Raw genomic sequence first — 144179 nt, forward strand, 5'->3', positions numbered from 1 at the left:
CAGAATAAGACAATCTGAAATCATATGCCATAAATTAAAGTGAGGCCAGTGCAGAAACTAACTAGGAGTCTTTTAATGCAGTGCAGAGCAGAACTAAACTCACACTGAGCATCATTTCCAGATGGGTTGGGGCTTAATGCAAACTGTAAATGCATTCATTGGGTACTCTAGGTACGAGTCAGGAAGCATTTGTCAATTCTTGTGTTTACTGGAATTAAACAGACACATTTCAACAGAGCACCTTTGGATTGACAGATTGTTCTACCTTTGGACAACAGATCCATATTTTTTTCCTCATCAGTGCCAGGTTTGGAGCTACTGGTGTCTGAGTAATACTGGAAAAATTCCTGTTGGCCAGAGGAGAGAAAAACAAACAAACAAAAAAAACAGTGGTGGGCATACAACAAACGTGCATTCATTGATTAGCTAACTAGTTTTCTTGAGTATTCTGACCTTAACCCAATGTAACTTTACAATTGGGCTCAGCTTTGCAATTATACACAGGATAATGTCAAATTTCGTATGACAAACCATTAATCTGCAAACACAATCTATTTCAGAAAGTTTGTAATGAATTTGGGTCATACCATTTTTGGTAGGGCAATATAGGACACGATGGCCAGAAGTATTACAACGCATGCAGTGATGAAATACCCAAAGGCACTGTCCTGCAGCTCTGAGCCAGCTGGGAGGGAAAAAAAAGCCCATGGATCATGACCTAGACGTTCCTCAAAACAAATAAGTCTTAAATAAGTGACTAAACTCAAAAAGCTTATCGAATAGTGCCTAGCATTCAATCTGTGTGGGGCATTATATGACTGAATTGAAGATATACATACTGGCAAGCGCACAGATCATGGAAAATGCTGCAAAGGTTCCAGCGAGCCCTTGGCCACTCATGATTGGAGTGGTATAGGAGGCTGGCAGCATACCAGCCAGACCAAACAGACTCCCCTGTAGAATTGCACCAAATGCTGCAGATAGGACAGGATGAGAGAGTGATGAGAAAAGACACACCCTCGTCAAAATGATAGAGCTGGACATATAGCACCTAAGAGAATTTCAACATATATTGCAACATATAACACCTAAGAGAATTTCAAAGATTACTTCCCAGCAAGCATTCTTTTTGATGTTGTCTCTTCCTCACCTACACTTTCAAAACCACTATAATGGCATCAAAAAAAGCCATCTCTAAGATGTTGGCCCATCCTCCGTTTCCACAAAGAAGGAATACAGAACCAATGGACACAAGACAACCAGCAGAGGTACTCACAGTTAATGCAGACAATTTTGATCATAGTGACCACGAAAAAGGACAGAGGGGTCATGTCCACCTTCACCAACACCGCAGTGATCAGAAACACCAACAGGATAACTGAGAGACTGCCAGAGATTCTCAATTTCTGTGGAATTCTGAAAGAGATAAAGAGTGCAAGGGCACAAAATCAGCATTCCTAAAATAATGTTTGTCTGAGGAGTAAATGAATAAATATGCGATAGCTGTCAAGCCCACCCCTTAAAAAAAAAAAAAAAAAAAGAAAAGAAAAAAAAAGCCCTCCAGGATGTTGAAGTTTATGAAGGGATTAAAAATAAGGGAAATAAGGGACTGTGATGAAGGATGAGCTATGATCACGTTTGAATGTGAGGTTTATTGGGCCAGAATTAGACTGAATGATGATTAGCCAGAAGAGTTCAAGACTTGAAGACATGATCAAGATCATGTCATGATCACGGTAAGTCACAGTCAGGTGCTGGCAGGTTTTGTGCAGAGGTGAATGGAGCTGGTCTCACCTCTGATGGATGAAGGAATTGAGGCAAGTGAAGATGAGCAGTGGCACCATAGCACATAGGGTCATCACATTGTTGAACTTGGACTCCAGGACATTACGTACGTCAACAGCTGCCAACGTGCTATTGGCTGTCTGGTTGACCACAGCTCCGTTTGTGGGTGTGCTCTTCAACCGGCTGGTGAAGTACTGTGGAGAAATGGCACATCAGTCATAGTGCTGCTTGAAACTGCAAAAATTTGGTTTCAAAGCAGTTGACAATATTCATGTTTGCATTAATAAAAATGTAATGAATTCATGCTCTGGTTCTAAAAAAAAGAATCTCCCATAAATCCTGATATAAAGGTTTTAATTGAAGTTTGTTCAATTTTGTTCAAATCATATAGTATTGCAGAGATTAGCCAGAAAAAAAAGGAGGAAAAAAGATGTTCAAGAAAACTATACATCATTTCATAATTTGTTTTCTCAATTTTTTTAGAGCGGAAACAGTGTGTTTATGACTATTCTGAGAGCAGAGAGTCAAGAAATTGTAAATTTTAATCCTGCCACCAGCTGTTTGTTTCACTCTTCTGTACGGAAACCAATTTCAAATCTCTCTAACACTTGATTCTTCAAGTGCTTGCATGAGCATCATAATGTTCATTATCCATTAACAAATTCAACAAAAACTATACATTAATCATTGTGTGGCACCAATTATTCATTCAACCTTTAATCCTTTAATCAATTAATTAAATTAAAAGAACAATTAATCATTGTGTGCATGCTTGTATACACAGTATATTGCATAGTACTAAACAGTCATGCACCACTAAGGCATCTTATGCTGGGAACATAAAATTGTAAAAATTGTGCTGAATTTATCATAACTGAAACTTCCAGTATCTGGCCCAAATGTGAGTCTCAAGTATGAGGAACAGGCATTGCAGACAAACAAAGAACGCTGATGTGGTGTTTGGGATACCCCATGGCACTCCGATGAAAGGTTCTGCCTAGTTCCTTAATATCCATGGCTAACAATTTCTTGACCCTCTTCTCCTGTGAACTCGCAAAAAGGCACGAATGACTGGTGGGGATCATATGTAGTGTTGCTAATCTCACAATGAAGACACAGCAAGAATTTATGGCACCATGACTGACTAAATCAGCTAACATAATGACTGTCGTGAAAGACAAAAATATGTAGTCTGATCCCAGCATTACATGTTGCTCAACCCTCAGTATCATGGTCATAGCTACAATTCCTATTTTTAAAAGAAGGAAATTACACGAAGACACTTGAGTAATTTGTAAAATATGTTTACTAAAAAAACAAATAAAACTTATTTCTTTATACATTTTTGTAGCACAATGGAATGCCTAACTTCTATTACATATTAGCCATAATGAGTACAACGTTACCATGGTAGCAGTCATGAAGAAGTTCCATGGCAGGAGAGTTCCAAGCCCCAATATGAAAAATATGATCCATACAGCCTTGTACCTGCCAAAACACAAAACATTACACAACTGGACATTATAAGTTTGCACGTGGTTGATGATGAAGACATCACCCACCTGTCTCGAGGAGAATTAATGGCAGTCATAATTCCTTGAAATTGGAGGAATCAAAAGCTGGTATCTTGACAAATCTGGAATTACAGCAAGTTTCAAATTAATCATGTGCACATTTTATAATGTTTCTGCAAAATGGTTGGTGAACGAACACCAAGATTAATGTAAGATAAGCCATTCTAAACATACAAAAGCTACAGCTATGAAAATCACTATTTAATAGGCATCACAGTAAAATTACCATAAAGAAACTATGGGGACTTCATAGATAGCACCATACAATCTAGTAGATGATCATTCATGAACAGTAGCAATTAGGTCAATTAGCAAAGAATTAGTTAATCATCCACAGGTTCAGCCAGTGCCCTGTGTATGAAATCTAAAAGTACAATTATAGGTCAGTAGATTATTACATCAAGAACAGAATACTCAAAATTCCATCAACAATTAGTGAAAGCGTATAGGAATATTTATGCAAATTTAAGAAGTTAAATCAAAAATAAGAAATCTTACAACATGTGTTCCTTCTGTGCCAACAAGTTGCAACTATGGCAACAGCTGCTTGACAAAACTCAACTTATATATTCCATGAGACACGAGGAGAGGTGAGAGGAGCCGCAGTTTAAATGTCAACCCAGCCTCAGGAAGCCTAGCCCAGGCCAATAGGGGTTGTGGTTGGAGTCAATTTGGCCAGATAGAGCTGTACAATGTGTCATGTATTTATCAGCATCACAATACTTACCACTGTAGCAGCATACAACAAAACACCCTTCAATGTAGTGAATTCCACTGAGTACCACTGCAGCCTGATACATCAGTCTGTTTATTTATTTATTTTACCTAAAACATCCTTTACTATGGAAGTGTGAGGCGCATGATATTACTGATATTCAGACTGAGCAGATTCATACAACATTGAATCACAAGTATTCACTCTCAGAAATATTTACATTTATGGCATTTAGCAGACGCTCTTATCCAGAGCGACTTACAAAGTGCTTTGTCGTTTACTCATAGAATATATCCTAGTACAGTAGGTTAGAATCAGACATACCAATGAACTAGAATACTGTCGAATACAGGGATGAATGCTGATACCTAGAAGTACAAAATACATAAGGTCTATCTTAAACAATGATAAGTGCTATAAATAATAAGTGCTAGAGTTTGTTAAACAACATAAACAATACCCTACGATAAGTACTAATTTAGTACTTTAGTACACTGGGAGCAGTGTGAATTGTCCTTTAAATATTCTGCAAATAGATGGGTCTTCAGAAATACCATATATGACATCTATGAGAGGTGTGAAAACATTCAGTTCTGGTATTTTTGGAGAAGCATCACTAAGCTTTATAACTGAAGTACCTTGCCTTGTGCCTGTATTCCAGTTCCTTCACTGAGAGCTCTGTTGGCATGTTTTCCATCATTTGTACGTTTTATGTATGTCTGAAACATATGCCTATGTAAAATGCTCAAGGTGCATATTTCAAACGCATAAAACAAATGACTTAATACCCAACAAATGTCAACAAGTTTGATGAGCTTGTGCAGCTGCCCTAAGAGAACCCACTGGAAGACACCTGGTAAACGTGACCTAGTAAAAAGGGCAGATGCAGAATTCAAAGTTCATACAAGCAAAGAACTGGGCCTTGATCAAAGACAGCACAACCATACACAATCCAAGACCTCAAACTGTTGCCAGAAATCTCAAAGGTCTCCATTAAAGCACTTAATACACTTAGTCACCCATGCATGGATAAAATCTCTTGTACAACACTTAAAAAAAAAAAAAAAAAGTCATAATTGGGAATTCTTCAGAAATAACAGTTTATGGGAGACCTGCATTGTGTTTAAATGTTTGTAATTAATTGGCCTGAAATTTCCCAAAAACTGAAATGCACAATACCCGTGATGCTGACAGCTGCCCCATTCAGTTGAGCAAACACTATGGTGGAATAATTCCCCTTTTCCCAGACTTTTTGGCTATTTAGTAAATCTGAGTTTCGGACTCAAGTGTCATTCTATACATCACAAAAGCAACCTGTGACATGACTAAGTGGACTTTTATCAGTAGTATGTACAGTACACTGGGGCCGGTACCAATAGTGTAAAAATACGATAAAATACAACTATTTATCCCTGACCTTTACCCATAGAACCCTGCTGGACAACTGCAGAGGCAAAAGCACTCAACACAGGCCATCATTAGTCAGTACCCTGCACATATATAAAAGTTTATGGGTGCAGACATGACCAGTAAATAAATTCATATTACATGAGTAGAAGGGGCATTTTATAGTTACCAAGAGTTCTGAATAAAATCAATTCAACTTAGCAGCAGGACACACACACACACGCACACTTATTATGAACATCCTTAAAATAAAACGGATTTAAACCATTTTTAGGAAGAGCTGTTGTTCAACAGTAAGCAAAATTATTAACATAAAAATAGCATATTGTACAAATCAAGAAATTCAAGACTAGACGTTCTGATAGTCAGCCAAGAACAAAATAATTTTTCACAGCAATAAATGACAAAAATTAGAACAAGAATTTCAGTTAATGTAATGTTGCAAAAAAATGCAAGTTACATATGACTAAGACACATGCCACACCCTACACAGAATGCCATTTTCCATTAGAAGGCCTGAAAGAACTATGCACAGAAACAGCTTTTCACAAACAAGATTCTGAATCCCTTAAACATAATCAACTTCTACTTATATGTACGCATGTCCCCATTATATTTATACTATGGACTCCTGAAAATGAAATTCTAAGATTACAGAAATCTTTTAGAAGTGAACATTTACAGGGGGGTTGTGATAGCTGTAAAGAAGTCATACCCTGTTCTGTTAAACTCTGTTTTAGGATATTCTAAGTTAGAGGAAAATTAAATTAAATGAACTTAAAGCAGGGGTGGGGCTTCATCAATTTGGCTAATTTGATAACAACTAAAGTCAATTGTCTGATTTCAAAACAGGAAGGAACTAGACACCACACGCAAGTATAAACCAGCCACAATCATTACAGCAGAAAGCCATACCATACCATACCATACCATAGTTTATGGTAATACTATATAGCAATACTTTTTATCCAAAAATTAAATGCAACAGGCTTTCAATTCCTTGCACCCTCACTCTCACATAACATGCCTGAAGCAGCATACAGGCATCTGACCCCAAAGTTATTCCATGGAATCTAACTGCTTGTAAACATTATAATCGCAAAGGGTTTGCCTTACTGAGTGAACCTCAGTCACAAACAAATGCCTTGGAAACTATGCAGCTCCTCAGAGACGCTGCTATGATGACTAAGTCTTACATTCTTTCACGTCCTTCCTAAACTCCCCTTAATTTGAAACAGGCCTGCCTCTACTCTGCTGTATTGGATGTGAGGTCTAAGAAAACAAATCTATTAAACTTCTTTGCCTGTACATGTCGTTGTTGCAATCTGAAGTCCTGGTTAGTCTGGATCTGTAAAACTACTTGTTCAAACAATAAAAGCAAGAGGCCATCCAAAACAAAGCTAGGACTTGCCACCCACTGAAATTGACATGCATTTTCAAAACACTTTTTGTTATTTACTTAAAGTAATTACCAGAGTGCCCACAGTTGTTGCGGTAATTGGACTTTCAAAGAAAACATGTACAAATGCCAGTTCGGAACCTGGAAATGTGACCATGTAGGCCAAGGTAAATTAGGCAGGGGTGGGGCTTCACCACTTTGGCTACTTTGATAACAACTAAAGTCAATCGTCTGATTTGAAAATAGGAAGGAACTAGACACCACATGCAAGTATAAACCAGCCACAATCATTACAGCAGAAAGCCATGCTTTTCAGTGATACTATAGGATAATAGATTATGGTAATACTATATAGCAATACTTTTTATCCAAACATTAAATGCAACAGGCTTTCAATTCCTTGCACCCTCTCTCACATAACATGCCTGAAGCAGCATACAGGCATCTGACCCCAAAGTTATTCCATGAGATCTAACTGCTTGTAAAAATTATAATCGCAAAGGGTTTGCCTTACTGAGCGAACCTCAGTCACAAACAAATGCCTTGGAAACTATGCAGCTCCTCAGAGACGCTGCTATGATGACTAAGTCCTTCCTAAACTCCCCTTAATTTGAAACAGGCCTGCCTCTACTCTGCTGTATTGGATGTGAGGTCTTAGAAAACAAATCTATTAAACTTCTTTGCCTGTACATGTCGTTGTTGCAATCTGAAGTCCTGGTTAGTCTGGATCTGTAAAACTACTTGTTCAAACAATAAAAGCAAGAGGCCATCCAAAACAAAGCTAGGATTTGCCACCCACTGAAATTGACATGCATTTTCAAAACACTTTTTGTTATTTACTTAAAGTAATTACCAGAGTGCCCACAGTTGTTGCGGTAATTGGACTTTCAAAGAAAACATGTACAAATGCCAGTTCGGAACCTGGAAATGTGACCATGTAGGCCAAGGTAAATTAGGCAGGGGTGGGGCTTCACCACTTTGGCTACTTTGATAACAACTAAAGTCAATCGTCTGATTTGAAAATAGGAAGGAACTAGACACCACATGCAAGTATAAACCAGCCACAATCATTACAGCAGAAAGCCATGCTTTTCAGTGATACTATAGGATAATAGATTATGGTAATACTATATAGCAATACTTTTTATCCAAACATTAAATGCAACAGGCTTTCAATTCCTTGCACCCTCTCTCACATAACATGCCTGAAGCAGCATACAGGCATCTGACCCCAAAGTTATTCCATGAGATCTAACTGCTTGTAAAAATTATAATCGCAAAGGGTTTGCCTTACTGAGTGAACCTCATTCACAAACAAAAGCTTTGGAAACTATGCATCTCCTCAGAGACGCTGCTATGATGACTAAGTCTTACATTCATTCACATCCTTCCTAAACTCCCCTTAATTTGAAACAGGCCTGCCTCTATTCTGCTGTATTGGATGTGAGGTCTTAGAAAACAATTCTATTAAACTCCTTTGCCTGTACATGTGGTTGTTGCAATCTGAAGTCCTGGTTAGTCTGGATCTGTAAAAACATTTGTTCAAACAATAAAAGCAAGAGGCCATCCGAAACAAAGTTAGGACTTGCTATTCCCTAATATTGACATGGACTTTCAAAATACTGTTTATTTATCTGAAGTAATTTCCAGAGTGCCCACAGTTGTTGCGGTAATGGGACTTTCAAACATGTACAAATGCCAGTTCGGAACCTGGAAATGTGACCATGTAGGCCAAGGTGAATGAGTACAGAACTGCATCCCTGAAAAACAACCTTTGGACAGCATTTTTAAAGGTTTCATGAGTTGGTAGAGAAGCTCTACAATGTCACATCTGATATCTAACAGTGCTTCCCTCACCAGGCATGTGACAGGGGATGCCTTATGCACAGTCACCGCATTGTTGCAGACGACCACATAAATCTCGCAATTCATCTACAGTAAATCTCCACGTGTTCACAGTGATCCACCTGGCTCGAATCGTTATTTTTTATTTATACCTATACATATGTTCACCAACAGTACCTGCTGCTGGTACCCTGTTATCACTAGCATTTGGGGCACATTTTGGCTTCTATCTGGCTCCCCCTACACAATTATACGAGATATTCAGTGCTCGTGGAACCTTGGTTCATGCGTTTTGGTAAATAGGGCAAAGAAAAATGCTGAGCGTCTGGGGATATCTTAAGGCTGGGCTGGTAATCATTTGGCCAAAGCATATTTTTCTTATGGACAGGTAACTTCATTAAATTAACTCAAAGTTTCGTTTCTTTTGCGATGGCCTAGACAACATGGAAAATCATACCCTTGCCAGTAGTTCTAAATCCGCACGTAGTTAACCAAATAGAACATGCATGCCAACATAACCACCGTATGTACCTAACTAAAACAAAAGGGCGCTAAGCCCACAATATAAATAATTTGAACATAAGACCTCTTATGCATGGAACTTCCAAAACGTTTTGGGACAAAAGCGACTATAATCTTGGCCTTCGACGAACATGAGTCCCGGCTGGTTATCGCTCCAAATATATCGTACGTTCCAATAGACTCAAAGTACTCATCTCGACGCACGTGGGGCCGTAGTTTAATATAGGAAGCGTATATTTTTAGTACTAAAACATATTCACTACTAAGAAAGTAGCTACTTATCAAATTTGCATGCATTCGCGCTGTATTTTGTCTGACTACTTAAAAGCTTAAAAGTTGAAACATACAGCCCAGTAAAGTGAGCTCTAACTGTAACACCGACACAGCATGGCATCCACGTTGTCTGGCTAACGGAACAAATTACAGTAGATAGCTATGTTAACGTAGCTACCTAGACAGATTTAGCGACGTATGTTAGACCCGTTATTTCAGCGCTTAACGACAGTACAAAAAAGAAACATATTCATAAGCTATTACCAGTAATTATGTATTAAAGCCGATTTATAACATAATTTAAAATTCGCCTAGACAAAGTGAACAAAAGAACACATTACCTAACACATTAATAGAGGTTTCCGCTGAGTGGAGGTGGCTAGCGTACCTTTCTTGGAGAGACAACGCTGTCCTCGCGGCAAAAAATCATTTGCGGATGGCGCGGAGCGCACGCGGGCTTATGTTCCACGTTCAGCTTTCTTTGTGACGCCCCATCTCGGTCAGGTCTGCGCAAGCCCCGAAAGACTTATGAACTTTAAACGTGCATTTACTTAATTTAAATACGAATGCAACACGAGTTACTGAGAATAGCACTTAAACCAATCTCGCAATTCACTCCAAGTTACAGTCTTAAAAGAGAATTATAACTGTATGAGCCAAAATAAACTTGAATATTTTCATGCTTGGTGTAATTAGAAAAAAATTATGACCCTGTCTTCACAAATCCACTTGTGTAAACAATTCTTGAATGTGAATACTTCCTGTCACAGCAAGGGAACCTGAGGGTAGAGAAACAGTAATGTCTAATGGCCCTGATGGCATCAGTGAAATATCTGTACTTATAAAGCAATTGGTCTGTCTCTATAACAAAGTATTAAAATAAAAGGAAAAGGGCAAAGTTTGTTAACTTTACTGCTTTCCTATTATTTTAATAAATACATGTTCTTTTTGTTTTGTTTGCTGTTGGTTTTGTTTATTTTGTTCCTTTTGCTTCTAGTGTGTCTAATGTGCTCTCAAACCAAAAACTCAAAATGCAGGCACACTGACAAAATGTGTGAGTGTAATTTGTTATGAGTCACACAGCATTTTACATTGGTTAGTGCAATACATTATTAAAACAGAATTGACAGAATGCTTGTTTACTTGTGGTTTAAGCTGTAAGCAAGTGGGTAAGTGTGGAAGATGCTGTTTACACTTACAGCCAGACTGCTTTGCCTCCTACACCCTGTCAGGTCTAAAATCAGTCTGCAGTGGTATGGGAGGGACAGTCTGGGGTCTGTCCCTGAAAATAACACACAAATTCCAAAATTGAGAATGAGAGAGTGAGCTTCTAAGCATTACTTGATTATTGTGAAATAATAGTCTGTAACATCAACTTCAGTATGTGTAATCAGTATCAGTATATAGTTCTGTGCTTTAGTATATTTTCTTTTATTTGTAATATGAAATACAAAACTGTTTCCAGGGACTTTCTAGACACTAACTTTTCCTTTCACAAAATGGCAGTGCTGACAGTGTTTTTCCAAGGCTTGTAGACCAGAAAATAAAGTGAAACTTGTAGTCAGATACACACTGCAGTTTTGCTGTCCAAAGTTAATTTTAAATTCTAAGTGCACTAGAAACTTCTTTTATTGGGTTAGGAAAGCTGAAAAGACAAATACAGACTCAGAGAAGTGGAATGCTCTCTCACTGGCACACCTAATCCTCAGACGTCTGCTATAGCAGATTATGCACAATACAGAATTCATAAAATCAGGACCCAGTTTCAAAGGTGAATAAAAAAAGGAAATTAAATAAGTCTGCTTTCTTGCTTATGGGTAAACTCATGGGTAATGTTTACCTGTGCCTGGGAGGGGTACCATTTATTTCATCCTCGCTGCATGACATTTCTATCATAATGCGTAAAAAGCATAACATTCAGTAATGATATTGAATAATGAGTTATGAGTTGGCAGCTTTGAAAAAGAAGTTGTTTTAGATCTTTAATGCCTCATATCTACACTAGTGTTAATTTGTCTAAGACACAACAAATAATAACTCTATTGTGCATAGGGGCAGTTGTTGTCTATAAAAAAAAATCAACAAAAGCTTACGTGGAAATCAATAAAAACAATGTGAAGTGCAATCAGAGTTTATGTGGAACAGGTATTTAAACAAAACAATGAATGAATTCTTCAGTCATAGGTAATTGTAAATTAAGGTTTACATCTGTAGAATTCATTCTTTCAAAGACAAGACTACATTTACAAAAATTCCTCAGAGGAGGAAAAGGTCCTCTGAGCAAATGGATACACTGTGATTGAAAAGTGAGCACAAGTCCTGTCTTGCCTGTTCGTTTTGCATCTACAGTACTTTAGTTTTTTACACTGAGTGTGCCAAATGTAGTATTGCATCTAAGATTTATCAATGCTGATGGTTAAATGCTGCAATAGGGAATATTTATTCCAATCTGCCATACAGTTTAGTCATTCACATAATTATACCACTCATCTTTTTCTCATGTATATGACAGAAATGCCATACTGTTACAACTTTCCAGTTTATTAGGTACTGCTACCTTATAGCTGGATCTGTACAACCCATTAATGGGTTGACTTTTAAGATCCCGATCTTTTTTCAGTCAACACCATGCATTTAGAAGTGAATTCACTGACAATAACTTATCATGCCTTAGTACAGTTGTTTCCAATATTTCTCTTCCATAAATGACCTGTTTTGAACAAAGGGCAGGTAATATGTTCATATTTGTTTGTGTATAAATAAATGTGTTGACATCTGAAATGGGCTGAGACTCAGTAACAACATGACATCAGAGGTAGATGTACCTCAGCAGAAAGAGAGAATAGATTATTAGGCATGTCCAGGTATAAGGGTGTGTAAATTAGGGAACTATAATGTGCAAAGATGGACTCCGGCAGATCTAGCTAGATCTATAGCAGCACAGCTAAAAGCACAGAGCCAGAAGGAAACACAGGCATGAGGGTACACCGGAACACCTGCACTCCACTGCTCTCAGTCAACAAACTTGAGTGACAAAAGAGAGGTGAAGTGACAGCATCATAACATGCCAGTTTACCATAACTCACAATGCCCATGGATCCCCAGATCTACACCTTTAACTAAGATGGGGAAGTAGTTAATAAAATGCCTGACTATACAGATATTATTTAAATGAGCATTGAATGGATCCATAATAACTCCAAGATCTTTAACTGTTAGAGAAAATGTGACTGCTAGACCCTTGAGGTTCATTGAGTAATTAGAGAGCGAGGACCTAGCCATCTCTGGGCCTAATAGAAGCACCTCTGTTTTGTCAGTATTAAGTGAGAGAAAGTTCCTCAACATCCAGTGCCAGATGTCCTTTATGCATTAGGATAATACTAAGCATATATAATATATATATATTATGGCCTCTGGTTTGGCTGCGACATAGAGCTGAGTATCATCAGCAAAGCAGTGTAAACTAGCACAGTGTTTATGTATAATGTCACCTAGAGGTAGCATATATAAAGAAAAAAGCAAAGGCCCTAGAACAGATCCTTGTGGGATACCATAGCTAACCTTGTTGTATGCTGAGAAGTCTGCATTTATGTTAACAAACTGGTAGCAACCGGCTAGATAAGATATAAAACAGGAATGAGCTATTCACAACAACATTTTTGAGTCTATATAGTAAAATGTTGTGATCTATAGTGTCAAATGCTCCACTCAGGTCAATCAATATAAGCAAAGAGACATAACCCTGGTCAGAAGCCAACAACAGGTCATTAACTACTTTAATCAGTGCTGCCTCCGTACTATGATGAGGCCTATACCCTGACTGAAAGACTTCATGTGTCTGGTTCTGATTCAAGTATGAGCTTAGCTGCTGCACTACAGCTTTTTCTAGGATAGGTTCCTGATGGCCTGTAGATGCCAATTAGTGGAAGAGGCTGGGTGGGCTTCTTATCGCTGGCTACATTATTTATGCTAGTAGATATAATTTCAAAGGACTCAAAATCATAACCAGGTTTAATAACAGTGTCAGGATAAATAACTACAATTCCACCTCCACGGCCATTTAAACAAGCGCAGTGTACATAGCGGTAGCCAGAAGGACATGCTTCCTTTAAAGCTGGCTTGATCCAGGTTTATGTTAGACAAAGTACATAAAATCTATGATCTGTTAGGATTTCACTTATCATGATTACTTTAGATGTTAGGGATCTAACATTTAGTAAACCCATCTTTTGATGAAAGATGCAGGTAGTGTTCTGTGAATCAGTTACTTTAATACTAATTAGGTTATTAAGACTTGTTTTTCTTCATTTTGTTTATTTCTGCTTATCTCTGGGAACAGACACAGTGTCAATATGATGAACCTCTGGTGACGTCACGTAGCGACCAGTAGACGGTTGGTTTAGCTTATTTGTCTGCTGCCTGGCCTACGTTCTGGATTGTCAGATTAACAAGGTCTGTCATAAAACTATGGCTTATGTTACAGGAGAGGAGAGCAGTGCTCTCTCTGTTAGGATGGATACCATCTCGCCCTAAAAGGCCAGGCTTGCCCTTGAATGTGCTCCAATTATCTATAAACCCCACATTGTTTTGCCAGCACCACTTGGTCATCCAGCAGTTCAGCGAAGATAACTGGCTGTATGTTATATCGCTGCGCTGCACTGGGATGGAACCAGAGCATACTACAGCTTCGAACTTCGCCTTCGCTAATTGACATACCTCTTCAATATTATTTTTAGTAATGTCTTACTGGCGAAGTTGTATGTCATTAGCTCCTAAATGAATAACTATGTCAGAGAACCTATGCTTGCCCAAGACCTTTAGATGCCCTGGCCCTCGTTATATAGCTAACTACTGCTGCTGGTGTCCCTAAAGGCCTAGCCAATTTCAAAAGAGGGTCCCCTATAACCAGAGCTCTTTCAACAGGCTTTTCAGATGGTGCTTTGCTGAGTGGGGCAAACCTGTTAGACACGCAAATTGGGGATGCATGATCCTCCCGTGGACGAGCCGAAGCTCGGCTATATCACTGTAACATCACTCATTTGCCCTGCTGCAAGGGCTATAATGCTGGACTTGAGGGCTTGCTAACTACATCTAAGTTATATTGAGCTTGTACTTCTAGTTCCTTGATAGGTCTAACACTTTCTAAGGTCTGGATGCACACCTCTAGCACTAGAATCTTCTCTGTCAGACTAGCAATTGATCTACTCTTCTCACAGATAAAACTATCACTAACGACAGACAAAGAATAGCTAAACATGTACTCTGCACACTGAAGAGGAATGAAAGCAGCCATGATGGAAAAAGAAAAATGTTAACGTAATTTACGTTTTAAGCATTCTTTGGATGTAGTTTTTGATGTCTAGTGGAAGTTGCTGGTTTCCAGCTATAATGTAGTAAAGTCCACGGGAAAAAATATAAACAGTTAGAGAGCACTAAGGGCTAGTATACCTAAACGGTGTTGGTGATAAACAGTTCCAAAAATAGCAGCGTCATGCTTTTGCATGAGTTCTTTTGAGTAGAAGAAGATCCAATTCGTCCAATCCAACTCTTCCCTGGGGCATTTTTATTATGTAATCTGTACAGAGACATTAATCCCACATCAGAACTATTACATTAAAAAAGTTTGTCTACAGAAAGAAAATTTGGAAAACATTTTTGCCTTTATAGAACTGGAAAAACATCACTTGGAATTATGGTGTATGTGAGATAAGATCAGACATCACTTGGGATTATGGTGTATGGGAGATAAGATCAGACATCACTTGGGATTTCGGTGTATGGGAGATAAAATCAGACATCACTTGGGATTATGGTGTATGGGAGATAAGATCAGACATCACTTGGGATTATGCTGTATGGGAGATAAAATCAGACATCACTTGGGATTATGGTGTATGGGAGATAAAATCAGACATCATTTGGGATTATGCTGTATGGAGGATAGGAACAGCATTGTTGTACTTTTGGCCTTCAGTCATAATGTTAAAACATTACATAGCCTCATTAAAATATCAGAAATTTTGGATTTGGCCTAATAAGCCTCATATAGTTCACTACAGTTCCATAAATTATTACTGGTTTTAGATCTGAACAAATACATTTCAAATTCCACAAAAAGATTAACAAGTTAAAAGCTTAATAATTATGCATCACTGGGGTCTTGAGTCAAGACACACTTAAATCCTCATCATCTCACTTTATTATCAGTAAACATGAAAGAGGTAATCCTTCTAAACCTTCATCCTGTCACATGCTCTATGCACATGAACCCTCCATTGTTCTCATTTCATGATTACTTGAGTCACACCAGCCAAATACAATAAGAGGAAACTTCCATGTTCAGCCATCTCCTTTTGAACCGTACACTCAGTGCATGTGGTGGATTTTCAGACAATTGAGTTTTCCACATTTTGGTACATTTCAGATTCATCTTAAAGTCCCTTTCCTGTCATCAAAGATAGAAATCTCCAATGCCCTAAAAGATTCAAGATTCTTTATTGTCATTCCTCAGCACACAGGTGTACAAAAGTGGACTCTGGCTCAGTAGTGCTGTGTAAGCATGTAATAAGAGTTCTGTAATTAAATATGTAACTTAAACAGAAGAAATGTGCCAAATATAATATAGGTACAAATTAGACAAGCATTTAAACCTAAGGAAACAGAAATAAACATAAGAAATTAAAGCTGTAATGGACTGTTGGCAAGAAGTGAAAAAAAGAGCTGGATGCAGACACGAGTCTAATGTTTTTTAATTGAAACACGATACAACAAACATGAGAAGAAGCACAGCAGACTATAACCGACATCATACATGTTCAACAAAGGGGTATATGAATATACATTGATTAAGGCAGAGAACAAGGCACAGGTGAAATGGGGAACACTGCTAACAAGGGGGATGACCTCATTTCTGGTTCCGAACAATAATTGTTTGCTGTCTCTGTCACGATTAGTCCTTCCCATCTTCCGTATTCCATGTTTTCCCTGTCTTTTTTATTTTAGTTCCATTCGGTAGTTTCATTTTCTCCACCCCTCGTTTGATTTTCCACACCTGTCCCTCGTTTAGTTCATGTATTTAAACCCTGCCCTGTGCTCTTGGTCTTGGCTATTCATTGCAAGTTTATTTGAATCTGTGCGTTTATGTGTTTAGTGAATGTTTTTAAAAGCCCGTCTCTGTATACCTGTAAGATTGTACTACGTGTATCCTAGCCTCCGTGTTTCTTAGCCCTGAGTTTTCCATAGTTTTTGTTATAGCCTGATTCCCCTGTTTGCCTTTGTGTGTTTTTGTTTTGGTCATGTATGCACATACTCTCTGTGGTGGCTCTATGACCATGGAATGCTACAATGACTCTGATTTTGGATTTGCCCATAATAAATCTCGTTCTTCTTCATACGTGTCTGCCTCCTCACTGCTCCCTGTTACAGTCTCATTACTTGCTTATTATATATCAGTATCTTATTTTTTCTATTTTAAATTTAGCCTTTTCCTGTTGTTAATTGCTATTTTATTTTAATTTGTTGCAATGCACTCCGCATTACCCCTCTTTCCCCTAGATTAACCTTTCTTTCCCTCCATCTGAAACATTGAGGAAATGGTATCTGCCAAAGAATGCACACTTCACCAGCCAGACTTGACCCTGGACACTGACACACCATATTTCCATGTCAATATAATCCCCTCACTTGCTGTGCTGTGATGTCATTATGTTGTCCAGTGTCGAGGTGGATGGGTTCACATTTTTGAGTCTTGGTACCTCTTGAGGTCTCTTCCTCTGAGCCAGGGAGTTTTTCTTTATGCTGTTGCCTTTGGCTTGCTCTACTGGGGCTTGGACCTGGATATATGTAAAGCTTGCAAGTGTTGCAACATGTGGGGGAAAAGAAGGTAAACACATACACACAGTGACATACAAACAGAAAAGAAACCAAAACACTAAACCACATGTACAAAAATAATGTGGATGAGGGAGTTGAGGAGGGGAGCATGACAATAATGTAATACTATATCAATATTGAGCAACTTGACATGTGTTATTGTAATCTTAATTAATGTGCAAATACAGCTGAGAATGTGAAAATAAGTTGAGTAGTAGTATTGGATCAGGTTGTGGTGTTTGCAAGGCAGATAGCTTGTGGAACAAGTTCTGCCTTATGCTCATTTACGGTTGTCCTCGTTACTTTCTGTTTACTCCGGTAGCATGTTATTTTACCCTTAGTGTTACCCCTTTGCCTCTGTTTGTTTTACACTTCATGTTCGTGTTTCCTCATATAACAAACCACCTCCTGCAATTGCGTTCTACCTCTGCCTGTTCCTGGTGGAATCATAGCAGAGTAACCAACTATAAAACAAACAGAGGCAAAAGGTGTAACACTAAGGGTAAAATAACACACTACCAGAGTAAACAGAAAGTAATGACGACAACCGTAAATGGGCATAAGGCAGAACTGACAGAAGGACATAACACAATAACCAACAACCAGAAGACAAAACAAAACGGCTTAAATAAGCAAGACAGACGCCAAACAGACACAGGCGAACATGAGAAGAGCGGAAACTTAAACAAGGAGTGGAATAGAGGAACAGACGGGGAAGGAGAAAACGAAACTAAGGCATGGAACCAGGGAGTGCAGTAAGACAGGGAAACCGTGACATCATGCACGTGAGGAGGGTGGCCATTTGTGACATCAATTAAAAGTTAATACTCTCATAGAAAATCTCACTGCCAGGTTAATAAATATAATTGATGTGCTGGTGTCTGAAAAAACAGAAAATCTATGACAGGCAAAAGTCCACAGGGAGAAGAACAAAAACATCGAACTGCCTTAAAAGGCAGGCAGAAAAGCTAAAAAGCCTCGATTGACTAGCCTTCAGATTGACTTTGAAATAAATAAAGCCCCAGGATTATAACACATACATTTTGGATGTCATTAATAAAAACATTAATAATTCCTGTGCTCTCTTTTCCATCGTTGACCGATTAACAAGGCCTCCTACATCTCTCAGTCAATAAATGCAATGTATTTCCACTTTTTTTCAGAGGCAAAGTATTAAACATCAGGCAAGCCAAAGTGATCTGGGTGTGTCTCGCATTACTCCAGTAATGATGCCCTCCCTCTGCTGTTAGCCTCCGGCCTATCCCATATTAGCTATACCACCTGGGACTTGTGTCACTGATTGTCCTGATTTAAGCCTGTTGAGTTTCCTTGACCATTTGTCGGTCAATTTCTAACCTCCTGTTTATAAGCAATGTTATTGAAATGGGTACGCTCACTCATCTTATTAAATTCTTAAGTGCAAATAGATGCTTTGCTAAAGTCCAATCAGGATTCAGGATATATTTTTAAAATACTGTTACTTGTATTCAAATCACAAAATAGCTCCTACGTACACTCTGATATGCTGGAAAAATTCAAGCCTAATAGGACCCTTTAGAGCAGTATTATTCAGCCATCATGTTGTGAAATACACACAGAGTATAACCATTTTCAAAAACAAACTGAAAACATCTGTTCTCCTGTATCATACAGACCACTTAAGCCACTACCCTGCTATTGAACAGCTGTTCCACTGCCTTGATTTTATGCACTTTATATATGTTATTATTCATATTTTTATTCTATTTTTTCACTATTTTATTTATTTCAATTTACTGAATTTTATTTAATTCTATTTTAACATTATCATTATTAATGTCATTATATTATTGTTCTATTTTATTTTTTTCTCTTTTAATTCCTTTTTTATATGTCATTATATAATTAGCCTTTATGTCACATTTCGCCCCCGCCTAGCATCCCCGTCGCTACAGTTTCCCTGTCTTGTGTCTTTGTTTTGCGTTACTTCATTGTTGTGGTTCAGTTCCTTAGTTTCGGTTTATTTGTATCACCTGTCTCTTGTTTAATGCTCGTTAAACCATGTATTTAAGCCCTGTGTTAGTTAAGTCTTGTTGCTGGTTATTGTGAATCCATGTCACTGTAGTGTTCGCTGTTCATGTTTGTCAGTGCAAACCTCTAAGTCTTTTCCTCTGCTTGTTTAAGTTGTGTTTCTTTTTGTAGCCTGCTTTCCTTTTTCTGTTACCATGTGTTTTGTTTCCTTTTTGTTGATCATGTATTCTCAGACTCTGTGTATTGTTTCTATGACCGGACTGTTTATTTCCGCTTATGAATACGACTCTGGATTTGCCCATAATAAATCTCACTCTCTTCTGTGTATGCGTCCGCCTCCTAACCGCTCATCGTTACATTTTATTTAGATCAATTTCATTTTATTTAAATACATTGTAATGTAAATTTTTCTTTAAATTATTTTGGGGAAGAAAACTTTCCCAAGGTGATGGATCTCGGAATGCATTAAGCTTTATTACTTTAATTTCTTATGCTTATGTAAAGCACTTTGAATTACCTGTGTGTACAAAAGTTCTACACAAATAAACTTGCCTTGCCCGGCCTTGCTAGAAATACTCTCTTGGGTCCAAGTCCAGAATCTGGGTGACCACTCAGGACGTCCACAGAATTTTGCCAAAGATAATCTTTGGCTTTTGTTCTTTGTCATATTGACTCTAGAGATGATATTAATACTAGCCAATTACTTCAATCTTTGTTTTATAAGACCAGCAATCTTTCTTTTCGGGGTCTGAGAGTTGCTCAAGTGCCTATTGTCAAACTCCACATGAACTTTAGCATGCCTTTAGGGAAGAATGGCTTCCATCTGGCCACTCTACCACAAAGGCCTAATTGGTGGATTGCTACACTGATGGTTAGCATTCTGTAATTTTCACAAACAAACTCTGTATCTCATAGTGACCATTAGGTTCTTGGTTACCTCTGACCAAGGCTTTTGTCCCTGATTACTCACAAACCTGTCTTGCAGGTCTACAGACAATTCTCTCAACCTCATGGCCCGATTTCCATTGTGACATACACCATCAACTGTAAGACCTCATATAGACAGCTGTGTGCATTTTATAATTATGGCCAATCAATTAAATTAGGCACAAGTGAAGTTTCAAGGACGATTTATAAAAGTAGAATGCACCACAGCAAGACTGAGTGTCATAAAATGTCTGATTACTTAAGAAAATGCAAGATTTTTATCTTTTTTTTTTTTTTAAATGTACAAAAACATCCAAAAACCAATTTTCACTAACTCATTGGGCAATATTGAATGTAGATTGATAAGGGAAAAAAATGTTGAATTTGTGTGAGGATGAGCCTGAAAAATACCAAAATATGAAAATCAGTTTGAAAAGCTTGAAAACATCAATTTCAAGCTTCAATTACAGTCAATCAGGCAATGCTGGTTCACTGCTTACAGTATGATTTCAATACAGGCCAGGATATATATATATCGTTGGACTGCCTTTAACTTTGATGATGGCACGCATTCACTGTGGCATCCTTTCCACAAGCTTCTGCAATGTCACAAGATTCATTTATGTCCAGAGTTCGATTCATTTTTCCCCAAGATCTTGTATTGATGATCGGAGATTTAGACCACTGCACAAAGTCTTCTCCAGCACATCCCAAAGATTCTTAATGGGGTTCAGGTCTGGACTCTGTGGTGGCCAATCCATGTGTGAAGATGATGTCTCATGCTCCCTGAACCACTCTTTCACAGTTTGAGCCCGATGAATCCTGGCATTGTTATCTTGGAATATGCCCGTGCCGTCAGGGAAGAAAAAATCTATTGATGGAATAACCTGGTCGTTCAGTATATTCAGGTAGTCAGTTGACCTCATTCTTTGGGCACATAACGTTGCTGAACCTAGACCTGACCAACTGCAGCAACACAGATCATAACACTGCCCCTACAGGCTTGTAGGCACTAGGCATGATGGGTGCATCACTTCAGCTGCCTCTCTTCTTACCCTGATGCGCCCATCACTCTGGAAAAGGGTAAATCTGGACTCATCAGACCACATGACCTTCCATTGTTCCAGAGTCCAATCTTTATGCTCCCTAGCAAATTGAAGCCATTTTTGCTGGTTAGCCTCACTGACAAGTGGTTTTCTTCAGGCTACACAGCTGTTTAGTCACAATCCCTTGAGTTTCCTTCACATTGTGCGTGTGAAAATGCTCTTGCTTTCACTATTAAACATGAGTTCTACTGTTGTTTTTCTACGATTTGATTTCACCACACGTTTAAGTGATCGCCGATCATGGTCATTCAAGATTTTTTTCCCACCACATTCCTTCCTCGAAGATATTTCCCCACTGTCCTTCCACTTTTAAATAGTACAGTTCTTAACCCGATTTTAGTAGTTTCAGCAATCTCCTTAGATGTTTGCTCTGCTTGATGCATGCCAATAATTTGACCCTTCTGAAGATTAACAACTTCCTTCAAGGTCAGGTCCTTTACTAGAGGCCTGTTCCCAAGATTGCACTCTTCTGGATGGAGATCTCAGATGTTGTTCCTGGGATCTGCTAGAGACATTTTCCTAGTTTGGGGGTCACAACCCCTAGTGCTCCAATTACTACTGGAACGACTGTTGCCTTCACCTTCTACATGTTTTCCAGCTCTTCTCTCAGCCCTTGATATTTTTCAAGCTTTTTGTGTACCTTGTTCTTGATGTTGTTATTGCTTGGGATTGCTACATCTATCACTATGGTCCTCTTCAGCTGTTTATCCACCTCTACTATATGTGGTTGATTAGCCATTACCATTTTGCTTGTCTGTATCTGAAAGTCCTACAGGATACTACAGGACAAATGCCATTCTTTGGGTGATACAAAGAATAACAAAGAATACAAATCTGGGGGGTGATTTCTTTGGGGTGTATCCCACTTTGACCTTGGAACTTCCAGCATCAACTTGGCACAGATCGGTACGATGACAGCTACTAAATTATGGCATTCCATGTAGACTCTGCCTGCTAGCATCTTGCACCCCTGGATTGTTTCAGGAGTATGTTTGCACAGCCTGCATCTGCACCTGGTGTGGCAGATCCCAGCCTCTACTGATCTGTTATTCAGAGCTTGTAACTGTGCTGCTGTGATTAGTGTAGCCATGCTGTCTTTCAATCCAGCACTTTTCAGCCATTGGTAAGATTTTTCCATATCAGTCACTTCCACTATTTTCCCGTGGTACATACCATGCAGAGGTTTATTGTCTCATGATGATTCCTGCTCCTCCTCATTCTCATTCACCTTGGGTTACTGCTGTCTGAGGTACTCACTTCATCACTTGTGGGATCTGGAGGTCCTACAGTATCTTGTTCCCTGTGGTTCCTAACATTTAGACTTGGGGGTGTCCAGCTCATATGTCTTACATATGTTGTTGTATATGATGACTTCTACTTAGATAAGTGTCTCTATCAGCATTATTTTCTTGCCAGCACCTTGCATCCTGCTACTATCCACGTGATTCCCTCAGATGCTACATATACAAAGATCACTACAGTTTTTATTATCTCTACACCTTTTACTACAGTACACTGCACACACTCAAGAGTGTTCTTGTGGTCAGAAACTGAACACTGATGAATGGGTAGAAAATGGCTGACAAACTGATGAGGTCCACTTTATATTTTTGTTTTGAGAATTTTCTATTCTATTTCTGTTAAACTCTAATGTGTACTATCAGAAATGTGTATCAGAAATGTGTACTAAATAAATTAATAAAAGTAACTTAAACACTATGGTCTTTTCAGTGAATTGAATCATAAAAATCAACACTCCAGCTCTGCTCCATAGACTATTAGTGTATTTTACAGAAAAAAATGCTATCTTGTCATCACAGCCATCCCGCATGTTGCGGGAGGATGGTGCCCTGCCAGTTTGTTATCGTAAGCTGAGGGATGTGAACATCCCGCAGGGCCAAAAGTGCTCAGTGTTCCACGAGTGCTTTGTTGCTGCCACATTGCCCATCCAATAGTACAAGCAACAGATAATTTGAAAGACTCAGCGCACAGCTGCCTATAGGCTGTACATAGCCATTATGACATATCACATGTCTGATCCAGTACAGGTTAAAATGGAAGCTTAATGTGTATCCAGCAGAAATAGACTGTGGATTAAAATGGCAGTAACTGTGGGTCTGAAAGTCTAAATAAATAAAGTCTAAGTATATACATCTATAATACTAGAATCTATAAAGCATTTTTTTCAATAGATTAACATTGTTACCTCCTGGGATGTTGGCATCATAACAATTCACTCACCAAATTAAATTTAGCTACATTTAGTATGTCCTCACTGCAGGAAGCCTGTTTTTGGCATGAAATGCTTAGCCCTAAACATCATGAAAAACATATCAATGAGGTGAAAACCCCAAATAATATTTTATCGCTAGACATTCATTTACTTGAATAAAAGATGTTGATGCCAGGGGTTGTGTGATTGTCATTTCCCATAATCTTGGTGTTAAAGCACCAGGAAAGCAAAGGGAAAGCATAATGAATCACAACAAACTATGCAATGTCACACTGCCTACAGTCAAGACCAGGCGAGCCAAATGGGACCCTGCAGCTTCCTCAACAAGTTTATCCCCAGTCACTGCACCCCATGGTACTTACCATCACAGTCAGCTAGTGGAAGGCCGAGGTAGGAAATTCACAGATTGCCCCGCACACACGGTATATTCCTGCACAATGCATACAGTGTCCTTGTCCAAGTGTCTAATGTTGTTCTGAAGGCCAAAGTGATAAATGTGTCTAGTAAACTGGCAATTCAGTTTATTATCTTAAAAGACAGGAATGAGTTTAAGAATACGTATTTTGCATGGAGAAAAGAGAATTTATAATCTTCTGCTTAAGATTAACTAGTCCAACCTAAACATTTATAAAACATTTCAAAAATCAATTTGTGGCTTGTGTAGATTTCAATGAACAGCAAATATTAATAATTCAATAATTATATCAAATATATAATTATCCACATTTCACTCAACTGAAGGTAATTACTAGGATTACTTACAACTCGGTTGTTGAAAGAGATTTTTCTTATATAGCTCCTAACTATAGGAATATTAGTGATGCAAGCACTACAATGTTTTTTTTAAATCCAGAATAAAGACTTACTTGTTTAGATTGGCCTATACATCATATTGAGTCTTTTATTTAATTTCATTTTAATTTAAATTTCATGATTTGTAGTTGTTATTTCGATAATGTAATTTATTTTTGACCCAAAATGAAATGTGCTATGTAAATACTAGATCTTAAATAGACCAAATTCAAAGAAAGTAAAATATCATACTGTTGAATCTTTCATGTAAGTTTACCAGTGTTGATCATGAAACTTTGAAGTAACATGATACTCTTGTAAGATACATGTAAGATTTTTCTTAAAGTGTAAACAGCTAACAATTACATCCTGTCACTTTAAACATAATGCATAATTTAATTAAGCCACTCAGCTTTGAATTTCTTAGAATCTGCCCATCAGAAGACTATTTTCAGAGCGTAAATCCGCCTATGAATGGTCTTATTATCTTTACAGTGGCTTCATTAAACCAGAGCTAGCTGCGCACTATAATGGAAATGCATTCCACTCCCTTTAGGAAATGTTCTGCAAGGCTTCAATGTTCTTTTGCCCACACACAAAAGCAGATATTCATTTGAATGCATATTTCCTCCTCCTTTATTTTCAGGCCTTGGGTGCGCAACAGCCTATTTATGTGATGCCAGCATGTAGTGTTTTTAGGAAGCAGCAGAGTGTGTAGTGAATGAGGTTAATGCAGATTAAAGACCAAAAAGACAGGTGTCTATCCTCAGATTTTCATGTTACTCATCTAAATGTAATTCAGACATAACTTGTTCAAATTAAAAAATAAACTTTAAATTAAAAAATTCTTGAACTAAATCCTCACATAATTTACAGAATTTATGGACATAATTTATCATTTCAAGTTGCATTGACTCTGTGCTGTAACAACATTGGCTGCACCAGGATTAAGTGACACCATGAGAATGTCTAGAATGTCTCAGCTGGAATGCAAGTATACGCAGGTAGATAAATGGTGAAATGAAGTGAATTTAGAGAATGTGTCACTGTATTTCTCTGTTTTAGTCATGGAGACAGGACTTTACCTATGGTTTCTATATATTTCTACAAATATCTGTAAATTTGGCAATTAGTGGTGTCACTTGAAGTCAAACATGTGAAATCAAAAACTGTGGTGCCCACTCCCAACCGCAATACTGGCAGAAAATGTCCTATTGTAGTATAAGGTGTTAGTTGTACTAAGCATGAACCTTTGTTGTAATCAGAATCAAGTAAACCAAGTATGTTATACAAGGAATACATAAAAGGAATTTGTCCCATATAACTCATGTTACTTGTGAGTATTTCGGAAAGTGGCATGTGGTAACTCAAACTATGATGTTAGAAATACTCCTTCACAAAAAGAAACATGGATTTCTGAGGCTCTGTTTAACCCATTTGAAACATTCCTACCGTTTTTACTTCCAAACACTGTTAACATTCTGCTTTAAGGCAGGTTTAAGCATAAAAACGTTCTGGCACTGACAAATGGAGAAAAGGCATGAAGCGAAAGAAGAATTGTACAGCAGAGACCTGCCCATTTTTCCTTTGAAGATTTCCTGTGCGGGCTATGGTTATGTCTCTTGTTCATTACATTTAAGCTTTTCAAATAAGGATCTTAAGTCAACAGTTAAGCTGCCTGACACAGAAAAAGCTTTCTTCTGTGTAGTAAAATGTCCAAGTATCGTTTAATGTCCAAGTAAGGAATTAATGACATCTGATTTATTCATTCTCTGTTGGATGGACAGAATTTTCAGATTGATTTGACATCACCACTGAAATATCAGTGAACAATTTTGTATTAGGGCGGGCATGTAAAACACGACAATAAGACTCTCTCCGAGTTCTGTTTGACCTTCCCCGTGCTACGTGCTACAGGAACATGCCACCACTAGTCCCACGTGTTAATCTTAGGAATGAAGTTGATATCACCCTGAGTAATATGTAGTCTGTAAGCACCGATTACAGAGGATGAACACTACGACTTCATAAATGACACGTAGAACTGCTAAATACATACAGTCGTGAGCAGCATCTTTTAAGGCAAATCCAAGTCTAAGGTCATAATGCCAGAAGAAAGAGAAACACCCCAAAACCATAAAACAATCAGGATGCAAAGTAAGAGATACACAGGGATAGACATATAGGTAAAACAGTAAACAAATGCAATAGTCAGGTACAAAAGTGAAGAACAGAACAATTGTTACACATGCAGAGTAGGGGTTAGGGGGGAATCATGACAGGTGAACACAATGAAGGGTGGAGATATGAAACATACAAGACAAGGTAGGGACTAAACTAAAACAACAAAATTTAAAAAAAGCATTGCTCCTAGTGCCATGGGAAACACAACACCAAACAGGGAAAACCGTGATATAACCCCTCACCCTTTATGCACAGCAATGGAGCACAGTATGGCAAACAAGGGCCCCCTAGAGCAGAAAGGGGGCAGTTAACAGGAACACCAGAGGCAGGCGTCACACTGGGCCCAGGGCAGGACCTGGTACCGCCAGGCAAGCAACACAGGCAGAGAGAGGATCAAGGTCCTGGTCTGGAGCAGGAACAGAAACAGGAATGGTAACTGGAACAGGAGCCGAAACAGAAACATGGTCCATGAAGGGGACCAGAGGCTGTGCAAAGTCAGCAGACAAATTCAGAAGAATGCAGGGGACAGGTCATGAAATGACACCAGAGGTTTTAGAAAGGTGGCAGACAGGTCTGGGAGAGCAGAACATGCTAAGAGCTGCATCCTTTTCAGTGTAGGTTATGACCAAAAACACAAGACAGAAAGGCAACTATTTGGCATTCCTTGGTAAAAAAAAAAACAAAAAAGGATATGAAAAGAAATCTTACTGAAAATATGACAGAAGTCAAAATTATGATATTATGATAATGTTCAAATATGAATATAAAAATATTATAAATTGTATTTTCCCATTTAAAAACGGATGTCACAATTATTGGAAACTCTGTATTTTGGTAGTCTGTGCACTCTTCCTTTGCACTTACAATGTTGCATGTGGTGGGAGAACATGTAGGGACCTGAGTTTGTTCTTCCATGTAAAATATCTCTAGATCCTTCAGTGCTTGGTCATCACTTGTGAAGCCAAAAAAGGGTTTAAGTTGGGGGAAGTGATGATTAACCCTTTTTTGTGTTCTCAGATTTGGAGGTATGCTTTTAACAACTGTCAAACCATAATCTAGTCTTAGCCATTTCACAGAGACAACAAGCTTTTAATCTAAAAACGCCTAATGGAGACCATGGTTACTGCCATGTGTGCTAACATGCCGCTGGACCTTTGGAAGAAAAAAAGCCTCACAGTGGGGAGGTTCTTTTCTGTGTATCCTTGACTTTTGTATATCTAAAAATGTCCATGCCATTGACCTTGGAGTAGGTTTTTGCTATTGTGATCATCCTTTTCTTTTGGCTTCTCTTTTAGGCGGATTAGGAAGAGTCCAGCCATGCTTTGTAAAACCTGAATACAATACATGCCAATTTATGATGTGTGCCTTTTTTTGCGGGGGTGGGTGGGGGGGTGGCTTGTATTTTACAAATTTTTGTATGAATAATTTTAACCCAATGACAGTTTGTACTACTTTCATACTTTCAGTGTAAGATCATGCTGATTAACAAAGACACTCTTTCAAAAACATTCTTTGTGATATTTTTTTGTTCTTCTTTACCAATAATGACAATTCTGGAGGGCACATGACACACACACACAAAAAAAAGAATGGTTCATTCATAGCTCTGTGGAAGAACGTTTTTCTTTCCCATGAGAGCCTAACTGCAAACATCTCAGCATTTCAACCAGGTGTTTGGCTTCTACTGCTCCTGAATGGGTTCTGTGGTCTAACAGGGTATTTTTCTTATTTTCTGAGCAAAGGGCAAGTAAACAAACTTTGTTAGTCAAAGATTTCTGATAGTCAAATATGTTATTAGTAAAAAAAAGGGGGCTCGCAGAATAATGCTTAATGGATTGATGGCTCCAAGCAAATTATTTGAATCAGACAATATCACCCACTATGTTCTTAAGAGGCTACATTTTCATTTTGATTGTACTGAAAGTGCCTTCACTAAAGGAATGTATTATTTATTAGAAATGATGACTCAGTGGTTAATGGTTAAAGGTTAATGACTCCACACTAACCATGAGAATGATAAGACATGGTCATAATCCTTTCAAAGATTAACTGTACAGACCCACAACTCCCTAGCATTAATTGCTTAATACATTAAATATAGAGTTAGGTGAAAAATCTCTGCTGAAAGCTCATGAGACAGAAAGAGAGAGAGATGATATTGATGAAGGTGTATGTCATAATGTCTAACACTTGCTTGTCCTAAAGAATGAAGTATAAGAGATTTGTTTGTCTTTTAGAACACAATACCAATGTCCAATTTAACATCTGCTTCCAGTTAAAAAACAAAAACTTAAAGTTATAAGTTGCAATTATTTAACTTTTCTTTTTTTAAGTGTACCAAAAGAGTACAGCATTGGCAGAACAATATTATCCAGACTTACCTCCAGAGCAAAAAAGTTCACTTGACATATAATTATCAGGCTATTAATATTTTGGATCTGGGACTATTGTGTAAAATCTATTACTTTAAATCTACCGAAGATAGAAAAAATAATAAATAAAAATGCAAATCACACATTAGAGTATGATCCTTTACTGCCATCTTCTTGATAAAAAGCAAACTACAATTTATGTTATTTTTAACTTCAGCAGAGGTATACAACACAAGTTCTAGAAGGGACACAACATTGAAAAATACTAAGCTCTGCAGTGCTGTCAATATCTCATACAGGACTCTTTAAGTCCTTTTGTCATAAAAAACATTCCATTACACACTAAAGCGAACAGAAATTACCTTGGGAATTATCAGTAAGATTCCATCTTCAGAATTGTATCTATCATTTTTAGAAAAAGTTGATCAAAAGGCATGAACGAATCTATGAAGTTGTAAATACCCATTCTCATTTATACATTTTAGTTAAGACCTGTTTTTAACAGATTGCATAAAGTAGGAAATAGATAAAAGGAATTCATGTAGCAAGGTTCTGTTACACTTACTAAAGGCTTTTGACAGATTATACGATACAATGATTTCAAAATTAAGAGTCAAAGTTTTTTCCAAGTACAACAATCACATGGTTGACATCTTTTATTTCTCTAGCAGGGTTCTGAAAGTTGAGATTATTTTCTAAAGTTTCTATTTTCTAAATTGGAGATTTATTTTCTAAAACCGAACCTGTGACTCAATGTTTCTGATATATATTATCTGATATATTTATTTTGTGTTTCTGATATATATTAATGATATAAGAGCTGCTTGTAGTAGTAATTTATTCCTTTATTATTGTTTCTGCACTACAGGTTTTAGACAGGAATATCACCTGTGTGCAGACACAGCCAGGTAAGGATCTATGAAAAGTAGGTGCATGGTTTTGGCAATAAGCTCTCTATATATGTAGGAAAAACAGAATCACTTTTATTTGTATCAAAACCTAAATTCTATAAAAGAACTGCATAGTTAATGGTATGTGTGGGGGATTGTAGTATTTCACCTAGAACCTCTGTTAAATGTCTTGACTGTCTTGTATAATAGCTTAAGTGGTGTAGGTATGGCTATGAAAGTGCTAGGAAAATTTAATGGACTAATATTCTTGCCAAACAGGCAGATTTCTTGGTTAGGGATTGTTTAAAGCTGCTGCCATCAAGTCTGATACTGCATCATTTGATTATGTCAATAATATCTGGATGATTAATTTGACAAAGCCACAGTTAAAGAAATTTTAGGTATGACAAAATCAACTGATTAGAGTGATTCTAGGGTTACATCCTTGGAGCCATGTAAGAAATGGTCTATTTCAGGAACTCATTTATTGGTGTATAGCAGCTCAACTCAGGCTAAATTTGATGCATAGAATAATTAATAAAAAGGCTCCTGTTTTTCCCATATTAATGAGAGAACTAAATCAAAAATATTTACTGTAACTGCTTTTAGTTTAATTGTTAGTTTTAGTAGACAAATAAAAAACTGATTACTTGAAAAAAACATAGGATAATACAACCATATGCTGAATTAATGCTTCTATTAAACTAAACTAACTAAATAACTAAACGCCGAAAACCTTCCCTTTCTGAAAACTAGTAAACAAACAAAAGAACAAGCGAATATGTTTATGTGTGTATTAGATAAGAAACATCTAAAAAAAAGATTTTTAAAAGTCTTACATAGTATAACATCTATAGAAGAATCAGCATACAGTATTTTCAAAGCAACCACCGATTTATTGTTCAGGTTTATAAAAACCTGACTTTTATTGTGCGGACCTTTATAATGAAATATAGCTGACATGGAAATAAAACAACGACCTTGGCTTCTGTCGGCAAGCATGGATGGCAAGTTATTGAAGGTTTGAACGGTATATTATACGTAATTTAAATGACAAGATATTCCTGTTTTTTGACTTGCTATGGCCGTCGCGAAATTGGGTCCTGTGTGTCAGCTACTCTGCTGGACTGTGCTAAAACAAATAAAGTACTCAAGACCGTTCAGGAAATCAGCGTCTAGTTTCATCTCCGGTGGTTTTGCAAATCACAACTGCACAATTACAAACCCGATTTTTTGCCAATTTTTAAGACATCAGCGAAACTTTCATAGTACAACTCCAGTAATGGTCACAAAGATTTTGACAGTGGACGAGATCTTTTCCATGAAATCCCTACATGACTACCTCAAGAGAGTAGAAACGGAATATGCTAACTGTTTGGAAGCAGTGAACGCTGCAGACATTCACACGGACGACGAGGAGTTAAGAACAAAAAGGACAAGAATGTCTTTTTTAGGACCGTTGATCCAAAAAATTAAAGATTTAGAAATAAAACGGAGGGAATTTGAGGAGACCGAGGAGTTACTGAAAGGTAAGGATTGATAGCCAAGTTACCCAGTTATTGCTGACTTAAACTGTCATGGTTCACGGTATTAGGTTACGTTTTAAGGCAGTTAACTACCTAACATGTCTAGCTAAGGTATACTGGCTAACTCGCTAACTCCCAGTTCTCTTCAGAGAATGACCCAGATCTGCGTGAACTTGTACAGAGAGAGCACGAGAATTGTCACGCAGCCATTCAAGAAATGAAACAAATAGTAGGTTCCTACATGCCATGTAATCAATCATTAGGTGTATATCAGCATGATTTAATGAAAGTCAAAATTGTGCAGATTAATTGTTATACAAAAAATGTATTTCTGTAGTATTTCAAATATTACAACAATCAGTACTCTGACTTTTAATGCTTGTAGATTCTCTCTCTCCTGATCCCTGAGGAGCAGTCAGACATGAGTGATCTGGTACTAGAGGTTACAGCTGGGGTTGGAGGTCAGGAAGCCATGCTTTTTACCGCTGAAATATTTGACATGTATCAGAACTTTGCTGCTTTCCATGGCTGGAACTTTGACATTCTGGAATTCATGCCAAGTGACATAGGTCAGTTTCAATTCTACCGAAAGTGTAACCCAAAAACAACTGGGACTATTTTGTGCTGGCTTGGGAAAATTATTTACAGATGATGTCTCATGTCTCTCATCCTTGCTCAGGTGGTGTAAGGCATGCCACAGCAAGCATCAGTGGCCCATTGAGCTATAAAAAGATGAAGTTTGAAGCAGGGGTCCATCGTGTTCAGAGGGTCCCAAAGACAGAGAAACAAGGACGCACACACACAAGCACGATGACAGTGGCAATACTACCACAGCCATCAGAGGTCCCAAAGATACTGGAGATATAAACTGTCAATTTTTTATACCTAGAAAAAATGTCTGAGGGAGTTTGTATTTCAGTTATGTTTACTTGTTTTTTATCTAACCGGCATGGTCAGTTTGAGGTTCAGTAATAAGCAACACCTTATAATAAGGTTTGATTATAGTACATCATAGTCAAAACATTTACAATAGACCTTATCTAAAGACATTCAAGCTCAATTTTTCAAAACTCCACACTTTCAGTTAACTATACATTTCTTTTGCAAAGTCAGTTAGGGCATCTACTTTGTTCATACCACCTGTGGGATTTAAAGGTCTGCATTTAAAGTTGCCGTTGATACCATGGGAAAATCCAAGGAACTCACCCAAGACCTTCAAGAACAAAAAATGGGGATCTCCATAAGTCCAGCTCCTCCTTAGGAGAAATTCTGAAACAACTTAAAGCATCACAAACTTCTGAGCAAACAGTTGTATGTAAATATAAACATCACACAGACTCTGAATTGTTCAGGAACAAGGCAGGAGTGAATTTCAAGGGCTGAACAGACTTTTCTCTGAGTGGTGCAACTGAACCCCAAGACAACTGCTTCATCTGTGGATACCGTATTGTATCCATAGATGAAACAGTTTGAGGCATCAGTTATCAATGTATCTATACCCACCATTTAGAGAGTCCTACGTTGAAATGCTGTGATGCTAGGAAAAAGTCCCTAATTCAAAACCAGCATAAAAAGCTAGACTGAAGTCCTGGTGATGACCTGCAAACAAAGATCTACCCTTTTGGTGGGGTGTTCTCTGGTCAGATAAAACAAAGATTAGTTTGGTCATAATAATGTAAGGAAAAAGGTTGAGGTTTTTAATCCAAAGCGCACCAAAACATCTTTTTGCAGGGGGGTGGCAGCATTATGTTGTGGGAGTATTTTGCTGAAAAAGGGACTGGTGCACATCATAAAAGAGGGAGATTATCTATAATTACTGAAGGAACACCTTAAACAACCTGAAAGTTACAGAAGAGTTTACTTATGTGATTATATTATATTGTATCCACAGATCTCTTTTACTATAAACTCTAAAGACCTAAGGATAGAGACAAAGCGAGCCAGTGGAGCTGGAGGACAACATGTTAACACGACTGATAGTGCTGTGAGGATTGTCCACTTACCAACAGGTAAAAAGGTCAACAGGGCATAGAAATATGCTCTTTTGTTAAAACCAGGGAATTCTAGTCAAATTTAAACTTGGTCACCCAAAACCAGTTGATAGTACCAGTCATGGCCAAATGTTTTGAGACTAGCACAAATTTTAGTTTTTACCAAGTTTGATGCTTCAGTTTTTATGGTGGCAATTTGCATTAACTCTAGATTGTGAAGAGTGATCAGATGACTTGCAATTTCTTGCCATGAAAACGAACTTAATCACAAAAATGACTGCATTTCAGCCCTCCCACAAAATGGCCTACTAACATTGTTTCAAATATCTTCTCATTAGCTCAGGAGAAAGGGTTAATGAGGACAAGGTAGGTGATATCACTCTGTCATGCTGATTAGAAGAGCAGACTGGTTGCTTTAAAAGGGTGGTGGTGCTTGAAGTTTTCTTCTGTTAACCATGGTTACCTTCAAGGAAATGTGCAGTCATCATTGCATTGCATCAAAGGGGCTTCATAGGCAAGGACATTGCTGCTAGTAGGAAAGCACCTAAACCAAACACTAATCAAATAATCAAGAGCTTGAAGAAGAGAGAGGTTCAGTTGAACTGAAGAAGGCTTCAGGGTGCCCAAGAAAGTTGAGCAAGCACCAGGATTGTCTCCTAAAGAGGATGCAACTGTAGGAGCAGGGTCACCACCAGTGCAGAGCTTGCTCAGGAATGGCAGAAGGCAGGTGTGAGTGCATGGCTTGGGTAGCAAAAAAGCCACTTCTCTGGAAGAAAAACATAAAGGACAGACTGACATTCTGCAGGAAGTGTAGGGATTGGATTGCAGAGGACTGGGGTAAAATTATTTTTCTCTGATGAAGCCCCCTTCAGACTGTTTAGGACATCTGGACAAATTATTGTCCACAGAAGAAAAGGTGAGCGTTACCATGAGTCCTGTGTCATGCCAACAGTGAAGCATCCTGAGAACATTCGTGTGTGTGGGGTTGCTTCTCATCGAATGGAGTGGGTTTGCTCAAACTTGCCTAAGAACACTGCCATGAATAAGGAATGGTATCAAAGCATCCTCCAAGTGCAATTTTTCACAATGATCCAGGAGCAATTTTGTGATGAACAATGCTTTTTCCAGAATGACAGTACCATGTCACAAGGCAAAAGTGATAACCAAGTGGCTTGGTGAATGAAACATTGAAATTTTGGCACCATGGCCAGGAAACTCCCTAGATCTCAATCCCACTGGGAGCCTGTGGTCAATCCTCAAAAAGAGGGTGGACAAACAAAAACACAGAAACTGATCAACTCCAATCATTGATTAGGCAAGAATGGGTTGCCATCAGTCAATATTTTGCCCAGAAGATGATATCCAGCATGCCAAGGTGAATTGCAGAAGTCTTAAAAAAGGGTCAACACTGTAAATATTAAGTCTTTGCTTGAACTGGATGTATTTGTCAATAAAAATTTATGAAATGCTTATAATTGTATTTCACTATACCACATAAATATTTGACAAAAGGATCTAAAAAACTGAGGCAGTAAACTTTGTGAAGGCCAAAAGTTGAGACTGACAAATTTTGGTTATGACTGTAAAGCCGTACACTTATTAACTCCTATCACCAGTGTGCTATAATAATTATGATAAGATTCCTAAGTTTGCAGTGTGGATATCTTGCAACTGCAGGCATGGTGTCAGAGTGTCAGCAGGAGCGTTCCCAGATCAAAAACAAAGAGAAGGCCATGAAAGTGCTGCGGGCCAAGATCTACAATGCAAAATTGGAGGAGGAGACCAGTAAGAGATATCAAACTCGCAAACTTCAGGTACACTGCTGATTTGTGGCTAAGAAATGATTGGAAAATGCAGCATATTTCTGGTTATCCAGATGTAGTTTAAATGTAATCAGGGGGAAACTCAATGTCAAACATATTTCAATTTAAAAAGCAATTTAGTTTCAGATTAAGTATAATCTGGGCATAACTGCATTTTGAATATTGTTCAATATATGTGTGGTCAATGTGTTGAACTTAACAATTTACAGTTGGTTGTATTTAATATATTGGGCATGTACTAAGACAGAAGTCCCCAATCCAGTCCTTAATATCCAGCCAGCCCATACTTTTGTTCTGTTCAGGCAACTCAGACCGTGGGCATCTAAAATAGGCTTGGAGGCCTGCAAAAACTGAATTTGTAACTGCTAATTACCTTGCTCTGATGTATTTTACCCTGTTGAAAAAGATTGGAACCAAAGGCAGATCAGAAAAAATCAGGACCTACAACTTCTCTCAGGACAGAGTCACTGACCATCGGATTGGGAAAACTCTGCATGATGTACATTGCTTTTTATCAGGGGAGGCGCTTCTGGATCAAATGAGTGTGTCTTTGCAGCAGTTTTCTGAACAAGAAGATCTCATAGACATTCTGGAGAACAAATGACTTGGATCAGAAATTTTATGTGACTGATTTAATGAATGCATTTTGTAATATGTAATGTATATGTAATGCTTAACTGATAGCAATCATGAGTTTTCTTTTGTTTTGACAACCGTGGTTTATGAAAAGTGAGACTTTGTCTTTAACAGATTCACAAAGAACAAATTATATACAAATTTAATTTGTTTAATTTAACCTGTATACTAATTTCTCCAGAAGACTGTTCACAACACTATAAATAATCAGATGTAATGGTGTGACAAGCTAGCTGCAGGTCATAGCCAGAAAACACCTGGAATTTTATCCTTAAGCCTACTTTGAGCTGTTTTGTGCTGTACACAAAGTAATTTATTCTGCTGAACACGTTACTGTACTGAGGCTAAAGTTAGTTCCTCCTACACCCCTTGGGTTTCTTAAGGGTACCCTGGCCCAGGCGTAGATGCTTAAAGTGCTTATGTGATTTAGACTAAGGTTTACCTTCCTGTTTATCAAACTACTGCTCACCCAAACCAAAAATACATTAATTTGATTCTTTATACACATGAAAAAGTCTGAATAAATTCTGAATCAATACCAATGTTTCACTGTATTAAGAAGTACTGTTCTTAATGGATTATTGTACTATGAGTACTGTACTATGCTGATATCTAGAGAGCCTTTATTATTCTTTCTGTATAAAATTATTTGCCAGGCCCTTGTGTTAGTGCCTGCTTTTTTTCATGGTCCCCTGAAAGAAATGTGCAGAACTAAAATAAACATAAAATGGCTTTATCAAATGGAAATGTTTCTCACATGTTAAATGGATTTTCTCATATAATTTCAAATGGTGACATTTGAAAGCACTAGATAATGGTTTATTTTTTAATGTTGTCTGTAACTATACAGTATACCCATCAGTGTATTTTTTAGATTAAGTAGTTTTATTATAGGGTAAGCATTCCAAAAAAATTGCCAGTATACCCAATCAGAGCTGTGCAAATGACAGACAGACTGATTTAATCTAGGAAATTAACCCATGGCCTGTACCCTATGGATTGTCTTTTTGATAGGGAGTCATTTGTCTTGGAAAAAGTTTGAAACCGCACTCAAGTAGTTTACACATTTTAAGTTGGAGTGTGAAATACCTTAGTAATGGGAGATAGCTTGCATGCAGCTACAACGCATACGTTATATAATAAATGTGTGCGTGTATATATAAGGATATTTGCACCCAGAACCTCGTTTACAAAGTGATAAATATCCAGACATACTGAATAAATAAGTATTAGAAAAACAGAGGTTACAATAAAATGAAAAGATATCTAGCTTCCCTCCACTTTAGCTAATTGTGGGCGGCATAATTTTCTTGTTGCTCTAGCGCCCTATAGTATTACAAGTCAAACGTCACGGTGCGCGTCTTCTCCTACGCTTCTATTGGCTGTTATCAATTTAAAGGTACTGAACTCTGTCCTGATAGGTCAGTGGTTTTTTTTGTCGCGAAATTCAAATGTTTTACTAAGTGGCGCTTTTTCAGGCGTCTGTATTACCGGGAGATAGCTAGATAACTAGCTATGTGGAAAGAGTGTACACCACTCAGTACAAGAAAGGTTGGTTCTGAGGACTATCTAAAAAGTTAAAGCTTGATTTTTCGAGGTAAGGTGTAAAAGGTACTTTTTTTTGTTCGAGTTTCTACGATGTCTTAGCATGTAACCTTATTTCACACTCGATGCTAGGCGGTTAGGTAGCTGGCGTAATGTTAGTTGTTTAGCTAACCTAACGCTACGGTAACGATGTTCGAGCATTTTAAAGTTGTGTATTGTTAATTTTTACAAGAAAACGCTATCTATATCGCCATGATGGGTTCTTCAGTATAGTGGCTAAGATTTAGCTTGCTTACATTTGTCCAAGGCCATTTGTTAACCAACAGGTTAACTAACTCGCTGTCTTGGCTAGTTGGGAGCGAGAGTAGCTGGCCATCTTAGGCGCGTAAAACAATCACCCCTCGATGTTAGATAAATCTAACCGTGAGGTAAGACTTTACTTTGACAATGGGTATACCATCATCGTTAATCTAGCTAGCTAGATTGATAACTAGCTAAATAAATTGATTTCTAGCTACGTTTTTCTTATTGTAAATTATGCTATAACTAGCTAAGCAGTTAACACTAGTTAACTACTAACATTACAATGATGTAGCCGCTTCGGATAGCTATGCACATTGGAGAAAGCGGCCATTTTTGCAGGTTAAGACGACTAAATTTGAAATTCGTTATCATAAAATTGGTTGCTTAACACGTTACAATATTAGCTAGCTAACCTAGCTGCATTATATTAAATGGATGTGAATTAACGCTAACGATGATATAACTAGGTAACTGCTTGCTGGGGCAACTAACGCTAGTCAGGATAGCTAGCGTTAGAAACTGGCTAACTTACAAAGACAAAGTGCTATGGCAGAAAACTTCTAAAATATTTACAACATGTAGTAAGGAGTCAGCCAACTGGTATTTAGCCGAGTAACCAGCTAATTTTGTCGACTTTGTTCGCCAGGCCCAGTTTCTGCTTTCAATCCCCCTTCATGATAGTTTAACTGCGGGTGTTGGCTAGTCAACGTTAGTCAGACAGACCTATCTAACACGGGTAGCTTCCTGTTAATGTAATGTTTTTTTTGGTTTTTTTTTAACAGTTTTGGCCGTACACCGTAACCAAAAGCCGGTTACAATTATGAAGTGTCTGAACTGGAGTAAAACCTCAGCTGCCTCCCGCCACACAGAAAAGGAGAAGGTGGAAGCCGCTACGCAATTAAAGGGACAGGCTACACCGCGAAAAATATGCGCCGCCAACTCAGGAAAAGCCCCGCGCTCTCCTGGCGCGCCCACCGTCTCCCGCCATGGAGATGGCAACTTGAAAGGTCCTCATAATAAAGAGAACTGCAAAGAAAAGAGTTATGTGGAGGAGATATATAACAACGAACCTATTTTAAGCAGTTCTAGTTTAGCAGAGGACAGTGGCTACCTCTCCCTTCAGAACAGCCAAATCGATCACGGAGATACTGACACGAATTGTGCGGACGCTATAGAGAGATGTTCAGAGGAAACAGAATCTAGACTTTCTTCAGATGTTTGCTCTGATACCAAATATGCTTGCCTTCCTGTACTGAAATTCCAGGAGGAGGTTTGCAAAGAGTTGGCTAAAAACTACAGAAAAAAACAAAGCTATGATTGGACTGTCATTGACAAGATAGCCAAAAACTATGGCCTCCATAATGTCATTGGAGGAAAGATGGGTCTGGATTATGTGGACATTCTTTGTGGACTATTGAAGAAGGATATGAAACACATCCTCACCAAAATCCTGGCCCTATTGGGCGAGTGGGACTTAATAAAGTAAGCTTGTTCTTTTACTGTAACCCAATATTTTAAATGCACAGTGTAAATTTGCACTATGAATTTATACTGTTACTTCTAACAGCTGCAAAATGGTCAGCAAGACATGGTGGAAAATCATTTGGCAAGATGAGGGAGCCTTTCAGAGATGCAGACGAGCAGAAAAAATTCTAAAGGTGAGAAGTGTTCTTCTTTTTAGATAAATAAACTAAATGAAAATACACCTGTACTCCTGTTTCTACAACCCCCTTCTCATTTTGTTTATAGGCCCCAGCAAGGTCAGTTGGGTCTTTATCCAGAGACTTTGGCCTTAGCAGGGTGGTGTTTTCCTGCTTACAGAGTGTAGCTTCCTCCACCCCTGTCCACAAGACCCCAAAGAAGACCATACATCAGACAGACAGCATTTTAAGCACACCTAAGCCAAGTCGCTTTACAGAGTTTTATGAGGTAAGAAGTTTTGTACTCTGTATACATTCCTTTTTGTGTTTTATGGTGCATCAGTAATGGAAACCAGAGGGTATCCTTTTGTAACATGGCAGATCTCGTTTTTTCTGTAGTTTGACACGAGGTTTGAATTCAGTTTCCAGTCTTTTACTTGTCCACTCATGCTAGACCTGAGAACAGATATTTTTATTTTCCATTAGGCTGCTAAATCGTTGAAAGTGCATGAGGAGCTACGTTGTTGCCGCCTCTGTGGCTCTCCTGCACGCCTCAATGCTGCCGCGCAAAGGGCCGTATGTATGCGTGCCAGCTGTGCCTTCGACTTCTGCTCACTGTGTCAGTCCAACTACCATGGCTCAGCCCCTTGCCAGAGGTGTGTGGTTCGTTCGTTACCACGTTCGCAAATTGAGCCTGTTGCAGGTTCTGCCCGCAGCAAACGCAATGTCAGACGGCTTTGAGCTTGTGAAGGAATGCACACCAATTGCACCTTTCCTTTCTTTTTTTAAGATCAACTTTTACAGTCAACTTTTAAATTCTAGAGGTTTTTTTGTTGTTTTGTTTGTTTTTTGTTTTTTTAAAATAATGTGTAGGTCATACTGTATGTGGTACTGGCTCATGTTTTTGTAAATTGCTATCATTGATTACCAAGGAAAAAAGGATGGAACAGCTGTCTCAAATGATGTGATGTAATGTTTTGCATTAGTTTTATAGGTGATGTAAAAGTATGAATGAAATTAACAGTATTTGTCTGTCAATGCAAACTGTAAATATTTACATGGCTGAATAAAGAGACCTATATTTTTACACCTTTTCTTCAATTAGTGATTTCAAATCTTAAGACTGTTTCTTATTCTCTATTGACTTATGAAGGTCTGAGCGTTCCTCACTTATCTGTTGCACTTATTCTGTATTCATATTATCATTCAAAGTGCCAATGCCTTTCTTAATGCAGCAAACTGCAAATATATTGAGTCACTGTTGGGTGACATTTAAGGCCATTTCTACTTAAATTTTGTTAAACTGTCTTATTTATATGACTGGCTGTGACTTGAATATAGTCATATTTAAAGATGTTATCAAGATATTGTTGCATTTGCTGGCTAGATGGCATTAACTATGTTGTTTGAAAGCGTGGTTTTTCAATACTCCTGTCCCTTCACGAGTTTCACATAATATTTTGGATTTGGTAGTTTCTTTTGGGGGTTGTGAATAGCTAAATACTCATGGGCTGCCGGTACTATACCTGAAAGAAGAATTTAATTATGACATGTTAATGCTGTGGTTATGCAATTTGCTAGAAAAGAAAGCAGCTGATTTTGATATGAAATGTGCTTCTCTTCACTGAATTTAGCTGCGTCCAGAACAGCTCCTTACAGGCAATGCCACTTGGAAAGCAAGACTGCTAGTCTGTCTGAATTGGTTCTATCTTTACTTATTCTCTGAGCTGATGTAAAAATTAAATTGTCTATTACATCTGCAACTTTTTACTAGCACTTTTTTTTTTTCTCTCTCTTAATACTGCATACTATGCACAGATTGCAAAGGAGTCTTTTAGGCGTAAACCAGAAAGCTGGTTGAGTGAGTCCATTTGAAGTTATTTTTTCTAGCATAAACAATGTAGCCTGTGATGAGACACCCAGCCTCTTCCACTAATTGGCATCTACAGGCAACCAGGACCCTATTCAGAATTTATTAATGTGTTTGCAGATTTCCACTCTAGTAGAAAGCCACTATATGACTTCAATATTCACTTTGATAGTACCTAAAACCCCCCCGAGACTGACCTGTAGTTCTATATTAGAATCAGTTGGTTTCACCCAATGTATAAGAGAACATATGCTCAATTTAGCACTGACATATGATTTAGGCATGGAGAACATGGTCATACTACCCCAGAATGATGCCATCTCAGACCATTCCCTAATTTAATTTGAACTACGTTTGAGCCACAATACAGCAACCTTGCCTCGCTACCACACCAGACACACCAATTGTCAGCCACTAGATTTATTGCGAATCTCCCAGGCTTATCATTTGTGGCTCGGATATTCTGGTACCCCACAGAACTTGACCAAGTGAATGAACGCTTAAAATCAGTGTTTTGCTGCACACTCAATGATGTTGCTCCACTTAAGAATAAAAAAGTATGAGGGGCTAAAAATTAGTACCTTGGTATAATGATCACATTCACAATTTGAAACAGAACACTCAAAAGATACGTAAATCACACAAAACGTCGTCTTCCAGCTCGCGTGGAAGAAGAACCTTCTCAAGTATAGAAAGGCACTTATTACCACTTGACCCTAATAGAATCTCTTGACCCTAATAGAAAATAACAATAGTTCTAGATTTTTATTTAGTACAGTTGCACATCTAAGTAGGAATAAAACTGACCAATGCTCAGATTACATCACATAGTAGTAATTAAGCACATTAGAGATAATATTCAGAGAAATTAACGTGACATCGGGAAGTTACTTAGAGATCAGAACAACCAAGCAAAAAAAGACTAGAATTCTTTACACCTATCCAAGAGCCAGATCTCACGCTCAAAATCCTCCACTTGTTAACTAGAGTCACTGCCCACACACTTAAGGAAATCCTACCTGAAGTAATTGAACCTTTACTAAATTTAATAAACTCATCCTTGAATATTGGCTATGTACCAAAATCATTCAAATTGACAGTAATTAGACCACTTAACAAAAAAATCTACTCTCGACCCATGTCAACTGTCAAACTACAGGCCAATCTCAAACCTTCCATTTATTTTCAAGTTCCTATAAAAAGCTGTAGCTCAGCCGCTAAGCTCATAACTGATTCAGAACCAGATACGTGAAGTTTTTCAGTCAGGGTTTAGGTTTCTTCAGAGTACAGAGGCTGCACTGAATAAAAGTAGCTAATAACCTATTATTGGCTTCTGACCAGGGTTATGTTTCTTTGCTTATATTGCTTGACCTGAGTGCAGTATTTGACAGTATAGATCACAAAATTTTACTAGATAGACTCGAAAATGTTGTTGGGATTAGGGGAATAGCCCTTTCCCGGTTTAAATCTTTTCTAGCAGATCACTACCGGTTTGTTAACATAAATGCAGACTTTTCAGCATAAAATAAGGTGACTTATAGTGTCCCACAAGGATGTGTTCTAGGGCCTCTGCTTTTTTCTTTATACATGCTACCTCTGGGTGACATTATACATAAATACTATTTTCCACTGCTACACTGGCCCCCAGACAGCTAGGGACTCGCTTTCTAATTACCTAACGAACCTCAATGCTCACCCAATCACATCTTCAACAATTAAAGATCGTGGAGTAATTAGTTTGAATCTTATGTAAATCATATTTCTAGCATCACCTTTCTCCACCTCAGGAACATTATAAAGATTAGGAACATACTCTCCTCACATGATACAGAAAAGCTAGTCCAGGCATTTATCACTTCAAGATTTGACTGTGTACTGTAATGCCTTACTATCTGGCTGTACCACTAAGTGCCTAAATAAGCTCCAGGTAATTCAAAATGCAGCTGCCTGAATTCTTACTAGAACTAGAAAATTTGATCACATTAGTCTTATCTTAACTACATTACATTGGCTCTCAGTCAAACTTCGTATTGATTATAAAATACTTCTGACCCACAAAGCACTGAATGGTCTTGCCCCACAGTACCTTAGCGAATGCCTTGTGCATTAATACTTACCACATCTGTTTAGATCAAAAGGTGCAGGCTTTACTAGTTCTTTACTAGCACCACAGGGGGCAAAGCTTTTCCTAAAAGCTCCTGCACTATGGAATAACCTTCCTGTAAATGTTAGAGACTCAGACACAGTCTCAATATTTAAAACTAGGCTGAAAACCTATACAGTCAGGCATTTTATTTAATATTTCCCTTCTTATGCAAATGTGTAGACCTGGGGGTTCATGGCATTGACAGTTATGGTAAACTGGGATGTTATGATGCTGTCACTTCACCTCTCTTTTGTCACTCAATTTTGTTGACTGAGAGTGGTGGAGGGCTGATGTTCCAGGGTGCTCTCATGAGCCCCAAGAGCGAGATTTATTAAGGGCAAATCCAGAGTCGTAGTCGTTGGAGTAGTCCAGGGACATAGAGCCAATACGTAGAGTACTAGGATACATGATACACAAAACAAGGGCTGAAACGGGACTGGAAAAGTGAAACATGAGACGTGGAAACCATAGAGATGGACAACCATGACACTAGAAGTGCTATGATTTTACAGTGGAAGTCATTATAATGTAATTTATCCCTTTGTCAATCTGTGGATGCTGGCTCTTATGTTTGAAAAGCACCAAAATAAGAGGAACAGTTCAGACAGGTTAGACTGGTCACTTTCTAAAGTAAGTTGGTATCACAGTTCTTTAAAAGACATATTCAACCAACCATGACTGTCACAAAAACAAGAGCCACCAAAACCAAAAAACAGGACTAGGATGAGACATGAACAGGAACATGTTCAGGAACATGATGCAAAGCCTAAATATAGCTCTTATGCTTATGTGACATCTCTGTATCCCCATCCTCATCTTCCTTCCATCTCCATAGATGTTACACTCATAAGACACATAGGTTGTGTTTTATCATACATAGATAACAGTGGATTTGAAAAAAATGGTTTGAGTAAAAAAAAATAAATTGCTAATCAAAGAGTTTATGGTCAAGTTAATCTCAGAACTGACCTTTTGCAGGGAAAAGTGCTCAGGGGTGCCACATTATTGCATTCCTTTCATTACCCTACATCAGCAGCCACTGAATCCTGCAACTAAGCACATTTGGACATACTGTGACATAAGCAGTATGTTTACAACCTCAGTTTCGGAGCACCCACACACACACGTTCACCCTTTTATAACAATGAAGGAAAAAGCTGATTCCCACATTATGGTGTGTCAACCTGCTTGGGCAAAGGAATGCAATTTTCCTGTTGAAAGATATTTCTGGACCTACCCTTTAAAAACTGGGGACACACTTGTGTCATTGTGTCTGTGTCTGTGACTGTGACAATCACAGTGTCTGTGATTGTGACATTTTCTTTTGAATGTAACTGTTTTCTGCTTTCATCTATAGCTCTCTTGACCAGACATCTGACAACTCCATGGATTAAAAATACAGGTCAGCAGTCCCTAAAATTCAATACAAATACAAATAAAATTGACAAAACAAAAGTATCATGTATGCAGCAGGCCAGCTGTTAGCCAGGCATATCTCTCATAGTCTTCTAGAAATTATATACAGTGTTGTGAAAAAGTGTTTGCCCCCTTCCTGATATCTTCTTTTTTTTTTGCATGTTTGTCACACTTAAATGTGTGTTAAATGTGTGTTAAAACATAAATTAACTGTGGTTATCGCATCTTTGGAAAGCTGAGTTCAATTTCTCTAGCCACACCCAGGCCTGATTACTGCCACACCTGTGCTCAATCAAGAAATCACTTAAATAGGACCTGCCAGACAACGTGAAGTAGACCGAAAATATCCTTGTGATCCAAAGAAATTCAGGAACAAATGAGATACAAAGTAATTGAGATCTATCAGTCTGGAAAAGGTTATAAAGCCATTTCTAAAGCTTTGTGACTCCAGCTAACCACAGTGAGAGCCGTTATCCACAAATGGCAAAAACATGGAACAGTGGTGAACCTTCCCAGGAGTGGCCGGCCAGCCAAAATTACCCCAAGAGTGCAAAGACACCACAACAACATCCAAAGAACTGCAGGCCTCACTTTCCTCAGTTAAGGTCAGTGTTCATGACTCCACCATAAGAAAGAGGCTGGGCAAAAATGGCCTGCATGGCAGAGTTCCAAGATGAAAACCACTGCTGAGCAAAAAGAACATTAAGGCTCGTCTCAGTTTTGCCGGAAAACTTGAAATCTTGATGATCCCCAAGACTTTTGGGAAAATACTCCGTGGACTGACGAGACAAAAGTTAAACTTTTTGGAAGGTGTATGTTCCGTTACATCTGTCGTAAAAGTAACACAGTATTTCAGAAAAGGAACATCATACAGTAAAATATGGTGGTGGTAATGTTATGGTCTAGGGCTGTTTTGCTGCTTTAGCACCTGGAAGACTTGCTGTGGTAAATGGAACCATGAATTCTGCTGTCTACCAAAAAATCCTGAAGGAGAATGTCCGGCCATCTGTTCGTGACCTCAAGCTGAAGCGCACTTGGGTTCTGCAGCAGGACAGTGATCCAAAACACACCAGCAACTCCACCTCTGAATGGCTTAAGAAAAACAAAATGAAGACTTTGGAGAGGCCTAGTCAAAGTCCTGACCTGAATCCAACTGAGATGTTGTGGCGTGACCTTAAAAAGGCGGTTCATGCTCTCAAACCCTCCAATGTGGCCGAATTGCAACAATTCTGGCCAATCTCGCTGAATTATTGAGATTTCATTAAAGGGTAGTCTTGAAAGGGCTTTTCAATTGGTTACACCACAATGTATGTCTCACTTGTAGTCACCATTTGAAGTGATCTACCTAGAAAGCGGAAAAGGGCCAGGCTGCTATAGGCCCTCCCCCCGCATAGTGAAAATCATAAATGTCATTGGTCAGATTTCCTGTTATTTTGCCTAGAGATTTACATTACAGAATTCTTCAAAATCTTGCCAAAAGTTGAATGTAAGTGTGCACACAGTGAGTCCCTGCAGCCATACTAATGAGCAGTTTTGATTATACCACTCTTGCATAGAAATGTGTCCTATACACAATATTTTTATAAACTAGCCTATATGAATAGGTTGATTTACTTTATTTACAAAATATGTTTAAAATATTTGTCCACTTTTTTGCTATCCCTTCTCTGACGGGATACTCTCTGTAAATCACACTTTTCCACTCTTAGTGGAAACTTCTCAATCTCCTTTTATTTAATGACAATTGCCTGGGACAATCACTTGTTCAGTGCTGCAGGGAATCCAGTAATAAGTGACCCCATCTTATCATGTTCTGATCGCGATCATAACTGGCTGTGGCCATATATCTGATCAATCTTAAACCCACCACTGATCATTAAGATACCATATAAGAAGTATTTTTGGGTAATTGTTTTACAGTTGAATGCTTGATTAGGCACAATTAAGGCACTTAACCACTGTTACCACCCCACCATGTCCACTCCTGAGAGATCCTGTCGTCAGATGAAGAACAACAGAACTCATGCAGTGCTGCAATGCTACAACAGTTAAATGTCAAGGAGCATGTTTTGCCTCTATTACTGTGCACAGCAAACTAGTGTTTATGACATCAAAGAAAGTAGATCTTTCCAAGATATTCTCTAAATATAGCATTCCTTGAAAAAAGCCACTTTTGGTCTGGATGTGATAAGGTGGAACCTTGAATATGTAGAAAGTGATGGAGGGAGGGATTTGTCCATTGGCAGTTCAGTTGACAAGGAAATGAAATGTGTGGTCATTTCCTTGTCAGTTGAATTGCCTATCTGCAGAGAGGAAGTAGAACAAAAAGACTTTCTTGTACATGCATGCCAATATCAATGCAGGCACACACAAAAATAGTGGTTACTGGCTTTCCATTTCTACGTGGGCATCGATTTAAATAGTATGGCAGCAATTACCAGAACAGTAGGGTCTGGTCTGTGTTGTGGACAGGGGCCTGTCTATTTTTACCAGCAACATTCACCCGGTCCAATTAGCCTGGCAGCAAAGAGCACTAATGAGCTCCCTGTCTCTATGTAGCTTGGCCAAATCACTCACTACACCACACAATTCAATACACTGAATTAGTCTTGGACTCAATCTGAAATGGCTTCATACTTGACATGTAGTGTACTACACAGAATGTGAGCAAACGGCTTTTGCTCCCTAGATCATTCAGTATTGCTTACCATGGGGAAAATGGTCCACATCACACCTGGTAAGTAGAAGAGGACATTTCTGCCTCATTGGACCCCCTAAGCCAGGAGTGTACAGAAGTGAACTGGCAACCTTCATACTACTAGTTGATTACCTTAACCACTGAGCTGCCACTTGTTTAACTAGGGTTCAGTCTTCAAACAATCAATTAATTGTATCAGATTTGCTTTTGCTTGTTTGGAATGAAAGCCTGCAGCCTCTCCAGTCCTCTGTGGTTAGGAAGGTGCACTTCTGTCCTAAGCCCTCACCCCACTTCCACTTCCGTGTTTCACACTCCATGTTGGAGCTAAAGTATACTGGATCACAAAACTCCAGAACCTACTCACCATCCATGCTGGCTCACAAAACTTCCACTTTGACGTACATCAGTTCTTTGAGGCTTAATGAAACAATCTCCAAAACAACATACAATTAATATTAAAAGATTTATTGCCAACTTTGGTGAATTCTGAAATATCCCCTTGTTTAGGATAAATTTCACCTTGAGTTCCACCTACAGAGAACTGCAAGGCAGCAGAAAACATATAAAAGATCACTGGTTAATATTTTTGTCTCACTGACTACAATGCTTCCTGACCTTTTATGCACCAAAGATAGGGAAGAAACAGCTGACCTCTATAATTTTTCTAAATGCATAGAATTTAACTAACTGTATATTCATTATAGTAAGATGTTAGAGATGAAAATAGCATGCCATTCCAAGAAGATCATTGGGGGGTCTGGGAGCAATCAGCTCCTATTGCTTCATTTTAGCTGTTTTCCTTACAGCCATAAATATGAGGATCAGCTGCTACAAACTCTAAATCCTTTTCTGAGCCTTTTGTTTTCTTGTATCTTATCATTTGTTATTGTTCAGTGTATCTTATCATTTTTTTATCATTTGTCATTTGTTATTGTTATTGTTCAGATTTGGGAAAGGAAGGAAAATAATAGCTAATAGCTAATATGTGTGCTTAAACCTTAAACTGCAGCCAAAAAGCAGACACCTTGTTGATAGGTTGAAGACCCTTTAAAGATATCAGTGAGAACAACATAAAACTGAGCAACTAAAATCACTGATGTTCAAACCAGCCATGCTTGTGCAAAGTTTATATTTCTAGTCTAAGTACAATATTCAGATGGTTCTAAAGTCTTGGGTTGAACAGATGTATTAAAAGAAGGCCACAGGTACATTGCCCATGAAGGTTCTTTAAGAAAAATATGTGCAATACATATTTATGAGACTAGACATCTGTGGACTACATGGACTCTTCCTGTAAATACGAAACACTTTTTATTTTTTTAAACAATTAAACAATTCTTCTCCTCCCCATCACTCACTCTGTCTCTCACTCTCTCTCTCTTTCTTCCCTATATATAGGCATATATTCTTGTATGTGCTGTCTAATCATCTTTTTAAAATCGATTAATCTCAGGTGGGCAAGATTACAAACTAGTAGTTGTGACAACACCAAATTATACCTGAATGGTATTAACTTGATGAACAGTTTATTCATCATTGACATGATTCATGAAAGCTGTTACTATTTGTCAAATGATTGACTTGGCTTCTGATACAAAGTACATCTTGACTCATATGTCCTGGCTCAGGTGGAATGTGTCATTGACGTTCAGAGAAACTAAGAGTTGAATGATTCATCAAACTTTTATTTTCCTTTGAATGGCAAAAATAAAGATTTTCCAATGCTCCTATCCCTCCTAGCCCGTAAAGTTCTCTTTCACTGATGCCAGCAGAGAGGCAACAGCAACAGGTTCTTATAAAATTATTCTGATTAAAAAATGCATGGAGATCAGAGCATATTACATAAACACACATTGTTCAAAGCCAAATATAAGTGTTGTGATCCAGTTGACAAGCTCCACTTGTGGTCTTCAGGTCTGAATCCATGTTCTCTGATTGTATTATGACAGTTCAGAACTAGTTTTAATGCATTTATTGATCTACCACTTACAGAGTACATATAAAGGAAATGTATCTTTTTTCAGGGCCAAATCTCTTTACAGTGTATTTGTTATATACAATGTAAACATTAACTTTATAGATAACTACATTTAATGTATTTTTTGTTTAGACAGATTGTTTTAGAATTAAATACTGTTTTTTACTGCACTCTGTATATGACAGTCACTGATCATTCTTTTTCCATGTCAGGCATCATCCTCATAGTGGCTAATAAAGACAAAAAGAAGAAGAGATGGAGAAAGATGAGAAGAGAGAATTAAGCATGCATAATTGTATGACGCATAATTTCACAGATTTGTTTACAGGGAAAACAAGAGAAGAGTTAAGGTCTACATGCTGTAAATGTTCATCTTATTGTAGTGTAATGTTATTTTAGTGTTAGTGGCTTACCAATGGTATATGGTTTAGAAATTCATCTACATTGATATCATCATAGCTCTCCCGATAGGTTGTCTCGCTTCCGGTGGATTCCTCCTGCTCAGTGGGAGCATCTTCTAGACTGAAAACATATTGAAAGGATCAAATCAGCCACCTAGTAGAACATAATCATACAGTCATATGTCAGTTTCCTAGACCCAGAGTAAGATTCATCCTTGATTTAAGAGAATTTCTACTGGTATGCCACAACTATATTTAACTTATGCTTGGGAAACCAAGTTATATAATATGTCAAACTCTCCAACTTTATCTATCACCCACCTTCTCTTTCCTGTTAAGACAGAGTTCAGGTATTTTTTCACAGCCATTTGCTTGCGGAAGCGACTGTAGTTGTCTGTGAATATTGCATCTGAGTGGCGTTTCACGGGCAACTGCTCTTCCAGCAGATCATCACTAAAATGGAAAGTTGTGAACCACTGGGTTAGTATGAATTGAGGAGGGGGGGGGGGGGGGACACACACACATGCTCACAGAGTTAAATGCAGCTTGCTACCATAGAAGATGAAACGTGATTTTTGACTGAATCACAAGGTTTAGCAGGCAATTGTTGATTCTTGTTATAGTCAGTGAAATGATTGTTTAAAAGTAATAAATGGACATGGTCACACATACTAAGTCAACTTCAATAACAGATCAAGAGTTCAAACAAATATTTATTAAATAAGATAATATTGAGTTTGACATTGTCATTGTATGGTGAGCCAGAAAGACAAGATGAGCTTTCTCTCCCCGTTCTTCAGCAGTTTTTTTTCTTTACATTTAACCACATTCTGTCATATTAATCACGTTCTATCACAATTCTCATATTATTTCAATTAAAATGAGTTTCTTTTTCTTTCCCAAAAATTGCATCAACGTTTAAACAAATCGTGGTTTCGAAAATTTATTCAAAGAAAATAGAAGGGACATTTTCTCAAAACAGAATAAGGTTTTCAAGTGAAAAAACTGCATCCTTGATGTGATTAAGCCAATTGGCAGCCCTCCCTACCTGACTCGCTTTCCGATCAGCGATTCCAGATACCGTCTCGCGGAAAGCTGTCCTAGAAGTTTGCTGTATCCGCTCGTGAAGAGACCGTCTGCGTGCCTCGCGGCTCTGGAAAAATATGCCGTTTAGAAACGTAACCGACGTCTCTTCTTAGATTCAGTAAAAATTATCTTCAGGTTAAAAACAAACAAAATAAATTACAGGATACACACCACGGCTTGCATTTTTGTCGTTGTTTGAAAAAACAAACATGAGAATAGTTGAAAAGAGTAGACTCAATTAACCCAATCGAACGTTTACCCAGCACAAAATGTATCCTTGTGAAATAAATAATTCAAATTTCTTTCAGAGTATTACACTTAGCCGGAAAGTGTCCCGGTGTCTTTCATTTCAGGTACGAAATAACAATATAGGTTTAAAACGATACATTTGCAACCATGCGTTTATTTATCTTAGATTTGTAGGACAAAACAGACGCATTCTTACCTCATGGAGGCGTAGGGTAAACTTAAAGTCCGCGAATACAAGACGCTGCACAGGGCTATGAGGAGAAGAAGCCGGGGAACGTTCCTTTGTAACATCGCTTTAAACCTGCACAGGAAGGGAACAGTTGCGTTCACTCGACCCATTTCGCTTTATTCTTTAAACTGCCTCTAAGTGTGATAGGTGGTCAAATTGCTTGGCGGCACGTTCTGAAAATAAAAGTACGACTACAGTAAAATATTAGCCAGCAATAAAACAACTTGTATGTTCATGTAATATAAAGTTCAGCAATAAAACAAAACAACAAGCAACAAAAAATCTGTCACGTGAAACTGCACAAAACAAATATGAAGAATAACTGTCTATTTGGAAATAATAGTGAAATATATTTCAAAATGTTCATATTCGAGTCAGCAAGTAAAGAATAAGCACTTACATGTGCTAAGGTGAATCTGTAGAATAAACGTTCCCTTCGTTGCTGACCGTGGTCCTGAATCAGGTGAAAAATCTCGTAAAGTTCTATGAAGAAGACTCCCAGGCTCTTTTCCTGGATTGACGTCTTTTTGAATGGCCTCACCCTTCGTCTCAATTTATATATCTGAATATTTTTTCTCAAATGGGAACACAGTCGGATTTTATCTGGGCAAGTACGTCATAAAAGGAGTCCCACTGGGATTTATATGTTCGTCATAGGTTTGCTGGCGTGCTCAGTTCATGGAGGCAACCCAATGCTGAAATTAAGTTTTCGCTTAACAAAGAATAACGTTCTTGTCATATTTGGGATTTTACATATAAGTTTTCACATGTCATTTTGGATGAAAGGGCTTGTTAAGAGTGATTCAAGAACAATGTATTAATTGAGGATGTTGATCAAATCTTGAGATATTTGTATGGCTATATTGTTATTAACAGTGAAACTGATTATGAGACTAGTTTGATTCCTAACCCACATATTTGGGTGATAGCTTATGTAAAGATCACTGAGCAAACCACAGTGACTTTTTACATCATTTATTTGGTATGATTTTGAACCTTCAGTGATGAAGCCCATTGTGAATGGACATATCAGTTCAGTTTAGAGATCCCTCCAAGTCTATTTCACTTGCTCTGAACTCTGATGGCACACTCCCCATCAGCATTCCCTCATTCCACACCTTGCTTTTTTCTCAACATTTAGGCCACAATTCCTTGCCCAGCCCATTTTTCTTACCCTTCTTCTGACACCATTTCTTTCTCATTCTATTACCTTTCATCGGCTTTTCATCTTTTTTTCTCAACTGCAGGCTTCCTTCTGCCTTGGCCTAACTGGCAATTCATTTTAAGGTAATTTTGTTTAGATATTTCACATCTTAGAGCTGTATTGTGATGTCATCTTGAAATCGGCATAAAAGGGTCAAATTAGATAAAGGTAGTTTTCACTCAACAGCAGTGCTTTGAAGCATGTTTCCCCTCCACAAAACAGCACAACTCATGATGGTGGTGCATCGAATAAAACTACAAAATATAAAACATGCCATTGTCAACATAAGAAAATAGTTATCACCATATATTATGACTATAGTATTGCAAAGTAACCTAAACAATAGAATAGGCAGTATATTCTTGATACATAGATGCTGCATTATATCATACTCATCAAAAAAAAAAAAAAAAAAAAAAGCCTAACTAGAAGGGTGTGAACAAAAATCCAATCCAACCCTCCAGATATTTCTGACCTGTATTTGACATATTTGTAGTTATTTTAAGGCTTGAAATCCTGGAGTAATCACGCTTTCTTTGTGTGCTTCACCTTTTAATTGCATATATAGGTGGTATATGAGGTGTATCTTTTTAGTCAAGGTAGGCATCCAGATTTACTCTTAATGATCACTTTTTAGAAGCACATTTCTTTCTACTGACTGGCCACTTTTCTAGGTACATCTAATTTTAAGATGCATTAAAGTGTACAGTTACAGACAGTAGTGTCTGTTTCCAGGTACAATTTGTTAGCCACCCTTTGCCCTTTTTATTACTTGTTAGTTTCCAACCATTCATACCAGGATATTGTCATGGGTGGCAGTCCACAGTATTCTCAGTACAGTGTTAACACTTACATACAACCGGCCAGCAGTGGCCCTGTGCTCAGAAACTGCCCATTGCTGAAGGGCTAAAGACTGTAGATTGCACATGGCAAAAGGTGGGCTAGATTCTAACAGTACACTTAAAAGATTTTCCTACTATGTAGTTGTTTTTCATAAATTGGCTTGTGAGGGTATAGATTATTTTAATTATTAATCAGGCATACCAAAACCTTTCATATTTTCTGTGCATTTTATGCTTGTGTGATGAACATGAAAATTTGCAAAGTTTAGGCCTCTTAATGAATATCTGGGATACTTCTGGGATAGTTCTGCATTGTTCCTCCATACAGTTTTGAACTACGTGTCCTTTAAAATGCTGACAAGATAAATCATACATTTAAGGTGTGTGATTATAAATTATACTATAATCTTTTTTGGAATTACTCTTCAGAAGTGGAAAGTGTTCCTTCAACATTTCACTTTTAATTTCCAAAGTTACATGAAATATTATGAAGGCACAATCAGTCTGTTGTGTTACAGCTCAACATCAGAGCTTGACTCAATCACAATGCTAAAAAAATTACTCCCAGCATTAAATACATTAGTGCCCAAACTGTTGAGAGTTTGTTTAGTGGCCAAATGTGCAGAAAAGCTTAAAACCTCTTGAAAATATTGCTATGCTCATGCAGTGTAATTTTTTCACAAAACATGATTGAAACATTGACAATTTTAAACAGCATTTAGCTGTGTACAATTTTCAATTGAGAGAGCCAGTTAATATCCTCACAGACCACAGATAAATGTTCTTTAATGCTTGTGTATATGTTGAAGTTTAAGATGAAGTTCAGTTCTGAACACTGCTTTCCATGGATAGTTCCTAGATGCCACTGGGTTGTGCCTTATGGCTTCCAGAGATTAATTTGTTGACAAATTTATTGAGACAGAAATTATTGCCTTCTGAAGAGCTCAGGTGGAGTGTCTGGGAATATTCTTGCCCCCACAGTGAATCAGTTTTAAACAGATATCTGTAGAGAGAGTGTTCCAAATTATTTCATCTGCATTGCTCTTTGTATAGACTGATTAAGGAGGAAGAACTTGCCAATGCATTGACTGTTAGAACCATGAAAGGTTAGAGCAAAGTTAGGACTTCAGACACTGAAGGACGCTAGAAGAAATGTAAAAACATCTGGTGAAAAATTCTATTTTAGTTATCAATACATTGGGAAAAGGTCAATGAACTTACTTATATGAAATAAATAAACTTCATGTGTCTGAACAAGGGAGTCTCCATCACAGACCCATCATCCTGTGTATTTTACTGTTTATAGAGATTGGCCATTAGATCCCTAGGACTGAGAGTAAGAACCATTGTTTTAAATCTTAACTGGAATAATGACTGTGATACCACCAAAAAGCGCTACGTTTGATCACTTAGACAAACTCTAAAGTACATCACTAAGCAATACTGTAAACTCACATCTGTATCTCTGACCACACGGAATATATTAGGTTTAGTAATGCTTTCAGAGCATAATTAGGGCTCTAATCAAAGCCAAGGCCTATGGTGCAATACTCCTGGGACCTCCGGTCATCATGACCAATCATATTAGGGCTTTTTTCTGCATGGTTCATCCATTTTGAACCACATGTCTTTTAATGCTAACAAGATAAATAATGCATTTAAGGTATGTGATTAAACATTATACTATAAATTTTTTTGGCTTTACTCTTCTGAAGCAGAAAGTATTTATTCAACATTTCACATTTAGTAATATGAAATATCTATGTCTATTTCAGATTAAAAGGGCTGCATTCTGATATTACCTGATTCTCAGTTCACAAAAGACACACCCACTACTTTAAATGCTTAAGTGTTTGCATCTGTTTGTTTATGCATGCTTTTTCTATGTAACTGCAAATGTATTGCACATGCTTTTAATCTAAAGAGCAGAATTCTTCTTAGACATGCAAGATACACTTCCTGGCCAAAAAAAAGGTCACCAACTTGATTTAACTAAGCAAATAGGTAAGAGCCTCCCATTGGATAATTACTGCATGGGTGATTATGTTTCAGCTGGCAACAAGTTATTTAACCCTAACTGATGCAGTGAGTAGCTTCTCATTTGTTAAACAGTGGGGAAACATCATCTTTGAGGAAGGAATGTGGTTGGAAAAAAATCTTGAATGATCGTGATTGGTGGTCACTTAAACGTGTGGCGAAATCAAATCGTAGAAAAACAACAGTAGAACTCAGCGATATGTTTAATAGTGAAAGTAAGAGCATTTCCACATGCACAATGTGAAGGGAACTCAAGGGAATGGGACTAAACAGCTGTGTAGCCTTAAGAAAACCACTTGTCAGTGAGGCTAACCAGCAAAAACAGCTTCAGTTTGCAAGGGAGCATAAAGATTGGACTCTGGTACAATGGAAGAAGGTCATGTGGTCTGATGAGTCCAGATTTACCCTGTTCCACAGTGATGGGTGCATCAGGGTAAGAAGAGAGGCGGCTGAACTGATGCACTCATCATGACTAGTGCCTACTGTACAAGCCTGTGGGGACAGTGCTATGATCTGGGGTTGCTGCAGTTGGTTCAGCAATGTTATGTGTCCAAAGAATGAGGTCAGCCGACCACCTGAATATACTGAATGACCAGGTTATTCCATCAATGATGCCACAGCGAATGTGTGCCGTAATCAAAGCCAAAGGCGGTCAAATGAAATATTATAGTGTGACCTTTTTTTTGGCCAGGCCAGGCAGTGAATTCTAACCTCTGACTTGCAAACTGTAGCTTTGCATTTTTTTTTACATCTTTTACTTCATGTGGTACATAAAAAGCTTAGACAGAAACAGGTAGCTACAATAATATATCAAGCAATTTGAAGCCATGATTCATAGGTGACAGTCACCATATGTGAGAAAGGGTTTTATTGAAAAATAATTGGGTAAAATAAGAATGGTGGAGACACATTCTCCTAGTTCCAGTTCTATCTAGGGACACACAGTCTCCTATCTTCAGAGCACACTGTGTTGGTGGAAAATTGTTCTGTCTCCCTCTGTAATCATATGGATCATATGGAAACATCTATCTCTATTCTGTGCTATAGAGTATAGGAAACACACAAATATATCAAACTGTCACACAAACAGATAGCACAGTGTCTTCTTAAAAACATGATCTGAGATTTTACCTGATTATGCAATATAATGTATATGTCACTTTACAACAACTTATTTTACTAATATGCTTCTTATACTCTAGGCTAAACATACTGTTGCAATTAACAGACAGTGAGACTGCTTGTGCATAAACATACCATCATCAAATGTTTTTGAACTTTTATAGAGCTATATATAAAAATGTACGGTGTTAATCATTATTAGCCTCACTGTCTTGTATTTGTTTCTTCCATTGAATGCATATTTTTGTAACTCCTGAAATATAATGATACCCAACATACAAATGACAAACACTTAAGTCACAAAAGCCTTTGGTTTTCTCTGTTCTTATTCAGTTAATTGCTTCTCTGTTGCCCCAGGACTGGGAGGAACAAAATGGATTTTTGGTAATAAAAAAAGAGAGACTGGAACTCTCCTCTGTCCCGTTGGACACTTGCTTGCGTCACCAAGCTACACAGATTGATTAGAACACCAGCAAGCAAACTCAGTCTCTTTTTTCTTTTTTTCATGCACAAAAACAAATAAAGCCTTCTTTTTTTCTGGCTGTTAAGTAATAACTTGCTAATAAATAAATACCGCTTGGTCAACCATTTGAGATTATTTGTATTCGACCTCCAAACCCCTCTTTCACTGTCATTTTTGTTATCCAAGTAGCTAACTGTCAATTTAAGAAAGCGTATAAAACCCTTGTTCATCCAAAGTGTTATCAGTACATTGAGGCCCTTATTTGTGACAAAATCTACTTTGATTGCTGTGGAAAAAGATGTGATTAACTGAGCATTAGAGTCTTATGTACCTTGACAGAATGCTGTTATACTGCATACGTTTGTGTGTTTAAATGCTATATTGAGCAAATATGAATACTATAACAAATATATATATATTTAAATTTAATAACAATAAAAATAGGCTAGTAATAAAATAACATACCGATTTTTATAATTTAAGATTATGTATTTTGATCATGTAGGGCTCAGCAATATACATCTGTCTGAATAGTATGACTGAGGAAGCCTCGCGTTTTAACGTCATCACACCCACTCACATAAACACATTTCGCTCTTTACTCTCACTTGTCCTGGACTTTACAAAGTACACAGACGAAAAACAAGCTTCAGACTGTATCTTGTAAGAAAACAGACGATGCTTTTGTTTCTATTTTAAAGATAAAGAAAAAGACAGAAATATAGCATACTAATAAGTGTATACTGTTTCGCCAAAGTTGCTGTGCAGAACCATTGATAAGAATGTCATGTTACACGGACCTTTCGCACCGATTGTGTGAGATCAGCAAAGCTACACAGACCTGCCGAATACAGCCTGCTGTCAGATACGCTTTGACGTGATCCGTCTGTCTTTGTTGTGATTGGCTGTGCTTAGAGGACAAGGCTCACGGGACAGCAAGATGTCCGCGTTCATTTGAAAATGTCCGTTTAATTTGTATTTATGGCGCAAGATTACTTTTAGGTATTTTATGCTGGGTTTAGCTATCGAATTATTCCTGTGGGGAGGTATCAATTTAACAAAAAAGGAACGGACTCCGAGACAAGAGCCTGACTATTCGTTATTACCAGGTTTGTTTTAGCCTGTGTCATAGTTTTATAGCTTAGCTACCTGCTAATAGTAGCTAGCTTGGTAATGTTATCCTACCGGTATTTCTTAAAATGATTAAAGATTGAGGTCGACTCTGTTCATCCAGAACTATGGAAATGCTTTACATAGCTGTCTCGGTGCATGTGAATGAGTAACTAGTGGTTTAAAACTGTGGTTAAACTTTAAATAACTAGCTAGCTACGTTTGCCAATGCATTTACCTACCAGCTAATGGTATATTGGAATAGCTAGCGGTAGCTAGTAAATAAGGTTTGTCGTTAACCTAAGTTAGCTCTCTCGCTACGAATATCAAATTGTATTGCAGATTAACACATATAGAGTTATCTTAACCAAATCAAAGCTTTAAAGACGTGATTATGCTAGCCAGATAACCGTTTAAAGACTAGCTGCTTATGCTAGCTAGCAGGTTAGATTATCGTTGTCAGATTTATGTACAAAGGTATGCAACAAACCATTTTTAATTTCTCACAGAAATAATGCTGATATTCGGAACTCATGTCGAACGTCTATGAAGAGAGATCCACAATGATAGCCGCTGGGGAATTGCAGTCGTTTGTTCCGTTCGGTCGTGAGCACTGTAAAAACCACCCGAACGCCGTGAATCTCCAGCTGCGGCAGCTACAGCCGGCCTCCGAGCTTTGGTCCTCAGACGGAGCTGCTGGTCTCGTGGGTTCCCTTCAGGAGGTTAGCCTTCAAGAGCGCGAGAAGGTAGACACATCTTACCTTAATTACGATTATCCTGTATGCCGGCATTGTTTAAGTATTTTTGCAATGTATTAGCTTAGTCGCTTTAAGTACACGCTAAAATTAATTTACTTTTTACACTTGAAATAAAATATTGAGTTAGGGGGAGGGTCACGGATGGCCATGGTTTACATTATTTGTTTGACAGGAATACTGGCAGCTTAGGAAGGGCCCAACTGTGGCAACAGATGAAGCTGAATATGAAGAGGAACTGTACGTGGCTGGACACATGGTTATTTGGAGTCGTGGGACCAAGAGTCAAGCTTCTTATGTGTACAAGGCTTTCACAGTGGACAGCCCAGTGCAGCAGGTATCAACAATACTGACAGGATTATGGAGAGCTGTGAAAGTCATTTATTGGCTTGATTGCTATTCCAATCTTAGTAAGTCATTTTATAAATAATAAGTGATGAATAAATGGGGTTTACAAAGTAACATGAGTGTGTTCAAGATCTTTTGATCCATTGCTGTACCTGAAATAATGGTTTGTCTCATGAAGAACCTTTATCTTTTGTATTCCAATCTACTTTTATAGGCCTTGTGGTGTAATTTTACTGTTCCCCAGTCCCACAAAGATAGTAAGCACCCTTCATGTTGTTACATACATACTCTGTACATGTCCATAGCTGTGACTCCAGAAAATATTTGTAAATAATATGATCTGGTTGTCTGTTATGTATATTATTGGCATATTCTTTATCTCTGAACTTCAGAAAAGGAGAAAGTTGAACAAAGTGTCTGCATAGTCCAAAGCACGTGTGTAAATGTACACACTGTAAGTGGAAAAGACTTCATCTCCCCACTACCATTTCAGGTATGTCTCTGAGTAGTGAGTACCCATTATGTAATTGTTTTATTCTCTGTAATCAAAAACAAAACAAGTAAATATCTGTTCCTGGATTGAAATACTAAAACAAGTAAATATTTTTATCCTGAAATGTAAAAAAAGATTGGTCTTTCTTTTGAAATGTTGAATTCCCACCTCTCACACACATTGATGCAAGGTGTGTTTTGCCTGTTCTTCCACTGCATACTATTAGATAATCCAGTGAGGTTTTTCAGAAGTGTAATCATCTCAATTTACAACATCAAACTGATATTGGCCAGGACTTGTCCATTCTACTCTCAGACTAGTAGTAATGGCTGAATTGGCAGGCTGACAACACAGTTGTGTCTGCTTGAGGATAACGAGCACCATAATTTCAGCTAAAGAATTAGCAGCCTTGGTAAATAATGCTGTTAATGCTCTGACATGGAACATAGAATTTTGTCTTTTTTTGTTGGGGTAGGGGGTGGGTGGACTGGGTATTGGGGAAAATGTGTCCACTGACAAGCCTCATGTCAACATGTTACCTATATCTTTGCCATTTAGGTCTCTACACTGTGGCCAACGACATTTGGCTTGCTTTTTGAGCGCAAAAACATCATATCTGATGCTCCCATGAGTCCTACAAGGTAGCGACACCCTCCCTCCCATGCAATGACACCAGTAATGCTTAATGATACCTCGTGCTGAGTTTGTGTTTGAACTTAAGTTAGTCAGTTAAGGACTTTAAATAGCTTGTGATGTAAATTCTGTAAAAACTTTTCTTTTGGTCAAGGGAACCTCTTCCGACTCTCTTCAGCATGCTCCATCCACTGGATGAAATTGCCCCTGTTGTATGTAAGACCACAGGTGAGTGTCAGTCATTTCCTCCTGTTCTAAACTGCATGAAAGGCGGTATTGCTTGGTGCTAAGGCTCTCTAAGTACAGTAATAAGCTCTTCTGTCTAATAGGGGCAGGCCTGTTTGAGACAGGACGGCTGCAGTATGTATCAGACAGTGCCCTTCGAGTGTTGTTCTCCTGTGAGGAGCCCTCTATCATCATGACCTATGACACACTGCAGTGCAGTCATACTGTCTGGGCCTTGCGCAAGGTTACACCAGAGGTAACAGCGAGGCTGATGTCCTGCTCATAAATGCTACATAATGATAACCTGTATTTATGCTGCCTGTAGTTCCTGTGCGATAGCAAGTACAGTAAAATGATAACTTTCCCAGTGTCAAATGTTTTTATTTCCAGGAAGCACACACAATGTCATACTGATTACTGAATGTTAGTTTGCTCTGGATAAGAGCATCTGCCAAATGGTGAAAATGTGAAATTCTGTTTGTATTTTAGTTGTTAAGACATTAACCATTGCGACATGAATGAATCTCAGTTTACATTTTGACTTACCCTGCTGTGCAGGAGCAGTCTACGCTGCTGAAATGGCCGGGACAGGACGGCCCCGCTCAGACCCCTACGGCTGCTGCCACCTTTCTTGGTGCCCACCTGCGGAACGTGACCCGGCTGGACTCGCCCGGGTCGCCCCTGCACTGTCACGCCCTGCACAACCAGAGCCGCGTGCCCTCCTCGCCCAGCCTCCACTCACGTGCCCACTCACCCAACATCTCCAATATGGCCGCCCTCAGGTTAGGCACGTTCTGCTCTTTTCCTCCTTTATTTTGCCCCACTTGATTAGGATTCCATTTTTACTTACTGCAACCATAAGCATTTAATTGGATTATGACAGAAAATCAGCTTTGTAACCTAAGTTAATCCTAATGATCATATTATTGTTTTTTATGTCTTATGGTCAGCCGGGCCCACTCCCCTGGAATTGCGGCACCCTCTTTTACCGGAGCGCAGCGTTTCAACATGTCGTGCCACTCCCCTTCTCCCCGTGCGCACAGCCTACTGGCCTCGCCCAACAGCACGCTCAATGACACGGCCCTGCTGCCCGAGATGGAGCCCATCCTCCCAGACCTCTGCATCGAGCAGCTCTGGTCCGAGTCTGCTGCTGCCTACAGGTTAGCAATATATATATATAGCAATATATATATTGGGGTTTGACTTATTAATGGGGATACAATTTCAGTGAGCATTATTCAGATAGGGCCCTGTGACATGTAGGCTGTAGTGGTGTGTGCTGGGTTTTGTTGTTCAGGGAGAAGAGCTGCCAGGCTTCCAAAGTGTTCATCACCTCCGACCTGTGTGAGAGCAGATACTTGTGCTTCCTGGTTGAATCCCACCAGCAGCTCAGGTTTTTCCCCTCTTTCGGCATCTCTTGTTTTTGACTTTCATGCCAAAAATTGTCCTTTTATTTTGTCCTTAATCATGTTCTTTTTCTTGCTGACTTCATCTAGACAGTAACAGTAAGTTTTAATTTTCTTTCTTGCTCCCATTGCTGTGTGGTCCTGAAAGATGTGTGAAGTTTCTTGAAAGCAATGAAACTTCCCAACTTATATTCACATCAGTCACCTCCATTCCAGCCAAAGATGCTGTTCCTTTGGAGGTAAGAGGACTGGAAATATATGGATAGCATTGTTTCTGGCTACTATGCCTCCATATTTCAATAAGAATAAATCAGCATTGGTATATTTTTGTTAAATATGTAACTCAGTTTAAACGCTGCATAGGCTTTCTGTATAATCTGGTTACCGTGGAGCCTGTCTTCTTGTTCCATTACAGTGGAAAACCTTTGACATTATTTTATTAGACACCCTCTTAAATTATAGACTATCTCTATAATCTATAAGGCAAGAAATCTTATGAATACAATACAGTAGTTTTAGTTTGTAAGTGTTCACATCATTTAATGCATCTCATTTTAATTTTGGTAGGGTATTGATGCTTTGCTGGTATTAGAGAGCAATGGTAGCCTGGTCTTGTACACAGGGATCACACGGGTGAGCTGACTTTTGTACAGTACACACACGCACTATGGGAAACAGAGCAGGATACAAGAAACTTGTAAAGTGCAATTTCTGCTGCTTTGTGTCAAGCCTTGTCTCCATGAAGGCTCTGACCATTTTTCGGTTGCATAGTTGAGTAATGCCCAGTACCAGCTTTGTGTTCTTCGGCTTTACAGTTTTTTTGAGGAATTGACGAAAGCCAAAAACTAATTCACTGCGTACATCATATGTAAAGGAAGAATGTTGTAAATCTCAACTTGTCACGACTCTGGTTATTTGATTATAGTAAAATCAAATTACTTGCTTATATTTGAAACACACTCCCACTAATGGCAGTGCTGATTCATCTGCTTAGAGACTTGCCATAGATGTAGCTCTTGTGAATGTCTCCTTTCTCTTTAGGTAAGCAAAGTGTTTGTCCCTGGTCTTCTGTTGAATTTGCCCAATCACCTGACCCATTTGAATACCCCTCTGGAGAACGTGAGCACTCCTGCTAAAGCAACAGTTCAACATATGAGCAGACTTGAGGAGGTACCATAATACGGTCCTTTTTGAGGGGAGCAATAAACTTTATTAAGAGTGATTTATGTAATATACACTTAATGAGACAAATCTTAAATGTTCAGACATTTCGTAGATCAATGAGAAATGCCAGTGTTTGGCCTATTGGTCAGTGTGTTGCATCAGTAGAGTAATTTAGTCCTTTTAGATTGTTACTTTTAAAACAAATGCAACTTTCATATCCAAAGGATGCCTGAACCATGCATTAGGCTGGGTTTAAGAAAAAAACACATATTTGAATCAGTGAATTAAGTTTGATTAAAAAATAAACCGAATTGCAGAACAAAGCCGTCTGTATGAACATAAAGGAAAACGGCTTTAAAAGCAAATTAAATCAATGCTGTCATTGACCATAAGTAATAATTTCACTTGATAAGTGCCTGGACCACCTGGCAACTGATGAGCTTCATTGGTTGCATTTACTGTCTGTCTTCCTTGTCGTCCCCCTTGGGCCTTAGCCTGACATGCCGTCCCCAGTGTCTGAGGTGCGAAGTTCAGTGCAGCACAACGAGTCATCCTGGCTGGAGGACTCGACGTTCCAGCCGGCCGCACCCCACATCCAGGCTCTCCGAGATCCTGTCAGTAACAGAGTCACAATGGTCAGTCAACATCCTACCTCATACTTAAAGCACTAGTAATAATGAAAGAAAGAATTACGTGTAATGGTCTCTAGTAGTTTAATTCAATATTGGTTATTTTAGCATTGGTAGGGTAACAGATTTTTTTCTATTGTGTATTTTAGATGAGGATGTTTTTTCAGATGATGTTTGATACCATTTTGCAACATGGCCAAAAACCGATGGAAAATTATTGGGAAGTACAGAAAGGGTGTAATACTTTGCCATAATTATACTGCTAATAACCAACCAGTACACTGTGTAATTGTGTAATGGTAAGAAATACTAATACACTTTTGTTGTGACATGCAGTAACCTAGTTGGAACAATGGCTCATGCATTAATGCTATATTTCTAAAAGGTTTCCTCAAGCTCCTATGTGCACTATTGTGCAGTGTTTATGCTGAGGTAATTTCCTGATTCCGTGCTCTCTCCTGCGTTACTATGAGCAGAAGCTGATAATTGCTCTTGGTGTGTGATGTTCAAGCTCTACTCAAGGGCTGAAATTGTGTCTCTGTTTGTGCATGGGCACTTTTATAGCAGAACACCAGGAACCTGTTGCGATGTTGACGTCTGTCTGCCTGTAGGGCTTGATTCATCAAGAGTGGTCAAACGTGCTGTCCTGCCACCAGGCTTTTCCTTTCATCAAAGCAATTTGTTGTGCCTTTAATTTATTTTGCCCCATATGCTGTTTTGTTTTTGTTTTGACTTGTTTTGCTTGATGACTTGATGGGTCATTATGACAGTTACATTTATTTTATTGATTTTCTGCCACCAGTTGGTAATAGTTTCATTTGTCTTCTTGTTTTGTCTGTTTTAGGAACTGAGCAACAGCTCAATGCTGAGGATCACCATTCCTGAAGTAGCAACGTCGGAGCTCGGTGAGAAACATGCATGCGCGCGCACACACATACAGAGCAACCCACACAGAGCAGCATGGCTTGACTCATTCAGTGTTAATAAACTGTGAGATCGATTGATTTTGTATAATGGCTTTACAGCAGTCCCATTGAAGACCATCTCGTTACAACATTGAGGGTAGTATGTGTTTTACCCATGTAGTATTATTTTTTTTAAACACTTCTATGTTACTCGATCTCTGTGTAATTCGCATAGGCAAATAATTAATTCATTCAGTATCCTGTAGCGACCAACGCTTCCTGTTTGACCTGCCTGAGGGCCCTAAGCCTTTCATGAGCATGATTATATCCTATTTTAGGAAACCCCAACGCTCTGGTTTTTATGTTTTATATTTTTCACTTTCTCATATAGATTCTCATTGCTTTTTTTTTCCCTCAAATCCCATGAATGTGTTTATGATGTCTGCTCTTGGCCTTTCCTGGTCCTGTTGCCTGTCACAGCTGTTGGGTGCAGTTAGCTTGTCATATTTGTATGCCGTCATATTAATTGGCTTTTTGTCATGACTTGATCTCATTTTCTTCGCTCTAAAATTACTGCACATTATGGCCTGTCTGTCCTCTTTTTATTAAGGCGTTCAGTTTAAAAGCAATGGCTGCCTGCTTCTAATAAATTGACATTTTAGCCAGCTTTGCATTGACCTTTTGGAGTTTGTTTGCCAATTACGATGCTGGCAGATTCATTAGGAACCTAATTGGTTTTTGCTCATACATAACAGGTTGTAGTCGCTATGTTTTGAATTTTCTCAGGTAGGGTAGTAATTATATAAACACATGCTTTGTTGTTCTATGTGCATTACATTCAGCGTTATCCAGTCCTTCAGTTACTCTATTTTAAAGAGTTCTCCAGCCACACTTTACGTCGTGAAATTTCATGTCATCGCCAGATGTGCACTATTAACCATCAGTCATTTAGATGCCCTGGCACACAGGCATCTTTAACCAGTAATGCAGGCTTTCTTTACGCAACCAAATGCATGTCCCACTAAATTTGACCAGGGAGAAATTGCACCTTGCCCCCCTACTGCTGCAATTAATCCTGTTATGCTCCTGCCAGGAGCGCGGAGCAAATCGGCCCCATACCACGCGCCTCATCATCTGCTGCTAGGCCTTCCATCAGTCACTCAGCCCCATGAGCTGGCAAACGATCCCCTCGAAATCCCTTATTGGCAGAGACCCACCATACTGAACTTGCTCATTTTCCCTGCAGCACCTCCTCCACTTACTTCTAAACTTGGATCCAGCAAGCTCTTATCTTGTGTTCCTTTCCTGCACACCCCTGCTGCTTTCTATTTTGAATCCTTTGCAGCCTGGCTTAGAATCATTTCTGCTTAAACAGAGCCCTTTTATTTGCCATCACCCCCTCATTTTTATTTGGATGGTTTACTTCGTTCTCATGCAGATGTTGCGAGGGCTGAATGTTGTTTTCTGTCAGTTTGATCATGTAGAAGTATATCAGCTTCATACACTACTGTGAACTTAAATACAAAGCAATGCCAGGATGCATCCATCCATCATCATTTATGAGTGTGGATCCATCATCATTTGTGGTCGGCTTTATTAAATTACTTGGGTGTTTTCTCCACTCCTTCAGTGAAGCGATGCCTGCAGGCCATTCGGTTCATCTTGCCCAAAGACATGGCTATGAAGGTGCTGGTGAAGTGGTACAACATCTACAATGCTCCTGGAGGTCCCAGCATGCACCAGGAGTGGAATCTCTTTGTTACCTGCTTTATGACGCTAATGGGCTACAACACAGAGCGACTGGCTTGGACACGAAATGTCAGTCGGTAGTCATGTTTAGACATATTAGTCAGTCACTGTCAGTAGTATAAAAAACAAAACAAAAAAACCCTTTTTTTTTCTTTTAAGTTGTCCTTTTTTTTTTTTTTTAGTCACATTGTATCGGTAGAGAGTGAGAAATAGCAATATGCAATGAAAAGAGATTGTTTTTGTTATTTGTTTTTCACTTCCCTCCACAGCTCCATATTGAAGTGCCCCTGTCTCCAGTAATCGCTCCTAAGAAGGCACGGCCTGCAGACACAGGCTCTGATGAGGTAAGTGTTTTGAAAGACACAAACCCGCCTTAAGGCTGTCTGCCAATATGACAGAACTCAGCTGTAGTAATTAAAGTAAGGCATCATTTGAATCCAGCTGATGTGGTACATTAGTGACCTTTCCCCCCCACCCCATTTCTTTTTCTTTTCCTTTTTCTGAGTGACCTTCAGTCCTACCGCACCAGGGACAGGGAATAAATGGTGATGTCAGTCTGAGTTAGAGTAATGTGAAGCCTTTGGGCTGCTACAGTGGTCATTAGGTCAGGAGTCTCGGGGTTGCAGGGCCATATATGTTCAACTCAGGCCTCATAAGTCAGAACCGTTAACACGCATGACTGGGTTTTGGGTTTTATTTATTTATTTATTTTGAGAATCTGTCTAACATGTCTTGTTGTCTTGACTCCTCAAGGACTGGGCATACCTCTGTGCCTCAGACTACCACTGTCAGGTGCTGGCACAGCCTGCAGTGGGGGTGCCAGGTCTGCAGGAGGCAGTGCCCATTGCCTCCATGGAGGAGGGCGGGCCGGTGGTGGGGCTGGAGCCCTCAGCCCTGCTCTTCCCCCATATCCCGGCACTCTTCTATGTGCTGCACCTGCTGTATGAGGACCTGAAGCTGGACGAGCTCCAGCGTGGAGGGGCGCGCTCCCTCATCGGCCTCTTACAGCAGCTGGCCAGGTAGAGTAACATGCCTCGCTAGCAGGGGTGCCGTATGCTCTTATCCAACTAAAGCCCTGCACCATCGTCCTTCCATTGCAAACTAAATTCTCACCGGAACAGACGGCCACGAGATCTCCATGGATTGTTTCGGAAAATGTCAAGAGCGTGTTCCCTTTTATGTTGATGTGCAACAGGAAAATTAAGAGGGCTTGATTGCCCTTCAGGGAAATTGCATGTGTATGTGTGGGTTGGAAGACTTTTTTTTTTTTTTTTTTTCTCCCCTCCCTTCATTTTGTGTTTGTATCAAGAACTGTGTTGTATTGAGGCTGTGCCCACTCAAACTGATAGGGGTGTAATTAAAGTTTTAAAGGGTAATTGCAGTAATTGCTCACCTGATGCTGGGGCTTTGATGGGTTATTGGAGTATGAATGGAGATGGGGTCATCTTTAGCCATGTCGCCCATCTCCGATCTCTTGGAATTTTGTAGGCTTCGCAGGTGTGTGGTTAGTCTTTTTTTTAAAAAAAACTTTCCCTTTGCAGCAAATGATGCATGCTGTGCTTGGCATCAGAGACGGTGTGAGCATTGATCCTCTGACCATGATGAACAGTGTGATCAGGTGGCTCCTTCTGCTATTAGTTTTTCTTCACCCTCCCATCCTTCACTGCCCTGTTCCTCTTCCCATCAGGGACCTACAGCTGGAGGAGTACATTGATCTGTACTGGCGTGATTACCCTTCATTTATCAAAACCTTCAAGGAAGCCTGCGTGATCGATCAGGGTAAGTGGCTGATCAATGGGGCGGCTCTTCTCATTAGTAAGCAAGACTGTTCATTTAACAAAGGATTTAAACAGCTGAGCTTGTTTACCACTGCTGAGGCTTTGACATCGAGGTGTTGCTATCTGTGTGTGTGTGTGCTTGTTTTCAGCTCAATTGGAGCAGGTGAGCTGGCCGATGTACCTGAATGGCGAGGTGCCATGTGTGTTTAGCTGGCTCAGTAGCTGTCTGAGGGGACAGGAAGTACCTCCCTTTCCCTACCTGCCTGGAATTTGTGAGAGGACCAAACTACTTGTGCTGGTAAGGTCGTCCAAGAAGGACTTGCCTTACGAGCAGCTAAACTCCAGTAGTGGAAAAAGAATGAAAATTGTTTTGCGTTTGATTGGGTGCATTATTTCAGATCAGGCCAGCAGTCCATCATCCAGCAATGCCCAACAGAGGGCGCCAGTTCAGCTCTTGTAGAGTATGTTTGCATTTTTAGCATCAGCTAAAGTCATATTTCAGTGCAGTTATAGATAGAATAATGTAGAATATGTTGTGAAATCTTTTACATGTAGCTGTTTTTTTTTGACGCAGCTCTCATCTGATCCAGTGCCCTGAAATGGCATGCATGCTTGTTCTATGAAAATGTCATGCAGTTAGATGACAGCACTCCTAGCTAATCATAATGACATTTCAGCAATGCTGCTTCCTCCCTGGGCCACCAAAGGCATCTTTTTCTGTCTGTCTCTCCTCTCTCTCACACACACACACACACACACACTCACACGCACACACTCTCAGTCTGTGTGTGCTTGAATGCATGCGTCCATGTGCACAAGAAGAACGGGGGGTGGGAAGGTGTGTGTTTGCACTGTGAGAGTTGCCCCACCTTAATTAAGCCGTGGAAATGGAGGGCTGGATCACTGGGGAGCGGGGGTAGGGGGACAGGCTGGGACTCCTCCTGTTAAGTGATATGACGCATAAGCCTACTGAGGTGCTGACAAGGCTTCATGCAATTATGGCCTTAATTTACTCCAGTATCCTTTGCAATGAGTACATTACAGACTCCATTTTACCCTCTTTCTGGTTTGGCCACAGATTATTATCCAGTGCATTAACTGTTTTACTCTCCCTGTCACTCTGTGCTTTTTTCTTCTTTTTCCCTGTTTTTCTAAATGTAAGAGAACATGTATATGAATGGAAAAATTCTGATTTCCTCTTTCCTGCTCTAGTGATATTCTTGCCTCTTGTTTAGAGGCAGTTGGACATAGTGGTCCCTCCTCTGAAGAAATTATACATTGTATAAGCACATGACTGCCTCCTTCTGTGGTTGGTATATACATTAATGTGGTTGATGACTCCATCCTTGGTTAGAATCAGTGTGAACATGCTATTTTTCGCTAACATGCCCAGACTGACTTTTACTGTCATTGCAGTAGAAAACTGAAACCACATGGGTGCTGTCCCACTGCTAATAACAGCTATTCTTGCAGCATTCAATCTTTCTTTGCATTTCTGTGCCTCTCCATCTCTATCTGTGACAGAGCTATGCGCTGTATGTAGTGGGGGATGAAAACGCCGTCTCGACGAATGTATCTAAATACCTGACAAGGCTCACTGCAGGTGAACTGTCTACTGCTGTATTTCATGGCTGTGGGAAGACCAGACAGCAAGTGGTGTCCATGTCCCTAGCATGGGTTTTCCAGCACTCCTCTATGCCAAAGATCAAGGGTACCATAGGAGACTGGAAATTTAATTATGATTTTAATAGGAAAGATAAGAAATAAGAAAGTGTTCATCAGCTGATGGCTGTGCACATGCAGTATATCTCACTGTTGTTGTCTTTTGTTTCATTTCAGGACAAAAAAAGGGTTTTGGTGAGCCTGCTCTAAGGAGGTAATGACTGGGTGATCTGCTGGGAAGGCTAATGCATGCACTCTTTTTAACTCTGTTGTGCTTAACAGACTGTAATTGAAGATAATGTGTCTGTGTGTGCGTGTGTACAGGCAGAGCAGTGTAAAGCCCTGTGCTCCATCAGGCTGCCTGGCAGAGAAACTGGTGGTATGGTTGACCTCTGCAGGTTTGACTCCCATTCATAGCGCTTTACTCAGTCATGTCAGATCTGTGATCAGGTGAATTAGAATGCAGCTTGTATGTGGGTAATTAAAAGATGCATCATGCGCATTAACCTTCCCCAATCGCCTATTACATGACACATGATCAATATTCTGCTTCAGACATCCGGATGTGATATTTTATAAAAACATCCTTATTTACATTAAGGGAAGAAAAGCTAAGGAAGTGAGAATGGTAAATCTATTTACACATGGGACCAGTTTCATTAAATTTGATGGTAATCATGCTATGCAATGCAAAATGTGCAACACAGTAGCTATATAATTCCTATTCATAAATTTACCATGGTTATAATTGGAGTCAACTTAGTGCTGTGCTAAATTCACCTGATGAAAGCCACTTACATCAACATGTAAATTACGTTCTACATATTAAAGACCGATGCCAAGAGACAAATGACTGACCAGATAACTGTCGGTTGCATAAAATTGTAATGCATTTGCAACTTTCACCTAGACACGAACAGCATATTTGCATTGAGTTGATGACTTTGTCACTTCTAAATCATGGTAGAAAAGCTTAATTGTATCTCACATCTATATTGGTCTATATCTATTTATAGTTTGTTCCACTGTAATGCCTAAGATTGCAATTTTTTATGGCATTCTGCTCAAGGAAGTCACCTTCCTCTTTGTGTACTCATAGCATCATATATTATGCCAACAGAACACATTTATGAATGAGTAAACACTCATTCATAAATCTCTTTTGGCTAGACATTCCATCTGATGGGTGTGTTTTTGGGGGGGGGGGGGGTTGGTTGGTTTGTTTTGTGATAATTTTTTTTGCTTTCCTTTTTTTTTTTTTTTTAGGATTTTTATCGAATGACCTGGAATCTGTGCCTTTTGGCGTGGCTCTGCCAATTAGAGATGCCATCACACAGTGCAGAGAACACCCCTGTTCTGATTGGTCTGAAGAGGTTTGTGCCCTTATTGGACGGGAGGACCTAACCAAGCAGGCTCACAAAGTTTCTTTGGCCAAAGGAAAGCCAGTAAGCAAATACAAGATTGAAACTACAATTGCCTCTTTCTTGCTAAATAGTGCTCTATGTAGGCTGTGAGCTAATGGCTTTGGACCCTGTACAGTGCACTACTATGTGTGTGCGTGTATAATAAAAATTAAAAAATATATATAAAAACAGATGGTTGGACTAAACATCCCACTGGAACCCCCTGTAACGAGCGAGGCGGATGAGGAAGAGGATGGCATGGTGGACCTCCACCCGGAGGTGACTGGGCTGATATGGAATCAGGACCTACGTGTTCAGGAGGTGCGGCGCCTGCTCCAGAGCTCCAGACCCGTACGTGTCAACGTGCCCCATCTGCCCGAGGTCAGCGACCACGAGTACATCGAAGAGAAGGAGAACAAGTGAGTCATCCCCAGTCATTCAGAGACATGCCAAGAATTAAGGAAAGACCTTTGCTTTTAATATACAGTATTATTGCAGTTTTCTTTCCCATGTTAGTGATATGTAGTCTGACAGATATGTAGTCCTTTTATGACTGACTAAATAAATGAATAAGCTGTCATTCCACAGGAATATATATGCAGGCCCCCTCCTCATCATTATATTTTTTTATATTTCTGCCATAGTAGTAGGAGAAGCCCTCTCTCAGCCCATTGTACTGGACACACCTTAAAGCTTTTCAGCCTTGGCTTGACCCATGTGGTTCTGTTGTGTGTGCTAGGCTCCTGCAGCTGTGCCAGCGCACCATGGCTCTGCCTGTTGGCCGAGGCCTCTTCACGCTCTTCTCCTACCACCCTGTGCCAACTGAACCCCTGCCCGTGCCCAAGCTGAACCTGACAGGTAAAGTGCTGTGCTGCATCAGCCTATGAGCTCAGCGGAACCATACGTGACTGCATCAACTCGCTGCTGGTCTGTGGCAAGCTGACCCTGCTCACAGCTCTAAGACTTTTATGTAAAAGACGTCAGGATGCAAAAGATGGTGCTTGATGGAGTGCAGCACTTGTGTTCGTCAGGTGCAAGCTCTGCTCTTTGAGGTTGATGGATAATAACCCTCTTCCTGTGCCAGACAATTATACAGCAGCTCTCTTAGTCAATGTGTCCACCTTTGTATGTCTGCCTTAATAATCCCTGATGCATGTTCAAGTGCTGGAGTCTTTGCAAAAACCAGACTGTTCTCCCTGCTTGTCAGTTCTTGCTTAGAACATGTATGTGCATAAATGCAGGGCATTTGTGTGTGTGTATGTGTATGTGCGTGCACATGTGAGCACTCTGCAAAATGGCACCATTCTGAAAATTGGTACCAAAGGCATTCGCCTTCCTACCTAAGCGGTGACCCTATCCCGCCTGCAGGCCGAGCTCCGCCCAGGAACACCATGGTGGACCTGAACAGTGGCAACATCGATGTGCCACCCAATATGACCAGCTGGCCCAGCTTCCACAATGGCGTGGCGGCTGGCCTGAAGATCGCACCAGCCTCTCAGGTCGAGTCGGCCTGGATCGCCTACAACAAGCCCAAGAGTGCCGAGTTGGCCAATGAGTACGCCGGCTTCCTCATGGCTCTGGGCCTGAATGGTCACCTGACCAAACTCGCCACACTCAACATCCACGACTACCTCACCAAGGTAAGTGGCTGGTGAAAAGCCGAAAGTAGCCCTCTAATTCGGGAGTCTCCTAATGCAAGTTGTTGAACTGCAAAATCTGACAGAGGATATGCTCAAGGCAGTAAATGGCTGGAGAAAGAGTGGAGTTTTGCCTTGATCCGTGGCAGCAGATGTCCCCGTGTGGTACAGTGGTTTTCATGCAAGTGGCATGAATGAAGTAGGGCACATTCTAAGAGCATGATGGAACGATCGGTGTGAGCAGAGTGACTCACTGCTGCATATCTATATAATGGAACTCTGCGTCGAAGTGTGGAGTCTATTGGATGCAGCGGTTACTTTGAAGCCAGAGTTTAATGGGAATCAGTAGGGATTCAGTAGAGAGTAGGACCAGATCTTATAGCCAGGAGGATGGTGCTCCTTGAAGTTGGTGAGTTTTGCAGTCAAGAGTGAGAGTTCGCCCTACAAGGCACTTGATTGTAAAGCTCACTGCTTTAAACAGGACATGAAAGGGACTCCCTTATTAAAGGGATGCGTCAACATGTGATACTAACTGGGCTCCCAAAGATTTGAGATTTCTTTCTTTCCTTTCTTATTTTCTCCAGTAATGGAGCTACATGCTGTTTATTCTTTTTGCCTTTCTTTTCGGGTTTTGCTCTCATCCTGTTGTTTTTCTCACATGAAAGACAAACGTAAAGCACAGTTTCATTATGACATGGTGTAGCACCGTAACGTGCTCTCATTTCCAGTCAAGCCTGACTCTATCGCTACTTTCAGTGGTTGCAGTGCATATCTGTCATCTATAACTTCAGCTATACACTGAGTATTGATACTGTCCCTTCACCACGTTGAGATTGTTGGCTTCATAGAGTCTGATAGTACTCAATTACGAGAAACCAGCGGAAAACAACCCATCTTACACACACTAATATCAAAAGTGAATGAATGAACGAATTAATATGCTATTGTTTTCAGAACCGGTGAAGAAGCTTACTTTGTAAATTTGTAAATCAGATACTAGTATTGAGGATTCCGTGTCATAGTTATGAAGTGTTTTCTAGCCATACCATATTCAGCTGATTTCTGCCTTTACTGTTTGGTGTGGACCTGGTGTGCTGTGTGTAGTACAGCAGTACTCTATGCCCTGGATGATCAGCCAGCCTACCTGATCTACAAATTTAGAAAACTTGCTTCTTGTTGTTGTTGTTGTTGTTGTTGTTTTTCAGTGATGCTTGAACAGCCTAAACCTTCACACTACCTGAACAGTCATATTACACTGTGACACTGTGTCCTACCTCCTTACCCCCCCGCCCCCCTCATTGTCCAGGGCCATGAGATGACGAGCATCGGACTCCTGCTGGGCGTGTCCGCAGCCAAGCTGGGCACCATGGACATGTCCATCACCCGCCTGCTCAGCATCCACATACCTGCACTGCTGCCTCCCACCTCCACCGAGCTGGACGTGCCTCACAGTGTCCAGGTGGCTGCCGTGGTGGCCATCGGCCTCGTCTACCAGGGCACGGGCCACCGACACAACGCAGAGGTGCTGCTCGCCGAGATCGGTCAGTGTGGCTGAGACCTGGGTCCTAACCCCCCATGTGGAAAGTTCTGGCCTTGGGTGTCATGATCTGTGCTGTGTGTAAACGGTAGTGGTGTTTGTATGTTTGGACAATGGTGGTAGGGGGAGGTTTAGGTCTATAACTGGGGCGTGACAGTCCAGATGCTAAGCAGGGGTGTGTGGGTGTGGCTATGTGTGCATATTTGTGTGTTTCCCTAGGCCGTCCCCCTGGCCCTGAGATGGAGTACTGCACAGACAGAGAGTCCTACTCTCTAGCAGCAGGTCTGGCCCTTGGCATGGTTTGTCTGGGGGTGAGCGTGCCACTGTTGCTTATTAATTTGAGAATGCTGGGTTTCATGCAAAGTTTTTTATTTCCTTGGAGAGCTACCTGCAACCTTGGCTTATCAGTGCATATCACTGTTAACAATTTTCATGGTCACCTGACCTACTCTTTCCTGCTTGTTATCATACAAGCTAGTCATAGCCAAACCATTTGCCTTTGAACAAGAACTTTCCCATAATTAAAGCCACTCTGTGGGTTTTTTTTAAACTATTTTCTCTAAATGGGTTACATGCATTGAATTCTGAAGACAGTTCCTTCTAGTTTCCACAAGAGGTCCACATAGCTTCTTCCTGTTATGGTGAGCTAGTACTTGAATATTCACTTGTGATTTTATTCTGTTGATCGTGTGCAAGTCTCACGACACTTTAAGGTCAATAACTAATGAATATTGTTGGTTCTCTGTCTTTGAATTGGATGGACTAAAGTAGTTTTAGCTTTTTCCTTCAGCAATGTAGTAAATCCACTGTGTAACGGTATAGTAAAATACAGTTAATTTAGTGGACTTTTAATAATATAACAGTGATCACTTTTTGTAGAGATGTTAAATTGCAAAAACATAATTCTAATATTATGTATCATGAGAATTCTAATGAATTAAATAAAACTTGGTAAAGTTTTGTCAGAATACTTATTCTGGGCTTGATGAACAAACAGGACATTTAAAAGTGTCAAGTCTAAGCTCAAAAGAAAAGTGGTGTGTGAGAGAGAAACTAAGAATAGCGTTGTTCCCACGCTGACCAGGCCTCTCTTCCTGTAGCACGGCAGTAACCTGATCGGGATGACCGACCTGAATGTGCCGGAGCAGCTTTACCAATACATGGTGGGGGGTCACAGGCGCTCACACGCTGGCATGAACAGAGAGAAGCACAAGTCCCCTAGTTACCAAATCAAGGTGCAGTAAAAACGCAGTCACACAAATGATTAAACTGGCAGTGTGTCAGTGATGGCTGTCCCTGTTGTCTCCTTTTGGAATCAAATAAACAAAAGAACAAAATCATAGGAGGGTGACACCATCAATGTGGATGTGACCTGCCCTGGTGCCACCTTGGCTCTTGCTATGATCTACCTAAAAACCAACAACAGGCAAGTGTTATTTTCTTTCATTCTTCCTCTCTTTGAAATGGCCATGATTTATGTCTGATTTTTGCACTTCTCTCTCGCTGCTGACTCCTTGTGCCCCTCCAGGTCTATAGCTGATTGGTTGAAAGCCCCAGACACCATGTTCCTGTTGGACTTCATCAAACCGGAGTTCCTGCTGCTGAGGGTGAGTGGGTGGGAGGGGGTATTGGAGAGAGCACACAGAAGTAATGGATGCTAAATGTGTGTAAAGTTCACCGTCACCCATGAGTCCTAAGAGCTTCACATCAGAACATTTCTCATTTTCCTTTTCTTGATTTGAGAGAGAGAATCCACACTGTTATTATTATTCTAGTCTCTTTTTGTTTTACTGTCCTCAATAGTTACTGTTTACTAATTGTTTAACTTCACTGCTCACACTACCTTTTGGAGATAAACTGAAGTTACAGTCGAGTCAGATTTTATAGTTTGAATAAATTGGAATGCAATGCCGTTTCTTCTGTGATACAAGACACAACAACAGTACAGCAGCCCAGGAACTCAAGACTACATAAGTGCAAATGCACCAGAAAATAAAATAAATACACAGAACAAAAGACACTTGACAGTCACACTAGACAGGGCAACCAGAGCATTATCATTCTGGTGGCTTAGTTGTGTGTCATCCCAAGGAGGTCTGTAAACTTTGAATGCAGGGGTGCACATGCAGTGATGTGCAAAGAAAGGCAAATGCTCATTTGGGTGGGTGAGGGGATGAGTCGTGATGGTCCTTGTGGTGAAGGCTCAAGATTGGTTTGGGCGTAGCAGTGTGTTCATCAGTATAACTACTGCTGGGAAGAAGTAAAGTCTGGCAGCAGGGGCATGCTTCCAGACGACAGGAAGGTGAAGAAACTGAGGGGTGGGAGAGGTCAACTACACTGCTGGTTGCGTTACAGACACGGGTAGGAAGTGTTCATGGTTGTTTTCACAAACTGCTGTACAGACATGCGGTCTGAGTGCAGCCCCCATTCCAGACTGTGAAACAGCTGGTCATCATGCTGTCTATTGTCCCCTCACTATATCCTAATGGGACTCAGACATGGGTACTGGGTAACCAGAAAAAATCAGCTCAGACAAGCTGTAACAAGTTTCAGCTAGAAGTATAGACAGAAGGCTGAAGGGGGGGGGGGGGGTGACCTAATGGAAAAGCAGTCAGTGGATAATGACTGAATCTCATAAACTCTTTGTTTGGTCTCCAGACTCTGGCCAGATGCATCATCATGTGGGATGAGATTCTGCCCAATCAGGAATGGTTGACCAGCAATGTGCCTCAGGTACAGGATTAAGATACTTCACTGATACATGCACACACATTAAGATCACACTCTCTCTCCAGTTGCCTGGGTGGTAGACGCGCAAGGTCATTTTCACCTTGGGTCATCTTAACTTCCCCTTACTCTTTCAAATTTAAGGGTCATTAGGATATTTTGCAAGGCAGGTTTTGAAATTTTTTACCACTGCAAAAGGCAGAGCAGTGTTAAGTAATTTTAGTTTAATGTTGTGCAATTGGCAACTTAAAAGAGAATGGTGCATTTTTGAGTTTCTTGAACAAAGCATTGACTTGTTTTCAGTTTCATTTGCACAATCATTCTCAGGTTCTGAATAGTTTCAGAACAGGTAAAATCCTGTGGTCTAAAGCTAGGGTTTTTGCTTGAGGTAAACAGGCTTTATCAAGTTTGCTGTGCTATTTAGAAGACCACACTTAATGGAACTCCAGCACAAATTTAAAGCGTATAATCTGTGCAGATTGAAGAGACTGAAATTTTAATCTCAGCCCCCAATCCTCCTTTCATTAATGTGCACATGAGCAAGTTTCCAAAATCTTTACAGTTTAGATTGTACCACATTGATTCTTTTTGTGAACATTTTTGTTTCATTACACTGTTTCCTCATGCCATTATTTGGGTTGTGGACCTTTTTTAATGTAGCATTAATCCTGACATGGTAGTGTCATGGGGCAGTGGTAGCTCAGTGGTTAAGGTACTTGACTTGTAATTGGAAGGGTGCCGGTTCAAGCCGCACCATTGCTAAGTTGCTACTGTTGGGCCCTTGAGCAAGGCCCTTAACCCTCAATTGCTCAAGTTGTACTCAATCATAATCGCAAGACGCTTTGGATTAAAAGCTTCAGACATAAATGCCATAAATGTAGTGCCAAAACTGTGCATGGCATGACAGCGCATGCTACATAAAGATTTATGTAAAGAATAAAGATATGTAAATAATGATGTTCACAGATAATCAAAGACAGCATTGGACTCCAGGAGGAAGCACTAGTTTCGGAGGACCTAAACATGGAAACATTAATGTGAGTCCATGTCATCGGTATTAAATGTGTGAACAAGTGCTTGTTTTCTATTTAATTTAAACTTTTAGCACTTATTCCTATAAATATAAGTGGGTTGGCAGGAGAAAAGCTGTCTGCAAGCAACGATTCTAACCGCTAAACCATTTCTGATGCACTGGGAAGTCTGGAAAAGTATTCCCCTTTAAAGTACCCCCTTTTCTGACCTTGAAATGTTTAGATATTCATCCAATGTTCTAGGAAACACATGGCTCTTCTGTTGCCAAAACAATACAGAGTCTGAATCTCCTTCAGAAGAGAGAGAAATCTATAGTATTGGTTTTTTTTTATTCCCACCCCCCCAAAGTTTAGAGACTGAGGCATTGTTTTTCACAAAGTTTACTTCCTCAGTTGTTTATTTATTTATTTTTTTTAGATCCTTTTCTCAGATGTTTATATGGTATAGTGAAGTACAATTATAAAAGGGGTTGAGAACTTAGCTTTGAGGGACTTCTTATGTAATACAGGGAGTAAAGGATGCATGTTTATTAATAGATTAATGTGAGATCTGCTAGAGAAATTGGATGTAAAGCAGTATTAGAAGAGAATAACAGTGGAAAAGTATACAAGGGCAGGAGAGAGGAAAAAACAACCAAAAAACTAATTTAAAAAAATTAAATTTTTAAAAACACCCCACACATTATGATACAAACTCTTAAAGGCCGCACTGAGGTCTTGCAGAATACTGAGGGCACCAGTACTGAGGGGCAAGACTATTTTAGCAGCAGAGACATCATTTAATGATTCTTACAAGAGCTGTCTCAGTACTATGCAGATGATGGAAAGCCAAACTGTAAAGGCTCAAAGATGTAGTTTGTGGTAAGATAGTACTGTAGTTCAGTGGCTACAACTATTATTAGCAGTTTGTTAAGAAATGCAAAATTGGAAATAGATCTATAGTTAAAGTGTACAGAAGGGCAGGACTTAAGAACTGCTGTAACCACTACAGTTTTGAGACTTATTGATGATGTTGGAAAGTGGCAAAAGAGAACAGATAAGCAGACCCTGATGACAGCGGTTGGGGAAGGATTACAGTGACAGCTGGGGATCAGATTTAAAAGTAAAGTAGAGAAACAGAATCTGAATGAGTGGGCGCAAAGCAGGTCAGGGTGCACTCACAACAGTACAATTCTGATTAAAAACCAGATGAGTGGACACAGGAGAAATGTGAAATATGATATGTACAGTTGTGGCCAAAAGTTGAGACTAGCACAAATTTTGGTTTTCACAAAAGTTTGCTGCTTCAGTTTTTATGGTGGCAATTTTCATTAATGCTAGATTGTGAAGTGATCACATGAATTACAATTGCAAAGTCATTCCTTGCCATTAAAATGAACTTAATCACAAAAATTACAGCTGTCACTGTAATCCTTCCCCAACCGCTGTCATCAGGGTCTGCTTATCTGTTCTCTTTTGCCACTTTCCAACATCATCAATAAGTCTCAAAACTGTAGTGGTTACAGCAGTTCTTAAGTGTCTGCCCTTCTGTACACTTTAACTATAGATCTATTTCTAATTTTGCATTTCTGTACAAACTGCTAATAATAGTTGTAGCCACTGAACAAGACTGTGATGATGGCTAACTGATGATGTATTGTGTTGCCCTAGTAAAAAGGTGTGGAAAGGGCAATATCTCTAATATATTACCATAGCTTTCAGCTGAATGAAAGCAGCCCTGCTCAAACCATATATTTCTCTTCTCAGACAAGCTCATGACTACATCATAGCTGGAGCCTGCATGGCTGTGGGGTTTAGATTCGCTGGATCTGCTAATTCGGATGCCTTTGAATGCCTAGTAAGAGAAATCCTACTTGGCACATTTTTCTAAATATTTTCTTCTCTTTGCATTGACTGTTATTTTCCATCTTTTTTGCAGTACAAGTTTGCTCGCAACTTCATGCAGTCCTTAACTACAACTACATCATCTACAGCCACAGTCGTAAGTTCCATCTCAAAGTCGGTTGAATGTATTGGCGCTGTACTTTTTCAATTGCTGTGTGTGTGTGTGTGTGTGTGTGTGTGTGTGTGTGTGTGTCTGTTTGTGTTTGTTTGTGGTGCACCCATGTCCCAACAGCCGGGCCAATATAACCTGCAGACATGTTTGAGCATGGTGCTGTTGGCCACCTCCATGGTGATGGCCGGTTCAGGAGACCTGAAGGTGCTGCAGTTATGCCGTTTCCTACACAAGCGCACCTTCGGTGAGATGAACTACGGCTTCCACATGGCCCACCACATGGCCCTTGGCCTGCTTTTCCTGGGAGGAGGCAGGTTAGTGGTGTCCAGAACCCTTCTAGACTAGGACCCATTTTAATTTTTACTTTTGCTCTGATCTCATATTCCTTATTGCTTTTCTTTCAATTTTTGCCCCAGTTTGACAGTTTATCATGTATGTCACTTTGGTAGAAATGTGTAATCTCATTGAGGTACACATCTTCAGGCCTAGGCTGTAGTCTTTTTAATTTTTCAGAAACAAGTGCTTGCACATTTTTCATTTAGAAATGAACTGGGCTGGTTTTATTAGGGTACTTTTGTAACATTCTAGTCTTTTTAGTAGAAATAAACATACTCTTAAACACAGAGTTATTGTATTTGTGTCTATGCTGCCTTGTTTTGCCTTGCATGTATTTTCTACTAGCCCTTTTGTCTGAGAAGTTTCCAAGCTTATTCTTCTTTTCTCTAGCCAATAGCTGGTCCAGCTAGAACTTGCATACCTGACTTATTGTTTGTGTTGTCCATTTTAATGTTAATTAATTGACAGCTTGGTGTGTTGGTTTGGTAGATGTCACCATCACATGACAAAAAGACGATGTTTTTCATATGCATTTAATACCAATTTTAACTGTACCATAGGTGACTGTTTTTTTGGGATGATATGATCACACCTCTTTTTAACATGGTCACACTCCTTCCACTCTGCAAACCTAACTGACAGAATGGTCTCTCTTATCCTTCTTCTGTAAGACTGCTTACTCCCACTGGACTTCACAATTTTCTGGTCTAATATTTGTTTCGTTCATTTATATGGGAGATGTTTTGAAGCAAGATCTGACTGTATAATACCTGACACCAAGTTGAACAACAGAAGTGTCATAAGGCTTTCTTGTGTTATGACATCATCTTCTCTGCCGACCTTAAACATCAACAATTTCAGCTTTGTGTGGTTTTCGGTGACTGCATGTGAATTTTATTCAAGTTCCTCCAAAGCCAAATGGAGACCAGGTGCTAGCTGTGGTGCTGTGCTGAGAGGCAGCTGGTGGGCTAATATGAGTTTGTTGTGCAAACATTTTTGAAGGGAGAGGCAGAATGCCACCCATGAGCAGGCTGAATGTACCACGAGAGCCTCTTTTCTCCCCTGATCCGCTCAAGCACTCTCATCAGCGTGGCTGGTATTTTTAAGTGAAGCTTTTCAAAGGGCTCCAAATGACTCCATTTCAACAATGGATGAACAATTCCCCCCTCACAAACAGTTCTAGTGCAAACATAACCGCTTTTGTCCAGTACTCCTGCTTTTGGAATACGGCTGTGAGTTTACATGTGCAACATCTATTGTTTCATTTCTGGATGACACATATTGTGCTTACTCTTCATATGGCAATTTCTGTGCAGGTTTTTTTTTTTGTCATGCTTGTGGCTTACATTATGATGTGGCATTACTAATGGAAAGAATAATGTATCATATGACTTTTTGTTTACAGGTACACACTGAGCACATCCAACTCTGCCATCGCTGCCCTCCTCTGTGCCCTCTATCCTCATTTCCCTGCTCATAGCACCGACAACAGGTGAAGACCAAGTTCACCAGTGGCCCAGCTCTCTAAGTGTTAATGAATGCAGTGTTGATGCTTTGTACTTGATTTTATGTTGATTCCATCCTCTGTGTTGTTGAGTGGTTTTTAAGTGGTGGGTTTTTGCATCCACATTTGTAAGGAATTGTTCTCTTCCTGAGAGTACTTTGGTCTGATTGGTCTCTAGCTGTTGATCTTGGAACAGGTTTTCATGGTCATGAGAAATGTTTATGGTTGCAGTGAGGAGTTACACTTATATATTGGTGTGTCTGTGTGTTTGTTTCCTCCTCAGATATCACCTTCAGGCCCTGCGTCATCTCTGTGTGCTTGCAGCCGAACCTCGGCTGCTGGTTCCTGTGGATGTAGACACTCTGAAACCCTGCTATGCCCTGCTTGATGTCACCTACAAGGTACTACTTCACACCTGCACACATTTAGAGTCCCTCAGCTTCCCATGCTGTTCACCATCAAATGATGGGCATGTACTGAATTAGAATTAAGGCTCATACTGGGCTTATAGATAGGAAATGGTGGGAGATTTTTATTTGCATGTATAGCAGCTACTACAATGATGGAACAAGTGAATTAATCATTGTGCTTGGTCTGTAGCTCTGTTTGTGGCCTTTGTTCAACTGGCTGCTGTGTCAGAGGTTTGACCTGTGTGGGAGAGTTGCTCTGCTGGTTGTCTGTGGGTCTGTTCCCTTCTATTCAAGTGGTCAAAGAGCTGCTTGCTTTCAGTTAACTGTCAGCCCTGAAGGGTGGAACCATGCTGTTAACTGCAAAGATGCCCCCTACCCAACAATTCCATGTACTTATAACATGTAGATGAGTAGCTAATAAAAACAGTAGTTACACAGTTTTCTTCTGTGTATCTGTCTGTTTTTTTAATAGGCGACACAGTGGTATGAGGAGACAACTGTGGAATTGATGGCTCCCACCATGCTGTCTGAACTGCACCTCCTGAAACAGGTAACAACCTGAACAGTGCAACATGCAAATAGTGCCAGTCTGAAACAGCTTTGCCTCCATTAAAATGAACAGAGCAGCAAGAGATTAGTAGTCTTGAAAAGAAAAAGAAAAAAAACCCCCACTAACCTTGATCTAGAATTAAAGACTTGTCACTTTTGATATTCACTTTTTCTCTGTATGAACTGTGTGTACAGATCAAGGTGAAAGGTCCAAGATACTGGGAGCTAAATATTGATCTCAGCAAAGGAACTCAGCATCTGAAGTAGGTGTCTCAAAGCGCCTTGTTATAAGATCTGGCTTGTGTGTATGAGACACGAGATGAGAGAGAGAGGTGTGTTTTGTTGTCGCCCCACCCAGGTCCATCCTCTCCAGAGACGGCATCCTTTATGTGAAGCTGCGTGCAGGACATCTGCCCTACAAAGACGATCCACGCGGCTGGAAGAGTCTGCTGGCACCTAGCGTCAACAACAGAAACCCGGAAGTGCGCACCTTCAAGGTCTGTCTGGGAGGCAGATTAAATGGCACATAGGCTTAACCATGGCTCGGTCAATATTTACTAATATTATCAAATATTAGTTTTCATAGGAAGATTATGAAGCTTTAATTTCTCCATTTTAAACAGCACAAGTAAAAATGGAGAATGAGAGGTTCACCTGTTTCATTTTCGTGTTTGTTTTGTCTAAGATAAACTTGACTGTATTCAAACCTGGAATTTCTAAAAATGAATTATTCTGTTTAGCATACTCTTCACTTTTGGTGACTGTCTTTCTTCCATTCATGTTCACTGTCTATTCCTACATCTCTCGCACTCTCTCACTCTCTCTTGCCCCCCCCGCAGCCTGAAGCTATTTCTACGTTTACCTCAGATGCTGCCTTGGTGTCCTTTGCTGAGTACTTTTGCAAAGCATCAGAGAATATGAAGCATGTGAGTTGATGTTATATGGATCAGCCATAGATTTTTATTCTTTTGACTATTCCATGAGTTAAGTGCTATATAAGAGAAACATTTTCTACCTTGTGTTGTAAGGGATCCTAGAGATGTACCTCAGCTGGGAGAAATTGTCGGGATGGGCTAATAACACTTAAATAGAAGGCCTTTAAACATCAAAAGCAAGAGTTTGTAGTCAGTGAGGAACTTAATAGGCAGCCACTGCCAATTGAGTGAGACTGGTGTAAATATCTTCTGAACCTCTTTGCCTGGTAAGGATGTAGACTACTGCATTCCGAAGCAGCTGAATCTCATTTAAATACATTTTAAGTAAATATAGCTCCCTCCAGAATTACTGGACCCTTCGTAAAGTTGAGCAAAGGCTATTAAAAAATGATTGTGTTTTACCAGTTGGTTCCTACACTGGGAATTGAGCAGTCTAACCTTTTACTGAAATGAAATTATTTAAAGAAAGAACACTTTTAGGATTTATGTGGTGCAGTTGTTGGTGCATTTGCCTTTAGTACTCTGCATTTTACAATAATGCATGAAATCAAGTCTCTTCATTGTCCTTGGCCTTCACTTGTGGAGCCTTCTCTTAAAATCACCGTTTTCAGTGAAGAAATGTGGGTGTGAAAGCTTGATTCTATGAACTGCCGTGCGTCCTACCAGGATTTCCATGGCTGTCCCCACGTCACAGATCCAGCGCCGTACGTCTTCAGTGGACGTTACACTCTCTTCTGCATGATGTTGACTCTTTATACAACAGGCTCACCTCCAGGGCTTGCTGCCACAAAGCTCTCTTTTGTCTCATTCTAATCTAAAGTTGCAGTAATGTTTAGTGAACTGCGTGTACTTAGGTTTATGTCCTGGGAACAGCTGAAGCTTTCTTCTGGCAAGCCTTACAAATAATTTGTTGGCATGAAGGTTGCATGTGAGGTATTGTTTTTTTTTTAATTATTATTTTTTATTTTGTTAAAAAAAAAACACTGGGTGCAACCTACTTCCGCACCTTCTTGCTTTGATCCTTGCAGAAAGTGTTGGCCCTCATGCCTTCCTCACTGAGCATGGGAAAAAAAATACATTAATATATCCTCTTCCAAACAGGTTTGTCACAGTCAACTGTCTGAAACTGAAATGTTAGGTTTTTCTCATTCTCAGTGCAAGGTCAAGCTGATGAACAAAGACTTTTTTATATAGCATGTTTTAGCCTTACCTCTACTAAGGCCATCAGGTTAAGAGCACTGTAAATGATTGTATGTAATCTCTATTCTTGCTCCACCCATCATTATACACCCCAAACATTTTTGACGTCATGAAGTTACTATAGTGGTTTTCCCTTATTGTTCTGGTGTGTTTCTGTCTGTCTTTATTCCTCCTGGTATTTGTTGCCCAGAAACAGGAAACAGTGGCCCTATTCTCAGCTATTCTATATGAATGTGTGACCCAGGAGAACCCAGAAATGCTTCCCACCCATATCTCTATTGACCAGGTTAGTTTTGGTGCATGATGCATTATTTGCAAGGAGACTCATCCATTTGCTCACACGGTTTGTCCAAGTAGTCTGCAAGGTAGTGCTACAAGACTTACTTTACCACAAAGCTTATGATGCAGCTAAATACCAGTCTTATGACATTGCTCGTCTGTAATGTAATAGGAGTTTGGAAGTAGTAGTTAAGAATGGAGTTAGTCTTCATTTACCCATAACATTTTATAGAATCTGAAAAGGTGCAGGGGAAGGGGGGCCAGGGGCCTCTGAACAGATAACAGATGTTGAGATACTTAAAATGTAGATCAGGTGAGGACTAGTCCATGCCTTCTTTTGAAGTGTACCAATTAATTATTTAGAATTGCTGCTCATGTAATGCTATTGTACAACTCAAACTGCTTTGAGAAGACAATTGTACTCTCAGCTCTCATGGAGCCAGAGACGGCCCTGCTGGGGAACAGGTGAATCTGCCTGCTTTTTCACTTACAGAAACAGTGCCTTAGCTAGGGATGAGCATGGCTTAGGGTTGGTTGTCTAGTGCTTATCTCCATTCCAGTATTTGCAAGTGAGATGTCCAGTGAACCATAGGTCAGTGGGCAGGCACTTGAGATTCTTCTGTTCTTCCAGTTTACAGTAAGGAACTGGATTTTATATTCTACATAGTTTTAGTGGGTGTTACTTGATGTCAGGCTATTGAGGGTCTAGAGATCTTGGGGGGTGGGGGGTGGGAGAAGACCTAAATTTCAATAATTATGATACTTTTTGGGTTAAGTGGATGTGGTTAATGGTGAAAGAACTGTAGCTCTAGGCATGAAGACCCTAGGCACCTTGGTTGAATAAGTCCTGGATAAAACAACTAACAAAACATACCATGTAACACACATTCCGTTAACTCGTTGTAGAATGTCATTCTGTTCATCCATTGTCGCACATTGTATCCATTCCCACACACCCTTGTGTGCACATATGCAGGCAGTGAAGGCGCTGGAGCGGGCGGATGTGAGTGAGACGTTCGGCCTGTGGCAAATGAAACTTGTCCTGGAGCTGTGCGAGCGTGGCGGACTGCAGCAGAAACCGCAGGAGGCCTGCCGACACGGCTGCGGCCAGCTGCTCCGCTCTGAGTTATTGCCCGTCATGAAGAGCTCGGCCGACCGAGCCCTCGACTGCTGGCTTCGTGGTGAGTTAAGCACACAGTTAACACACAGGTGTGTCTCAGAATTAACTGAATGGATTTAGTGGTACTTTGGCATTATCTACATTCACACTTGTCAATGGTACTAAAAATACATTTAAAAGACAACCATCAAAAAAGATTTGTACAATTGGAAGTAAAGAAACTGAGTACTTTAAAGGCTATGTTTTTAACATGTAACCTTGTTTAGGATTTGTGTATAGTTTTGGGGGGGGGGGGGGGGGGACAAAAAAAACAAAACCTTACTCTGACATATCAAGTTACTGTAAATGACTTTTGATCCTTCCTGCTTCCTGACCTGTGATCCTTCATGCACAGATAACAGCCATGTACTGCAGGCGTATGTGAGTGGCCAGCCGTTGAGTGAAGATGCCAACATTAGCATGCTAGCCTGCTTTCTGGTCTACCACTCTATTCCCAGCTCCAAAAGAATGGCAACCATAGACCTTGAGGGTAAAAAATTTGATTCTGAACAACCTGAAATTTATTTTTTTATTTGGGATGGTGGTAGTGTTGTCTGGACCCCTTGGTGTCACGGCAGTATGTCTGTATGTCAGTATAGTTTTGTTCAGACTACAAGGCTGCTATCCCATTGTCAAAGGAATTCTCTGCCTATAGCCAACTGATCTGTCCTGTGTCTGTCCATTCGGCCATCAGATGTTTACCCATCTTTCCCCTGCAGGGAGCTCCTCTTTCCCCATGTTCCTTCTGAAGTTCAGTCAGCTGGGCGTCCCTGTGCGTGCCTTGCTGCGTCTGAGACCCCTGCTTCTGCCCACAGGAGGCTGTGCTGCTGAGCTGCCTCGATGACATGCGGACGTCCCGTGTTTCTTCTGTTCCCACATGCTGTTTCAGCAGGGACAGCCAGATATGCTCTGCATGAAATCTTTGTTAGGGTTTTTAAAAGTTAGGCTGGGCTGTGTATGCTAACCCTAGCATAACTAGTAGCTCCTCAGGGGGGTAAAGGTCGACCACACCTGCATTGCAGTGATGTAAATAATATCAATGTTTGTACTTGTGCTAAGTGTCAATAAATGAAGACTTCAGGTAATGGTTCTTTTAAGTTACATCTTGCATTACGACCAGTAAATGAGAGATAATTGCAGTTCCCTATTGCTTTTTCTTTTTCCAGTATTTTCTGTTGCTTGGCAAAACAAGCAAAAAACACAAAAGCTTTGCTGTACGAATGAAAGGCATTCTAGAAGCAAATGAAAAACATTCCACAGTACGGAAACGTTGCCACACACACCCACACACATTCCACACTATTTGAATAGCCATGTTTCTGTTTAAAATAGCTCTTACTCCACTGTGCTTTGAATGCAACGTTCTCACAATGTCTCTGGGAAGTGAAAATTCTCTTGAGTTCTTTTAGAGACAGACATAGTCTGCTACACTTCAAGCCAGTAATAAGTACATTTTAAGACATAATGGTGGGTTTTTTGAGTTTGAGTTAGGGCATTTGTTTAGCTGTCAGGTGAGCTACAGCCATATAACTGCTCCACACTAAAATCCAGTGTGCAACAACTTCATTAGTGCTTTATGTGTGGGCAGCACAGCTGAGGAGATTACTGGGCACTCGTGTGTAAGAGATCTGTTCTGGAAACTGGGAAGTGTTTCCATAACCAAAATCTTACACAATTCTTAGCTGTACCAGAGGAGCTCCTCTGTGTGTGAGAGAGAGATTGTAAGACTAGAAGTCTTTCTCAGACCGAAATCATTGTAGCATTGTCTGGAGAAAGGGTACATCAGCAACGTGTCACCCCAGCAGCTGTTATGCTGCAAAAACTATGAGCACTGGTATGCCATGTACGAAAGCATACTGATTTGTAGCAGGCTAGTCATTTTGTCTGCTTTCCCACAGTCTCAGCACGAGGCGGTGGACGTTCCTCAATTGATGAATCTTCTATCAGTAAACTGCACATGGTGTGGTTTGTGAAAGCTTATTCTAATTCCACTGACATTTGGCACGTCTTATTCACATTAAAATGAAATAGGAATGATAAAAACTATGTGAAAGAGTTTACAGTTACTTAACATGATCTTATTGGCAGTTGTTGTGGAGTTACTTCCAGTTGCAGGTAATGTTCTCATTTTTGCATTTGAGCGTGTGTGGACAAGCTCTCCAGGTTGAACGTGTCTGTATACCGTGAGAACTCCCACACACGCCCTAATTCTTTCACCTTTCTTTCATCTCATTATTCTAACTCCACAACATTATTCCATACCAAATTTAACGAAAACAGGGAAATGAGGCAACCGAGTAAAACTGCGTTTGCTTCTTTCCGTCACTATTTTCAAAATCAGCACCTCCCAGAAGCGACTACAGCCGCCTTTGCCTCTGTAAACAGTTGTGGGTAACAGTTCAAGAAGTTTTCAACGACTACTTAAGTGCAACCACGAGGACCTGTATAGGGCTTGGTACACAATACATAATAATTTTCGTCTTTACGCTAAATTACTTATAGGCGGCTTTGCGTTCCTGACTTTACGACCATCCTGAAATGCATGGGAGTGTTTGTAAGACGGTTGCCAAGGCGTTGACTTCTTAAGAGCGAAACTTCATTCACAACCCATGAAGATTTGAATCGCTGCGGCAAATTGACGGCAGGGAGAAGTGGGTGTGACCAACTGGAGAAAGTCTGTGTTCTGACTACATGAATGACTCAAGTCCAGAACAAGCGTAAAAAATTCAAAAGAGAAGTAGAGGAAGAAGCTTCGATTATTCACTGTCTCTTATCGCATGGACAGTTTGCGCAAAGTAAGTGCAGCCAAAGTAAACGCAGCCTAGTCTAACATATTCCTAACTTGGCGCAGAGGTTTATTGGTCACGACAAGAACGCTCATACTCGACTAGAATAATGGGTAAGTTTCCATGTACTTGTACACTAACCTCAAACTATCTTTCCTACAATCTTTAAAATGTCAAAAGCATAAACACCTACTGCATTTTATTGCTTGTTTTATACATATATTTATTCTAAGACCTTGTTATCCGGAACCCAAGAAACTGTAATTTCCATTTTAGATCCTGTGCGGACACTAATTTTGCACATCACTAATGTTAGCAAGGTACTCTTAGACTATTTGTAACTATCTTAGGTAACTTCCATGATGTATATGCACATCCACACTTGTATATACGTTTTGTTGTCTTTAGAATTGTACAGATTTATAATTGTTTAGTGTATAAATGAAAAAGAACCGTATGTTGTATTATGCAAGTATCATAATTAACGGAATTACCGAGTCGGGTCACTTTAATCTCATTGGGTGGTTTGGGCGATGATGAGAGGAAGTGTGCGGCACAAGCTGTAGAGTGTCTAACTTCCTGTTCCTTCTTTATATTTCAAAAAGACATAGAGAATACATGCGATTGAAGTTTATTTCTATCCATGAACTTATACATTTGATTGTATTTGTTGCAGCGCCACCCCCACCCCCCCCCAAAAAAACCCAACCCCCCCCCCCCCCCCCCCAAGATAGTATCAGCAAAACTGCGTTGCAATTAATTTCACCTCTCGCAGCTATGCGAGGGTCAACTCCGTGGTTACCGTGGTGAGTCACGTAGTCATTGGTTTTGACGCTCTGCGTCACCAAGGAGGCGTAACGGGCGCGAGGCGTTCCTCTGTATCCGGGTGAAAAAAAAGGATCCCTCGAGCGCAGCACGTCTCCATGGCACTGTTCCGGGGCCCTGTAATGAGGAAAAAAATTTTAATTTGTCCTTTTAAGACAATGACAAAGGTCGTTTATCGTCCGTGTCCTTACTACACGCCAGGCATCTGTGGTTTCTTAGGATTCTCGAACCTATTTTTACTATTCTTTTGAGAAGAGTTTAATGGGACTTCCTCTCGTCTCCATTCATGTGGTTTTAGTTGCGCGGTATGCGCAGTACATTCATGAATCTGTGAATAAATGGGTGCTTTCCAGCGCCACCACAACCTATTAAATGGGACATAAGTCTAAAAGCCCCATTCCAAAGGTGCATGACTAATTGTATCAAAAAGTTAAGCATAAGGCAACCCAGTTTTTCTATGACAAACCTTATCGTTCTAAATTAGACCTTCGAGATAATGATGATTAAAAATATGCAGCTAAATATAGTTATCTTCAAAGATGCTTGGCATCTTACAGGCATTCTTTGCTGGTTTGAATTAATCTCGCTAATATTGAATATGATGAGCTTAGTACATCCTTATCATGTAAACTAAGCATAAAGCAAATGCTTAATAATTATATACCTTTGTGCCAGCTGCTGCCCTCTGTATCTACTTTCAGACCGGCGAGTTTATTTTACAGTAAAATCTGCTATTAGTATTCTCAAAGAAGCGGAAGTAGTAGCACTGAAACTTACATTGATGACAGAGATCAATTATTATCTTTCAAATGATTTTCACATGGCTAAGCAGATGCTCTCTTAGTGGAGCATTAGTTGCCATCTTATTCTTTGATAAATCCTCGTATACAGAAGACCCTACATAGTACAGTATCAAGTACTATTGTGATATACAATATCTTTAGTATAGTCCTCTTTTTTTTTTTTCTCCAAAATGTTACATGGCATGGTAGGACATAGTATTGAATATGTAATAACAAAATATTAATATAAATGTTCTTTTGTATTTTTAAATTATTTTTAAAAGTTATAATAGATCAGTATGCCATTATAATATTACAGAGGGCCCCGAGGTATCGAGAATATTTATTGTACTCATGTCCCTTAACCTTTTGTGCCATCTTGTGGATATTTCTGGAACTGCAGCAAGGCAGCGTCAGGGTCATTTTCGAAAGCTCGCAGTCTGTTGTATTTTCACACGATGTTATGAATGCACAGTGTTCTCCGATTAATATAAACATTCTTTTGTCTGCACAGTGGAAATGTTTATGCTGCAACCATCTTGGTGGCATCACTCCTCTGTAGAAGGAGTCGTGAAGAATCGTTTTTAAAAAAGTAATTGCTGGCAAAGAAATTGGGTCATATCGAGAGGGTATTGTACAGGGAGGAGGAAGGTTACATTTTTCAGAGGAACACACAAGCCAATTGTCTGACTGTATACCATTAATAATTAGTCGTCGGTTGTGTATTGATCGAAGTAACTTAAGTTCCAACAGATCACTCTGGAATGAGGACATATGCAATGTATATGCAAGGCATTTAGCTAATTTGAACCGTAATGCAATGAGAAAAATGCGTTATCTCATCGTCCACACGGTGGCAATATAATGATGTAGGGCATGTGAAATCCTTTTAATGTTTGAGACTTCGTGAAACAAGACGGTTGTCATGTTTTATGAATTGATTAAATTAGAGGAGTTAATAATAGAGAAGACTACCAGTTAATGGAACACTTAAAGACAGCAAGTCAATTGGACAACTTGCTACTTCTTATTTTTACCAGCAGCATAAATGTTTTTGGTACTAAAGTGAATTTCTTTGGGTGCTTGGATAAAATAAAAATCTCTACAGTCTTGCTTATAGCATCTTGCTGAAAATTACCGTTCCTCTGAAAGGATTGTCACAGAGCATGACTCCTAACACCACTCCTCCCTTAAGTACAACCGTTGTTTGTCTGTTGAGACAGTTTCATAATTACTGGTAATTTCTGTAATACCCTATACATTATATGGTAATACTCCCAGCCCAAAGATGCAAAAGTTTAAACTGCCGGTATTTTGAAAAGAAGATTCACAAATTTCTTGAAATTTCACAAACATGTTTTTACCTCAAGTGGAGTGAATTCATTACTGGACCTTCATTTTTAATATCTCAGCTTTTTGGCTTATTTTTTATTTGTCTTATTTTGATTTAGATTGCATTTTGACTGAATTTGACTGAATATGACTGAAGATGTATAGATCTAAAAATATTTTTGATCCAGTCATCAATTAGCCACAACACACACACACACACACACACACACACACACACACACACACACACACACACACACACACACACACAAATGCATTACAGTTTCAAAGGAGTAGCAGTTCAGCACACCTAATCAGTTTTTAAAAATTATGCTCTCTGTTCAGGCTATCTCTTTATCCCCTGTGAACCTATTTAGTTATTCTATATATTCTATCTTCAATAGTTTGCAGCAACAAATCAGCCCTGGAGCATGAAAACATCACAATGGGGCCTAATGAATAAAAAAATTACCTAATGTTTTACAAATCTTTTAGGGCCCCATCAGTCTCAGGCCCTTTAAATTGTCCCCATAACCTCCATATGGTGTCCCTGCCCTGGAATAACCATAATCAATAATCAACATGCCCTACAGTGTCACTTCCTTGAGACTGTTATGTGGAGAAAAGTGTAAGTCATTACAACTGCTTTAGATGACTGTCAGTGGTGCTTAGTGACTCTGTGGAGCAGTGCTGGCCTTTGTGTGTGTGAATGAGGATGAGCCTCTCTAGAGTTTCTTGTTCCCTAGAGTATGCATGAAATGGGAGTATATTGATCACTAGGTTTTGTGTGCCATTCCTGTTTGGAGAGAGCCTGTGAGAAAGCACCTGGGCTGGTTTCTCACAGGCTTTATCAGAGGGAGGAAAAAGACTGCTACCAGCTGGGTACCTGTGTGTGTGTGTGTGTGTGTGTGTGTGTGTGTGTGTGTGTGTGTGTGTGTGTGTGTGTGTGTGTGTACATGCACATGTGTTGTCTCTAACACATTCATGTGTAACGTGACATCAGTGTTTTCTCAACGGAGATGTGCATGTTTCGAGGTGGCCGCTTCAGTTAGAGGTTGGTGTTGCGAGGCATTTTTGCACCATGCCTGTTGTAAAAGCTTTGGCATTCTTGAGCTGAAACCAAAAAAGCACTGTCACCTGCCCAAACTGTTTATTCTCTTTGTAGTGCATACTGAGGTCCACATCACTTCACATGCTTTGAGCATTTCTTTATGATGCAGATAGTGTTCTGTTAATACATATGCTTTCAGATTAGAACTACATGGCTTGCTCTGAAAATGCTGCTTTAATGAGGAGCAATAAAGCAAAAACCTGGACTCTAAGACACCTGCATCTTCATGTCAGGAAGCTACGCTGACGCTTATGGACACCTTTGGTAGTTCTGGGCTATGTAAATTACTGTATTAGTACCTTGACGAGCCTGGAAAGAGACTATTGGTTGGTTGCTGGGCATAGACTGGAGGTGGTGGGTTCTGTAGGCTATTTGTCATTTACAATGTGATTTTTAAAAATTTTGTTTTCAACTGCAATGAGTCTATGCCTGAGAGTGCTGCCTCGGTTCAAGACCTCTGCAGGGCAGACGTAGTGTGGGTCACTCCAGGGGCTGGTGGAGGAAGGGTGACTGTAGGACAGGCACATGCAGAGATGCCTAAGACTCTGCTTCAACCATAACTGACTGAAGGCCGTGTCAACACACTGCCATAGTACAGGACTGTATAATTACTTATCCATGAGGCAGTGCTCTCTGCTCCAGATGCATAGTAATGTGTAATCCCACCTGCCTCCAGGAAAAATAGACAGACAAATTAGTAGGATTTATTGAGCCTCTTTTTTTCCCTTAAGGCTTGTGTTCATTTCAGCAAGCCAACTGTATCTGGAGCAGAACAAGAGAATTTGGAATCAGAACCTGAATGTCATGGGAATCTTGCAGTCCTTCCGAGCAGTCTTTTCCTGTGGACCAGCCTGCTGTGTTTTTCTGGGTGATTGGGATTGACCAGTGGCCTACGACTAAAACTGTCACTCAATTTAGGTGTCCTTACATTTTAACACTGGCACTTGAGTTTGTTCAGTTTATAAAACATTGATGTACAAGCATTTTTCCATGTCAAATTTATGAAGCCATGATTAACATCTGTAGTTTCTGAAACATAATTGAAGCATAACATGCTTCTGACTGTAACACATTTTAACACACAACAGAATAGCCAATATATCAAGATCACATTTCAGACAACCTTTGTTAAGCCTTAATGTAGGCTCTCATGATCTTTAAACTGCCAACTATTTCTGTATTTCTGTTTGGTTGTCCAGTTCATTTCTTTGTCATTTAATTTGGCTTCATGCCTACATTTACTGTAATGTCTCACCCCAGTTGACCCATCTCTTGTAATATGATTAATGAGTGAAACTGAAAGAGAAGGGATCACTGCTGGAGATTATTCACCAGCCTGTAGAGTGAAAGAAGGGGGGGTGGGTAGAAACTGCATCAGTGAGTCAGAAGGTACAGTAGATGCCTTTGCAGTTACATTTAAAATGCGAGCGTGCCATGACAGCATGGCTGGATGCATTGTGTCTTTCTCACTTCTCACTTTTGGTGCTTCTCAGCATTAGAGCGGGAGGTTGGCTGCCGGGGCTTTAGAACCACCCCCACCCCCACCCCCGCACCATACACCCCCACCCCTTGTGTTGTTGCAGGCTTGCACTCCGCAGTAACTGTAAAAATGCGTGTACAACTGGTTTAAACAGAGTTGTATTCATGTGTGATAGATTTAAATGATTTGTTAAGAAAGCCGCAATCTCACATTCCAGCAGGCACGTTCAAGCGACAGCAAGCAAAAAAGGATAATGTTTTGGAAATGTTAACGTTTCCAAAACACAAAGTTATCAGTAGTGTTGCCGAGGACAACAAGAATGAAGAAAACAACAATGCAGGAAATCATGCTTTATTCGTGTGCAGCTTATGGTGGTCAGCCTGGAGAGTGACGGCGACGTGTGATGCTCTAGAGAGCACAATGACGCAATTCATTTTACACTCAGTTGGCAGATATAGCGGAACTTCAATGTGTGTCGCACGCCTTCACAGAGAAGCATTTATAAAACCAACGTATCATTTTAGGTTTAGCAAAGAGGTTATGCACAATTTCTGGTAATTTTATTTTTTACTTTCGCTCGCTAAAAGTACAAACGGCTGCGAACGTGCTACTTCTAAAGATTCCACTGCTTAGGCTAAACGTTATAATGGATTGCAGCGCAATTTTAAGGCTTAATGAATGAAACACGTCTAGCTACTACTTGTTATCGCATTCAACACATTCTTTGTTGAACAACAAAACGAAAAACACGTTAACGTTCATGCACCCTCGTTGCTTGTTACAAAGTAGCTACAATGTTTAGTGCGTGATTGCGCAGATATTTACTTTTTTCCTAGGATTACATTTACAATTGTATGTATTTGGTGGGTAGGACTACTTAGTGGGTAGCAAATGAATTCACTAGACGTCTGGTATTTAGACTATTAGAACTGTTGCTAAAGAGATGATTGTTGGATGGATTTATGGTTATTGGATAATAGATGGTTTGTTAGATACTCTTTCAGTGGTTACTGGATGTCTGTAGGAAGACTATTAGGTATTATGAATTGCTGGGATTTCACTATATGGCAATCAAAACCCAACAGAAAATACTTTTAGTTGAGTGAAATTTCAGTAACAGTTTTTCAACAGGAAAACTGTAATTTGACTCAAGAAGGTTAAAGGCCAAAGAAAGCAGAGCAAATGTTAGCAGTCATAGCAGAGGAGGAACTTCATCTTTCCTATGACTTTTGTGTTCCCACGAACTCAGACTTCAAAGGCATCGCTGCATCATGTCCGGTCCTTTTCCTCCTCCATAACCTTTCCTCTGAAGCAAATGAGCCTTTTGTCTTCTCCCTCCGTTACTCTTGGAACTCCAGATGACCGTCATGGAGGTTTTCTCTCTTTTACGCACACACATACGCCCAAACACAGGTCAGGCACAGGTCCAACTGTGGCTCTGTATGCTGTGTCCATACAAGACCTCCCGTGTATTGCTGTGGGAACTTGGCCAGTCATCTGTGGAGTTATGAGAGGCATGTGGGGGAGAGGAAGCAGTGGTTTGGTGAGTCAGTGCCTCATGAGCGTTCCGTTCCGTTAGCCTTCCACTTAAGCTCTTTTGACTCATCTGGATCCCTCTGGTCCTTTGAGAGGTGTGTGTGTGTGTGTGTGTGTGTGTGTGTGTGTGTGTGTGTGTGTGTGTGTGTGTGTGTGTGTGTGTGTGTATGCATGATTAAGGGGGAAGATCATTTATTTTTGCATTTGTTTGGCCCATTTGTTCATTTCACTTTACTGTGTTTATGGCTTCTAGGAGAACAAGAGGTATAATGGTAAGTCAGTACCTGATTAATCCTGGTTGAATGAATGTTAGTTCTAGAGAGTAGTTGTAGTGAGTATAGAGCTTTTGTTGTGGAGATTGTGTTGGAAGACTACTATTGAGGAAACGGCAATAAACATTGATGTACACAGGTTTTGCATTGTAGAACTTTTGAGGGGTCTTGAAATGGATCAGCGCAGCTATGAATATATATGGACTAGGATGGAATATTTAGGATGACTGACTTTAGACACAATCCTGACTGTACACTACATACTGTGTACATACTGCATACAGTGAACTCAATAAATGTTCATCTGATTTATTTTTATACTCTGAGAGCTGCGTCATTGCTTTGGAATGATTTTTGGAGACTCAAGGAGACACTTACTGTCCCTGTACATTTGCCTTGATCAGACATAGATGTTGGACAGGAGCAAATATTGTGTTGCATCTTGTCTAATCAGCTTTGCAATTGTAGAACACAAGTCAATACATAACAAATGTGATTCACACAACTTTACAAGAAAGGATGGTAGAAGTCTGGTGTAATCGTAGCTGTGAAGCTTTCATTTGTATTGGTGTAATGTTTGAACAAATAGTCTCTTGTAATTTCTTAAAACATGAACTAGGTAATTGGTAATGGTTGGGTAGCAATACCCTACAGTCACTTTGAAAGTAGCATGTTATAAAGTCTAAACTAACATTTCCATATTTACCAACTGCAGATTCTGAACTTTACTCATGTATTCACACAGTAATCAATCCAACTAGTATACACACACTGTGCTATTCGATGCTTTCCTGCATTATTCTGTCAGTCAGTATTAATGTGTAGATATGTCTTGCTAAGATGGTGGTGGAAAAGGAAGCCCATCTGACCTCTTGGAGTTCCCAGCGAGACAGCAAGACTCTGGATCTGTGGGAAAAGTGGAAAACATCCCCTTGATCTATTTTTAGTTCTGGCTATTAAACCACAGTGATCCATGCTCTGGAGTCTGGTGAGAACTATGCACTATGGCTATACCAAGCATGGAAACCTGATAAATTACACTTCTTAATTTCTTGCTTCAAATCTCATTCATCCAGCATTATACAAAAGATAAGGTTAATCGAAATCCTTTTTGTACAGGTGAAGATGACTGAAAAGAAAGGTCAATGAAACAGACGTTCTGAAGATTCTGAGTCATACTGTATGCTGTGTTTTGCATATGCATGTGTGTGTATTTTTGTTACTCAGTAATGTCAGGGATCATGGGTATGGTTCAAATGCCCCTCTGTGGAAGCAAACACCACACACTGGTACCGTTTACTGTAAATGAAGAGACACTGAGCAAACCGCTGGTCCTGGAGCTCTCGGCGCTCACGGTGCACTGAGCAGATCAGCGTGGGGCTGCTTGCGTGGGCAGACATGACACAGATGACTCAGCACACTGTTACCCAGCAGAAAAAAACTCCCTTATTAACTCATTAACTACAATGTGGAAGGTTTAGAGAACTGCTATATCGGCATTTTAAAAATATAGTACTACTAGTACAAATACTAATAATACTTGAACACAGTAAATATAGGCTGGAAATTGATGTGAGCTATGAGATATTTGACTGACTAATGTCAAAGACTGCAGTTAGTGTTCTTACCTAACAGTGGCAGAAGGTAAGAAACTAAGAACACACACACACACACACACACACACACACATATATATATATATATATATATATATATATATATATATATATATATATATATATATCCAAGTGTTCTTTGACTTGTTTTCTGTATTGTTTGTGATCTGCACTGTGTAATTTATTGATCATTTATCATATTTGACCACTGTGTGCATGGGCAACACTTCATGTAGCAACCCTATCACAAATATTGCCTTTGGTGGCCTTTTTTTTAATAACTCTTTGCACTGTGTACACTATCTATAGGCAGAGTTTTTTGCATAGTTTTATGTAAACTAACCCGGTACTTCATATCAATAAATGCACACATGATTCTGTTTTTTTAGTATTTCATTCTAGGTAAATCTGGCTCATTTTGTGCAAGCTTGCTGAAAACTATAAAGAGGCTGTTATGTAATTATGAAGTAGTTCATAGACATTGAAAAATAAACATGTCCATATTTCTATAATTCTGTGGAAAACATCTTGATTCAGCATGAATTGCATGCATATGTGAAATTCCTACTGTATTTCTGAATATATTAATAGTATCTGAATTAATATGTTCAGTTAGCAATGAATAGACTACTTGTATTTTGTTCAACAACCCTCAAATTATGGATTTGAAATCAGTTGTCTTAACTTTTTTTGTTTGTTTGTTTTTCTTTTTTGTTTGTAAATGTAAAAAAAAATATGCATATTTCCATTCATGGAAAAATGCTGGAAATGGACCAAAGCATTCAGCATAATCTTCATTCATTGTTTGTAGTGTTTTGTTTTTGTTTGCAAGAACACCACATATGTTCACCTATGGAAAGATAGTGATATTCAAATGCAGGCCACCAAAGGCAATATTAGTGGTCAATTGCAGTTGCTAAATGATGTGTAGTGCATTTGCACAGTGGTCAAATATATTCAATAAATTTACACAGCACAGAACACATACAATACAGTACAGAATTTGGAGAAGACCTAAAGAAAAACATATGGCAGTATCATGCATAAATATAATAAATATGATATGAAATTAGCCTCTACACTGCAGATAATCTCTTCCTTATATACATGTCTGGCTTTTATTTTTTTGTTAAGCATTTTTGAGTTAAAATGTTTCGTAAATATGGTACCAAACAGCAAATGGATTGTCAAAGATTTTGAAATGTCATGTTAATGTCATAGGTAAAAGATCGGTATCAGTTGTTTGATCTGAACGTAGCGTAAAATGACTGAGAAATTGCCTTGTTGATCATCTAAGTTGTTTCAGTTTTATTTACTGTCATATTGAACTAAACAAATTATTGTTTGTGAAGCCATTAGTCATTTCTGCAGGTTTCTCTGTATAGTAGTGGTAAGAATCAGCGAATTTTCTCGAAGAGTCACCAGGTTCAAAGAAGGGTGTGCATATGTAAGTCAAATGCACCATAGGGGTGTGAGGGGGGCCACTAGCCCAGAGGGGCTAACTTCTAGTTTGAGTCAGCCCTGCAAACATGAAAAGCTAAAAAGCAGAAGCATATTATTCTCAAGGGTAAAAAAAACCTTTAAGTGATTTAAAATGTACCACACTACAGGCTTGTTCCTGCATCTTGTTAATCTTCAGCCTGGCCTGTAATACCTTTGACATAGTGGTATTAGTAATTCCTGTCCATGCCGAATGAGATTGGGATGAAAGGAGGGTGGTGATGTTTGCTGATCCAGATGAGCATGGACCACAGAATCGGGACAGGCTACTCCTGTCTTGGACTGGCCAGATAAAATAGCACTTTGTCAGAGAGAGAGAGAGAGAGAGAGAGAGAGAGATGCACGCAAATGCCACGCACTCCCACTGGCAATGATTCACCAGGTGTCCTGTTTTGCTGGGTTTCACACATTCACCGTGAATTTACCATACCCTACATTTACATTTATCTTAAAAGTGATGCCTCTTAAGCTGCATTTTGAGAAATGCTGTGGAATAATATTTGCGCACCATGCACTGTTGATAATTTGAAAAGGAAAACACTTTATAATTTAGTGTTTATATGAATATTTACCTTGGTGATCAAATGCTCGTTTTGGACATACAAGCCAGTTCAGAAATGAATATGCTTATCTCTAAGGAGACGGCCAGGAAGAACAAATTTTGTACCAACTTATGCATCTGACCCTTCATTGCAAGTTGATATGTACTGTATGTAAGTGCTCTTAATGGCAAACATTTGCCCGATATTCATTTTTCTTCAGGTTGTATTATTTATAATAGATTTTCTTATGTTTCAAGATTTTTTGACCAGAAATTTAACTAGTAATTAAATAGAGACATTTAAATGCTGTCAAATTTGTGGACAGGCTACTATTTCGAGCTTTCTTCTCTTTTGAAGACTGTTATAGTACAATGTGCTTTGTCATTTATAAAAGGATTCACTGACATTTGGTTTCTGGCTCTGAAAAGATGCTGTTTTAGATTTGACCACATCTGACTAAGCTCAGGAGACATGTAAGAAGTGTTGAAACTCTCACATTAGTGTGACGCAGTATGTTTGCATTTTAAACAAATGTATCATGCCATTTCTCCCCATTATAAAACCAGTGATCAATGAGGAATCATGTTCTGATTCACACTTATTTTTTATATAGCCCCCAAAGGGCGATGTCTTTTCTTCCTTGAAGTTTTATTGTGTTTCTACAGTGTGTGTGTGTGTGTGTGTGTGTGTGTGTATGTATATATATATATATATATATATATATATATATATTTATTTATTTATTTATTTTTTTTAACCAGTGCCTTGATTATAATGTGTTATTACCTTTCCTGTTAATAGTTAAATTTCCAAGCTCTCAAACTGCAGCACCCATTTATTTAAATATGCCAACTATTCCTCTTGTATATTAGTTTTGATAATTTTGATATTTTTGCTTAAAATTAGCATAGGTAATTTCTCCCTCTGTGGTTCTATGAACCAGTGATTCTAACGGAGAAGGCAGTGTAATTACACTCTGTCAGTGGAGGGATTATGTGTTAGCAGTAATGCCTTAATAGGGTGTTTCAACCTTTGTGTTGTATCACAAATGTAAACATTTAATACACTGGTGCTGTAGTAGACCTATATTGTGAGCTGATGTAGATCTGTCACATTAAGCTCTCTCACATTTTAGATAACAAAATGTATAGAAATAAAACCTGCGCATATTAATTGTGATGCAGTTTGTTAGATTTGTCAAAAATGATAATTTAGTTCATTTCATAGCAGAGTCTGTTATTTGGATGAGGGTAGAGGTAGTTTCGGTGCATGTTGCTTTACTTTTCGATGTTACTGATGCTTCCTGGTTCAAGCTCATGTTGGTATCGATACACAAAACTGCCTAGGGGTGGTTGGTGCTCCTCAATGATGAAATTGTCATTGCAGAGACTGCAGTACCTTTGGAATCCAGTGGGTGGCAGCGTCCATAAAGAAATAAGGACAATGTTTGTTTTTGCTTAGTGGTGGTATTTTTCTGCTCACGAAAGTCAAGTCAATTTGAAACAAGAAATAAATAGGATAGTCTAAATACGATACTGTGTGTAATCTTTCACGCTATCTTATTGCCTACTCTGTTGTGCTGAGTGCAGGCTGTGCTTGATGAGAGCCAATAAAGACTAATAACCCACTGCATAATGCAAGCCTAGTGACAAGTTTTTGATTAGGCGGCGTTATTATTCATTTTTTTCTGAAATGTCGTCTGTCACGGCTCCAGTGCCTGATGAGTGCGAAATATGCAGACAGAACTGTGCTTATAAAGCTCAACAATTAGGCCTAGCATGTTTTTAAAATTAAATGCACAAACAAAATGTCTAGAAACAGCCTAATTTATAAAATTGTTTTTTAGGGTTTACATGGGCTACATTGAGCACACGCATACAAGCAATAATTATTACAATCACCGCGAGACTTGACTGCGTACCACCAGTGATTTTCCAAAAAAACTAATCGAAACAAACAAACAAACCAAAAACAAAACAAAACAAACCAAAACATTTAGTATCCTAAATTCAACAATGTTCTGCAGCGCACCGTTTTATATGCTAGTGAGCTTTTAGTGGAAAGTAAATACTGAGGATCACGTTTCAATGTTATCAGATGCACCCGGTAAATCGTCACTGTGAAATGGCCACACAGTTTTAGTTTTTATGTGTTACCCCGCAAAAAAAGTAATTTAGCATTAGCGATTGTACAGTAGCATGTTTGACTTGGGTATGCATTTGTGACATTTTATAAGCACTTAAATCGTTTGAGTAATTTATTATTGTTTTTTTATTGTCTTTTTAGATTTATTGGGTTACACCAGTCTACTTGACATTGCAAAAGGCATTTTCTACAAGATTATTTCAAGATACTCCAGTTTTGTTACAACAAATTTTAATACTCAGTTCATTTGCTTATAATCCACAAGAATCGCACTCAAAATTCAAGATGGAAAATTAGCAACTTCTTATATACCCCGCAATCTTCTAAACTGACCTACAGAGCACGAATAATTTGCATGACTAGGCCTAATCCTGTGTCGCTGGATTATTGAACTGTCTCTTACTCTGCAAATCCACTTGTTGCCAAAGATGAAACATTTTGTAGTCTATAAGCTTTCAGGTTTGTTGCTGTATAGCATTTAAATATGCACAACTGTATATAGCACGGCGTTCACAATAAACTCAAAAGTTTAAAGTAAAATGTCTTGTCTGTAAATAGGCTGTGTTTTAAACATTTAAATTTACAGAATACATTATATAGATTATGTTCCATGAACTTCACTCTTACAGTGCAACTTTAGATACATATGGCGATCATTGAAAAAAAGGAGGTTAAGTTTGTAAATTGGGTCCTGGAGTGAAATTAAAACAAAAAACAGATATTGAGTTATTGATTCGTAGCCTTTTATAAGTTTGCTTCACTTTGGATCTCGTTTGTGATCGGTAGACTACAAAGCATGTTATTGATAACACTTTTAAATAAACAATTGATGAAGTGTTGTCGCCTGTCCTCTCGTTTCCTTTTCGATAAGGGGCGATAACAATCACTCTTTAGCCGCTGACATTTAAGGACTATGCCGAGGCACTTTTCCAATCCAACCGACGATTATTTTACATAGTTAATTCAAATTATATATATAACATTATATATATATATATATATATATATATATATATATATATATATATATATATATATATATATATATATATATATGAAATTCACACGTATGGATGATATATACATGTGTATAAAAGATTATATTTAGTAAAACCTCCCCAGGCCAATTTTAATAAAAGTGTGAGCAAACTCATTGGCATCGTTATTCGGATGGTTATGCACAAATATAACAATAATATTACTGATAATGACTAATTACTGAATTATAACACACACATACACACACACACACACACACACACACACACACACACACACACACACACACACACACACACACACACACACACACAAAATTCTGCAGTGTACTGTAGTAAGAGATATAGTGATATTTAAAACTTAAAAAACAGGACGTGTCAGACAAGTCCTCCATTTGCTGTGCAATCAAAGTGATATATAGATCAGCAAATTCTATCATTATTCTTTTAATATATTATCTATCTATCTATCTATCTATCTATCTATCTATCTATCTATCTATCTATCTATCTATCTATCTATCTATCTATCTATCTATCTATCTATCGAGACATGAGACGTTTTGGTCTTTTTATGTCTGAAAATGAAATATGTAGCTTCCAGTGTACATGGAGTGTGATCTGGGGAAAAAAAGTACTTGGAAAATAGACACACATTTCTGGAAACATACTGACTGCTGGTGTTTGTGTGTGTGCCATATTGTGGAATGTGGCATGTGTTACATGTGTAGTGCAGGTTGACCATTCTGATGAAGGCTTGATCTTGTTTCAATCAGAATTGTCCTCCTCCTGTGGTTTGATGTGATAGTAATCTTAGTCAGTGGACAACGAGGCTCAAAGAACTGAGTCTGAGTACTTCTTCTTTCTCTCTTTTTCTCTCTTCTCTCTCTTCCCTCACTCTCTCCCCACTCTCTTGCTGTCCTTCTCAATTCTCTCCATCGAAGAAAATATGAATTTCCCACTGAGAACTGATGGGAACAGGAAGAATGGGAAGTTGTGGGAAGAATTGGAAGTTGTGTGTTTGTGTGTAAGGATGGAATGCTCTGTCTGTGTATTGTCATAGTGTGCATTGTCGTTTGATTGTTGTGTGTATTCACATGGAAAGGGTTGCAGACGAGTGCTCATATTTGTGCTGTGTGTCTCTCTCTGTGTGCCGCTGGAGTAGAATGTTCTGAAGGCTGAAGAACGGACCAGCACTAACTGTCCAGAACTACTGAGCTGCATTTACAAAGTGAGAATCAATCTTTTTGCATCAAATGTGGTATTTTTTTTTAAATAGTCTCTTTCCCCTTCTCTATAACTGCATTAATAGCAGATATCTTATGAGACCATGTGCTTTTACAAAGATGGTGTAGCAGTAGTGTATGACCCAGTAAAGGCAGGAAAATTACAGGGTCTCAAGCAATTATCTAAATTCTGTTAAAAATTAAGCCATTATGTATCAGAAAATATGTCCAGTGTTCACAAAGGAAATATATCTGAAACCAGTCAGTGAGTATTGTCCCATTTTTGGCACAGACTTCAAAATGTAGTTCAGTCATAACTTCAGTCATGCAAGTAATCATTTAATTCATAATAATCTAAAATTGCAATTATTTCATGGCTAACATATGTTAGGTTTTTAAAGGCAGCTCTAGTTTTCAGCCAGAGCTTGGTTGGTGGTACTTTTTTAGCTGTAATGGCAAGTGAAAGCAGGAGGGTGACGTTCACGAAGATGCAAGCAGATAAGGTCCCTGAAAGCTGACTCTTACAGAGGAGGGGCAGCAGACGTTGTGCTGAGATGAGGCATAGTGAAACTCTGTTGGACTTCAATACCCTGGGTATTTGAATGAGGTCCAGTGGCACAGTTGTTCCGCTTTGAGTGAGGATATTGAGCAAGAGCCCCTATTTGGGTTGTGACATGGAAGCACCAGTCAGGTTCTCATACAGAAGGTTCTCAAATTGGAAGCATCCCTAAATGCACATTTGCAATCATAGCTTGCGACAGTGACATAAGGTTGATTTGACCGAGGAGGCATTTGTTAGATTCCATAAATTGCAATCTATATGCACTATTCATTATATTAACAAATACATAGACAATTATGTGCACACGGAATAATAAGGTTGTTGTTAAATTTCTTTCTGACTGGCTATTAATGCTTTACATTTGCTTTATGAATGCCCTTATAATATTCTGGTGTTTCATTAAATCCAGTGCTACCATGCCACATTGTATATTGTTTAAATACATTATATTTAAAAATCGAATGAAGAAAGTATTTTTTGGGCCTGAAAGGTGGGTCATCTCTTTGAGACCTCTCTCATTCTGTTGCACTTATTTCTATTTAATTATATCAGATGGAACAAGAGAGCCTAGCCAGGAGTTGTGACCTTTAACCTCTTGCTCGTCTTGCACCCACCTGGCTGCAGAGGTTCCAGGGCTCACTTGGTGGGTACCAAATCATACCCACTTCACCCCAAAAGGTGCATTGTCTCTTCCTTTTTCACCATTCTAATAGAAATGAAACCTTGACACTAACCAGTGCATGTCTATATTCTGAAGCTTTTTTTGATGCTCTGAGCGCTGGGGTTTGGAGCTCACCTGTGCGGAAGTTTTGCGCCTCTTTGTTGAAATATGAACAGTCATAATAACCTGAAGTTGAAAGAAATTCAACTGTTTCAGGATGAGCAACATGAAGTGCGTATGTGAGGAAGTGTGGAGGGAGGGAGAGAGAGCGAGAGAGAGAGTGAGTGAGTGTGGGTTGGTTTGAATGCTGAGATGCCAGCTTGAAGCATAGGATGTGTAAATGTCAAGCAGAAATATCGAATCCTTCATAAAATATTACATGGCTCTGAATAATATGCATGACCTTTTTTCTTTTTTGTGAAAACCACAAGCCCTCTCAGTTTTGTTTTTCGGGCGTAATTTGGTTTATCTTAAGTTCATCGCCATTGTGTTAAGGCAAACATTTTTTAACCCTTCATACAGGTTTACAGCCTAACCAGATATACGTACACAAACACAGCGACACACACACACAAAACAAAACACAACACATCCGTGTGTGCGCACACACAAATTATTACTTTATTATTACTAATATATTACTTTGAAGCTTACATTTTGTGTTAATAGTTTGCTGTACAACATGAATTTTACTTGTTCTCATTAAGAAGCTGCACTGTAATGAAATACAGTCATGTGGTCATGTTTAGTTGAGAAGGAGATTTTCAGAATTTTTTGTTGTATTATTTTTAATTTGTGTGCATTGTATTTTAACTGAAATATAGTTGTTGTTGGTTGTTTTTGTTACTACTGAGTTGAGGTACATATAATAAAAAATAAAAAAAATTTATTATATATAATAAAAAAGCAATAGACAATGGCAGCAAAAAATTGAGATGATTAATACTAGAATTATTTTACAATGTAGTGCTACCCAAAAAATGGGTGTTTGGCCAAATCTGGCCCACATACAAAAACACTGTTTCCAAAAGATATTCGATTTCAAAGGAACATAACTTTAATGCCATCAGGAGATACCAGGGGAAATTCCAGATTATTTCTACATTTTGTTTAAAGTTTTCTGCCTTATCACAAACTTCACCATTTGTTTGGACCATCCTGACCTAACATTTGTTGACTCACCAAACCCACGAGGTAGGAGTTTGTTTCCATTGCCATTTAAAAAAACTGGTCCTGATGCCTAAAAACCATTAGATTAGATTACATTAGTTTTTGAGTATTGGCCAAAAATATTAAACTTACCAAGTCTCAACTACTTGTGAGTTCTATGAATTTGGGTTGAGGGCTGCTTCAGCTTTATAAAAAACACATGGCATATACACACACCATTCTAAGAATTCACCTTTCACTCGACAACAGACCTATTCAAAAGCTGTCTTGTGTCTATGTCTGCATGTATCTAATTGTGTGTGTGTGTGTGTGTGTGTGTGTGTGTGTGTGTGTATGTGTGCGTGCATGTGCATGTCTGTCTGTGTTTTGTATCTCATAGAGTGTCAGTACTCCCACCTGTGGTTGTGTGCTGCATGTTGCTTTGCTCTCAGACAACAGTAGGAGGTTAACAGCAGTAACAAAAACACTCACACATAAAAGAACAGAAACAGAGCCTGCACAAAATGGACACTGCTTTCATAGTTTGGATATAATTGTGTGTGGTTTTTTAAATAATTATTTTGGTTTACTTTTGCTTATGTGATTAGTATTAAAAACAGTAAATTTTCATTATACAGCTTCCATTTAAAGTTGCGCATTCATCTGAAGATTTTATATTAGATATTATCACCATATCATGATCTTCTAAATAATGTCATTTTGCACCAGAAGTAGAAATTTGTATCAATGTACTGTCTTAATACAATTACCTCATATATAATCAAGTTCCTTGGTTTTTATTATTTAATTGACCTGTGCTAGGGCAATAATGATCAACAAAAAACGTTGAATTAAATTGTGTGTTCTATAAAGTGTGACTAAAATAATGGATGCAAAGGTTTGATCCTTGTTGTTTGTGAGAGTTTCAGTATTAATTGTCTGTGCGACTCCTGTGTAGGTGTAACTTATCAGCAGTAAGTCGAAAACAGTACACTAAATTTAACTCTATCGTTTTAGCTGTATAATTATTCAGAAAACTAGGATACCTTTGAATTGGTATTTCCAGTTCTCTTTTAATGTTTTGCTCAGCCAAATGCAAAGTGATCCAAATGAATGTGGAATTATATACATATATAAAAAAGTAATCTGTAACTTCATATCCTACATTGTTGCGCAGAAATTGTGTGGTGATAGAACAGCAAAAAGAGAGTTGGTATTAAAAAGTCCAACTAGAATGGAATAAAAAAAACCCATCAGACTGTGGTTGCTCCCCCCCACTGTAGTGTGTCTCACACAACACTGTTAGCTCACCAACTCTGAGTGTATGCCACCAAGGTCTCGCCTAGGCTTCCACTTTAGACTTAATTACACTCACTAAGCTCATTGTGTTCTTGCCTGGCCCCAACTAGCCTTTGTGCCTCGCCTGTGCACCTCTCTGTGACTGACATAGAGCAGAGGAGAGAGGAGGCTGCTAGCTAGCCACAGTCCTCTGCCTCCTTCTGTCTCAGCCCAACCACGGGAACCTTCAAACACTTCTCTGCTCTTCTCTCACATATACTTTGGATTAAACAGAACTGTGGCAAAACCGGGTCTGCGTATGTGGGGTTGTTTTTAATTTCTTCAGCCTTGTCAGATTTTTTATGTCAGCACATGGAAATAAACAGGTTTCTATTTGTATTTCTCTTCGAAGTTGTTTAATTTGGTCAGAAATAATTATGCTGTTACAAGTGCAAAATTGTTTCTAAATTCACCAGAAAACACATTACAAATTAACTATAGTTTGTCTCATCACATCATGCTTTTTGAACACAGAATTAATCATGTAGATCCCATTAAACAATTGACCATTTAAGAACAAGCAAGATATTAGTTATTGTTACAATTGTAAATAAACAACTATTGATCTTTGAGAGGAAAAGGCAATAGCATTTGATATGATAATTTTAAAATTAATGTTAGAACATTTATTGGTAAATTAATGTGTTATGTAGTTGTTTTTATATAAATAAATCCTGAAGTCATTTTGAAACTGATGGTTTAGATGATATTACAGACACTCAGGGGAAATTTGACTCTCAAACATGTTCTCTCACAACCCACTCAGTTTCGTAGGAAAAATCTTTAACCTTTTCAGCTACAACAAATGCCCATCAAAGTGAGAGAGAGAGAGAGAGAGACAGACATAGACAGACTTAGTGCTGTTTTTTTCCAGGCCACACAATTTTTGTCATCTTTTTGAACAGGAAAACACTAAAACAATTATAAAATCAAATTCAGCTGTATGACTCAGTTTTTTTCTCCCTGAGATTGAGGATTGTTGTAGAGATGGCATAATGACATGTCTAATATTTGTATGACCTCAAATTCAAATCTGATAGGGCTGACCTTTATAATAGGTAGTTGCATGAATTTGTGTAAGAAATTCACAAGTGTGTGTTAAAAAATTGGGGCATGTTAAAATGGTTAAATACAGCCGAATTGTTTGCTGTGCTCTGTTATTAACAGGTTCTCTGTTCAAAGTTTCTTAATTGTTACAGTATTAAGAATTATTTATATTCATGCTGCCAAATTGGAATCAATTAATCATTTTTAAAATGATATTTTAGCTGTGTTCCAGTTGCAATAACTTTAAATATATGACTTGAAATATACTTTTAATATAAACTTTTCATATGTGGTATAGAATATATTCCTTTTTACTTTTACTTTCACTGATATGGGACATAACAAAAGGGTAGATATATATGAGCTTGGTTTTTTGAATTTTGCCATTCAAATTCATACACAAATAATTGGTATTTTCTTTTTTTAAAATTGCATATTGTTTAACTATTGATTAAACTTTTGTCTTTTTTAAATAAGGGATGAAGCATTTGCCAAACACACCAGGCCAAACTCTGTGATCTTTTGAGCCATTTACTGTCGTGTCTGAATTCAGTGCAATGACCTTGTGCACTTTTAAAAGATTGATTTGAATTTTGTGTCTTTGAGTTGTTCTTAGCCAGTACACAGATATTAGCCTCCCACTTCCTGTTTTAGGCTGTTTTGTTTACCATTTGAAGGTGCTATATTTTTAACCTTATTTCTCCACTGGCCTGTTTGAACCTTTAAAAAAATGTGGACATGAGATCATGTATGTGCAACCCCCCCCCCCACCAAACCTTTCCTATTTCTGTTATACCATCTTATAAAACTCCTTGTTGTCAGTAATTTAGATGTTACCTATTGGCATATTAGAGCTTCACAGTCCATAGGAAACCATGGTTTGTTTCTCACTCACAAATTGCCTGATTAATTCAAGTAATCTGGCAAGAAAATGTATAATAAACAGTTTCATTTGTGCACTATGACATAGTGAAACAGTATCCTTCTTTCTTGTTCTCTACTTGTATTTTTCACCATAAATCGGTGACATTTTAAAATGCTTCTTCTCTCTCTCTCGCTCTCTCTCTCTCTCTCTCTCTCTCTCTCTCTCTCTCTCTCTCTCTCTCTCTCTCTCTCTCTCTCTGCCCTTTTTCATTAATTACATTCTAGTGGCACAGAGCATGCAGAAGTCACTCATCTTCCTCCTACCCGTAAGAGAGATGCTCTTTTTTTTTTCTGTCTCTCTGACCTGATTCTATACACTACCTCCATTCTTACCACTAGTGTGGGAGGTGTTTACTAATCGCAGAGGTCCAACCTTGTCTCCTTATAATAGATGCATCCCTTTCAGATTCATTTGCTAGATTGCAACTCATCCATTTTGTTGGATATTTGTAAAAGACGTCACCTTGGCAGAACGAATGAGTGGATGGCCCGAGCACTCCCATACTTGGTCTCTACTGACTCTGCTCATCCTTTATGCTACAGAAAAAAGATAACATGCATGAGCTCCTGTGCGTGCCACCTTGCACCCTCCATGAGTGACCAGAGGCTCATACTCTGTTGGATTCAAAATCGTAAGGTAACACATTTTGATCTTAAATGTATGGCCAGAATCATAAAAAATGAACACAGAGCATGAAGTTTATTCATGGAAAAGTAAGTGTGCTGCAGCAGCTAAGGAATGGCAGTGGTGAGAGTGATCTGTTGCCGCACCGCTTCGAGGCCTTCAGGAAATCCCTAGTTTTGGTCCGTCGTCTGGCTTTCCACACCACATTTGTCATGCTTCTTCACACCAGGCGTGAGGCAGGTCAGAAAAAATAGGCCTGTCCCACTCGCGCCGCAGTGCGGCGGCCTGACTCTTGAATAACTCAAAGGCGTGTCCATGTGGTGCTTGTTGACCGTCATGTGCACTGGATTGACAGCATCTTGCTTTCTCACAGTGGTGCTCTGAGATTAAGGTTCCACCGGGTAGCTTTTTTTGGCAGTGATGAAGGTGGACGGAAACATAGGTCATCTCTATATTGATGGCCTTGGAATTAAGTATAGCACTCTGAACGCTGTGTTTGTATTCATTAAAGCCTTTCTACAGGACTCTTCAATCACTCTTTGTTAGCTAGGGGTTTTAGGGTGACCCAGGCGATGCATACATGGTCTACAGAAGGGATATATTAGCTTGAGTGCATTGGGTCTGAGGGCTGAGAAATGAAGAGCTGTGACACCCTGGCTTAATTTCCTAACGACAACAATGATTTATAGCTAGTTTTATAAGAATATGGTTGAATCAAGCTCTGTCAGTTAAAACCTCACCTGAAGTCATTTAAAATTAGGAACTGTGATTTTGTAAAAGCACACCTGCTGGATCTGGGGAGGTGCTGTGCATGGTCCTGGTTGAGCAATTGTCATTAATTATGTTCTGGTTATGTATGTGCAATGTCTTTGTGCAGGTACATAGGTACACATGCTGGGTGTATAAGATTTGTGAATCAGCCTAGTTTGAGTGTGTGTGTGTGTGTGTGTGTGTGTGTGTGTGTGTGTGTGTGTGTGTGTGTGTGCATGTGTGTGTGTCAGTGTATGTTTTAGAACATCCAAGCATTCAATATGAAGTGTCGTACTAGGTACTGGAAAGAGGATTTCTGGCCTCTTTCTACCCAGCTCGCACTGCTGGCTCAGGAAAAAGCACAAGACCGCTACTGAATCCTCCAAGCTCGACAGCTGTAAAAAAACAAAACATTTCTTATATTCAGATATATGCTTAATTCACTGTATCACTATTGTTGTTGTTGTTGTTGTTTGCATGAGCTCCTCTCTCCAGTATCACCTAAAGGAGGATGGAAGTACGTTTTGACTATGGTCCTCCCAAGGGTTCTTCATTGCACCCAAGGGAGTTTTTCCATGCTACTGCTAGCTTTGGCTTGCTCATTCGGGTTCTCGACCTGGTTCCTGTAAAGCTACATTGACAAATCCTCTATATAAATACATCTGAAATTAAATTAGTCACCAGAAAAAAAATCTTTAGAATTATTTTCCTTCAATTAAAATATTTCTTTTGGGGGGCCCCAAAATGTTCAGTTTAACAAGTGGTGAAGGTGGGATGGATTTTATTTTTTTCTTTCCTGTTAAATATGACTGATGACTGAACTGTTTGTTCCTCAATCAGGATGTGGGCTTAGAGACAAGTTACTGCCAATAACTGAAAATGTATGTGGTGTTAATGAGTGCATGTGGAAACGGCAAAGAAATATGTGGTTAAAATCAGTAGAGAAGAAAGAAATAAGTGCTTTGAAATCTGAATAATGTAAATTAAGGTATGGGTTAAGATATCGTTTCTCAGGCTGGTGTGGAGTACACACTTTTACTTGAGTCGACTCAAACCAGTGAACATGGTGGAAAGATTTTTATGTTGAAGCTTCTCAGCAGAACAACAACAGATTGCTTGCGTTATTGAGGCTGCATACATTTTCTTTAATTAGCCAGTTTTATCACATATCACAAAGATAACTTGATTGTTACAAGAGGTTGGTAATTACTCATTATATTCTTTAAAATGTGCTATGTTAACAACTGCTTTGAACTTGTAATAGTTTCAGGTGCTAACATTTTTTCTGCCATTGGGTGCTATTAAAAACAAAACATTCAAATATCTTAATGTACCATATACAGTGCATGTCATAGGCTAGACTTTACAGTAAATAAGCCTCAAATGCATAAAACAGCTAAAATTCGTGCTTTAACCCAAAATCCATTTTCTTGGCACTCCATCTGAGTGTCACGTGTCTTTGGCACTCCATCAACTCATCCTAGAACAAAGTGACTTTCTCTTCCTCATCATTTGATCTGGATAAAGGGGAGAGACAAAAAACAAAAACTGGGAAGGGGGGAGGGACCCAGACAGTTGAGGGCGAGGCCCGAGGTCTTGACAGCTCAGGCCTTGCTGTGACTTGCAGGTCTGTAGCACAGAAGCAAATGGCTGCAGACAAGTACTGAAGCTCCAGGCTTTGCCCTCCTGAGGTTTCCTGTAATACTGAGGGCTGTGTTGTGAGGGTTCTCAGCAAGCTGTGTTAACTTGAGCGTATCTGTTTGTACAGGGCACCGGGGGAAGAGAGACACAGCCGGTGAGGATGGCTTCATCTCAGGTACCTGCGCTCCGGAACCATGGGCTGCTTTTCATGCTTTAATGTCATGTGGGAGTGTAAACTTAAGCATGTACTGATGAGGGTGCATATTGTGATTGGTGGTTATGTAATCATGATAACCCAATTATTTGGAAATGTAAAGATCTAATTGGTTGTAATAAATGCTACCATGAAAAACATGATCGGTGTGACATTTGCTTGTCTGTGGTCAGAGTTGGGACCCGAAAGTGTTTGTTTTAACGGTATGTTTACATTTGATCTGTCCGCCTACTTGTCTGCCAGTTGAGAGCAGAGTGGTTGGGCTGTGGTTTAGATGAGCACTATGCATTCCCAGACTCTATGAGGACACATGGTGACATTTTAAAATGCTGCTTCTCTCTCTCTCTCTCTCTCTCTCTCTCTCTCTCTCTCTCTCTCTCTCTCTCTCTCTCTATCTATCTATCTATCTATCTATCTATCTATCTATCTACCCATCTATCTATCTCTCATTAACATATATATATTTCTCAGACACATGATTAGCTAGGAGCTGTTTTTTATTTTTTATTTCTTTTATTTTTGCTTTTTGTGATTTCTAGAGAAGTACTATACAAGTCAAATATTAGAGACTATTTGTATGCATATTTTGCATGCATACTCTGAGTGTCTGAGTCTGACCACCACTACTGTAATATTAAATTTCAAAATATATTTTCACATATTTTTGGCAGTATGCTGCTACATTCAATAGTGCATTCATCCCTCAATATTAGTGGCTACAGTTTGTGTGTTAGAGTCATAACTGTTGTACAAGTTAATTTAAGGTCATAATACTCAGGGATGCATCATGTCTGTTAATGCTCTGTTTCAAATGAGTCACACTATTTAAATCTCCACCCCACAGAGTTATTTTCTTAATGCTTGTGTGAGTGAGAATCAGATGCATTATAATATTTGTGTATAGTAATAAAGGCTCCGGCCTTGTCTTTTTGAAAGTGAGAGTAATAAAGCTCGAGTGGTGGTAGTCTGAACAGGTGTCCTGATCATGATCACAAAGCGGAGTGGCTGAGATCACAGCAGCTCTGGTAGGGTTGCAGTGTTATGGCTTACTGGTTTAGCACTGGCCTGATGTTTGCAAATTTCACTTAATTGTCTGTTAATTGTGCATTTCTAGTCTTGTGCCCATATATATTTGACACTCCAAGGAGGAACCTCAATGTATGGTAGTTGATGTAGAGGCATTACACATTGCAGTGTAGTACACAAAGTTTCCAGTCATTAACTTACTTTTAGCACTTAGATCACTAACTAGGAAGAGCCAAAACAATGGTTGGGGGTTTTATAAGAGGAAAGTATGCATACCTACACACACTGAATGTTTTAGTGGATGGTTTATTATTCAACAGGCTCTGTTGTTGCACTAAAAACTGACCTACATATTGCAGCAATGTCTAAATATGGCTTAAATTGATAAGTTTTTGTTAATGGCATGGATTCAAATGCATGTAAATTTGACCTCATATCTAAGAAAACACATAGTTCTATGAGGAAACATTACATATGCAGTATACAGTAGGTTACATATGCCATATACACTAAGCTACATACAATGTTTACTTTTGATAATTGAGTACAATTTAGTGAAGTTAATTTAATACTTTAACTCAGGTTCATTTTTAACTTGCATTAAGTGTCAACATCCACATAGACCAGCCTATGAGACTGTAAATTCTTAAGTATTTCTACTGAGGTTTCCCAGTCAGATAGAAAGCTTGTTATAAGTTTAACCTGACATCTCTCTCACTCTCACTCTTTCTCTCTCCATCTTGTTGAAAAACAAAACTCTATAAATATGGAGCGACTGAAACTTGCATTCACACTTTGTCTCATGACGCATACATCCTGTCAATAGGTCCCTGATGTAAAGTGATTTTTTGATATTTTTCTCTTTAGGGACATCCTTAGAGTTTCCCTTGCACTACCACAATCAGGAACAGGGCTAGTGCTAAATACATTACATGTAATTTATGCCATATGGTGGCTTGACTCACTTAATGTCTAAATCTAAAAATCTAAAATTAGGATTAAGATTATCCTTAAATCAGAAGAAATTTTAACCAGTATCAATAAGGACTCAGCAATAGGTTTGACGTGAAAACTGAAAAAAAAAATTAGGAAGTGGCTTTATGTTAGCAACACAGTGTCTTTTGTGGACCACTGTTAGTCATCTACCGGAAAACATGCAGCTAATGTCCCTGAAATCAGTGATCTAAAGCATAAAAATAGTTCATTTCATGTGTTGACTGGACTCTTTGCTCTGGCCTTACATTAGTAGGAGTGGATAATAGAGAGTGGAGTATTAGAGTAGAGTGGCGTTTCAGGTAGAAGTAAATTAGCTTTCACAAAACAAAAATGGTTTGAAGCAGAATAATAAAAAATAGACACTTTAGCATGTCTGTAACCTCTTCCATGTTGTTGCAAATATATTACATTTAATAGCCTCTCATATAACACTGACATTCAAATTTGACAATTTGACTAACCCTAACCCTTTCCTCTGGAAAGAGGAGGCTTCACAGACACTCCAGCTGTTACATATTGCAACCTACTAAATCAGTATGTAACGCCTGAATCAAAAACAATGGGAAGAACTTTTAGGACCCGATACAGAGTTGTGGCCCCACGTTTCTTCCTGACCCCTCCCACCATCTGCTCCTATGACTCAGCGGAAAACACAGGAAGTTGTGCGACATCCAAGGCTACGTGACTCTTCACGCCATGTTCACTAACCGTTCTTGACGTGCAGAAGATCTTTGAATTGCAACCTTAGGCCTGACGCTTGCATCACATATCTTAACTGCCATATAATGGCAGGTAAAAGTAGCCCAGTATTATAACTGTTATCTTATCCACTGAAAAGGAGCGGCAGTGTGTGAGGGTGTGCTACCTTTGTGTGCTGAAGAGTGAGAAGAGAAGAAGGAGAAAAAAAACAATGTTGTTAGACAGACATGTAGGAGCCCACGCACGTGTGTGATACAGATATGATGACTATCTGTTTACAGGCCACTGAAACCCACCTTGCAGAAGTGACTGAAGTGACTCATGGCATTAAGAAACATCCTGAGTGTTTAGCCCTGTCTATACAAGACTACAGCAAGCAGTGTGTGCCGACTATAGGCGGCTTGAGCTGTCAGACCATCAAATGACCCATATTTTAACTTGTACTCTCTCTGCCTCATCATCATCTAGGCTGTCGAGACTTCTTTTGCCTCTACATCAGTGTGTTTTGCGAGAACAAAGAAAAGAAGAGTTTAGGCATGGCTCAGTGTAAAGTAAAATAACTTAGGTATGTTGGTTAGTTCCATTTGCATGCTCAATATTTGCACAGAACTTTGAGTTTCTGTGTGATCAACTAGGAAGGGGGGGGCAGTAAGCAGTGGGAATGATGCATGTGTGTGTTTCTGCTCAAGTTTCTGCCTGATAAAAAAGGACATGTAAGATAATAATCAGCAACTGCACCATGACATCTCAACCCTAATCCTTCATGTCCTGCCTCCTGTGTTTTATTGGGCTGTCTGGGGTCATTATCCTGAGACAGTAGTCTGTCTTTTGTTTATTCACCACGTCCAACCTGGCAGTAGTTTCAGCCAAGCCAGTGAGAAAGAGAGCCCGAGAGAGCAAAAGAGAAAGAGAGGGTGCGAGAGAGAGAATAAAACAGACAGACAGACAGAGAGAGAGAGAGAGAGAGGAGAAACTCTGTCTAGGGTGCAGTGAGTGAGCTCAGAGCCTGGGGCGACGGGCTCTGCTGCTCTCCTCAGACAGGGACACGCCCTGACATGCTGAGCTGCTGTGTCTTTCCCCTCTCTTGGCTTTGTCCTCTGTGTAAACAAAAGTCTCACAATCAGGTGCTGCTCCACTGAGATTAAACTTCACCCTGGTCTCCGTGACCCTCCCAGCGCCACCCACACCACCACCTTCTAAAGTTGGCCCAGGCACGACGGAAGAATTTGGGGGTTTGAAGGGGGGCTGCACTGTAGACACTGCAACCTTAACTGTATTCACTCGACTGTTGCTTTGTCTCTTTCAGCACTCTCTAGTGCCTGTGTTATCCTGGAGATCTGTGCTTCTGAGGTTTAGGTTTTTACCTCGCTGACAGAGTTTCATGAAAGGTTGGAATAGATGATAAGATGAGGAATGGGTTGTTAGAGCAGGGGCAACACAAAACTGCAAAAGTCATGCTGTGCCAGAGGACCATTGATCTTGGTAATTTGATCATTTGTTGCACGAGTATAAGGAGGAGCAGACAGATTAGTCTGGTACTCTGTCATCCCTGAGACAAGCAGTTTTGGTCCTCCCTGCCCTAACATATCATACTTATCTTTTATATTCAGACACATTTGAAATCCTCGATTAACTGGGTTAGTTTAGCTGTAGGATTAAATACAGCATGGAGATCTTCTGGAGCAGGGATCCGTTCACATGTCAGGGGCCCACCTGAAGCCACAGCAGTGTGGAGTTTGTCTCTTCCCCTCTCTACCATGCCCAGTCCTGGGAGTGAAACTCTTATCCGTTCCCTTGTCTGATTGATCCATGGAACTCAACATGAGATGGTGCTTGCCACTCGGGGTGACTGTACATGTGTCCCTGTGAGCTTTCATTGCCCTGCACATGGCTGTGATGGCTGTTAACACTGATCCATAGGGGCTCACACTGATGGGGTGTTATGCAACAACCCATATGCCAAGGGTCTATAAATGATCATGAGTTCATGTTGGATATTTAGTAATGGTTACTTATGGTTAGTTATCTCCCACACCTAGAACTTTCCATTAGATCTTACATTATATAAATAAGCTTTAACATGAAATATGTATGACAAGGATTGTCATTTGAAATGTATATGCTACTTCTATACCACATGGTTATTTAAATAATATATTGGCATAGGTTATTTTATAGAGTTTTTACAGAGCTTTTGCGTAAGGTACAGCTGCATGTGTATGCCCGGCTAATGGCAGGATGCTCTTACCATTTGTGCAAATTTAAATAGAAGGTTATTTTTGTTAGATACAGACTATGCTTATTTGTAGAATATAAAGTGTCTTCAATGACATTATTAAAAACTAAGATGAATTTGTGTTCTTTAAAATTACTAAAAACATTTTTATCTTAAATACATGCAATATAGGCTACATTTTGCATTATGAGATTGTTGTGAAAGAAGATTGTTTAAACTCATTTTGAGACATTTTTACACTTTACTCCTTTAGCAAATAAATACTTGCAAGAAGTCAACTAATTCCAAACAGCACAACTGACTAAGGTTTTGCAATATCATTGAAAGATTGCGCTTCTGAATCCTGACCATAGCTGAGATTTTCATGTTGGTAGCGTTCACCCAGTTGAGGGAGACCCAGGTAGGAGGTTGAAGACAGGAGATCACTGGCTAAAGAAAAATGATGAGAATTATATTAATAAAAATTTGATACTTTCTTGAGTTGACAAAAATATTTTCTGTCTGCTTTTAGGATCGCTTAGTATAATGTTTTGCCTATATCACATTTTTTGGCTTAATAGCCATTTTTGATGTATTTTAAAACATATAGGCTGATTTCTAAAACAGCATTTTTGTAATGCAGTAGTGGTTTGTCAAGTGAACAGTTAATTATAGAAAGTCCTTAATCGGAGGACCCCAGTGTCATAGTGAACAGAAGAACTGACGAAGCCAGCCACCACCTATACAGTTAATCCTCTTGTCTGATTCTTTAAAATTGAGATTGAAAACAACAATTGCATGATGATGATAGCCATTTTACCTCACCATTAAACAGATTCTAGCCTTTGTCTGCTACAGCATTGCCTAGCTTAACAACAAATGTGCTGGGTTTTTTGTGAAAGGAGAAATGAACAGTCATAGTGTTGAAATATAGTGGCTCCTGTGAAATCAGCCTGGTAACAAAATGCGATGACTCATGTCACACAGGTTCCTTGTCCTGATTTCTCTTAGCTCTCACACAGTCCTGCCCTTTAGTAGGCCAACAATACACACTGCTGACCAGTGCGCGCACACATTCTTAACAAATACACAGTAGCCACATGCAGCCGAATAGCTAAGTAAGGTTCCTCAAAGGGTTATTGTTTCATTAGATGCCAGCTGCTGCTTTATGACTAGCTGAATAGAAGGTACTGATGAGAATGTAAATACAGAATGTTTTGGCAGAAGTAACCTTTTTATGGTGCAACTAAAAATTGGGTACAGACTAAATTTATTTTAAAGAAGTAGATTCTGGCAGGCATATTTTGTCTTGAGTAGGGGCAGTAAAATAAATACATTTATTTATTTCCCTTTATTAACTTATTTTCTTGACCATTGCAATCGTTATAATTAATGCTTTTTAAAACAATCAAAACACTCACAGTGAGAAGAGTGATATGTGACTCTTAATGAAAACAAAGGTCCCTGATCACTTTGTTGCTCTGAGTTATTCATTTATGATTAAATGGGGCAAATGCTTCAGCAGAGACACTCCAGTTCAGTGTATTCAGGCTAAAGGAGGAACCCACCTGAACTTTATACCTGCTTAATATAACCCTGCCCAGATCAGCCAATTACCACACTGCGGTACACAGTGACTCACTGGTCTGGAATACCTACACGCACACACATTGGTTCAACAGTTTCCAAGTTGACTACAGATGTACACCTGAACAAAGCACATAACCCTAGGCTGGTCTGCGTGGGGGGAGGGTGCCTAGAGTGCCACATAGCACTGAAGTAGGGCAAACCTTTAAAAGACCTTCTCAATGGCTCCACCAAGGACAGATAAAGGGTAAACAAACACATATAAAAACATTGGTTTATTTATACTCTTATGTATAGATGTAAAAGATAAAGCGTGAATTTTCAGGATCATCCTAATTATTGAAATAAATAAAACTTGACACACTTGTTAAAATGATTCAGCAGTTTCAGCAGTGACAGTAAAGCATGAAATGTTGTGTGAACGGTATTTCTGGAGCCCTGAGGCATGCTGGTGGTATCTTTGACGACACTTCCTGGTGGGGATTTTTCAGGAGTTGGGAGGTGACAGTGAAAGAGCCTATGGGATGAGTAATTCCTCTGGAAAGTACACAGCGCTCATGACAGGCAGGCTGCTGACCTAGAGTGAAGCAGAGGACAGACAGCACACAGGTGAGCAGATAGTCTGCCCCCAAGGAGCCTGCGGCAGGGATTTGACGTGGTTGTATAAAGGAGAACTCCATGCAGAATTACTGATCGTGGCCACTGGGGCCTGAGGTGCACTGAATTTCATTTAATTGAATTTGCACAGTACTGACATAGTTTTGTAAGATGGAAGCCCCAGATGGAGGTTTGTATTATACTGCCAACTCACAGCTTGACTGCGACAGCTTCATTGCTGAGAACTGAACTGACAGGTTCCTCCTTGTGAGATTCCAGCAGGCCCCCGCAGGAACACCAAGGCCATCCAGTTCAAGGCCATTGTTGCTATTATCTTATATCTTATGTCATATCAATATCCCTCAGGGCACAAACTTAAAAGCATTCTACAATTCAAAATCTAGGCCTTCATTCATCTAGGACATCATTCATCTAGAACTTCATTCTCCTTGGAGGAAATAGGAGATGCTATTTAAGACAGAAAGTAGAAAAAGGTGCTATTTTACAATCTGGTCTGCATGTTCAGATGCTACAAAAGCTAGAGGAGAGCAACAAATGCTGTATCTTAATTAATTCAGACCAACAATAGTGTGTATTTACTCTTCATAGGGGGTTGGGTGACACACTTTTTCCATGACTCTGTGGAGGAGTAGCTCACAAGCCTGTTCTCCTTTGCCTCTGACGAGACTGGATCAGCTGAGTTCTAAAAGCACCTCTCTAGCCCATGCCTCCTTCCTGGAAACAACTATGAGAGAGAGAAAAACAGAGGGAGAGAAAAGGGAAGGTAATAAAGTCAAAGGGTGGATGTATTTATTTACTCTTGGTCAGGATTACCAGCAGCACAAAGTTTCTCTTCCCTCTTAAAGTGTAGAAATGGAAACTTGCAGGTCTAAGTGAGTCTTCATGGTGTTTTAAATGGGCAGTTCAATATGCTGTCAGTTAATCCATTTTTAAGACACTCAGTAAGTTAAAGTCATCTGTACTGCACATAGTATGAATAGAATGTACTAAAGCTGCATAACTTAGCATAATCAATTATTGTAATGGATTTCTCCCTCCATTGTTCTTCTAAACATGATTTTAAGCAACAACAATGTGTTGTGTACTAAACTGCAATTTGAACAGAAAAACTGAGGGAAAGTTATTTCTAACAAAACAGGTGGCTATCCAAAAGTTCCTTATCAGCAGCTGATCTAATTGAGTGGAAAAACAAGTTTGTTTGTTTTGTTTTTTTTTATAAATTGCAAGGCGCTAATTGCAAGGAGCTAACTCTGGAAGTACTTGCAACACATAACCAATACATGAAATGATTCAGGTACATGAAAAATATTACATATTGGACTTTTAAAGGATGATTATTACAGTAGGCTGTGGTAATTCTGAAGTTATTTGTTTACTGGTGCTATATTTTCTTCAGTTAATGAAAGAAAATGTATGCTTAATAATTTGTTCTCTCAATCTGTGCACCTCAATTTCAAGAATTTGTTCATTTTAAAAATGAACTTTGAGGTAAGAGCTAAAACAGCTCCCTAATTTCATACTAATACATTCACAAACAGAAAAATGAAATCAAAGGATTCAGAAAATGTTGACACACAGAAAGCTTTATTGCCAAAAGGTTGGCTGAAATCGACTCACACCATCACCAAAGTTTAAATTAAATTGTTTAGTGCAGTGGTTCTCATCCTTGTTGCTTAATTTATGAAAAATTTAGTTGCAACCTTAGTCTAGAACACACATGGCTCTATTATTCAGATATCCGTAAAGGCATTGACTTGTGTGATTTGAACTGAGTAAAGTCAGAAGTATTACATATAAGAGGGCAGAAAGTGTGTGTGTGTGTGTGTGTGTGTGTGTGTGTATTTATTCACACAAGTCAAGGCCTTTAGGGATATATGAATATATGTGTGTTTGTGTGTGTTTAAACAAAGGAAACACTAAAGTCTGCATTGTAATAACCTTCAGTGACCTTTGCCCTTCCTAATGCAACTGAAAACAGGAGTCACTCAAAATGTCATGACACACAAGCCAAATACCTGCTCTCTCTCTCTCTTTCACTCACACACACACACACACACACACACACACACACACACACACACACACACACACACACACACCATCTTAAAACCTATATCTCCACCCAACATTGTTTACATCATCTGATTTAAGTAACTTTAATGTTCCTTGGTTTTGGCAGTGCCATTTTGATTCATTTTGAAATATGCACTTTGATCCTGAAATCTGCATTTGACTTGAAGGGTAAGAGAAAACACTTTAAACTTTGAGATTATTCATACGTCTGCATCTAAGGGCCCAGTGTCTTAGTCAGATAGGCTTCCTGTCATACTCAGACCAAAACACATGGTCCTGTATCAGTTTAACAGGGGCAGTGGTAGCTCAGTGGTTAAGTTACTTGACTTGTAATTGAAAGTTGCTGGTTTAAATGCCACTGTTGCTTCTGTTTGCACCATTAGCAAGGCCCTTAAGCCTCAAGTTGTACTCATAATTGTAAGTTGCTTTGGATAAATGCCATATATATTTATGTTCATGACATTTAGCTGGCATATGTATATATACATACTACTTACCATAAAGAGAAAAAATGAGAACAGCCTAACAAACTGGTGTTTGAATTAGTTTGCGCTTGCCATGCGTTAACTGGCTGTCATGTGACATGGCTACCAGCAGGACTGCAATAAAGCCTAGCTGTGTTCCTTCCTATTGTTGTTTTCACTCTTTTTTTCCAAATAACTTTTTGTGTTCACCGTTGCCACCAAGTAAGCGGTAACGGGTTCTGTTACACTTTATATACGTTTAAAGTCTTAATCTGGGGCTGAAGGAAAAGTCATTTAGAACACATTTGGAAGTGCACTTCGACTGCACTTATGAAAAGTACAAATATATATATTAGAATATATAATTGTCTAACAGTTTTGCTTGCAACATACAAATATATACAAATTTTTAAAGAATATAATATTAAATTTTGCATGTTGGCATAATATCCGCACACACTAAATATTTTAATAGCCTACTTGCTGTATTAACTACAGTGTGTGGGTACATGTTTGTCATCTGATATTCTATCTGATATTAAGATCATCAAGCAGTCCCTTGGCTCGTGCAATCCGTGGAGAGCGACTGTAATGGGTCACACTCAGGATATTATAACTGCGTCTGTCATCGTGACGCGCCAATGTCGCCGACTAATTTGAACCAAAACAAACTTCGCGCCGCATTAAGTCAAACAAGTATATTAAGTTGAACAGGCGTCACTCGGCTCGAACATCATTCTTGAGATGACAAGGTGAGTTTGTCCTTTCATCACCCAGCTTCAGAAATAAATATAAATTATTGAGATATCATATCAGATAGCAGCAAAGTGCTATGCCAAACGTGTGGAACTAACCAACCAACACAGTAAAACAAAAATCAAACAAAACAGAGAAACCGAAAAACGTTAGTCCGCAAATCCGAGACAGCAATTTTTATTGCACTGATTTGGACAAGATCCATGCAGTGCGGCAGTCTGCATATCATTCAGTGGTTCATGGACATAGTTAGATCACCTGACCGCACTGCGAAACTAATCAGCAAGGTGTACTATGCAAATTTTGTTTGTGCTCGAACCAAATCAGAGTTTATTGTTTGTAATATGATAAACCTGGTATCAAAAAAAGTTCAGTTATTTACAAAAGTATTATTTTATCACTCCAAATGTGGATGCATCAAACCACAAAGCTTTTTTTGTTTTGTTTTTTCCATTGTTGGTGCATTATTTCCTGCCACTGAGTGCAGTAAACACTAAAATAATTTTCTTCTTTGCCTGGAGAAACTGCTGACTGATAAATGAGAGTATTTGATAGTAACTTATCAGATAACTTATCAAGAAACATTCTTACATTATTGGGCTTTGTATAGACAACACAGATACTGTCTCTGGCAGTGCTACATGAATGGGAAGAATTGTAATTCTACTCAAAATGACAAATATCCTATGTGAAGCCATTAGAACTTCACATAGGGCCCAGTCCACTCACTTCATACCAGCATCCACAACATCATGAGTTCTTCTCATGGATCATTAGGTAGACACTCCCCATCATCTGTGTTTCATTGAATTAAACCCATGACACCTCCAGAAGGCTCAAAAGTGAGGTCTGGCATCCCAACCCCAACCCCTCCAAGATCACTTTTAAGCCAAGCTGCACCTCTTTAAACATAAACCCAAACTGTCCTCCCTGGTGAAGAAGGCCATAGCCAGCCCCACTGCATGCTCTATACCACCAGTTCAACATTGGCTCTACGCTGTGTGCCAATAGCACACACAGCTATGCTGACCCCATGCGGACAGTCACTGGTTAACCCATAAAATTCATTCTGGCCTCCGTAAGGACATACCCAGCCCACTGGCACCGTTAATGTGTACTCAGTGCCATCAGTTCCACATAGATTTTGTCTAATACTTCTCCAAGCTTTCCCCAACACTGCAGATCCATACTGGCCTAATATTTGCAGTGTCAAGAGGGAAAGACATTTTAGACATAAGTTGTGCTGCTCATATTGTATACAGTTGTTTTCAAACTGCTTCAGATTGTCTTCTTATCAATTTGGAATGTACATGTGAAAATAAAGTGTTTTTCAGGGAAAGTATATAAGTACTTCCACATATACCCAGTGTGCTTTGAGGAGCTAAAAGACTTGAAATTTTGCAAAGGTTGAGTATGCTAAATGTGTGCAACATTACAGCACACAGTTTCCCTCTTCGGGGCCACTTCTTGAGAGAATTTTACTGTTGTTTGATGGACTAAATGCCTACTTGTTCTCACAAGTCAACTGTCCCCAAATGTTAAGACAACATTTCACTGATACTTGCACAAAACTGTAGATTTATTTTTGCTACCTGGCAGAAGCTACATTTTAGCATACTGAGAGCATTACTGGGAGGAACATCTGTTGCTGAGGTTTCACAGCATATCTGCTACCTCAAGTGTATGGCAACGTGCACATAAAATCCTTTCACAATCAGGGTTCAGACACAGCTGGACACTTTGACTGAGGCTGGCAGTATAACAGAAGAAGCCTTCTCCATTGTTTTTGACACATTTTTTTCCCACTGCTCTTGATTACCTGCACCTTTGGGCTGGATTATTTGAATGCACAGAAGCTCATTGGGCCTTGCATGGCGGTATCCCACTGTGTATCCCACTGTATATTCCCTTGTCTATCCAACTTATATCCCACTGTATATCCCACTGTCTATCTCACTGTATATATTGCTGTGTAGCTAGCTCACTTTGTATCCCACTATGGAGTGAGGTTCAGGACAGCATTTCCCATGTTGCATCCAGAATACCAGCTCTCTGTGTGGAACTAATGAAAATACACTTTTTGATGAAGGCACTAATGCAAATGAAATGATAAAGCATTACAGAATGGAATTAACTGTAGGAAATCCTATTCGAGGTTACTGATGGACAAATGTGTTCTGCAAAAAATCACTTTAAATGAAAAATTCCTCTAACCTGTCCCCCACCTGCTATGACCCAGCACTTCCAGCTAGAAAAGGAAATATGATACCTGGGTTTTATGTAAAATTCCTTGGGTTTTATGTAAAATGTCTTATTTGTACCCCCATCCCTGACACTGCATCCCACATTGTGTCTGCAAAAATATGGCCACCCTACTTATGATTACAAATAAACTTTTGGGTAACATTTTGTTAGTTACATATTCTCTGGGGTTAGAATGACATCTTGGGGCTTAATCTCCTTGACAAGGACCACAGACAGACCACAGAAACTTTAATTTATAACTTTTATATGTATCTTTTCATGCTTGAGGAAATTGCATATTGACTGACCATGACTGAGTCATGGAACTTCATACTGTGTTTTACATGCCATTCCTTATGATCCAGACAGATTTCCTTCTAATTTTCTTGCTGTTCCCTAGACATTATCATAACCTGTATCCCATTTCTTACTATTCCTATTTCTCACATGTACCATAATGGGCTGGAGGGTTCGGTTATGTCCATTCTGCCACACATGCTTTCTGCTAGTCGGTCTTAGATTTTATCCAGGAAAATGCCTTGTTTTCAAAGGCAATGTGCCTTCCTTACACTGAAGAGCCTTGTGAACTGTCCTCCCGAGATCTAGAGAAATTCACTGTGACCTGTTCTTACACTGAATATGATTTACATGCTGCAGTTTAAAGACTGTCAATTTGTCAAGTGCTGTATATGGAAACATATTCTACTGTACTCTATCATACTGACAACATAAAACTGTCATTGCTCAAGACGACATGAGTGTAGGGGCACATTAAAATTTGCTTACATGAAAAATGGTACTTTACTAACCATTATTATTTACAGTGGAAATGAATCTGGACATTTTATGAATAATATGCCACAACAACAGACCATTTGTCAGTATATATTCTTATTATATTATATAATTATATTCTTGTAATTAACTTAATAATATTTTTTTCAGCTTTGTGTATGAGGTTTTGCATACATACACACAGTTAATAAGGCAATAACTAAGGTACTGGTGAATTGTCCACAGGAACTGTCACAAAAGACTTTAAAAAAGTCATTTTCATAAACCCAGTATGTCCATTTCAAGCTCATCCACATGTTCCCCTGGGTTTATTCACATGACCCATGAGGCCTGCACTGAAGGTGAGAAAAGGTGCTGTTCCATGCCTCCAGTCCCTACCCTATAACTACAACTGCATATATTTAAATATCCTGAGTCCCTCTATGGTTTTCTGCCATTGCAGTTTTGTGCTAGAGCCTTTCTTTCCAGAGTGTGCTCAGTGTGAGCTCACAGCTTGCATGCCTGCAATGGAAAGTAATCAACAGCTTGCCACTTCAAATGTGCAGAAAGAACTTGCATTTTCACTATATGGTGCAGGCAATAACGCCTAGATAGACACAGGGTACAAAAATTGTATAAAGCCTAAACTAACCAAATACAAAAACTTTTAAATGTGTATGATCTTTTCATGGGACTTTTTCAAATCATGTGACACATTTTAGTCATCCTTGTGTGGTATTGCTTGTTTATGCTATTTTTATACACCTGGTGAAGAAAACATGTCTGAACATAAAATTGATTTAAAAAAGAGGCCTGACGCTTAAGTTCGAAGCTATAAATCTATTTGGCTTCGGGCCTAATTTCAAAGTAGTAAATTTGCTAGGCCTGGGCCTAAATTTAACATTAATATTTGAAAAAGCAAACCAGTTTATATCATCTGGATCATAAATAATGTCAGGAGAAAAATTATGGCCAAGCAGATATCAATATATTAATACAATGTTGTTGTTTTTTTTCCAAGAGAAAGGAGGAGGAGGCAATAAGAGATAAGAAAATAAGATAGAGGGACATCATTGGAGGATGACACTTCCCTAGGGAGGGAAAGAGGTAGAGAATAATAACCAACTCCAAACTTAAGGTTTTTACTCATTCTTGAGGAATCTCCTTTGATGCATACCTTTTTGGTGTCAATAAAGTTCATCTTCTGTTTTTCTCTACAATCCTGGATGCTGACTCCAGTGCCTCGTTTGATTTTACACATGACAGTGTAATCCCAATAAGAAAAAACAGTAAATACCTGAGCAATGACGCAGTACAAATTGTCGCTACTTTGTAAAAAGCAACAACAATGGGGGTGTAACGTTAGCGTGTTTATTTCATGTTTGTTGTTCAAAAATGTGTTTAATGCAATAACAAGTGGGCTAGTTGGACGCGTTTAATGTATCAGACGTATTATGGTTGACTCTTGAAAATGCGCTGCATGAATCCATGGAAACATTAAGCCTAAGCAGAGCTGTGGAAGTAGCACGTTCGCAGCTGTTTGTATTTTAACGGTGCATTTACATAGGTCCGGCCCGCCGCTTGCGGCGTGATGCGTTCCCTGCGTCATCTAAACAAAATTAAACATTTTACTGAGGATCATAACATTAACTAAACTACAAAGTGAGCAGAATATAGGGGAACAAGGTTATATTCAAGAACAATGCAACTTTTCTCCAGGCATTGTAGCGCTGACCAGAGTTCCCACAATTTGGCAGGATGGATCTCCCATACTTAATCGGAACGGGAATACTCATTTAATCATAGCACTGTTGACGCTAATCACGCAGTCTTGTAATTGGATTGACGCCTCGCACTGGCTGGATTCATTTACATAAAATTTAGATCGGTTCACCTTTTCACCGCATCGCATTCCTCTAACTCCACGTGTCGACCTATGTACCGCGCGGCCTGCCTGAACCGGCGCTTCACATTAAAATGAATGGGATCCTTTGCATTGTGTTGCCACACCGGACTAATGTAATGGTGTCTTTACGTTGCAGCGAAAGGCGGTTATCATGGAGGAGTATGGGAGCGAGCGCGCTGAGTACCAAGCGCAAATGAGAGCACATTATACAAATGAGAAGCGACTTTCGCAGGCCTGCAGCCAATAAGCATCGCCTGTGGCATTCAGTAATATCACGTCAAGCCATAAGCAGACATCAATGTGAGAAGATGGGGTGGGGGGAAACGAGTGTTATTACTGTGTGGGGTTTTACTGTACTTTTCAACATGCTTTTAAAAAAGAAACATGTCTGAAATAGTTGGTTTCTAGAAAAGTGTCTAGAAAAGAGTTTCTAGACAGCCTTGTGAATCTAAATTACCAATGTTGACAGGTTGAAACAAATTTTAAAAAGGTTTGAGAAAGAGTGAAAAAAATAGGACATTCAGAGGGGCACTCCACAAACCAAAAAGGAAAGTTTCTTCTTTGTTTTTGCACACTGGTGCTAGCAGATAAACATCAGAAGGCAGGTAGTATTATGGAAGGTTTTATGTGAATTAACTCAATAGAGGAAGACGTTTGTGTCAGGTCTTTAACCACAGCATCCTGAGCACAGTGCATCTTGTCTACAGCTCAGGGGCTTTTTCATGTAAGGAATGCAAGGTTCCTAAATGATGGGCTAAAAAAGCATGAACAATGAGAATGGGTTCACTGCAAAAACAATGACACTACATCTTTAAAGGGGTAACTCTTATCCCCACTGTGAGGGTCTAGAGAGAAATGATAACTTTTGTATGTTATTTACAGTTTTATGTTAGCAGTATCATGCAAGAATCAATATACTCTTACTCCATCATTGTGCATCCTGTTGTAACAGGAACACAGTAAATTAATATCCTTTGAGCTAAACAAATCCTTTTATTCCTCATGTATAAGCTAGCTCACGTGATTTTCTAAATAACATGGCTTTATATGCCTTTTTATGTATTGAATTTCAGTGGGGATCAGTGTTTGGAACTATTACTATCAGAACTGGTTGCTAAATGAGCATTTCTGTTAACCTTTTATGGTAGATTTGTTAATGATGGTTTGGACATATTTTTGAGGTCAGGATATTTTGTTCTGTGACCAAAACCATATTTAGACAATAATCTGTTATTTGCCTTTAATTTCAAAGGTTTTATTTCCTCAGCTAATCTTACTGTTGATGTGTGTTTAATGAGAGTATAATGGTCTGTTCCAGATGAAGAACACCTGGAGAAATCAGTAGTTTAACCTGCTGCCCATGAGCTCAACAATGGACAGAATCCTTTTTATACCCAGCAAAATTTTCTATGTGAAATTTAAATTCATTTGCTGACCCACAATTTTGTGGCCAGCAAAACCACGTTCCTTACCATTAAATCACGATGGAATATTACTTGAACAGAATTTTAAATGCATCTGAAAGTTGATGTCCAGTAAAAAGGCAGTGATAGCTCAGTAGTTAGGGTAATTGACTTATAATTGGAAGATTGCTGGTTCAATCCCTGCCACTGCCAAGTTCCCTCTGTTGGCCCCCTGAGCAAGGCCCTTAACCCTCAAGTTCTGTTCACTCATAATTGTAAGTTTTCAAAGTCTGTTTCTAAGAAAGACCAAATCCAATAAAAAGTTATGAGAGTTTATAAAGTCCTCCAGCAGAACATCTTCCCAACTTCAACTATCAATTAAGGAGAAAAATTTGGTTGACACTTTCTTGCACATAAAAGATCATCTTTCCAGGAAACACTGATAAACTGGCTATTGAAGAATCACGAGTCAAACTGACTCAGACACTTCTCATGTAGACTATAGGTCTATAAGAGAATGTGTGATCAAGCTGAATCAAATGAGTATCAGTTGCATTTCTCATGAAAGGAAAACTCAAACACTTACCCAACAATTTCCACCCAGGAGCTCTGCATCAGAGAGCTTATTAATGGTGAAAAATAATCAATCATGTTTTGTTATGGTCTCTATCACTGTTAAGATTCCAGAAGGGCCAATCTGTTCTTGGAGAGATGCAGTGAGTTTCTGAAGCTTGGTTTGGATTTAAACGTTTAATTGCTAGATTTATTTACTCAGTATAGGATGAAGATTTTGGTTTATCAATAAAGTTGATGTGATGGTGCCTACCTGTCTAAACAGTGTGCAGAAGAGAGTATGAATTACTTATAATGACCATTAAAAGTCACCTGTTTTTGATTGTGAATGAAACATCATATAATTTATTGTAATAACAGCTGACCCACCAGCTATTACCAGCAGACTCTGGAGGAAATCACTTCATAAAGAAACTGCAAAAAGTCAAACTTTGCTGTAGTTTACTGCCCAGTGTGTGTATGTGAGAGAAAGAAATGGACATACACAAACTAAAGAACAGAAAGCAATAAGCTATATAATGTCTGCATGTTTAGGTCAAGTTAGGTCAAGTTGTGTACTGTACTTTCCATTTCCTACAGATGAATGCTGATAGGCTGAACACTGTTGGCCATTTGGAGGAAGAGAGTTCTCTCTTCACATTAACACTCAAGAGGGAGAGTCTGCATGGAGTATAATGTGTGCACATTGAAATAATTTCACGTGTACTGTACTCTCAAGTGCTGAGCAAAACGTTTTCATAATGCGTACAGATCACCACCAAATTATAACATTTTATACAATCTTGTTAAGAATGCATTCTGTGATTTTTGGTCAACAGCTATTTGCAGCATTTAAAGCAAATGAATGTAAAAGTTTAAGTAGTTTTTTTTCATTGTCATTCTCATTTTTTGACACATTTCACAAACAAAACATATAACCGAGTTCCTTCTAAAAGGAACTTTCCATATTCAGTACAATTTTCTGTTGGGTTCAGTTAACACTTAAAATAAGGAAAATGTAAAAAGTAGTATAACATTTTATATATTTTTTTATTTATATTTTTATATTATATCTTGCATTCAGCAACTGCAGTGAACCTATGACTTCACCATACACACAAACTTATTTTGAGATGCTCTATAGGTCTTTTTTTAACAGCTATTTATTGTTTGTTGCTGTTCCTTTTCAACAACTAAAATTCTTCACTTGATATCAACAGGGAGCATGACTGTATGATTTGAAAACCTTGAAGAACTTTTTAGTTTGTGTTTCCTGTCTTGTGGAATTAAGAGCACAGTTAACGAGTCATTTATAGAGCACATTTAAAAGACAGCAAGGGTCAGCCAAAGTGCTGCACAATAAAATCTTGTAAAATTCTAAGACAAAATAAAAGAAAAAAAAGCAATAAGACAGTGACACTAGTGATGTACATGCAGATTGAACAGAAACATACTGCAACAGACAACTGGATGTATGGATACATGATTTCTAGAAGGACTCAAATAATAGAAAGTGAAAATGAGTTTTAAAGATTGATTTTATAAACATCTATTGGGGAATATTTGATAAAAGCCAGGACACTGCTATCTCACTAATAATGATGTATGAGTTGGGAGCCATTATGCTTCGGCCACCATGTTTAGGTGTTTTGAATTGCCAGATGTTTCATCTTCCCACTGCATTGGAAAATATTTGTTTTTGATTAAAATACTTCATTTGTACTGTTGCAGTCATTTGCATCGCTGCATTGATGCATATGATTTCATTGACAGTATGGTCAGGTACTTTCTTAACACTTCTGGCTATTGTTCTGTCCTCAATTTCAGTTTATACACATTGTTATACATATTACTGTTATACACACTACCTCCTTTCTTGAGATGCATGGTAAAAAAAATTTAGTACATCAATTTTTCTGTGTTATTGCTTTGATTATTGCATTAGAAATGCACTGAAATTTCTACTTTTATTGGTTGATTATTTTTTGTTTCCTGGTAGTTATTCATGATTCAAATGAGCAGAATTGTATTAGTAAAATTCAGTGTTTAAAATGAGTAGACTGGGCACTGTTGTCACAATGGCAGAAGACAATTTCTCTGTGGTATATGTAAAGAACTGACTTTCAGTATAAAGTCCTCTATTAAATTCCTAAAGACAGCATTGTTAAAAGTCATAAAATTGTGCTTTAAATAAGACACTAGTTCAGTAATTTTAAATGAAGAGGCTTTTATTTACAGCAGTATTGCACAAGTTCAGCACAGCAATGTTTCAGTGCAAAACATAACAAAACAGATGTAAAAACAAAAACTATGACTTTTTGCTACAAATGTACTGGGTCTGCAAGGTGGAGTCAAATCAGTTTATTTGCGGGTGCTCAGTGCAACAACACTGAACAACTTTAAAAGTGTTAGGTCCAGTGAAGTAGTATGGAGATTTGCCTGAAATTCATCTTCTTTGAGAAAGTTTGTTCTAGAATAAAAAGTACAAACAGCTGGAATACCAGGGGTTTGACAATGTCCTAATCATTACATGGGGACTTTAAGGAAATTAGTTGGAATATATAGTGCATAGATACTGAACAGATAGAATGGAAGTCTCAACATTTACATACAGTAGACAGAAAATTCTTTGGTTTGACTGGTAAACCTGAAGTGGCCAAGAAAAGGTAAAATGGCCTGGGTTTTTTCATTTTGGCAAAATGAAAGGAATTAAAAATATATCACTAAACTCATATACACATAACTGCACATTTGGACGTGTGTTGCAAGTGAGTTTTTAATTTCCATGTCTTCTATTCATGTACTTAATACATAATTCATGATAATGAACACTTCCCAAGAACTTAGATCTGGAATAAGACCTGAGTCTACTGGAACACTTAATGGAATACTGGGGCAACGGCAATACAGAGGCTGACAAAGACAATAGCCTTTGTAGAGTATAGTTATAGACTGAATTAGGAAGGAAGTCCATTTTGTTCTAGAAATATCCACAGGTAAATCCATAAAATCCCCTGAGTAATTAAGGCTAGTTTTGTACAAAATCCTGAAATCAAGTTTATCTAGACTATTAGGTCAGCTCTCATTCTTGAAAATCCATCAAAAACATGAATCTAGCTCCGGTGTTCTCTTCTATATCTTAAAGTGGTGGTAACCAACAATGATGTTGAATGCATACATTTAGATTATTTCCACTAAAAGCATTTACATGTGAATTTAGTATGTTACATTTCCAATGGGCCAAAATAAGTTAAAAACAAAATCATGTTGAAGGGGGAGCCTTCCTCTATAATCTTTTTTGGAAGTTTCATTCACTCACTGTTTTCCATTCACTTTCTCTGAAGGAAAATGCTGCCTGACTGTGGGTGGTGTGCATATTGAACCTCCAGCAGTATTTAATGACTTGGCATCAAAGCATGGAGGAGGCACCAAGCCAAGGTTAACGTTTCTCTGGCAAATAACACAGTGTGAGAATAATGCTTTTGCTAAAGGATTATTCTTCATGACAGCCCAAATGAAGAAACAAATGTACTCAAAAACATCCGTCTTCAATTTCTGACTTTGTGCCTTTACACTGCGCTAACAAGCTTTCACTTACCAGATGTAGAATTTATCCACACAATTCTATTTCATTGTTCCCCAAAGGCCATAAGGTAATATATGAATATTCAAATAATTTCTTATAACTTCATGTACAGATTATTCAAACAGAAGTGCAAATTTTGACTCAGTGAAGAATGGAAGGGCAGGCAGAACTACAACATTACCGCAGACTGACTATCATCCACTTCAGTAAGAAAAAAGAAAAACAATATACAACTTAAATAGAACAGTGGCAAATAAATACAGTATACAGATGCTTTAAAAATGGACTGAATGAAGCTAATGGAAACTGCTGAAGAAAAAGGTAACATCAGGCACAACGTCAATGAAGGCACATTTTCCACACCTCTTCATGTAAGGAAAAACTGCATGGAGAGTCCTCTCTTCCCAGTGTTTTAATGGCTCAGCTTTCCACCAATGCAGGAAACATTGCCGTAAATTACTCCAGGTTATGTCCCAGAATTTTCATTCTTAGCCAGTATGTCCTCCTCTGAACAGGGAATGTCAACATCAGACAGCAGAAGAAAGCTTGTAAATGCAGATAGGTCCACAAGCAGAGAGAAGAATCCCTACGTGCAAGAGAGGGACAGAAAGATAGAGGAGCGTGGGTTTGGTTCTGCTGCTTCTTATGTACATATGTACAGTCTGGTGCTACTTGTCTGCTGGGTGGGCAGGGTGCCCATTATCTTCTTCTCAGGAGAAGCTGTAATAGGCGTCCAATCAGGAGCCCAATCCACTGCAGCAAAGCGGGTTCATTCTGGGCAGGCTGTTGGGCTGCACCACCATTCCTCTCCACCTGTGGAGATGAGAAATTAGAAAATTCATTTACTTCACCACAAGAAGTAAGCAGGCCTGCAGACATTCACACACTTGCATTAAACATTTACAAACAAACATGAATAACTAATTTGCTAAACAAATCATGTGGAAACTCATTAATAAAATCAGCAGGCAAACACTAACATGCAGCTTGGCACATACACACTTGTTAAGCACCGCCCCCACACACAGCAGTCATCTGTCCTGAAAGCCATGCCCTTAGAAAACTAATAAAATTATTTCAGAAAAATCCACAAACAATGTACAATAAAAGCCTGGGATTTTTTTCTGCAAACTCATTTGTCCAGGAAGCGATCACTTCAGCATTACACAGTGGAATAAATGTAATTAATATTAACACTAGCTTCCAGGTATCATGTCCTTCTCCCACTCTGAGCTCCTGTCTTCAAAAGAAGTGCTCCAGCTAATGACATGGACTCTCCTTAGATTGCCTGAGTAAGACCTGGCTGTGTCGAGTAAGTGGCCTCTTTTGGCCTTCTTCAGTGTTACACACAGAGTGACCATGATAAGAAATGGCCACTTTTCCCTGGGGGCTCTTGGCAGGAACTCACAAGGAAACACAATCCAGAGTGAAAAAGGAAAAGACAAAAAAACCCTTTCCTGTACACAATAAAAGAAGGGTGAAAAACATCAGGCTTAGGGGACTGCCTCTACTGCGCCTCCAGGACACAATTCTCTCATGTTCAGCTATAAAGTTGGATAAAAGTGCCGGTAACGATTAAGGAGACAAATATACATATATATAAAAATTATTAAAATGTGGATTAAGGCAGGTGTGAGCTTGAAGGGAAAAAGACAGGAAAATTAAAGGATGTTGACCTGGAGCATGTGGTTGGAATTAGTCTCAGCAATGCCACTTTTCTAGTTGTGTGTGTGTGTGTGTGTGTGTGTGTCTGTGTGTGTGTGTGTGTGTTCAATAAACAAATGCAGACGGTGAAAAACAAGAGGAGCGCTCAATTCAGAAAAACACAGCCAAAAACCACAACGTGCCCAAGGAGTAATTGTGTGCTCAGCCAGAGGAAACAGGTGAGGAGGAAGTGGAGTAAATTGAGGGAGATTTAACCCTGCAGTGTGACAGAGGGAGGGAGGAAGGGGAGAGAGAAAGAGAGAGAGAGACAAGCCATTAGTACCACATGAATGACTGGGTTTGGGGAAGGAAAGATTTAATTCCTAACACAACACTCAGTATGTCACCAGGGTGACATTTGATTACTTCAGACCAAGTGTGTGTAATAGTGCCAAGCCACATCACTTTGAGTCAATGAATTTTATACCAGATGATTCACAATGATGCAGATACGTTTTGAAGACCAGCTTCTTCAGCATGCCACCATGTGCAAAGGGCAGCCATGTTTTCATACAATACTATAAGTCAATCACTGTAAGTCAATATTCACACCAAAATAAATGGGTTATTAAATATTAAACATAAACTTTTAATTAAATATTAAAAGTTATCAGGGTCTAGTTAGTAAACGCAAGTTATCTCTGATTTTGATTATCTCTTAATTTAAATTTCCCTATTTATCTCTAGGTTTTATTTTATTTTTAGTTACATTAGCATTGTTGAATGAACTACTCCCTGAACAAGTCATGACAAAGGACATCCTGAGGTCTAAGCGTACGCGAAAACGCATGCAAGACAAACAGAGGAGTCACAGTTGAACAAAGCCAGAGCACTGCAAAACAAGCCTTCCAGCCTGACTGAGCTGCCACAGCATGGATGAGATGATGTGCAGCTGAACTAACTAGTACACATGGCTGCAGTTGCCGGAGGAGAAAAAAACATGCATATGTATACATGTACTAATTATTGTGTCGAATGTGCGTTCAGTTTAGGCATGCCATGTGATGCGCGCGCATACATACACACACACACACACACACACACACACACACACACACACACACACAAGTAATAACTTTTTGTTCACTGTGATTAAAAAAGAGAGCAAGGATGATTGAATTACCATTTAATTGTGTAGTATCTACAGTAATATTAACCTTTAAACCTAATTTGCTGAATTTGCTCAAATGATTTATGGAAAGCGATTTTCTTGCTTAAGACTCATTTGAGCTGTTGCAATTTATGTTTCTTTTATTAGCACAAACTACAGAATTAAATTAAAATTCAAATCAATTTATCCTCCAAAATCCATGATTTAATTCAATTCAAGTACTCTGTGGAAGAAAAGGCAGTATATCAGTGAAAGAATTTGCATTTGCAAAAGTGTGTGATGAGGCTTTTTCAAATTACACTAATTACCTCAGACAATGACATGTATTCACGCTTAATGACACCTATTGCTAATAGTAAACTGTCAAACCATTCATTTCATCCTTGGTGACAACAACTGTCAGAGCTCAGTCCTTCTGATAGTCAGTCAATCAAGAGAGGAAAAAAATTGCTCAAGGGAGATACAGAGCTAGCAGTTACACACTGCCAAACAACATGTCTGAACATGAATGCCATTACCCATCTCCTGAGAGGTGGCCATGTGAGTCAATAGAAGTTTCAGTGGCTACAATGGCCCACAGTGTTCTGCTCATTGGGGAGGGGAAGAGGCTTCACAACAAAAGCACACTGATGCGTGGTGCTGCCAGTGATCCAGCACGTGCGCGGGCAGGCCATGCTGCAAACACCACTCTGGTCTGCAAGTGCAAGCCAGCTCTGAGGCCAAACTGCTGCTCCATATTAGTGACAGGTCTGCATACTGCAGCAGAGTGTGTCCACTGGTCTTGCACCAGTACTTCTCACATCGGGCCTCATGAAACATGAAGTGAATGGGCACTGTATGACCCAGCGAGGGCAGCATGATATAGATAAAAGCACTACTCTGCAATGGTTATGTTGTATTCATGCATATTGAGATTCCAATATGCTTTGCAGCAAACTACAGTAAACTACAGTACTCTATGTGAGATGAATCCTTGTCAAGACCTATTCTGTAGTAATTACTAACAAAATATTCTCAGTGAAGAGTGAAGAACACAGTGCCATGGTAAATTCTGTATAAATGAAGAGGTGTGAACAGAGAGGTGTAAATGGTCAAATTACAAGTTCTCTGACAAAACTGCATGGGTTTGACCTGTTGAGGTCAAGCAAAACTGGGCAATGGTAAAAAAAAAAATTTGTCAGGTTGACACTTGAGGCAACAGGACATCGAGTGTTGACGAAGAAGGCCCATAACCAGATGGGATATGTGTGAAGGATTATTCTAACCTAAAAAGGGATAAAGTCAAGTTCATCTTGCTCCAGTATCCTGAGCCTGGCCTTCACCTTAGTTCAGTTTTTGTCATGAGTTGTCAAGGAAGAGGACAGAAAAGAAAACTGAAAGACAACCCATTGCATAATTACATCAAATCCCGAAACTGGGTCAAGGTTACCAAGAGCAGGTGATGTGTGTCCATCAGGCAAAACAAACGTGATGAATGACATCACAGATATGAGCAAATGAAAATAAACAAAACAGGAGGGGAAAAAGAATAGTAACCCCTCCATTTTGATAGTTCACAGGCCAGCTCAATTCTGACCCTGACTAAGAGAAGGTCTAGCTGGGCCTTGAGTGTGTCTCCATGGCGCTAAGTAGAATGACCCAGTGAATAATTAGAGCCCAGAGTCTAACCACAGGGTAAACATAATGAAGTCAACTTGTCCCAGTCACAAACAAGCCCTGCCATGCAACACACTGAAGATTTCTCTCTCTCTGTCTTACTGGTACCACTGACTTCATTAGCAGCAGTACCATGCAACTATTACTATCAGTGGTAGGAAGAAGGGGACATCATAATGTTCTTCATCTTCTCTTATGGCATCATGTAAACGCACACCCATCATTGCACTTATTTGGTGTGAACGTTAGTGTTTTACTGTGTGTGGATGCTGGTGAGTAATGGTTTCCTGGAGAAACTGACACCCACATACAAAAAAACAATGTCCATCCATGTTATTGTTTAAAACAGTATGCAACAGTATTATCCAGGGAGGCAAGTACTAATGACAACTATCTTTAAAACTTTTAGCTTGTGTAAAAAAGCATTCTTAAATGCATAATCAGTGACTCTGGTAGAAGCAGACTGAATCTAACTGTTTTGAGACTCCACTGCCAAACAAATACTGCTCCTCCCTTCAGTGTTCCCTCCAAAACTTCACACACATCGTGACTGACAGGCAAGGAAATTTTTTTTTTCTCTCTGAGTACACAGTCAAGGCAAAGCAAGTTTATTTGTATAGTACTTATCATACAAAGTGGGAATCCAAAGTGCTTTACACAGACATAGAAGAATAATAAAGCTTGTTACATCCCAAGATCTATTACCTCGGGTATACTTTATTCACAGCATTCAGAAATTGAAGGAATTTTACCAAGCACAGTGTCCTAATTTTGCTGACCCTAAGTTTAATTGATTATTTGTTTTGCTATTTATTAATGCATACAGAAGAAAACACAGCCTACAAAAATTAAAATACATAATGTCACCTAACGAGATTTAAAAAAAAAAACATTCTCTTGCAGTCAGTCTGAATGCCAAAGCAAAGATATGTGGTCTGTTACAATGATGCAGAACACCAAGAAAGTACAAAGAAGATATAATAAATGTAAATGTAAAAAACTGCACTCAATCATATTTACTTGACTTTTCTTACCTCATTTCTTGAAATGTTTGTCTTTTTTGAGCATATTTGTACTTCACTCAGCTGTATAAAACTCGGACATAATGAGACCTAAGTTTAAACTGATAATCTAATCTGCCCTTATGCAAACAATAATGCTCAATATGTGATGAATATACAAAGATCATTCTTGTGAATATGGCCAATATGTGAATATGTGCCTTTCATGCATACTTTGGTCCTGAGAGAGCCTTTGGAAAGAATGCAAATAGTATAGTTACAAGTAAAAATTCCTAAAGCTTTTAAAAAGGTCTTGCAGAGAAATGACTGAGATAGTGTCCTGATCATGTGCACAATCTTGGTCATACCAAGCATAAATTATTTATTTTAATTAATATAGTGCATGCAATTTTATTGTAATATATCATAAACATATGTATATATCATAAACTGACAATGAAAAGGCAAAAAAACCCCAAACATGTTCTGTGGAACACAGAAGGATGAACATATACCACTATACCTGTTCTTGTTTTTGGCACATGACATCATCCTTTTTCTAACATCCTAGTAACTTCTACATGGAGTTACAGGAAAACATAACCCAAACACAAACGTGACAGTCACCGCTGTGGGCCAAGACCTGAATATTAGTCATTGTCTCGACAGTCAGCAAGCTGGTATAGCCTGCTCATCAAGATATCTGCAATAGGTGTAATAGAGTGAGATCCTTTAAAGAACACATAAAATGCTAATGTTATTAACAATGGAGGAAAGTTGCTTTATGTAACCACTACTATGCTGCTATGCTACTCCCTTCATTTATTATGAGTAATGTTAAAATGGTTGGATGAAGTATTCCTTAAACCTGTTGTCTTACAATTCCTCTCTCTATTTTTGTGCTCTAAAACATAAGCATGTTGTAGAGAAATAACAGAACAACAAAAATATGATCTGAGATCTAAAGCATAGAGCAAAAAAGCATCCATAAGCAACATTCTTCTCCAAAACACTTTAAAAACTTAATAAATTAACATAAAATAGAGCCATCACTCTAAAATTATTTTTGGGATTTTCTTCAACAAAAAATAATCTGTTGTATGGAGCCAATCAAGATGAACAATGATGAACCAGAGAGAGATTGGCCAATGGCCGATAAGGTATTATTTGCATAAAGAGCTCACTGCAATTAACCAGCACTCCACACTGCAAGGCAGCTGGAGACTCTAATACAATGGCACACATGCCATTGTGTATTAACTTCTGATATAAACCCACATGCCAACAGTTATCACAAAGGCACACTTAGCCAGTCTAAAGCTTTAAATATTGTGTGAGAGGAAATAAAGGGTCAGGATTTATCCACAGATTTATCCACAGGACCACAAGCGTACAGGCCAGAAAGCAAGCCACTGCAGTTAAAAACATGCTTAGCTTTTGACCTCTAGTTCAAGATCCATTGCATATGTACAACTCTTAGTACAGAAAGTATGCTCTATGATGTAAATTCATGCATTATGATGTATAATTAACATGTAATAAATGTCTAATAAATGGTATTAAGACTGTTTCTTTTGATGCTTACTATGAAAAAACACTAAAATAAAAACAAAAAATATTATGGTTTAAGAAGAGGCATGGGTGCCACCAAATACACCTCACTCCTCACTCCATACCTTAGGGAAGCACCTAGATTGCAAATGAAATGATGCAATGTTCAGCAATTCAGTCAAGAAAACACACAGATCCTTCCAAATGAACATGTGTAAACACTCCCTGAGCTCTCACCCTCACCTGAAACTTTCACATGCACTCTCTCAAGCAGCTACTCTCCAGCTCCTGATAATGATCTCAGACTAAAAAGTTGACACTGGATGTTCCTCAGACAACACCAAAGCATGTCAGTATTACTACGGTGAATGAAATAATCATCATCAAGGATATTGTGCACCTGACGTTTGTATATCAGCAACCTACACACAAATACACACCCATACCCATGCATACACACCCACAAACACACACACACTCACACGCACACGCTCACATGCACACACTCCTACACCCATGTGCCCATGCTCTCACATTACTCACCCCCCGAAAATAAATTCGGTTGAAGTCATCACCGATGCGCCGCAGCTCCTGCGCGACGTACAACTCCGCTCGCATGTCCCTCACAGACAACGCTTCATTAGGGGGTCCGGTCCATAACTCTAGAAACACGTGCACATAGAAACTATTAGCCTGCCATGCAAATTAGTGGCTCTTCATGAGCACTGCAGCATGCATTGTTTTTTTGGAAAAGCATGCATAATGAATTCAATCTGACACTCAGGCGGAAGTGTCAACCCTGTATCAACCTTGACAGTCTATGACAGGTTTTTCACTGATCAAAGATGCTACAGTTCTTTTGATCTGAATCTTAGTTTTAGAAAAACATGATTTAACTTAATTGACTGACATAATATTTTCACAAATAAAATTCTGCCCTTAGTGTGACAGTAGATATTGATAAAGTTTTCAGTCTGTCTGCCTCCTGTTTGTTATTTTATGTTTGTCTGCCTCCTGTTCTTATTTTTTTGGATAATTTCCTGTATTACATTTAATATTATCGTGGTCAATCATCGAAATTACAACAAATAATATTTCACCACCTGAAAAAATTCAAAATATTTGATGAGAAAAAATAAACAATAAGCAACATAAGAACTGATGACCTCTAACAGGAATTTATAGATACATTTTGTGGTTTTACATTTATATTTCCATTTAAGGAATTTGGCAGATGCTCTTATCCAGAGCAACTTACAAAAGTTATTTACTCATAGAATGTATCCTAGCCAATACATTAGGTTAGAATTCAAGACACCATTGAACTAGAATACTATTCTACAGTATAGAGACTACAGGGATCAATGCTGATGCTTAGAAGTGTGAAACATATAAGCTCTATCTCTACAATATTGATTCTGATAAATATGATTTTGATCAACACAACTGGGTGTCAGAAACTTTGACAATGCTATATACAGGTGAGATAAATCAGCTGTCCTACTCTGAGATGGGCAGTAAATCTGGGCACTGGTCTGAATAACAATGAAGAGAGCATTGAGGCTATGCGCTATTATTACAACCACAATCTGGCTGAACCTGCATTGACTCTCCAGCTATGACTCAAGTGAGAACCAGTTTTACTGTTATTTCTCATGCCCAATCATACTACGACCATATGCTACTCATTTCCACACACAGCTAGAAGAGACTAACTGAGGCTTTCACTATTAAATCTCTCAAATCTCACTCAAGATATTACTCAAATATGTGTCCTACTATTACTAGCATGCCACAGGCTAATATTATTGACAGCGATATTGTCAGGTGATAATAACAGCTATGTTTTATTTGTGGATGGCTGTCTCTGTGATTGGATTAATCTGGAACGTGTTCGGTTTTGACCTAAACACGAGTACTTTTTCTGTTTTTTATATCTATGTCTTAGGCATGGCTTCCACACCAGAAATTTCACCAATTTATTTGATCTCCTTCACAACTAGCCGGCAGTGGCTTGGATGATCCACAGCCCTTGACTGAGGGTTGCCAACAAAGATAAACCTTTTGATATATCTCATAAAAAACACAATGAGTCTGCATGTGCTGACACACAACGAAGCCAAACAAGACATCTAAACAAGCGGCTTTTGGTCAGTTAACCAAATTGTGGATGAGACAGATGAGAGGCCTGATAGCTTAGTGCTGCTTTCCATGTCCATTAAAAGTAGCCTCTTAGAGACAGGATGCTAGTGAGGCACTATAAGCACAGGTCTTATCACTGCCTCCTATCTCTGGGGTCTCAATGGGTTAGAGCAGGAATATCACAATCCCGTGTCTAGTCTTTACAAAAGGCACAGCTCTCTATTTTGGCTGCAGGCAGGTGAAGCTGCCCACCTGAAGCCTCTGCAACAGTATGCAGAAACAAAGACATCGTATACTAACTTCCTGTATAGTTTAAACAATGCAAAAGAAAAAGGTGGGTTTGCAAGATGTTGATGCTCAAACACACCTCCTGTCCCTTGAG

General features: G+C 39.0%; 6 protein-coding genes and 2 long non-coding RNA genes across 19 annotated transcripts in view; 5 read left to right on the forward strand and 3 right to left on the reverse strand.

The window, feature by feature from the left end:
• Positions 1–10045, reverse strand: part of slc29a1a (solute carrier family 29 member 1a) — a 17571-nt gene extending 7526 nt beyond the window's left edge. The window contains exons 1-8 of one of the 2 annotated variants that reach the window (XM_081724907.1): positions 9909–10045; positions 3348–3421; positions 3192–3273; positions 1795–1979; positions 1277–1416; positions 840–974; positions 588–685; positions 266–347 (exon numbers count right to left, since the gene is read on the reverse strand). In XM_081724907.1, coding sequence (XP_081581033.1) covers positions 266–347; positions 588–685; positions 840–974; positions 1277–1416; positions 1795–1979; positions 3192–3273; positions 3348–3376 — 751 coding nt within the window. In that variant the 5' untranslated portion in view covers positions 3377–3421; positions 9909–10045. Of the gene's footprint in view, positions 1–265; positions 348–587; positions 686–839; positions 975–1276; positions 1417–1794; positions 1980–3191; positions 3274–3347; positions 3422–9861 lie in introns of both variants that reach the window. The other variant, XM_027026719.3, reaches the window with a different exon arrangement.
• A 7190-nt stretch (positions 10046–17235) lies between these two features.
• On the forward strand, positions 17236–19725 carry LOC145660105 (uncharacterized). The gene is made up of 2 exons (XR_014126259.1): positions 17236–17402; positions 18556–19725. It is a non-coding gene; the product is annotated as an uncharacterized LOC145660105 (long non-coding RNA).
• Positions 19726–30865: 11140 nt separating this feature from the next.
• Positions 30866–36633, forward strand: mtrf1l (mitochondrial translational release factor 1-like). Of its 3 annotated transcripts, XM_081725146.1 has the most exons (8): positions 30866–31435; positions 31582–31661; positions 31818–32001; positions 32112–32275; positions 33324–33441; positions 33762–33789; positions 35101–35237; positions 35653–35791. In XM_081725146.1, the coding sequence occupies exons 1-7, from the start codon at positions 30988–30990 to the stop codon at positions 35210–35212; spliced, it is 1134 nt and encodes a 377-aa protein (XP_081581272.1). In that variant the 5' UTR covers positions 30866–30987; the 3' UTR covers positions 35213–35237; positions 35653–35791. The 3 variants fall into 3 exon arrangements, with proteins under 3 accessions (XP_081581272.1, XP_081581273.1, XP_026884216.2); XM_027028415.3 differs by lacking the exon at positions 33762–33789 and having other exon boundaries at positions 30868–31435; positions 35653–36633; XM_081725147.1 differs by lacking the exons at positions 31582–31661; positions 31818–32001; positions 33762–33789 and having other exon boundaries at positions 35653–36633.
• A 722-nt stretch (positions 36634–37355) lies between these two features.
• fbxo5 (F-box protein 5) lies at positions 37356–40716 on the forward strand. Its single transcript, XM_027027891.3, has 5 exons — positions 37356–37479; positions 38513–39212; positions 39298–39388; positions 39480–39659; positions 39857–40716. The coding sequence occupies exons 2-5, from the start codon at positions 38551–38553 to the stop codon at positions 40109–40111; spliced, it is 1188 nt and encodes a 395-aa protein (XP_026883692.3). The 5' UTR covers positions 37356–37479; positions 38513–38550; the 3' UTR covers positions 40112–40716.
• An 8467-nt stretch (positions 40717–49183) lies between these two features.
• On the reverse strand, positions 49184–51978 carry vip (vasoactive intestinal peptide). The gene is made up of 6 exons (XM_027028064.3): positions 51844–51978; positions 51411–51515; positions 50928–51032; positions 50201–50332; positions 49892–50000; positions 49184–49708 (listed from the first exon to the last, which is right to left on the reverse strand). Coding segments are annotated over exons 1-6 (462 nt in total). The 5' UTR covers positions 51846–51978; the 3' UTR covers positions 49184–49699.
• A 6030-nt stretch (positions 51979–58008) lies between these two features.
• anapc1 (anaphase promoting complex subunit 1) lies at positions 58009–87756 on the forward strand. 9 transcript variants are annotated; one of them, XM_081724629.1, is made up of 48 exons: positions 58010–58220; positions 58731–58967; positions 59152–59313; positions 59539–59581; positions 59717–59817; positions 60376–60458; positions 60605–60678; positions 60780–60931; positions 61234–61457; positions 61626–61835; positions 61946–62068; positions 62230–62320; positions 62649–62714; positions 63123–63251; positions 63740–63880; positions 64719–64779; positions 66410–66597; positions 66798–66872; positions 67282–67547; positions 68216–68307; positions 68456–68604; positions 69831–70017; positions 70146–70182; positions 70293–70366; positions 71235–71413; positions 71564–71790; positions 72111–72229; positions 72740–73011; positions 74315–74549; positions 74765–74856; positions 75646–75780; positions 75889–75971; positions 76074–76152; positions 77204–77278; positions 78239–78309; positions 80050–80140; positions 80222–80284; positions 80420–80613; positions 82041–82127; positions 82423–82540; positions 83022–83099; positions 83294–83361; positions 83457–83595; positions 83938–84024; positions 85424–85519; positions 86489–86693; positions 87027–87161; positions 87391–87756. In XM_081724629.1, exons 2-48 carry the CDS (start codon positions 58755–58757, stop codon positions 87513–87515), a joined length of 5994 nt encoding a protein of 1997 aa, XP_081580755.1. In that variant the 5' UTR covers positions 58010–58220; positions 58731–58754; the 3' UTR covers positions 87516–87756. The 9 variants fall into 9 exon arrangements, with proteins under 9 accessions (XP_081580752.1, XP_081580751.1, XP_081580755.1 ...); XM_081724630.1 differs by having other exon boundaries at positions 58011–58220; positions 61973–62068; positions 69831–69909; XM_081724622.1 differs by having other exon boundaries at positions 80222–80613.
• Positions 87757–96540: 8784 nt separating this feature from the next.
• LOC145660343 (uncharacterized) lies at positions 96541–113873 on the forward strand. The gene is made up of 6 exons (XR_014126598.1): positions 96541–96618; positions 96777–96795; positions 104762–104827; positions 110729–110769; positions 111047–111140; positions 113647–113873. It is a non-coding gene; the product is annotated as an uncharacterized LOC145660343 (long non-coding RNA).
• A 19383-nt stretch (positions 113874–133256) lies between these two features.
• The window catches only part of bcl2l11 (BCL2 like 11), a 14050-nt gene continuing 3127 nt past the window's right edge, over positions 133257–144179 (reverse strand). The window contains exons 3-4 of the mRNA XM_027028007.3: positions 142199–142317; positions 133257–135445 (exon numbers count right to left, since the gene is read on the reverse strand). Of these exons, the coding sequence (XP_026883808.1) occupies positions 135332–135445; positions 142199–142317 (233 nt within the window). The 3' untranslated portion in view covers positions 133257–135331. The remainder of the gene's footprint in view (positions 135446–142198; positions 142318–144179) is intronic.

This window comes from Electrophorus electricus, chromosome 12, assembly GCF_041902795.1.
Source record: "Electrophorus electricus isolate QZ-2024a chromosome 12, ASM4190279v1, whole genome shotgun sequence".
Taxonomy (NCBI): Eukaryota; Metazoa; Chordata; class Actinopteri; order Gymnotiformes; family Gymnotidae; genus Electrophorus; species Electrophorus electricus.

Excerpts from the sequence above, each read along its gene's own strand:
- vip (XM_027028064.3), bottom strand. Across the intron at positions 51,033-51,410 it reads TTACCCTACGCCTCCATGAG|AGCCGCGAGGCACGCAGACG; the intron begins GTAAGAATGCGT and ends ATATTTTTCCAG. Across the intron at positions 50,001-50,200 it reads GTCTTAACAGGAAAGAGAAG|TCTAGAAGATGCTCCCACTG; the intron begins GTGGGTGATAGA and ends ATATGTTTTCAG.
- anapc1 (XM_081724622.1), top strand. The coding sequence starts at position 58,755 with ATGTCGAACGTCTATGAAGAGAGATCCACAATGATAGCCGCTGGGGAA. Across the intron at positions 71,414-71,563 it reads CTTTGGCCAAAGGAAAGCCA|ATGGTTGGACTAAACATCCC; the intron begins GTAAGCAAATAC and ends ATATAAAAACAG. Across the intron at positions 76,153-77,203 it reads CGGAGTTCCTGCTGCTGAGG|ACTCTGGCCAGATGCATCAT; the intron begins GTGAGTGGGTGG and ends TTTGGTCTCCAG.
- mtrf1l (XM_027028415.3), top strand. The coding sequence starts at position 30,988 with ATGGCCGTCGCGAAATTGGGTCCTGTGTGTCAGCTACTCTGCTGGACT. Across the intron at positions 32,002-32,111 it reads ATTCATGCCAAGTGACATAG|GTGGTGTAAGGCATGCCACA; the intron begins GTCAGTTTCAAT and ends ATCCTTGCTCAG. Across the intron at positions 33,442-35,100 it reads GATTGTCCACTTACCAACAG|GCATGGTGTCAGAGTGTCAG; the intron begins GTAAAAAGGTCA and ends TTGCAACTGCAG.
- fbxo5 (XM_027027891.3), top strand. The coding sequence starts at position 38,551 with ATGAAGTGTCTGAACTGGAGTAAAACCTCAGCTGCCTCCCGCCACACA. Across the intron at positions 39,213-39,297 it reads GGCGAGTGGGACTTAATAAA|CTGCAAAATGGTCAGCAAGA; the intron begins GTAAGCTTGTTC and ends TACTTCTAACAG. Across the intron at positions 39,389-39,479 it reads GAGCAGAAAAAATTCTAAAG|GCCCCAGCAAGGTCAGTTGG; the intron begins GTGAGAAGTGTT and ends TTTTGTTTATAG.